Source organism: Eschscholzia californica, unplaced genomic scaffold (genome assembly GCF_041429995.1).
Source record: "Eschscholzia californica isolate CP2 unplaced genomic scaffold, dmEscCali1.0.p SCAF_2, whole genome shotgun sequence".
Lineage (NCBI taxonomy): Eukaryota > Viridiplantae > Streptophyta > Magnoliopsida > Ranunculales > Papaveraceae > Eschscholzia > Eschscholzia californica.
Window position 1 is genome coordinate 67,398,251 of NW_028238309.1, and position 139,005 is coordinate 67,537,255.

The 139,005-nt window shown below is 36.9% G+C and overlaps 17 protein-coding genes, 3 long non-coding RNA genes and 3 pseudogenes across 30 annotated transcripts; 9 read left to right on the plus strand and 14 right to left on the minus strand.

Annotated features, from left to right (window-relative positions):
* Positions 1–5,792: 5,792 nt before the first annotated feature.
* LOC147560612 (desmethyl-deoxy-podophyllotoxin synthase-like) lies at positions 5,793–7,764 on the minus strand. Its single transcript, XM_086664414.1, has 2 exons — positions 6,679–7,764; positions 5,793–6,600 (listed from the first exon to the last, which is right to left on the minus strand). The coding sequence occupies exons 1-2, from the start codon at positions 7,594–7,596 to the stop codon at positions 5,974–5,976; spliced, it is 1,545 nt and encodes a 514-aa protein (XP_086520540.1). The 5' UTR covers positions 7,597–7,764; the 3' UTR covers positions 5,793–5,973.
* A 4,470-nt stretch (positions 7,765–12,234) lies between these two features.
* Positions 12,235–13,851, minus strand: LOC147560613 (serine acetyltransferase 1, chloroplastic-like). Its single transcript, XM_086664416.1, has one exon. The coding sequence runs from the start codon at positions 13,571–13,573 to the stop codon at positions 12,530–12,532; it is 1,044 nt and encodes a 347-aa protein (XP_086520542.1). The 5' UTR covers positions 13,574–13,851; the 3' UTR covers positions 12,235–12,529.
* Positions 13,852–15,826: 1,975 nt separating this feature from the next.
* Positions 15,827–17,266, minus strand: LOC147560614 (small ribosomal subunit protein uS10c-like; annotated as a pseudogene).
* Positions 17,267–19,706: 2,440 nt separating this feature from the next.
* LOC147560615 (transcriptional adapter ADA2b-like) lies at positions 19,707–25,308 on the plus strand. The gene is made up of 14 exons (XM_086664415.1): positions 19,707–19,949; positions 20,235–20,722; positions 21,375–21,471; positions 22,285–22,340; positions 22,514–22,692; positions 22,807–22,872; positions 23,002–23,127; positions 23,348–23,423; positions 23,514–23,577; positions 23,668–23,714; positions 23,797–24,007; positions 24,107–24,317; positions 24,414–24,737; positions 24,860–25,308. Exons 2-14 carry the CDS (start codon positions 20,239–20,241, stop codon positions 25,055–25,057), a joined length of 2,139 nt encoding a protein of 712 aa, XP_086520541.1. The 5' UTR covers positions 19,707–19,949; positions 20,235–20,238; the 3' UTR covers positions 25,058–25,308.
* Positions 25,309–27,046: 1,738 nt separating this feature from the next.
* On the plus strand, positions 27,047–29,032 carry LOC147560616 (pectinesterase QRT1-like). Its single transcript, XM_086664418.1, has 5 exons — positions 27,047–27,597; positions 27,676–27,865; positions 27,963–28,166; positions 28,263–28,498; positions 28,578–29,032. Exons 1-5 carry the CDS (start codon positions 27,293–27,295, stop codon positions 28,723–28,725), a joined length of 1,083 nt encoding a protein of 360 aa, XP_086520544.1. The 5' UTR covers positions 27,047–27,292; the 3' UTR covers positions 28,726–29,032.
* An 89-nt stretch (positions 29,033–29,121) lies between these two features.
* On the minus strand, positions 29,122–33,985 carry LOC147560617 (uncharacterized). The gene is made up of 7 exons (XM_086664417.1): positions 33,403–33,985; positions 32,625–32,971; positions 31,608–31,699; positions 31,387–31,509; positions 30,534–31,304; positions 29,887–30,106; positions 29,122–29,770 (listed from the first exon to the last, which is right to left on the minus strand). The coding sequence occupies exons 2-7, from the start codon at positions 32,917–32,919 to the stop codon at positions 29,439–29,441; spliced, it is 1,833 nt and encodes a 610-aa protein (XP_086520543.1). The 5' UTR covers positions 32,920–32,971; positions 33,403–33,985; the 3' UTR covers positions 29,122–29,438.
* Positions 33,986–35,900: 1,915 nt separating this feature from the next.
* Positions 35,901–39,815, minus strand: LOC147560618 (transcriptional regulator STERILE APETALA-like). The gene is made up of 2 exons (XM_086664419.1): positions 39,332–39,815; positions 35,901–37,748 (listed from the first exon to the last, which is right to left on the minus strand). Exons 1-2 carry the CDS (start codon positions 39,572–39,574, stop codon positions 36,561–36,563), a joined length of 1,431 nt encoding a protein of 476 aa, XP_086520545.1. The 5' UTR covers positions 39,575–39,815; the 3' UTR covers positions 35,901–36,560.
* Positions 39,816–46,814: 6,999 nt separating this feature from the next.
* LOC147560619 (uncharacterized) lies at positions 46,815–47,835 on the plus strand. Its single transcript, XM_086664423.1, has one exon. The coding sequence runs from the start codon at positions 46,947–46,949 to the stop codon at positions 47,682–47,684; it is 738 nt and encodes a 245-aa protein (XP_086520549.1). The 5' UTR covers positions 46,815–46,946; the 3' UTR covers positions 47,685–47,835.
* Positions 47,836–48,413: 578 nt separating this feature from the next.
* LOC147560620 (putative protein FAR1-RELATED SEQUENCE 10) lies at positions 48,414–51,570 on the minus strand. Of its 2 annotated transcripts, none has more exons than XM_086664421.1 (4): positions 51,390–51,570; positions 49,968–50,986; positions 49,439–49,882; positions 48,414–49,360 (listed from the first exon to the last, which is right to left on the minus strand). In XM_086664421.1, exons 2-4 carry the CDS (start codon positions 50,946–50,948, stop codon positions 48,788–48,790), a joined length of 1,998 nt encoding a protein of 665 aa, XP_086520547.1. In that variant the 5' UTR covers positions 50,949–50,986; positions 51,390–51,570; the 3' UTR covers positions 48,414–48,787. The 2 variants fall into 2 exon arrangements, with proteins under 2 accessions (XP_086520547.1, XP_086520546.1); XM_086664420.1 differs by having other exon boundaries at positions 49,968–51,170; positions 51,390–51,472.
* A 2,144-nt stretch (positions 51,571–53,714) lies between these two features.
* Positions 53,715–58,102, plus strand: MAP70-5 (microtubule-associated proteins 70-5). The gene is made up of 10 exons (XM_086662767.1): positions 53,715–54,094; positions 55,327–55,412; positions 55,553–55,618; positions 55,726–55,896; positions 56,002–56,172; positions 56,268–56,423; positions 56,544–56,690; positions 56,828–56,899; positions 56,993–57,523; positions 57,728–58,102. The coding sequence occupies exons 1-10, from the start codon at positions 53,998–54,000 to the stop codon at positions 57,881–57,883; spliced, it is 1,653 nt and encodes a 550-aa protein (XP_086518893.1). The 5' UTR covers positions 53,715–53,997; the 3' UTR covers positions 57,884–58,102.
* A 928-nt stretch (positions 58,103–59,030) lies between these two features.
* LOC147560622 (3-hydroxyisobutyryl-CoA hydrolase 1 pseudogene) lies at positions 59,031–60,358 on the minus strand (annotated as a pseudogene).
* Positions 60,359–63,711: 3,353 nt separating this feature from the next.
* Positions 63,712–65,114, minus strand: LOC147560623 (uncharacterized). Its single transcript, XM_086662768.1, has 3 exons — positions 64,948–65,114; positions 64,661–64,745; positions 63,712–64,572 (listed from the first exon to the last, which is right to left on the minus strand). Exons 1-3 carry the CDS (start codon positions 64,957–64,959, stop codon positions 63,896–63,898), a joined length of 774 nt encoding a protein of 257 aa, XP_086518894.1. The 5' UTR covers positions 64,960–65,114; the 3' UTR covers positions 63,712–63,895.
* A 13,469-nt stretch (positions 65,115–78,583) lies between these two features.
* On the plus strand, positions 78,584–82,670 carry OPT3 (oligopeptide transporter). The gene is made up of 6 exons (XM_086664424.1): positions 78,584–79,309; positions 79,417–79,514; positions 80,494–81,063; positions 81,164–81,419; positions 81,527–81,709; positions 81,799–82,670. Exons 1-6 carry the CDS (start codon positions 78,824–78,826, stop codon positions 82,411–82,413), a joined length of 2,208 nt encoding a protein of 735 aa, XP_086520550.1. The 5' UTR covers positions 78,584–78,823; the 3' UTR covers positions 82,414–82,670.
* A 22-nt stretch (positions 82,671–82,692) lies between these two features.
* LOC147560625 (SNF1-related protein kinase regulatory subunit beta-2-like) lies at positions 82,693–85,308 on the minus strand. The gene is made up of 4 exons (XM_086664425.1): positions 84,676–85,308; positions 83,838–84,013; positions 83,609–83,771; positions 82,693–83,209 (listed from the first exon to the last, which is right to left on the minus strand). The coding sequence occupies exons 1-4, from the start codon at positions 84,883–84,885 to the stop codon at positions 82,880–82,882; spliced, it is 879 nt and encodes a 292-aa protein (XP_086520551.1). The 5' UTR covers positions 84,886–85,308; the 3' UTR covers positions 82,693–82,879.
* A 15,297-nt stretch (positions 85,309–100,605) lies between these two features.
* Positions 100,606–103,614, minus strand: LOC147560626 (FACT complex subunit SPT16-like). 2 transcript variants are annotated; one of them, XM_086664427.1, is made up of 4 exons: positions 103,135–103,508; positions 102,859–103,045; positions 101,331–102,669; positions 100,606–100,886 (listed from the first exon to the last, which is right to left on the minus strand). In XM_086664427.1, exons 1-3 carry the CDS (start codon positions 103,161–103,163, stop codon positions 101,344–101,346), a joined length of 1,542 nt encoding a protein of 513 aa, XP_086520553.1. In that variant the 5' UTR covers positions 103,164–103,508; the 3' UTR covers positions 100,606–100,886; positions 101,331–101,343. The 2 variants fall into 2 exon arrangements, with proteins under 2 accessions (XP_086520553.1, XP_086520552.1); XM_086664426.1 differs by having other exon boundaries at positions 101,331–103,045; positions 103,135–103,614.
* A 94-nt stretch (positions 103,615–103,708) lies between these two features.
* On the minus strand, positions 103,709–107,993 carry LOC147560627 (uncharacterized). The gene is made up of 13 exons (XM_086659298.1): positions 107,946–107,993; positions 107,265–107,378; positions 106,942–107,007; positions 106,195–106,278; positions 106,028–106,114; positions 105,824–105,915; positions 105,671–105,731; positions 105,259–105,316; positions 105,021–105,083; positions 104,513–104,614; positions 104,301–104,425; positions 104,144–104,215; positions 103,709–104,060 (listed from the first exon to the last, which is right to left on the minus strand). The coding sequence occupies exons 1-13, from the start codon at positions 107,991–107,993 to the stop codon at positions 103,950–103,952; spliced, it is 1,083 nt and encodes a 360-aa protein (XP_086515424.1). The 3' UTR covers positions 103,709–103,949.
* A 1,238-nt stretch (positions 107,994–109,231) lies between these two features.
* Positions 109,232–110,767, minus strand: LOC147560628 (histidine kinase 2-like). Its single transcript, XM_086664428.1, has 2 exons — positions 110,276–110,767; positions 109,232–110,192 (listed from the first exon to the last, which is right to left on the minus strand). The coding sequence occupies exons 1-2, from the start codon at positions 110,752–110,754 to the stop codon at positions 109,940–109,942; spliced, it is 732 nt and encodes a 243-aa protein (XP_086520554.1). The 5' UTR covers positions 110,755–110,767; the 3' UTR covers positions 109,232–109,939.
* A 952-nt stretch (positions 110,768–111,719) lies between these two features.
* Positions 111,720–115,196, plus strand: LOC147560629 (uncharacterized). Its single transcript, XR_015235397.1, has 3 exons — positions 111,720–111,995; positions 112,859–112,924; positions 114,924–115,196. It is a non-coding gene; the product is annotated as an uncharacterized LOC147560629 (long non-coding RNA).
* Positions 115,197–116,986: 1,790 nt separating this feature from the next.
* LOC147560630 (putative F-box protein At5g62660) lies at positions 116,987–122,979 on the plus strand. 5 transcript variants are annotated; one of them, XM_086664430.1, is made up of 9 exons: positions 116,987–118,807; positions 119,888–119,997; positions 120,591–120,704; positions 120,870–120,935; positions 121,600–121,683; positions 121,766–121,880; positions 121,963–122,054; positions 122,147–122,207; positions 122,567–122,979. In XM_086664430.1, the coding sequence occupies exons 1-2, from the start codon at positions 117,133–117,135 to the stop codon at positions 119,941–119,943; spliced, it is 1,731 nt and encodes a 576-aa protein (XP_086520556.1). In that variant the 5' UTR covers positions 116,987–117,132; the 3' UTR covers positions 119,944–119,997; positions 120,591–120,704; positions 120,870–120,935; positions 121,600–121,683; positions 121,766–121,880; positions 121,963–122,054; positions 122,147–122,207; positions 122,567–122,979. The 5 variants fall into 5 exon arrangements, with proteins under 5 accessions (XP_086520556.1, XP_086520558.1, XP_086520557.1 ...); XM_086664432.1 differs by having other exon boundaries at positions 121,766–121,851; XM_086664431.1 differs by having other exon boundaries at positions 121,608–121,683.
* Positions 122,980–123,624: 645 nt separating this feature from the next.
* On the plus strand, positions 123,625–125,336 carry LOC147560631 (uncharacterized). Its single transcript, XR_015235398.1, has 4 exons — positions 123,625–123,776; positions 123,933–124,012; positions 124,103–124,146; positions 125,073–125,336. It is a non-coding gene; the product is annotated as an uncharacterized LOC147560631 (long non-coding RNA).
* Positions 125,337–126,561: 1,225 nt separating this feature from the next.
* LOC147560632 (uncharacterized) lies at positions 126,562–131,158 on the minus strand. Of its 4 annotated transcripts, XM_086664438.1 has the most exons (4): positions 130,559–130,798; positions 129,895–130,136; positions 127,894–128,340; positions 126,562–126,916 (listed from the first exon to the last, which is right to left on the minus strand). In XM_086664438.1, coding segments are annotated over exons 1-4 (705 nt in total). In that variant the 5' UTR covers positions 130,560–130,798; the 3' UTR covers positions 126,562–126,901. The 4 variants fall into 4 exon arrangements, with proteins under 4 accessions (XP_086520564.1, XP_086520561.1, XP_086520563.1 ...); XM_086664435.1 differs by lacking the exons at positions 126,562–126,916; positions 130,559–130,798 and adding an exon at positions 130,940–131,158 and having other exon boundaries at positions 127,714–128,340; XM_086664437.1 differs by lacking the exon at positions 126,562–126,916 and having other exon boundaries at positions 127,714–128,340; positions 130,772–131,005.
* On the minus strand, positions 131,121–135,568 carry LOC147560633 (protein ACTIVITY OF BC1 COMPLEX KINASE 7, chloroplastic-like; annotated as a pseudogene). The gene is made up of 15 exons (XR_015234159.1): positions 135,474–135,568; positions 134,454–134,653; positions 134,324–134,362; positions 133,253–133,911; positions 133,033–133,176; positions 132,684–132,809; positions 132,531–132,618; positions 132,346–132,439; positions 132,156–132,249; positions 131,995–132,049; positions 131,814–131,910; positions 131,545–131,715; positions 131,394–131,450; positions 131,185–131,253; positions 131,121–131,135 (listed from the first exon to the last, which is right to left on the minus strand). The product of XR_015234159.1 is annotated as a protein ACTIVITY OF BC1 COMPLEX KINASE 7, chloroplastic-like (transcript).
* A 185-nt stretch (positions 135,569–135,753) lies between these two features.
* LOC147560634 (uncharacterized) lies at positions 135,754–137,207 on the plus strand. Its single transcript, XR_015233840.1, has 2 exons — positions 135,754–136,878; positions 137,026–137,207. It is a non-coding gene; the product is annotated as an uncharacterized LOC147560634 (long non-coding RNA).
* Positions 137,208–139,005: the final 1,798 nt, after the last annotated feature.

Below are 139,005 nucleotides of genomic sequence, written 5' to 3' on the forward strand. Positions count from 1 at the left end.
TCCCAAAATGTTTGTTATCTTTCTTTTTATAACATTAATTCGAATACTAAAATGATGGGACTTCCAAAACTATCCTTTGTTTTCAATACCAATTAAAGGTTTTAATTGGTTCTACACTTTTACCAATGATATATTTAATGAAATACTCTATATTAAATGAGGGTAGTTTAGGAAATTGTTTCTTTTTTTGTTAACAATAAATAATGTCTTCTTAATAAGTTGAATTCCTCAAAACTACAAACAAAATGGGACGGAGGGAGTACAATATAGTATCAGTTGGAATTGGAAAATGTACCTTTAAGAATTAATGTACATTGCAGAGGTTAGATATTAATTACAAGAACAAAAGACATCATTAATAAGTGATCAAGCTTAGGTGATCCAAGTTCTAAATCAAGATATAAAAGTTCTATAATGCCGTCAAATTTCATCAATAACGAATGAGACTATATAAAGTAGGAGTTAATTCCTATATGGCCCCCTACTTTATGACCAGCTTCCTTTATGGCCCCATTTTTTTCGTAAATTCAAATATGGCCCCCTATTTTCAGATAAATGTCATTACTACCCTTCTTAATTCTAAATTTAAAACAATAAAAAAATTTATTTCCACCTCACCCCTCTCTCTCTCCACCTCATCTCTCCCTACACCTCATCTCTCCCTACACCTCACCCCTCTCTCTCTCTCCTACTCACCCCTTTCTTCACCGGCAAGGTGGCCGGCCGGAAATTTTTCCGGCCGGCCACCTTGCCGGAGAAGAAAGGGGTGAGTAGGAGAGAGAGAGGAGAGTAGGAGAGAGAGAGGAGAGTAGGAGAGAGAGAGGAGAGTAGGAGAGAGAGAGGAGAGTTGGAGAGAGAGAGAGGTGAATTGGAGAGAGAGAGAGAGAGGGGTGAGGTGTAGGGAGAGATGAGGTGTAGGGAGAGATGAGGTGGAGAGAGAGAGAGGGGTGAGGTGGAAATAATTTTTTTCTATTGTTTTAAGTTTAGAATTAAGAAGGGTAGTAATGACATTTATCTGAAAATAGGGGGCCATATTTGAATTTACGAAAAAAATGAGGCCATAAAGGAAGCTGGTCATAAAGTAGGGGGCCATATAGGAATTAACTCATAAAGTAGTAATAATTAATATAGATGCCACATAAATCAATCCAAGATAAGTCAAGGGAATGTGCCATCTAAAATGGTAGACACATTGTAATGTTACAATGGTGGTGAAATAATACTAATTTAAATCAAGGAAGATAATATTTGCCATCAAATTATGTATGGAGTACAAAATGGGCATGCAACGATTTTACTAACACCATTTTCAAACTATGCGACGCTGTTTTAAATTTAATTGGTTTCAAATTATATAATACTTTAAGATTTCTAAATTATATAGTATGTACATGCAAGTATTTATGCCCACAGTACATGTTCAGGTAGCCGACTGCAATACACGAACAATCAGATAATTTGATTCTAGCTTACGGTATTCCATATTGTAAAAAAAATTATTTTTCAAATGCATTTCTACGAACTTAAAATATAGACCTACATACACAAATGAATCAATTTTCTTGAAGAACTATGCCTTGAGTATTGAGTTAGTTGTACAAATTACATCTTTCTATAGTATAAATGTTATCACTAATTCGTGTTATTTTTTCTTGGCCTTATTGATATGTATTATGTTTTTGTCAATATTCATTTCCTTTAGTCTTCACCTAGTAGGTGATGAGTCTTGATTAAAATTAGATGCACCCAATAATATAATATACCTTATTGAAACAGTTAAAATAGTCCTTTGTAAGTATCTAACAAATTTCGTCAAATATCTTCAGAATCCTAGATCTTAAGGAAAGTTGGTTCATGGGTTTCATGCAAAATTTGTAAAAGTTTTAGATCTAGAGAGAGAGAGAGAGAGAGAGAGAGAGAGAGAGAGAAAGACAGACAGAAGAAGCACCTGATGTAATGTCTCGTGAAGAACAACACGCAGATGAAATCAGAGTGAAGTATTATTAAAGTATTAATTATTATTTACTATACATTTTTAGTGTCATAAAAGTCAAGTAGATTAAACAAAGCTTAATAAGTTTCCAAATCTGAAGGAAGACATTGATGAGATTGGCTTCGTAAATGCTATTTGGTCTAAAAATGGGGGATGTCCACAATCAGAAAGCTGATGTGGTTGGCTCCCATTGGTCCGGACACGTGGAGATACAAACGCTCGGGTTAATGAAATCCGGTCACATCATCTCTCTAAATGTGGTCCACCCACATTTCGGGCCAAATAACATTCTCGATTCTCTTTCTAGTTTATGTCTATATGACTCTCTCTCTCACTCTCTATATATATATATGTATACGTATGTATAAAAGTTAAATGAAATATATAAGGAGTGGGAAGAAAACAAAAGAAATGAAGCAAACTAGAAAAAAACATAGGTAAGAGACCAGGAACCAGAGGTTAGGGTTTCTGCATTAACAAGAGAGATGAGAGTTAGTTTCCCAACTAATGTGATAGGTTGGAGTGATGGGATGTGGAATCCAAGAGGGTGTGTGGTCTCATCATATTTGAAAGATTTTAGCAAGAAATGGTTTGTAATATTTGATGGAGAGGTTGCCTTTGGTCTCCATATTTCAAGCTACTATCTTCTTTGTTATCTTGTCCTTGTACATGAGAATCTTGTTATTGTACTAGCCTCTTCACATTCTATTAGTCCTTATTGTGTCCATCTTGGAGCATGGGTGCAGCTTAGGGGTGGAACAAAAAAAAAATCCCGAAACCGATATCCATCGTGTTCACCAAAGTCTATCGAAATCCGTGGGTATTCGAAACACAACAACGGGTACTACCTGGCCCATTAGAATTAAGTAGAAATGTGATGTCCCAAACCTTACTATTTATCGATAATGTTCCCACTTTAGACACTTCAGGCTCAATCCACAAGTACAAGATTTTGTTCTTGGCGAAGGCTCTACAAATCCACCCAAAAGACCTCGACGCTTACTAAGCTTAAACTTTCAGTTATATCACAGGCTCCGGGCACTCTCTTACTATCACAAGAAACCTTTGAATGAGCACGTGAGATTCCAAAAAAGTTAATCACGGATCTTGGTTTTTCCTTTTTATAGGTGCGGCAAGAGTTATGCTAGAAGAGGCTAGTCAAAGCCTAACTCCAGACATACACGAAATCAACCGTCTCTAGTTTTAACGTAATCCACTCTTTCTCTTGATGGGCTTTTCACTATCTATGTAATTAAAGTTAATTTCTCTCTAGGTATAAGTTAGAAAAGTAGACTTCTTGTATCATCTTTCAACAAAAAAAAATCTCCTACTTGATGGAGCCACTAAAACTTTCCTTGATTCTACCAATGTGTCTAGTCTATATTGTGGTGTAGCCACTGAACATAGACAGATATTATTGAGAGATAGGAAGTCATTTCAGTAGGCCATCTCTTAGAGCTCTAGAGAAACTGGCATCTTCGGACAAAAGATTCTTTCCTTACTCTATTAGCTATTTTTCAAACCAACAGCTAGGATTCCTCTCAGATAGACCCAACCACATCTTCTCTGTTTTCCTTATTACCAATGCCAGTCTCTGACTATGCTTACAATCTATGATGGAGTTTGTGATTCAACTGAACTCTACACTGGGACTTAATAAGATCTTTCTTTCCACCCAATTCCCAAGTTGAAATTCTTCACTTGTACTTTAAAACATAATCCACAATGCTTTATTGGTTCGATTAATTACAATTTAGAAAAGGGTCGCAGGGCGGCCCGGTCCCAAAGCGATCGTTTTTGGCCCCAACATGATGGAGGACATATTGGTTTTATATGTCAGTTTCAAAAGAATATTTATACGGAAAATGCTAAATGTGCAAAGAATTTTTGACAAAATCCTTGACTCGGTGAGTCACACGGTGAAAGAATGGTTTAGATCAATCAAACTTTGAATTTTTTTTGTCTTTAGTGAAAATGAGTCATTAAGTGAAGGATTTTGTCATTGTAGCATTCCCCTATTCTTGGTAATGCAATCTTTTGCCTTGTGCCAAGCATGACCTAAGGGGGGTGATGTTGTAGTTAGGACTAACAAAATGTGCAAGTTTTCTGTGAAAGTCAAGTTCCATGGGTATAGAGATACCTTTGAGTGTGGGTTTTAGTTTTCATATCTCCTTGTTCTCTTCACCACAATATATACATATTGCTTAGTTAAAGATGTTTTCTAGCTTTCGAGAATTCATTACGACTTAAGTGATGAGCATATTCATGAAACAATGTACAAACACCAATCTCTTATTTCAGACATATAACATACATAAACATCCTAAGGGTCTCGGTTTACACAATTCAGACAAAAACGGCACAATGGAGTTTACTTCACTTACACAAAAACATAAGCACGTTAACCAAAAGCAGAGGCAAATGTAAAGACACAAACACATATAGCTTCTCTAGTTTCCCTGAAACGAAAAGTGTATGCTTCTCGGACCTTAGTCAAGCTGAATAGTCAGTACTCAAAAGATCCTGTGGGACAGGGTTGTGATGTCACAAGCTTTAGCAGTTAAACGATATTGTCCCCGCTTTTGGCACCCTAGGCCCAAACCCACAGCTACGGGATTTTGAACTTGGTGAAGGCTCCGCGAGCACACCAAAAGGCTTCACCACTTACTTAACTTTAGCGTACACCTACAACCCAGTCAAAGTGGTAATTGAGCAAGTATAAGCTCAAATCTACCTGCCTCAAATGGAATGTTCGAAATAAGTTCCCTCTCCCAATCAATAGAACTACCCTAAAATCTGTCAGGAGGAAGCATTAGTCCAATATTCAGTATCCTACCAATGACCCAAGCATTAACAATGACTATGGTTTTGTTCAGTGTTTCGAACCCAAAAATCTCACAAATTTCTGTACTTTGTCGAGGGGGTATAAGTGGGAGAGATAGGTGCGGTGTCGTTGCTTTTCTGATTACTAGTTTTAAGTAGATTAGGCCATTTATACCACTCTCATCGACCATCCGATTTTGGTTAGGACCTCTGCTTATGCCTTCTCCAATTTAATGATTCTGCCCAGGACTTTATCAATCTTCTTATGTAACTTCTCCAATTTAGGCTTTGTCCCACTAACGGCATGAAGGAACTTTGGACAGGGAAACATAAGAGCAATATCGAAACCACTAGCTAACTTCACTACTTCCTGGATTGATCTTTGAATTACATTTGATACTTGTTCTTCCTCGAGCAACCAAAATAATTGCCACGCTTAACGTTCAAGAACTTCAACATGAAAATCTTTCATAATTGTCTCCAATACTCACACCACAATGACCAAGTCCAACATCCCTATAATTATTGATAATCTTCGCAGCTAGACTATCGCCAAAAATGAGGTCATGTGTTCACATTACTTCTTTAGCCACTTTTGGTGAAGAAACACCCACAGTTGAAACTTACCAATTTGTGGCCTGTAGGTGCATAAGAGGACCATATTTTTGGGCCAAATCTGTAACAATTGGTGCAAGTTCCCTATGAGTGGTAGTTATCTTGGTCTTTTTGAGTTTGGGCTTTAGGTTTTCAATCTCTTTGTTTCGTTTTTTCCGAACATGAACGAAGGACGGGGAATGAAGTTCCATGGTGAAGTGTGAGATTAATAAATAAACAATAGAAGGTTGCAAAAGATGCTTTATAGTGCTCTGTTTGATACTAGATATACAAAAAGGGAATCCTTAGAGCCCAAGATACCAAAGAAAACGACATCGAAATCGACGTTAATTATGACTTCTGAGATGCTTGTTTTATTGGCTAACAAGGAACTAAAATTTGTAGTTTTCTTATAAAAAAAGATGCGTGTTTGATACAAAAGAAAAACATATCAAAGCAATAGAGCTTGAATTGGATTTTATCTTATTCTAGACAGAACATAAGAGAGTGCAATCAACATGAAACCATGTAGTTATAACAAAATCAAACTACTACTTCGTATCTTACTTATCAGTAAGCGAAGGACGATATAGGATAGGAATCAGGAGCAAATCGTTTTTCCTCCGAAGGCCCATACCGAACGATTCAGACATGTCAAGATCTTCTGGTTTGAGCCCATTAGGGAGCTTCCAATCAAAATGGTATAACAATTGAGCAAGTTGAAGCTCAACATTAGCTATGCCAAAACCAATTCCTGGACACATTCTCCTTCCAGCCCCAAATGGAATATACTCAAAGTTAGTCCCTTTATAATCAATGGAACTACCGTTGAACCTCTCTGGTTCAAACCTCTCAGGATCACTCCAATATTCGGGATCTCTTCCAATCGCCCAAGCATTAACAATGACTTTCGTTTTCAATGGTATCTCATAATCATCAATTTCGCATCTTTCTCTACATTGTCTTGGAAGTAATAGTGGAAGAGGAGGGTGTAGTCTTAGAGTTTCTTTGATAACAAATTTTAAGTAGTTTAGTTCAATTAGCTCGTACTCCTCAATCTTCCCATTTCTATTGAGTACTTGTCTAACCTCAGATTGTGCTTTCTCCATGATTCTTGGGTTCTTTAGAAGTTCCGACATTGCCCAATCGATTGTTGTCGATGAAGTTGAAGTCCCTGCGTTGAAAATGTCCTAATCAAAGCAATAAAGTTAGTAACTTCTCATTAGCTGCTCACTAAACAAACATCGAAAACAAATGTACTTACTAACCAAGATAACAGCTTTTAGATTGTTAGTTGTGATTGGGAATCCAAGTCCACTACTCTCTTGAATTCGAAGTAGTACATCTACTAGATCTTCTTCGAGTTCACTCATCTTGTTCTTGATTTCTATCCTATTCTCTCTATGTTCTTTGATGATATTACCCAAGATTCTATCAACTTCTTTATGAATCTTTTCCAATTTAGGCTTCACATTACTAATAACATGAAGGAATTTTAATGAAGGGAATAAATCTGCAATCGTAAACCCACCCAACATCTTAGTTGCTTCCTTCATCAAGGATAAGAACGCTTCTTTATCTTTCGATTTCTTACCAAACGCGGCTCTTGAAATAACATCATTAGTTAATGAAAAAATTTTAGTACTAAGATTTATCTGCGAACCACATTCGAGAGAAATATTTCGAACGAGATTAGTAACTTCTTCTTCCCTTAGAGACTTAAGCGAATGTACTTGTTTAGCACTTAAGAGTTCTAAGACGAAAAGCTTTCTCATTTGTCTCCAATAATCACCATAAGGAGAGAATGCTACATCTTTATAATTGTATGTCAATATCTTAGCAGCAAGAACTTCACCTCTATCAACAAACATGAGGTCATGAGTATTCATAACTTGTTTAGCTACATTTGGAGAAGAAACGACGATAACGGAGACTTGGCCGAGTTTTAGGTGCATAAGAGGACCATATTTCTTGGCTAAGTCTCTGAGAGAATGATGGGGTAAGCCTAATATTTGGTGTAAGTTTCCTATTAGAGGTAGTTTCCATGGTCCTGGAAGTGATTTTGAGTATGGGTTTTTCGTTTTGGATCTTTGGTTTGTTGATTTGAACTTTGTGATCAATATGAACAAGAAGGGGATAATGAAACCTAAGAGTAGAAAATTGAAGGATGGGAATTTGAAATCCATGGATATGAAGAGGATTTTAAGAATTGAATTGGGTAATATGGTTGATAAGCATCTTTATAGAGATTGAGGATCACAGAAGCCAAGGAGAAAACAACAATACATGGTCAATAATTCATGTGTGGTACACTTGTGACTTGAATAAGGTAAATGGTTGACCCTCCCAATCCCAAATCTCCAAAGTTTTTAGTATCTCAACACTTACCATTAATTAGCCATTTGGTGTCTTCTTTCACAATTTTATTATTTTTAGGGAAGATTCAATTACGTGTTGGTCTTGGTTTAACCTGTGACATCTCAATAGTTTTTTAGGTTGGACGAGCGTGCAATCACGTGCTATTTGCAAATCTTTTCATACTTCACTCGTGCAAACCTCACGTACGAAGCTGAAGCTTACCAAAATGATAGATTTCATCTTCTTCTATGTCGTCTTAATAAGTGGATTGGGGCCGATCCTTAATAGAAAGCAAATAAACGAAAATAAAAAAAATCAAAATTGCAACAAGCCAACACCGTCCTCGTGGCCAGTGTTTCCTTAGCCTAGATACACCTCTTATATCATCATCTAGCACAATAAGATGAAGCTACACCTTGGGGATGATTCCTAAGATTAATATCCTCATTTTTGTCAAGTAGTCTGCTGCCATATTTCACTCCCGAAAATTGTGGGGAAATTGTGTTGTAAAACATTCTAACTATCCAGATGCTAAAGTGTTTATTCTCCCCATGGGAGCATAGATAAGGTGACAAATATTATCTGAATCTACCGAAATTAGCACTCTCCGAACCCAAACATGCTGGCCAACTCCAAGCCAAACTCAACACCCTGTAACTCATGTATATATAGTCTCCGGTGGGCATGTACTCATGCTTGCTGCATACACATGCCCATCTGTGTCCCTTATGACAGCCCCAAAGCCAGCAGACGAGGAGCTAAGGCTTCCGTCTGTGTTTATTATGTGGTAACCTGCCATAAGAGGGTTCCATTTGATAGCTTCGTAACCTGGCAGAGCCTTGGAAGGTTTATATTCCACCTTTCCATTATAGCGCTAGTCATCAGACCTTGAACTTGCTCTTTCCATGCCAGAATTTTTATTTTAACTTCTTGGATTATCGAGACAAAACCAAATTTGAGCTTGTAAACTGATTCTGAATCTATTGCCATGACGTTCCTTCCATATCTGATAAACATGAGCATTCAACACTAATCTGCCATATGTTTACGAATATGATGATCTCCTTTGAGATGGTTGCAGCACCATGTTATCTCTCCATCCCACGTAGTCTCAATCGATCGACTATTCGACTGTGCCCGAGAAGGTGAACAGAGTGTGGGTTAACATTTAATCCCCATTGGCTGAGTTTTTCTTTTGTTTTCAAGCGTCGGTGCAAAGCCAACCAGGTTATAGACGAGTGTCTAGGGATGCAATTGCTAAACCAAACCAGGCCAATCCAGCTTTTCTGGGGCCTAACCAGCCGAATAGCTTTGTAACTATCCTTGAGATTATATTGGGTTCCAAACTACAACATACCGTTTGCCATGCTCTATTGGAACTTCATTCAGCCGCCTTCCAATCTCACCTAGATGTCTGTATACATGATCAGGAACCATCCATCTCCCTTCTCGAATGTCATCACATAGGAGTCATAGAGAAGTTAAGAATTGAACCTATCATGTAGAAGGCCTAGAGGGTGCCAAACATCCTCCCAGATTTTTGTATTTGTGCGGTCGCCAATGAGGGTAGTAATGATAGTCTTCCATCTTCTTATCATTCTTCTTCTTTTTTATATGAATAATAACCCCGGAATTCAGAGATTCTAGACTTATCGACCCTGCTTAGAGCTACCAAATAGGCCTTTAACTCACTATACTCCACCAGTGATGAAAGAATCTTGACCTCTCCTTGATGGCTTCACTGTTAGGTCCCCCTACCAAGCAAAACAAAGATAAGAAGAGCTTCGTCAACCTATGCACCCTTGCTACTACAATTTGGATCATTTGGAGTGAACGAAATGCTAGACTGCTTGAAGCAGCAACCGAAAAAAAAGAAACATTAGAAAACGTAGTTGTTAAGATCAATGGGTCGATGTTCAATTGGGCAATCAAACAACCTTAGATCAAAACACAAACTTTAGGCCTTTAAGCCTATCACGTGTGGACCTAACTCTGCTACCATGTCAAGTTTGTGGTCATCAAACTCAAAACCAATTGGCAATGAGTGGAGAGGACCTATACATTATATTATTGGTTGCTAGTTACCCCTTCTCCCATGTGGGACTATTCTTACAGTTTCTACGTTATCATGTAGCTTCCAAGACTCAAGAACCACGACTGCAACTGTTGGAATCTTTCAGCCATTAGGTACTTCCTATTCGACATGACATGTGCCAAAATCCTATGTGCGACTGTCGCCCCAATATTCAACATGTGACAGGCACCTAAAGAGGTAGTAACTCTATGAAAGAGCTTTTGGAATTTGGCTCAATACTCGGGCCCAGGCCGTGCATTAGATTCAACCACAATATACTTTTCCTTAGAGTGAATGACAAATCTGCGAATCGTATTCTTTAAATCTTGAATAAAACTCAAGTTTATTGGTTGAGCAAAAAAGAGATGAATTGAGGGCGCTATTAAAAATCAAAAAATTTGATAATAATAACAGGTGGGAAGTATCATAAACTTGAACCAAATATCTCACGAGTCTTATTGCTCATCTTCTCAATTAATTTCTTTTTTATTTGACAAGTTTAGAAAATCAACAGGTGGGGATTTTGCATCAAACCCATAATTTATTTTATTTGGATGGTGTGGTTACCAAGTTGGTTTCAGGGTTCTAGACGCGAAGTCATATCCATTAAAATTTGTTAACCTTTCAAAAAGAAAAGGAGATATATTGGTGGAGACGCAGAGCTGAGCGAAAAGAGAGCTGAGGTGGTAGGGAGAGAAATTATGGCGCCAGAAACGACAAAGAAGAGAGTAGTTTTAGGAAGAAAAGACAGTTTTGTTTTTTTTAATCCCCCAAGCATTCGTCTCCTACCAATGTTGAATTGAAAGTTATTCGAGATCTAATTTAATGAGATTGATCACAAGTTTTTTTTTTTCCGATCATGAATGTTGTTGTTTGAAGCCCGACTAACTAAGTTATCTATGTTATTATAAATCAGATGAGAAATGACTAAATATAACATTGTTACTTTTTTTTTTTGATGAAAAATATAACATTTTTACTTGAGACCGATAAATTACGAAACAACTAAAAATCAGATAGGATGAGCCCTTCCATCAATCAAGTTATTTGAATTTATGCACATCTCTAATGTGGTTCCAACAACTTATTTGAATATAATAGTTATTTCAGAATATAAAGAGGAATAAAATGAAGGTTGACACATTCTACTCGACATACGTCTTGGCGAAGTGCTATCTGATCGAGACTAGTATTATTTTTAAATTTTTAAATGTATATCAAGATTAAAAATTAAAATAATGAACAATTCGAGGATTTTTGTGTGTTTCAGAATGATAACATTACTACGAAAACAAAACATGTGGTCCACAGATGTGTGTTTGAGAATGAAAAGAAAACCCTAACTATTGAAAAATTGAAGAGACTAGTGATTTTGGAAGTGAAAGGCCACACACACTCCTTTTCAAGGATCCCCAAGAGACGGCCTACTAACCATGTACTCTCTCTCTCCTTTCATTATCTAAGCCTTTGTCCATAGCACTCCCAGTCTCCCACCACATGAAATCACTATAAATGTTTGAGTGTGGGACTGTGCAATTGGGCCACCACAAATCAGCAGTGTCTATTTTGAACACTATTTTTGTGGCCCTTGTGGGGACTTAAGATTGACATAACTTTAATAATATCTCTATTAAAATCCTTGAAATGAACAAAGTCATATGATAAAATTTGTTTATTTTGTATTTCAAAATTTAACAAGTTCATTGGATAATATGATACTTTTATGAAAATTAATGGCTTAGGATTATATCTATGTGGGGTTTATATTGATATGGTAAAACTCAAGGTCAAGTTGGTCTCGAATCAGTTTCATATAAATAATCTTCGACATCGTTGTTATCTACCGGTCGGGGTTTAATAACTGAAAGTAGATCAACAACAGAACTTCAAAGGCAGAGGGTGCAAGCCGTGACCACAACTTAGGCCGCAGATTTTCAATGAGATTTGGTATGGGTGGGTGGAGAAAATGATTGTTAATGAAAGGTTCAGTTTAATCATTGGCCTAATTTCTGATAGCTATGAGATTCTTCTCTAGTTAGACACTTTACATGAAATGAAATCTCATTTTTTCTTCGAATATGCATGAAGGAAAACCTAATCTCTTCCTAATGATCATCTCATAGTTAACTTGTTGACTAAGTGAGCAAGATTTCTCGGTGATGGATTAAAACAAATGCATTCATCATTCGTTCTATTAGTGATTCTATGAGCTAAAAAATACAATAACAAATTATTTTTGGTCCACTCTATCTTTCATTTTTTTCCCATTCTTTAAATCAATAGTCCAGTCATTAAGGAAACTAAAGACTTGTTAATAAGGATTAGATTAAGTTCATTTAGGATAAGATAGAAAATAATTGGCTTTTTAAATATAAGGGAAAAGGACATCTACTTTTGTATAAGCCTTTATAGTAAGCAACTTATTGTCCTTTATATTTTTTTTTATATAACTTGCTATACAAACAAGTATAATACATTCCGATATTCGATAAGTATATTCCTCACTAGATAAAATCTAGAGAGAGAACAAAAACTAATTAACTACCCAAAGTGGGGTTATTGCTAAATAACCTCCCATTATAACATTTACTCTTAAAATAAGTGGAATGAGAAAAGTAAATACGACTTTGCTAATTCTTCTCCACTTTTAGAATAGAAGACATTACAGCTTAATCTAACTTTCGAACTTAAATAACATAGTCAGACCAGTCGGATATAAACGAAGTATGATCCATAGTTAAACTGGGAATCCTACTCGACTTAACCGGGTTTTGTTTACCTCCAATCAGTCTCGCTGGATTTCCAACCGCTGTTGTTCTTGCAGGTACTTCTTTTAGAACGACCGATCCTGCTCCGATCTTAGCTCCATCACCAATTCTAACATTTCCCAATATCGACGAGCCCGCCCCTATCAAAACACCATTACCAATCTTAGGATGTCTATCCCCACACATTTTACCTGTTCCTCCTAATGTCACATTATGTAGTATTGATACATTATTTCCAATTACAGCCGTCTCTCCGATTACGATTCCCGAGGCATGATCGAACAATATGCCCCGTCCGATTTTCGCCCCTGGATGAATATCAACTCCAAATACTTCAGATACTCTGTTTTGAATCAAAAGGGCTAATGTTTTTCTATCTTGTGACCATAATTTATGTGAAACTCTATGAGATTGACATGATAAAAACCCTTTGAAATTAAGTAAACAATGAACATAACTTATACAAGCTGGGTCTCTTTCTTTAACAGCTTTAAGATCTTCTTTAATGGAGATTCTTATTTCTTCATCTTCATTAATAACATTCAATAAAATTTCAGAAAGAAGAGTAATTGGAAGATTTGAATTGCTTAATTTCATTGCTATATGATTAGCTAATGAAGTTTCAAGAGAAGAATGAGAGAGAATTGATGTATAATAATAAGCTGATAGAATTGGTTCTTGTTTGATATCGAATTCAGCTTCTTCTCGAATTTTTAACCATAAACTATCATCGTCTTCATCGAATTTTGTAGTGAAGATTGAAACAGAGTGATGAATTGGTATTTTATGATCTAATTGATTTATTGAACAAGAAGATGGAAGATCAGAGAAATTATGAAATGGGTATTTGATGTATTGGTATACTTGAGAATTAGTAGTATCATTTTGGGTTTGTTTGGAATTGATTGAACAGAGATGCTCTGTTGGTGATTTGGTTCTTGGATTATGAACACAAGCTGCCATGGTTATGAAGATTTGCAAGAGATTAGAGAGATGGGTTTTTTTCTAGAGAGATGAGTGAGATGAAGATGAAGATTGGGTTGATGGAAGAAGCTATATAGGTGGAGAATTATGAGGGTAGAACTTTCATGGAAAGTTATGGGGAGCAAAAATTATTTGTGTTTTTTGTGGTTACCCTTGATTTAAAAATGGCTGGTCTTAAGGGAAAATAGTAAGCGAATTTCAAGTATCCTATAGAATAAAATAAAAATAAAAAACTTTTGTATGATGTAACATCAAACGTCAATGAAACCAAAGAGACGAAAGAAGAAATCAATAAATAAAAGGTGGATGTCTTTGTTTGTGCTTATAGACCTCTCGCATGAGAGTGCAACTCTCAAATTCACCACAGAATCACATGAGGCAACCCGCCCACGACCCCCTCATTTATGTCATAATACAACAATTTTGATAAAAAAAGAATATGATAAGAAGATAATGGTATTGTCAAGTTCTGATTGTAACTAGACCATTACATCTACATTTTTAGGGTTTCTTGATAACATTTTTTTAGTTTTGCTTTTCAGTTAACAAAATATAGGAAAGTCTTTAGAGTCGTAAAGAAGTGGAATTAGCGACAATGATGTGTAACTTGATAAGGGAAAATATCCAATTCTAACAATAAATTGAAAAAAATGACTTAAATAATTAGCTTTTTTACCTATATAAATATTGACTACAACCGGAAGAAATATGGTTTCTAAAATGTTTCTAGTTGATCAGAAAATGACATAATTCTATTACCTTGACCATTAATTTTTTGTAATAACTTTGGTTCTATAAGGAATTTAAGATGTGGCTTTTGTGTTCATTTGAATTTCGAAATAACAGTACCCGTACAAATTATAAACGAAAAATACTAGAGAACAAGATAAATTAGACAAATTTTGAGGTATTCTTTTTCCTCTACTACCTTAGCCAGTGTCCAGTGACAAGCTTTGAGTGAGAGGTCCTAGTTAACGGGAGGTTCATCACTCCAATGCAAAATACAGTAATCGAGGAAGACATCTGACGGCAGTTGTAATATCTGACAGTCACATCAATGCTCACGATTGGTCCTTGAATCAATTATGGCTGCCTCTTTGACTATCTGACGTTTGAGATGACGTCTAAGTCCTCTTGTTCACGAAAGGTAACTACAACACTTGAGTGATACTTTGATTAAGTGGGGTGCCTATGCAGTAATGGTTTCCCTCCTATCTGCCAAATTCGAGGGGTCTCGGATCCATGCCTGAGTTTGGTTCTCGGACTGGACAACCCAAGACCCTTAGCAAGATCTCGGACTGGACAATCCAAGACCCTTAGCAAGATCTCGGACTGTCCAATTTGAGACTTCTCGACTGGCACCCGAGAGTATGCTTACTTTCTCAGATTTTTCACTCCGAAGATAAGACTATGCAATTAGAATTGAGTGATGTGATTTTGCTTCTATAATGAAATTGAGAGTAAAACTCTAAAAAGAATGTCTGTCTTCAAATTGAGTGATATGTATAACTTTTTCTGAGAGAGACTTGGCAAGTGCTCGTAATTGTGGCTCTGTTAGACCTTTTATTAGATCAACGTGTTTGCGACAAGATGGGAAAGAGATAGGTTATACTTCTTAAAATGAGTGAAGCATTATCTAATATACAAAAAGTAGTATGGAAGCACAAGAAATCTCATGAATACAAACATCACTATCATTTTCTCAAGAAAGTAAAAAATAAAAATAAATGTAAAACTTATCTATCATAAAACCTAATGAAATAAAATTCCACTTTAAGAGAGATGAATGTAGTTTCTGATTATGTTACTGAATTAACCATTGAAAATTAGGTTACATTTCTTTTTCCAAGTCAAATGTAAAATCTGGCTAGAGGTATGAATTTACCCGAGTCAGATTTCAAAACGATTATTACGTCTGACATAGCTGACATGGGTTGATTTTTAGACCACTTAGATTCAAAAGATTCAAATTTCTTGAAGAAAAAAGCCACATTACATTTATTTTGTCAACTATGTAACTTGAACACTCAATTTGGTACCTGGTCATGACTCGAGGACCGAAGCGACCTGGTTGGCCCACTCGGAAAGAGTCGGGGTACCCGATGCGTAGGCATGCTCGACCAGCCCAGCTAGTACCAATACCAGCCCAGATATGAAGTTCGATATTTTTCTTGTAAATGTTGTTTCATAAAACTGATACAAGTTACAAAATTTTGAGAAAAGGCAGTTCGAAGAAAACTGTAACTAAAGAAGAAATTAAATTTTAAGATATAATGCTTATCTAAGCTGAAACAATTTCGAGTTATAATTTTACCTCGACATCTACACCGACAGGTAAGTCTGAGTTGCATCAAAGAATCAATTGCTTGCGCAGTTGGGTAGAGAATATCGATGAGTCAGTTGGTGAGTTCTAATTTCAAAATGAAATCTTGCATCTTTATGAACACAGTAGATAGAGAGGTACAGGGCCCATGGACTTTGCATTGGAGGACTTTGCTGCATCTAGTATTTGGTTGCACGAATCTTCGATTAGGGGAACCCAGTATGATCTCAACTTAATTCTTATTTTTTGTTTAGGTGCCCTCTACAAAGAGAAAGAAAACAACCTCGATTGATCGGTTAGCATATCACTGTCATTAACATTCATGAAAGGCGGGCTACCAACCAAACTTCCAAATGATCTAAATGATCCCTTTCATGGAAGATCATATAAAGTTTGACATGTGGGACTATTATCACACACCATCTCGGCCGTGGCATTCTTTGGAGTGTAACACAGTGTCTTCTTGTCAAGTGATAAGAGAACATGTACCCAAGAGCCCTTTCATTGATGAGCCTATCTCTAACAACATATCAAGTTTGTGACATCCAACTCAAAAGCCAACGGGTCATGACCGGACAAGCACTAGATATAATTGAATTGATCATGAGACTTTCCTTCGTCCCCGTGTGACTATTCTTATCGACCATGACGTTTTGAATTAGATTTTAGTAGTCTTTGGGAGAAGTTTTATACGTTTAGTCTTACTTTCTTTATTGAAGTCTTTCACCAATTCTCCACATTTTGAATTACTTAATTGTGACAGCCAAGCCTTCGCAGTTAATAATATTGTCTTCCCTTTTGGCACCATAAGCCCAAGTGTACAGGTACAGGGTTTTGTTCTCGGCGGAGACTCTACGAGCCACACGATTCACCCTACTATCATCAGAGTACGCCTCGACACCAAACACCATGAACCTCAAATATGTAAACTTAAAATTGAGCTATACACAAACCCAAGACCTAAAATCCCAAAAAAGAAGTAGCTAGAGTTTAAGACCATGAAGAAAGAATGAGTACCTTATCAACATCAGCACCTACAGAGATTTTAGAAGTAGCTAGAGTTTCAGACCCACCAACCTGAAAATCCCAAAAAAGAAGAAGATGGTTTTAACATAACTTTCAATTGATAAAACATTAATAATAAGTAAACCAACCTCGACTGAAGTTGAATCAGATCCATCAGGTAAACTTTGAAGATTTTCTTGTATAGCAAAGACCTTAGAAGATTGATTAGTTTTTAAAGATGGAAATTTCGACAAATTTGTGAGTAAAGAAAAAATTGAAGATTTGGGTTTTGTTGATGAAATGTTGGTATTGCAGAATGGAAGAAGATGAAGAGATGTGGGCATGGAAGAAAATCACCATTTTTGCCTCTCTCTCTCTCTCTCTCTATCTCTCTGTGAGCTTATCATTCAAATTTGTTTCATGGTCACTTTTGACAACACTTTTGGGGTCAGTTACTGCAACACTTTTGAAACCAATACTTGCACACTTTTGGCCACTTTCGACGACACTTTTGTAGTCACTTTTGGTAACGCATGTGTTACCACTTTTGCGGTGCTTATGCATTAACTTATGGTAAGTTCTCGAGGTCACTTTTTGACAAGGCTTATGATTTGTAAGGCTTTCGGAACCACTATTAGCAACAAGTGTAACATTTTTGGGCCCGCTTCTGCCTATGCTTTTGGCATCACTTTTGTGGATATTTTGTGACGTTTTGGATATCTTCTGCAATCTAATGAATTCTAACCCTTAAATATTAGTATCTCAAAATTTGCTTAGACCGGGCTATCAATTTTGTGATGGTTGTGGGAATTGAAAATTCATTTTCCAAAGAAGAGGAGGATATATTTCAAACTACTGTATAAATCATAAACACAGAATCAAATTCATAAAACAAAATAGCATGGAATATTTGTTATGAACTTACTGAAATTGTAAAAGAAAATGTATTTTGAAGGTAATCTATATATCCTTATATTTGGAAAAGGCTACTAATACTATTTGGGATCGTAGTTGCTATACTTTCACAAATCACAACGATTGAAAATTGACTTAGATTTATCATGATAAATAGTCTAAAATAGGTGTTAAAATTATGACAGACTTATTCCCTGATTTAGCAGTATATATACCTAATTAATTTTTCAAATTCAAATTCAACTGTAGCTAGGAATAGAAATTTAATTTTCCTAACATGTGTCCTCAAGATAAAATGTTTAGATTTTGAGGTTTTGTTTCTATAAATATTATAAATGGTCGCGTAAACAGACAGTTGAAATTTGACTTGTTAATATAAAAAGAAATTATGATTTGCTTACGATACAAAAATGGAGAGAGTTGAAATTTGACTTGTTAGTACGGAAAATTTTTAGGAGTATGATTTTATTATATGCTCGGAAGGCACATCAAAAAAGACCCATCAAAGTTAGTAGTTTTAGCTAGGGGTTGGAATTATGCACGTGGGCCCGAACCCGTCTGTGCCCGCCTCGGGCACAACCCGCCCGACCCGCCAAGTTTTGGTTGTCGGACATGGGTTAAAACCTCAGCATCACTCAGTGATACCCAACCAAATTACATCAATTTTTTGGGTTGATGAAGCCCAACATTCCATGTTGCCAGTCCTAATTGAGATGGTAAATAATATGTTTGAGGGCAATCATAGGTACACAATGCATTGTTTTTCAATGACCTAAGACAATTCCTAAGTAAAATTTTCATAGCATATCTTTTTTTGTTGACGTCAGAGTGCGATTATCGTTATGCTTATGACGTTAACCGCAATTCGTATAGTGGTCGGAGGTCAATTCTAGGGAGTAATACATCAGAGTAGATCGTCTACTAGATTGGCGGAGTTGATTGTCGGAGTAGACCTGGGGGATTACGGGGGAATAGACTAACGAGAGACAAGAAGAACAGAGAGCTTCTAGCGAGATCTGACGAAACAAAGTAGAATACTTCTAGCCTAGAACCTCCTTTTTGGACTAGCTAGATAAGAAATGATCGAAGTAGGAGACTTCTAGCCGGAACCTTCTTGTAAGACTAGCTGACTGAGAGGTGACCAGTGTCGAAGAATTTTAATGCGCGGATCAGAGAGTAAGTGCAAGTAATTTTTGAGTGAGAGTTTCAAAACCCCTTCCATGAGTGAGACCCCCTTTATTTATAAAGTTGGACGATAGTAACTACACTTGGATCATGGGACTTATCAAATCTAAATTGTAGGATCTTACTAGGATCTCTAGTAGTCGTTGATCTCGCGAGAAGAACGACTCAACCTTATGAGGCACTCCACCCTAGTAGAAATGCTTTACTTCTCCTTTAAAATAGTGCGAGACTCGGTCTTCTACCATGACTCTAACGTGTAGTGAGATATCAGGGATTAGGCTGACTCAATCTCTTACGGTCTGGTCACGAGTCGTGCAACTAGCTGGAGTCCGAGTGGGCTGATGTGGCAGACTAGGATAGGTATTCTAGAAGCGTGGGCTTGAGCAAGCACGTCACCCTCACTGGGCCTACTAGGCGTGTCGGGCTTGCCAGGCGGAGAGCTTTCGGTGGCCCTCCTTGTTAGGCTAGTTGGACTGCTAGCGAGACACCCCTCATGTTATACTAAGGCGACACATTAAAGAGGCCCAATACCATCTCCACTTACGTGAAGCCCATGTGTCGTTTTTGGCCAATACACTCGCATTAATTAATCAGAAAGAATCTGTAACGTATTCACTCATTTTTTGCCCCGTGCACGATTGATAACCAATGCATTTTGAAAAGATTCACACTATCTTGTTCATTGCCTAGTGTGTGAGACTCATTATCGTCGGCCCAATGGCATCGAAAATGCCAAGTGCGTATAATTAGGGTTTCAGTTTTAATTATCGGCTATAAATAGTAGATTAGACAATTTACCGATTCAATATGCCATTCTCTTTCTCTTTCACTGCCGCCGTCCCTACTTTTGCAGTCTTGCTTCTTCACCTCAAAGTTTTGCCCGTCGTTCTCTGTTTAGATCAAAGATAAAAGAAAATCTCAATCAGAGTAAACTCTTGCTTGTACTTATGTTATATCGCCATATTTTTCTTTACTACAAACTTATTTAGCAAAATCTTCTTTTCGCGTTTAGATTATGAGAAAGATTTCAGATTAATTCACCATTAGTTCTTCTGAAATTTCGAATCATCTGATTTTAGAATTTTTGAAGAAATATGAGACATCTAAGTCATACAAGTAAAGAGATTTGTTCATTACCTTATTATTTGCGATTTCGCATGTCATTTTTACTAGTAGAAAATTCTAATTAGGTCATTTATACCTTTTTTTTAGTACGATGAGAACAGCTCCGTCACAAATCTCTAACAATAGAAAGGATCCATCGATGTCATCGCCACAAATCTCGACTACAATATTACCTATAGACAACCAAGCTCCTACTGTTAGCGGAACTTCACCAGTACTTAGTACAATGGTGGCACAACTTCATGAGAAGCAATTGTCGCTGCAAAAGAGCCCGTTACCATTGCAAAAGGCAGTTAATAGTAGCGGTTTAGCAAGGAATGAAGCTTCGCCAACGATTAATACAACAATGGGACCACCTTCGACGATGGGTCCTCCGTTACTTCGAAAAGGTAAAAGCATTGAAGAAACGAAATCTAAAAAACATTCACAACCAACTCCAGCTCCAATTTCAACCGGAGATACTCCGACTCCAGCTCTGACTTCAATTAGAGTTCCAGGTCCTATTTCAACTCCAACTCCAGCTCTGACTTCAACTGTGGCTTCAACTCCCAAGCCAAAGAGAAACAGACAAACAAGTAATAATCAAAGTTATTTTTATTTTATTTTTATTGTGCTTTTATCCTTAATTTACTGTCACATTTACATATTGACACGAGAAGGGTAAAATTGTCTAATAAACGCACGCACCTAACGGAAACGATTAACTTTGAAATAAAACATAACTTACTCACAAGAAAAATGGATGCAACTTAAAATACTATTTTTCTTAGGGTCTAAACTAAAATGAAATCTTGGTAGATTGTTAAGGAAACCAAAGCGATATCTTTCACAAATTTTTCAAAAATTAAACCATTTTGAGAATCAAAATCAAAATTTCCCTCTTTTTTTCAAAGTCTATTTGATTCTGATTTTAATATGAATTTTAATCGTCTCCATTCTGGGTAAGTAGTAATTAATCTTTTTCCTTTATGAACTTTTCAGAAAATTTTCATGCAAAAAGAGAAACAGATTTGAGAGAATCAAACCCCATTAAATTTGTTCTCATCCTTGCCAACTATTATCAGTTACCCATATTTGGATTCTTTTATAAAATTTCAAATGACGAATGTCATTAAACAAGAAATCATTGACAGATGTTTTTTGAAATTTTTACAGAGTAGTGGATAGAGATTGATTTTGGGCTATAAATTAAATCCTCATTCTATAAATTTTTTATCTGAAAACCAGGTGGTGGTGGTGGTGGTGGTGCTAACTGTGAAGGAGTAACAAGAATACTGAGATCATCAATGGGTCGTTCTCGAGTTCCTCATGCTCCTGAACTAGGGTTTGTGTTTCTTTCATCTACTCTGTTGTTGTCCTGTTTCTTTTCTTCTTATTAATGGTGGGGTTTTTCGTGTTCTTCTATAACTTTCTCTTTTTGAAATCAAAATTGGGGTTTTTTGTTTGGTTGGGGTTTTGGGTTTTTGTGTATTTGTTTTTTATGTTATTTTTAGATGTTTAGAGTCTTGAGAATCATTTAGTGGAGTATAATTATACAGAGAGAGAGAAAAAAAAGTGTTTTTCGAAGATATCTGACTTGTGATAGTCCCACAACGTTCACGAGAGTGTCTGAGCCTGAGCTATTGGTGTACGCTCAAACTTAGTATGTGGAGAAGCCTTTTGGAGGGCGTCACATGACCCATGGTGTGAACTGAGGCCACGGTGCACGATACAGTTAGATGACCGATTTAGGGTGGTTATGGGTCCATTTGAGTAAGATGTTTCAGATTCAAACAAGTCAGGTTCAACCAAAGTGAAATAAAATGTTGATAACGACCCTCCTGTATTTGTTTCATTGCATGTTTATGTTTTTAACTTTTGGTCTCAAACTTTTTAATTTTTCAAGATTTTTTTTCAAACAATTTCTTTATTGAATCTTAACAAGTAAAGGTTTGTTGTTGTTGTTTTATTTCGATATCTTAAACATTTTATTTTCTAGATATTGAAATGTAAAAGGTAATTAAAAATCTCGAGGTTAGAATTGCACCAACTAGGAAACTACCCATGGAGAAACGAAAAATTTGAGTTGATGATCTTTAGTTTATAGGACTAAAAAGGTTGACATTTTGTTGAACTTAATATTTTTCGTTTAATGCAGATCATCGAGTAATCCTAATGGTTCAAGAGGAGGAAACTTAGAGTCTTCAAGTGCAGGTATATCATTCGATTTTACGACTAAATCCATGCTAAAAAAACTCATTACTAAAATGGATTTTACGTGCCACATCATCTACCAACTTTATATACACACGTTATAGAATTTCTAGCGCATTTTTATCGTGTTTAGACTATTTTTTCTTTTGTAACTTTGTTTTTTGTCGAAAAAGGTCAAGGAACAAATGAAGGGAAAAGGGCTTTGTACCATTGCAACTACTGCAACAAAGACCTTACTGGAAAGATTCGTATAAAGTGTGCGACTTGTTCTGATTTCGACTTGTGTATCGAGTGCTTTTCTGTTGGAGTTGAGGTTTATCCTCACAAAAGCAATCACCCTTATAGGGTCATGGTAAGTAAAATTACCCCAATACGTGTTTTTTTAAGCTCGGTCGTTGTCAATGTGGGACTATTTTCACAGTCGATTATGGGTTTTAACTTTAAGTAATTATAATTTGTTCACCAGGACAATTTGTCGTTCCCCCTCATTTCTCCAGACTGGAATGCAGATGAAGAGATGCTTCTTCTTGAGGTAGTATTTCATTTTCATTAAGCAAACTAGAAAGTGATCAACATTGATAGTAAAACGGATCATTTTATACTTGGGTATCATACCTTTCGGTGCGTGAATAATGAATTTACGATTGGGTTCTCTTGATAGGGGTTAGAAATGTATGGAGTGGAGAACTGGGGAGACGTTGCTGAGCATGTCAGTACAAAGAGCAAAGCTCATTGTATTGAACATTATAATAATTATTACATGTCTTCGCCATGCTATCCTCTACCGGTATGAGTCAGTTTTCATCTTGTTATGAGTTTTTTATAGTGAAGATATGCCCCTAGCTAGTATACCGCGTTGGTTGTGTGAGGGTGTGCTTATTCGGCTTATAACTTGGAGAGGAAGCCTCACTGATCTAGCTTTTAGGGCGACAAAGGTCCGAGATCAGCTGGGAGGGAAAGAGGGTGAAACGACCCAAGGATACTTACTATTTTGTTTAATTTTGTAGGACATGTCTCATGTTGCCGGAAAGAACAAAGATGAACTTATTGCCATGTCAAAAGAGCAAAACTATGGCAAGACAGGTTTGCTAGCTATACTGTCGAAAAGAAATTTTTACTCGTCTTTTTGCATTCGTACAAAAATTACTAAATTTATACGAATACTTGCTATAGGAATGCATCAGCTTGGGAAGCTCAAGCTAGATGAAGTGCCTGAAAGTTCTCGTTCAAGCTCTAAGTACGATTTCGTTTCAATTTATGGTTATTGATTCGCGTTTAACTCGTCCAATTGATCCTTCATGATAGTTTCTTTCAATCTTTTGATCAGGAACGAAGAAGCTGCATTTAGTCGTCCCCCATCAAACTCTACTGCAGGTATTTCGATAACGATAGTCTTAGGTTGGTTGTGCCTGCAGTTTGTTGCCTAGATTCCAATTTTTTTTTCTTTTATGACCAGAGAAAAGTGTAAGAGGGAAGAACTCTATCTCTTCCGAGGTTGAAGGCCCTTCTTTGGCAGAGTTAAGTGGCTATAATCCGAAGAGACATGAGTTCGATCCTGAGTACGACACTGAGGCAGAGCAGCTACTCGTCGACATGGATTTCAGGGATACAGACACTGAAGACGAGCGAGAGCTGAAGCTAAGAGTCCTCCAAATCTACAACAAGAGGTCTCATATCTCTCTGGATTCTTCGATGTTAATCAAGTTGTCGAATACTTTTGCTTTTCTATATAGTTTAAAGTAATTGAAATGAAAACGTGTTGACAGGCTTGACGAGAGAAAACGCAGGAAGGACTTCATAATAGAAAGAAATTTACTGCAAGAAGATCCGTTCTTCAAGGATCTTTCTCCCGAAGAAAAGGAGATTTACGAGCGGCATAAGGTCTTTATGCGTTTTCTCTCTAAAGAAGATTACGACCAATTGGTTAGGACTGGTATTGAAGAACATAGGACTCGAAAACGAATTGAAGACCTAAAGGTAATATTGCTTTGGACTACTACCTTAACTCTTCGATAAAGCCCAAATATCTAACGTGTGAAGATTTCATAAACGCGGCCTTTTATGATTGCACAGGAAGCCCGAGCTGCTGGCTGTCGGACATCAGCCCAAGCAGATAGATATCTTGAACTGAAGAGGCGATTGGTTGTTGAAGATAATGCAAGGAGAGCGAGGGCAACCACTCAGGTTGCTCCAACTAGTAGACCTGTGCAAAGGATGAACCAGACACAAGGAGTGCCCAGTCTAACTAGTCCTCGAGGCGGAGCAGGAAGTTACTTTACATTTCAAGCTGGTGGCAGCAACACCCAGACTTCCACCGCCGCAGCAGCAACTTCTTCAAGTTCTTCGCATGTTTGGGATATCAGAGGGCTTCCTGGAATAGATCTACTATCTAACGTTGTGAGTACTCTCGTTCGTCTATGTGAATCACTTTGGTTGGGTGATAACATGTATGTCTCTCTAATGAAAAAAAAATGTGTTCGAGTATTTGACACAAAATTTGATGCAAACGATTTTTGCAGGAAAAGAGGTTATGTGTGGAGACGAGGATTATCCCATCTCAGTATCTGAGGATGTCAGAAATTTTGTCGGTAGAGTTCATGAAGGGCAGAGTAACTCGAAAATCGGATGCTCATCGGCTTTTTAGGGTTGATCCAAGCACAACTGATAGAGTTTATGATATGCTTATAAAAAAAGGACTTATTCCTCCTGAATCATAATTCAGTTTTGCTTGGTTTTCTTCTTGTAATGAACATCTGAGTCAGCATCCATGTCATCCAGATCTGAATGTGTCATCTGTACTTGTACTTCATTGCCATCTCAGCTTGTCAAATTGATTGGTGTGTCAGCTCATCAAGTCCTATCTTAAAGTCCACATTTGTTGTAATAAGAAATTTCGGCTAATTTATCATTGCAAATGTCTGTGATACATTTAATTTTTGCTGCTTATTAATGCAAACCCTAACTTCTAGCTGCTTGTTCCACTTTAGACCCCTATCTCATGACCAGTTTCTGTTTTGGTCTCTTATTTTTTGAAGATTATTTTTGTGATGTTCAACCCATTTTTCTTTTTTGGGATATTGATATACCATAGTTATTACGAAGGCATTGATATATCAATACGATGTATAAGCACGATAAGTGTTGAGCTTAAACCCTTACAAAAACTGACCGAAAGGCCAATTAAATGAATGACCTAAGACCCCAATTAAACTATTGGCTTAAAGCCCAACTAAACTACTTTGTTTATACCCAAATAAATTAAACCCTCGTATCTTCATGCTTGAGGAGTTGTTAATTTTGTTTTCGAATTAGAGTATGTCACAAGTGGGATCTTCAATTGTTGATTCGGTTGACAGTAATATAACATGTAATTATACTAATTAGGTTATCATTTGGTGGGTGATTTGGGGAAATAAGAAAAGTATCCAGAGCAATAAGTTGTGGGTGGAAATTTTTTTTTTTTGTTTTCTCCAAACATCACCCTTAATTATTTTTCAATTTGTTGTTCTTTCTTCTTCCCCTCTCACCTCCACTGGAACTCCACGACCTCTACCATATTCTAACGACCACCACCATTAGTGTAGACCACCATAAAAAATCTAGTTGGATCTTCTATCTTCTTTCTTCACTCTCTCTCCTCTTTCTCTCTCAAATCTTATCCTCTCTCTGTCTCTCACTAAATCCCAGCGAAGGAGTTTTCCCTTCGTCGGAAACCCGCTTGGTTTTCCAGACGAGATGGCATCGTTTGGTTTCCAGACGAAGGGTTCTGGCGAAGGGGTTCTCCCCTTCGCCGGAACATAGGCATAGAAAGAGAGAGAAGAAAAGAGGGGAGGGTGAGAGAAGAGAGAAAGACGTCGACAGCCGTCGCCGGCAATTTCGGATGGCGGTTTATGCCGGCGACTTGAGGGGTGCGTTTGGTGGTTTTCAGCCTTTTTCCCCAGAAACTTTTTTTTTTCTCCAAATCAACGACCTATCATTTTTATCAGCATGTTACGTCGGCCATATTGCCTTTACTCCTACTGCTTTCGGTTATGCCTAATATATTATTTATGTCAATGCTTTGGAGAAACAAAGAAATTTTTCGGGGTACAAATTTCTGAGTGGAAAAAAAATTTGGAGCTTTTTGTTTCCTCATAAACATCTACTATCTTTAATGTCTTTTTTGTTTCTTCTTCCACTCGCACCTCCATCATCAACTCAAGTCGTCATCTCATTCCTCTCTCTCTCTCTCTCTTCTTCTGTTTCTTCATCCCTCTCTCTCTCCCTCTCTTTCATCTCTCTCTAATTTCCAACGAAGAGGAGACATCTTTCGTCGGGACTCATATGTGGTTGCTTCGTCTGGATCTGGAAGCACTAGATCCAAACGAAGGGTTTCGGCGAAGGGATTCTCCCTTTCGCCGAAACTTCAGGAGAAAAAGAGAGAAAAACATGACAAGGAATGGAAAGACAAAAAGAAGATAGAGAGAGTTAGAAAGATGAGCAAGCGAGAAATAGATAAAGGTTGTCAGCGGTCGCCTGACCGGCTAGAGGCATGAGAAAAAGTGTGCTTCGAATAACTTTTCTTTTGTTTTCCCACCGTATAAAATTGGTATTAACGTGAGAATTTTTTTTTTGTTTCCCCCAAAACAACCATCATTAATAATTTATTTAGAGGGCTGAAATATTAAAGCCCTTCCATTTAAGAGGAAGTGATGGGAGGGGGGAGAAGAAAAGAAACGGTTAAAGTAAGAGTTCTTATAACTACTTATTAACTACCAATTCCCCTCCACGTCCAAAAATCAATTCTCTCTTTTAATCAATTCTCTGACCACTTTCTCTCTCTAACTTCCCTCCTCTGTTTCTCTCTCTGTCTCTTTATGATGCGTTTCTTTCTTCATTACTTTCTCATTTCCTCTTCCAAAACCTAAACCCCTAGAAACAGAGCACAAAAATTACGTCAAAAAGTTTTGGTCATGGGTTTCTCAATTCTCAGTCTATCAATGGTGATTTTGTTTGTTTATTTAGGAAATACCCAGTTGGGTTTAAGTGATGATCAACAAAATTTTCCTGGAAATTTCATTACTTGGCAAGATTTGAGAATTGATTATGATTACTTTGGAAGAATGAAATTGAATGATAAACAGAACAACACTAGTCGATTGATTGTTGTTTCAAAAGATGGATTAGGTGATTCAATTACTGTTCAAGGTGCTATTGATTTAATTCCTGATTATAATACCCAAAGGATCAAAATTTTGATACTTCCAGGGATTTACAGGTCTGTTTAAATTCTAACCAAAAACTCATAAAGTTTGAATCTTTACTGGTTTCCAATTTGATTTTGTGAAATTTGCAGAGAAAGGGTAGTTGTTCCAAGAACAAAACCCTATGTTTCGTTTATAGCGAATCGAAGTTCTGAAACTGTTATATCTTGGAATAGTAAAGCTTCTGATAGAGATTCAGGTGGACATGAAACTGGAACTTTTAATACAGCTACTGTTGATATAGAATCTGATTACTTTTGTGCTACAGGAATCACTTTCGAGGTACAAAAAAAAAACAGAACTTTTCCGATAATATTCATAATTAGATTCGAAAAATATAAACTTTTCGATCACTTACGGACATGGGGTTTTGTTTCAGAATACAGTAGTTGCAGAACCAGGAGGATCAGGAATGCAAGCAGTAGCACTTAAGATTACAGGAGACAAATCGATGTTTTTTCAAGTTTGGATTTTAGGTTCACAAGATACTCTTTTAGACCTAAGTGGATCACATTTCTTCTATCAATGTTATATTCAAGGATCAGTTGATTTCATTTTCGGTAATGGAAGATCACTCTATAAGGTAAAGTCTACTCAATCTAAACTAAAATGGGTATTCGAAAAAATTTCGATTTTTCGGTGTTAGATTAATGGATTCTGTCTGGGTATTTTGAATCAGGACTGTGATCTTTATTCAACTGCTGATGGAACAGGAGCAATTGCAGCTTCTCACAGAGAAACAATGGTAGAAAAAAGCGGGTTTTCTTTCGTTAATTGTCGAGTTAATGGAACTGGTAATATCTACTTAGGAAGAGCTTGGGGTCGATATTCAAGAACAATCTATGCTTTCTGTGATTTCAATGGAATTATAGATCCGTCTGGATGGAGTGATTGGGGTGACCCATCAAGGAGAAGGTAAGAAAAACCCTAGTTTTTCAGCATTATTTTAGTTTGAAACTGAGATGAATCATGAATCTAACATGGGTTGATACAGGACTGCTTTTTTCGGTGAATATCAATGTCGAGGTAGAGGTGCTAATTCTAGAAGACGAGTATCATGGGCAAAGTCATTTAGCTATTATGAAGCAAAACCATTTCTCGACATGAATTTCATCGATGGAAATGAGTGGTTAAGACTTTGATCCACTGACAATTTTTTCTTACCCGGAAAAAAGTACAGGAAGAAGAAATGATTCATCGATGAAGGGACAGTGTAAGATAGTCAATAGCAATGATAATCTGTTAGCTGTAGCTATCGATCGTCAATCAAGGAAGAGAAAGTGGTGGTAACAAGTCTTGATGTTTGGATGCATCTGAAAAAGGGTGGTGAAATATATGATGAAAATTGTAGAATGTGATGGCATTTGCCTTCTAAATATGTACTATGTTTGTTTGTAGAAATGAAACCTAAAACTCGATGTATTCAATCTACCAAACATGCTTACTTTCAACACTGAACTCATCATTGGTTTCTCAAGCAATTCCTGAATCAAATCCAAGTTAAGAACAAAACTATTTGAAAGCAGAATCCATTTCGATTCAGACAATAACATAGTTGATTCATTTCAAATATATAAACTGAGTATATTATATGGTTCAGTATCATATTATAACTAGTACCAAAACATAAAAGATATATCATATAATGGAGTCGGCTTTGGGGTTGGGCCGCTAAGACACAAGCACACACCCTGCGCCTTCGTTCTAGTTGCAATTCAGTCTGATCCACTGAGATTTGGACTTACCGAAGTTTCTCTATACTTTTCTACATCTATATATGACGATCTTGTCGAAACAAACATGAAATTTAACTTAGTAATAGTTTTCAAGAAATCGGTATCTTATCAATGTAATCTTATATCTCATCTGCTTTCGTAGTTTCTACTGTTTCACATTTCTGGCCACCAGTTCCGAGAACGTTGTCTTTCATATCTACCTTGTTCTTCTCACCATCTTTGATTGTATCAAGTTTTGAAGTTTCGGGAACTTCATGGTTCAATATTGCAGTTCCATTAGATTCGACCCTCTTCGGTACAGAGTTTGCAGAGATCATTGAGCTAGGGCTTACAACTGCAGAAATGACAGAGATTATATCTGGGTTTGTCTTGATTTCATTCCATTTGTTCTCAAACCAATCCTTGGAAAGTCTAAGGTTCTTCGTTTCAACATTCAAGAATCGATTCTCACCTAAGACAGTCAAGAAGTAATGCTTTATTCCTCCATTACAATTTAGACTATGAAATCTAACATCACAAAGAAACATAGAGCAGATTGAAAGACTAAGTTCGACAAGAAAAGCATACCAGGGAAGTAAACTTGCAGACTGTCATGTTCAAAGTTTCGAGTCCCAATTAAAACCCCTTCCCACCAGCCGTCATTCCACCATGCATCCACTGGGGCTCCAATCTCAAAGATAACAAATTTTGGATCCTCAGTAGGAGGGAAAGGTCGGATCCTAGATCGTCCCAAGCATCTCATGCCTAGTTTATCAGGAGGTGCTAATCTGAAGGCAGGTATCAATTCCTACAAGGGAAAAATAATGTGATGAATCCTTCTCCACCCCGCCAGAATAACGAGTCTATCCATCGACTAGAGAGATACCTCCGGACTTCTAACCCATGCCTCATTTAACAAATTGAACTAAAGACCGCATTTCCTATTGGTCTTGGTTACAAGGACATATCAATGTTTCTTTGGACTTGGGCTCCTGTGCAAATCAAACTAGTGCAAACCAAGCCTAAAATGTGCAAACTCGTGCAAACCTTACTTTGTGAGAACAATAAATAGGGAATCGAAGCCACATCAGGACAGGCGAAAAGGTCAGACCCTCATATACATCTAGAGAGTATAAAATGAGAAACGATTCCTCTCTCCCATTTGGGGTCTAACCCATGATCAACTGTAGAAAGACAAATCGATGTGAAAACAATAAATGTCATGGGGCACAAACCTGCAGATTCCCACGATCATCTGCATCTAGCAGATCATCGTATTGGACCTTCAGCTGCTTCTGAGACACTTGCAAGATCGTACACCTGAACCAACAGCCTCTTATCCCACTATCATTAGACAAAACTTCTATTCTTTCACCAACCTTGAAGGGCGAAGGAATCGATAGTGGGAGAGCAACAGAGTTGATATTCGTTGGTTTGCTTTCCGGCAATTGAAACTTCAAGCTCTGGTTTCTGGGTCCGGAGGATGTCAATTCGCTCTTTTGGGCTAAAGCTTGGCCACCAGAGCAATTTGTCAAAATCTTCTGATTTTCATTGATACTTCTAATCTTCTTAGATCTCTTAGTTCTTTTCCCTTGAGGAAACATCTCTTCTTCTCCTAAACACGAAAGGATTGCTTGCTCGAAATAGCCCTTCAATTTACTTAAATCAAAAGGCCTAACTCTATTGTTTCTAAACTGTCTAAAACACAAATATACTCTTTCGAATGAAGATTGTGGAAGAATCTCATAGCATTTATGGTAATGATTTGGGGTTAAAACTGTGGCTGGACCGTCAACACATTCCGCGCTGATAACTTGAGAATGAGGAGTGAGAAAGACTTCTCTTGGATGCGGTTTGGATATACGAATTATAGCCTCAACTTCCTTACTGTAATGAAACCATCGAACTTTTACCTTTTTTTGCCCCTTCCTATCTTCATACATATCATCTAAATATGCAAGATATTGAGTTTCTTCTTTTGCCATGATCAGAACAAATGCATGAATCTGCTAATCGGAAAGTAAGGAAAGTCTTTTACTGATTATGATTTACCAATTATGATTAATTAATGTTATGATTCGAACTTACAGCTATAATTGTCCCACTTCTGCAAAATGCCGGGTAATGCTTGAGTTGTTTAGCACATGTCCAAGAATCACCCAACCACACAATATCTGAATTACGCCCCTTGAATTCCCTCGAAAACCCGCCCTGAAATGGAAAATGAATGTCAACAATATCCGGAAATAAAATATCAAAACCGAAGAATAAACAATAAAAATAAGATGAAGAAAGAAAGAAAAAGATACCACGCGGTCAGGTTCATAGCTCTCCATATTGGTTTCCGTCATCGATACATCCAAAGATCCTAAAGCTTGTGAAGAATCATTTCTTTGTGACTCTGTCATTCATTTTAAATTACAGATTAAATATTTAAAAATTACGATCTTCGTTTTGTGGCGAAAGACTTCGTTTACAACACACTTGTCCCTAGACAAAGGAAAAGAAAGGAAAGGTGGAGAAGAATCAAAATGTGTCAGGACAAAAGGGAGTTCGTACTTATCCTTTCCGGAGTACATGGATGTGTGCCAATAACTCGTGTGTGTATTAAGTATTCATTACAAAACATAAAAGGTAGACAATGTTTTCCTTTTTTGACACGTTGAACAAATATATAAAAGAATGAAGGAATATATAGAGGGTAAAATGGAGACTAAAGACTTGGACCAAAATGGAACTTTGAGTTATAATAACATTCTATCCGGACTATAAGTGAAGTCTTTGCAGAAAGTTCACAATTTAGCCGACTTCTTTCCATGACTCGAGGAAACCAGCAAATGGTTTGCCCCTTGCCCCCTAATCACTGGTTTACCAAATGTGAATACGATTTAGATAAATGCAAATATAAAAGCTATTGTTGGAAATGAAGATAAGCAAGGAAACTCAAAGATGGAACTATCTTTGAGTTGTCAAATGCTCAAAATGGTGATGGATCATAATCACCTTTTCCTCCCAAAATTCGTGGAAAGTTTCATGATTTCTCGTTGCTATACTTTAATTGTTGGTCTTGGTTGAATACGTTAACCATATATTAAATGATATGCCATAACACAAACTTGGGTTTGCAAGCTAAGAACTTCATAACTAACTAGCAATCTACCCCTTTGCTTTTATGAGCATATTTTCCTCTAAAATTTGATCTTTGAATATCAAACACTCGTAAACATGAAGTCCAATAGATAATCAAGCAGAGAGAGAGAGAGAGAGAGAGAGAGAGAGAGAGTAAAATAGCACACAAAAACTAGGTAAAAGGCAAAAATACATACTCAAATAATCTCTCGGGTGATGCTGCTTTGAGAGCAACGAAGTGAGCCAATCGACAACCTCTCTTCTCGATCTCCATTTGAATCCATGACTAATGGAAACATCAGAACCATAAACATCTACGAACTTGTCAGCAACTACATATACCATGTGTCTGAGGCTTCTCTCTGTGCCCACGACAGCAAGGATAGAATCTCCATCAGCATCCTTTAAGTTATAATGAACAACTCGCTTGCCTCTCTCTTTTGAAACATGATCCTCTTTCCATTCCGAGAAACCAAGATCATCTTTAGACATCTTGAGTGAAACCACTTCAATGGGTATCAAGGAAATACCTCAATATAATCACCTATTTAACATACCCAAAGTCCAAAGATGTCAAATTGAAACTAACCTCAAGTCTAAATTAGATGCCTAAAACAAATAATGGAACAACTTAAGAAGAAAACCCTTCTAATTTCTAAAGATGGCTACCTATTTGAACAAAAAGAAAACCAAAATTCCCTATGATTCCTACTCAAAATATTATGGGAGAAACCTAATGATTTAGAAACTTTAAGTTAGGAGCTTAGAGCTGTAAATCCCTAACTCTAAATCAGGAATCCTAGTCATTATATCAATTGGGTTTTTAAGTTTGATCATATATAATAGAGGCCTAAAAAAGCAATATTTAGACAAAATTTGAACAGAGAAGTAATGGGTATGTCAATTTAGAAGCATAAAAGATGGTATTGAGCAAATGCAATGGAACCAAAGATATTTGATCAGCTGAGAAGATACCTGTGAATTCCTTGCAGATCAAAAAGCAGTAATTTTTTTTTTTCTTACTCAGGCTTCCACTTTTGCAGGAGAAGGAAGAAAAATGGGGAGGAGGAGGAGGATGAACAAAGTGGGGGATGAGGAAGGTGATAGATGAGTTACAAATGGAGTTTGGGTGTTCTCTTCCCCCATTATAATTGGTAGAGAGAGAGAGAGAGAGATAAGAAGAGAGAAAGAAAGTAAATGAGGAGCAGAAAAGGAAAACTTTCTCTGTGAGGGACAACTCTCACTCCCTTCTTTTGGTAAACTAGTCATACTCATCTTCCAATTATATGTTGGTTCAACCGTGAAATCTCAACTTTGCCCAACTCAAATTATTCAATCCATTTACACCTACTTCCATCTTGTTTTTAGGGTGCCACGAGTACCCAAAAAAAAAATTTGTTGTAAGAGCACTTCCAACTTCAAACGGTTGAGTATCTCATGGAAAAGAAAAATTCAGTTGGTGGAGGCCGAAAATCTAAATTTTCGGTCACAATTGACTACTCCAACTTGAGTTTGGAGTGGGTTGAGACTCAGCCCTAGCTCTCCCTTCAACCGACCCAACAGATTGGGTCGGCTGAAGGTGTGGTCATATGACTGTTGGAAATCCCTAACAGTCATGTGATCATTTCCATCTTGGTCGTTGGATGTGATTCAACGATTAGATATTGTTGTTGGATCACATCTAACGGTCCAATTTTTTATTAAATATATATTATCTTTTAATTTTTTTTAAACATTTTAATTACTTTTTCTAAAAGATGATTATTACTCACTAATAATTAAAATGCATTACTAATTAAACTTTCACATTAATAATCCAACGGTCTAAAATTCAAATTTTAGGTCTCAAGAGAGACTGGGGTTGGAACTGATCTTTGAGGTTAAGCGGAAGCTGAAAATTTTGGATTGAAAAAATGATTATTTTTGCCTAAGTCACGTTAGGGTTGGAGTTGCTCTTAACACTGAGGGAGGAGAATGATCAAACCCCAAACAACTATTGGCGTCCAGGTATGGAGGACAAGGATCAACTTGTCTGAAATCCAAAACAAGGGTTCGGACTCTGGACCAGTCAAAGAGTATTTTCATATCGTTGTTAAGACTGGGAAGGAGACTGGTCGACCCCAAACATCTATTGGTGCCCAGGGTATAAAGAACACAGATCTGGAAACCAAAGCAAAGGGTCGGACTCAAACTAGACCGATGGTATTTTCAAGGGAGATTGACTAAGGTCAATCTCAACTTTGCCCACATCAACTTATTCCATCCATTTACACCTACTCCCATATTATTTAGAGGTTTTCTATTGCTTTCTTTCTACCGGTTCCCTTTCCTTTTCACTATAAACAAAATCCAAGTCAAATTATGAAATCACATTTCAAGAAATTCTTTTTTAGCTAATTTCTTATTAGGAAGATAACTTTGTCAAGTCCAAAGACTAGTTTTTATATGTGAGTACATCAATTCTTAAGATCACTACATTAGTTCTCTTATTCATAAGTATGGGTAAGAAAAGGAGAAGAGCAAGAAGAAATTCCCTCATTTTGAAGAAGAAATAACGAAACTTTAATGATAGAATTGTGGAGCAAATGTCGAGCAAATTACTTTAAGAACCGTAGTGAACTTCTACTTTAGTTAATAAAAAATGGAGTGGTGACAGTTATAACTTTACAGGTGATTACCTCAGAAAAATTAAACAATAGTTACTACAACGAGATTTGAAAAATGTTGCTTAATTAACCATGGGTCATTAACCTTTATAACGATCATGATCGATCACTTTAGAGACAAACGGTGGGATAGAATTTAAGCTCACATATTATTTCCAAATCTAACAAGTAAAACTTTAAACCCCCTTTTGCAATTATAATGACTGGAATGTTGAAAGATACACATATATAATAGATATCTTATAATCTCTTATACATACACCTATGGACTATGGTATTCAAATAAATGATCGAGTGCTAATAGTAAAAGTGATCATAAAAAAGTCACATCTTAATCCATTTATTTGGGTAACACTATAATTTTGTTGGGTTGACTTCAAAAAGATCACTCACTAGGAAAGATTGGACATAGTTTGGGACAAATCAAGTCAAATTTGAACAAAACCAAAAATTTCACATGAAACTAATTGATGAACCTGTCCTCTGGCTTAGAATTTGGAGATCTACATTTTTAATTGGGCTCCTTGTACAACCACATAGAAGTCTAAAAACATAAACAGTACTCATTAGGTTAAGTTAATGTAGAGACTGAAAAAGGGTACGTTCCATGAGATGTGAAGACATGTCCATCAATGTCTTTTAAGTGTATGTCACATACGTCATTCATGTGTGGTGTTGTATCATTATCACTTACTCGTTTGCAGATGTAACAAGTGATTGCTTGTTACTTATAACATTATATATATAAACACACCGTAGAGTGACTTAAATTTTAGTTTCTTCTCAACTACAATCTTAACAATCATGTTAATTGTTAAGTACGTCCATTTAACATATATATTTCATTTATCCATAGTCAAAATTTGAACTCGTCCGAGAGAAACATAATGGTACATAATAACAACCATTAGATAAGGGCATTATACTCGAAACATTGTACTCTAAAATTATACACTTGCATAATGATCTGGACTGAATGATTTGAATCTATGGTTATCATACTTGTACCAAACTATCAAACACCACTCATCCATAAGTCACATGCTTCATCTCCTAAGGCCTACTTTTGCCCTAAAAGGGTGAAAACTACCCTTCAATATAAGTCCTCCTTTCTGTACCACATAAGAAAAGACCAACTTCATACTACTATTTATAACCTAAACCCCACCACCACCATGTAGTATCCAACAGTTAAGGTTGACCACCATAACCTTTCTTCTATCTCTCTCCAAAAATGGTAGAGAACATTAAACAAAAAAAAAACAGACTTTAGGCAGAAATCACATGTGACTAGTTGTAATTCGAACTTCAATGAATTACTACAATAAGCCACATATGATTTCTGTCCAGAGTCACTATGCTTTTTCTTATTCCTCGTCGTTGCTCGTCTCTCTAACTCCTACTCTTCTTCTTTAGTCATTTTCTCTCTCTAACTTTCTTTGCTCTCATAACGTACTTATCGATTCATCACCCGCTGTTGTAATCCCATAGATGTATTCTTCCATCGCTTGAGCTTCCAACCAAATATCTCTCATTTACTACTAATCTATTTATATTTCTCTCTCTAAAACCAACTTCATACAGATACTCTCCATTCTTAATATCCCACACCCTTATCACACCTTCTATTGATATAAAGATACACCCACTATTCATACACCCAATCACTCCTCTCCTCCCATCACCACCACCACCACCACCACCTCCGGCAACGCCACCACCACCACCAACCCAAACATTAAATCTATTCACTTCTTCAAAATTATCTACCCTTCTAACACTAGCAACTCCACTAGGGTTTTCTACCAACAGAAAGAAACTAGAGCTGATGTCAACTAATGAAACCACCCCACCTCTCTCATCTTCTTCTTCATTCAAAACAAACCCTAAATTTGTTAAATCAAATGACATAATTTTAACTCCATTACATGCAACTGCTATTTCATGCTCATTTGAAACCCTAACTCGGACTAGTTGTGGTTCTATTAACTCAGTTAACAAATACCAACCCATTAATGAATCTGGATCGGTTAATGAACCACCAATAAAAACAAGTTCTTCCGTTTCACCATTCCAAATGTGAAATGACCGACCCGGGACACCCGCATAGAGTCCGATCCACCATTGATTTGATCCACCAAATTCAACTAGCGATCCATCTTCCACTACATTACCTAACTGGACTCGACGAGGACCTGGACCCGGACGACCTGGATACGAACCAGGACCTCTTATGATGACAACATGGACATCCCCATCTAGTGAGGCAAAAACGAGCTTCGAATCAGTTAGAACCATTCCGGAAACAGCACGTGAGAACAGACCGAGTTGATCACGCTCATGTGGAAGGAAAGTGCTGACGTGGAGTTTTGAAGTCAAGTCGAATAAGCAAACTGAGCCGTCGTCGAAGCCGCAAGCCAAGTGGCGGTCGGAAAGAGAGAGGCAACGGCATGTAAGGGCATAATTGTCCAAATCAGTAAAATTGAGGACCGTATGTACAGATCTCGATACACGAAAATTATACGCCGTACGATGACAGTGTATATACTCCTCGTACCACGAGTCACGTTTGAGATTTGTTACTCGCCAAATTGTACGGGTTAGATTGTGCCATAGAAGATCTGACCGTGAGATTGCACGCCACGTCGTACATACCTGCATCAAGAGAAGGAGAGAAATGTGACCATTAGATTTTAATCACAAGGTTTCTGGTTGTCGAGGATAAATGATTCTAAAGTCTCACGACTTTGAATTTCGTGTAAAACGAACTTTTTATCGTGGCTCAAAATAAAGCCTAATGAAACACCGATTAAGAAACAATCTTATTCATTAACTATGTGGCATCAAGTTTCAAAAAACAAAAAAGAAGTAACTTTCTTGGGTCTCTGGATCAACCTTTCCGGTGACAAGTGTAATATGTCGGATTACGGTAATGGCAAATAATTTAATATAGGATGTGTGAGCACAAACTTTTGAATGACCGCCAATATTGGGTAGAATCGAGAGCGCTGGTATCCGGTTTGATACTGTTTTTTCAGTTAGGAGCAATGGAGGGTTCTCAATGACACCACAAGGACAAGCGAGACACGACCTCATATATTGCAATATAAGATACGAGCCTAAGAACAGCTGCGTGCCATACGGGTAAGGCTGGTTCAACACAACAATGACTCCCCACGACTTGGCAATATCAATAGGGTCCCCACTTTTGCCACCTCGAGCCCAATTCTACATGCACGAGATTTTGCTCTTAGCGAAGGTTCCCTGAATTCATCTAAAATGCCATACATATGTAGCCCGGACTCTGGACACGACTACTGATGCAGGGCTATCACACCAACTATCTTGGAATTCACCCCAACCCATTGATACCACTTTGACCACATAGATGTACAACTTATGTTTTAGGAGGGTACTTCAAAAAATGCCTTGAAAGTACAAAAAAAGCATAAGTAATCACATCCCAAAACACACCTACCAACTTAAAATCCAAAAACGTTTCACTAGACAAGGTACAAATCCACCACATAAGAAGAGAAGCCCCAAAAGCAAACAAATCTCCTCTCACACAATAAACACATTGAAAATATCAAGAGAGAGCCCCCCTTCTCAACAAGCTTCATTGTGCTTACTTTTTCAACTGTATTGTCTCTCTTATTAACTTTCATTTCCAATGAAACAAGTGAAGATCAAATCAAGTACAGATCTTGACCGTTAGATTAACATACCAACAAACAAAAAAAAAAAAAAAAGAAAGACTAGAGATGACGTATATATAGTATAAAACTCTGACTAGAAAAAAGGCGGGAAAATCTAAAAGTAAGAAGTGATATTTTAAGCTATAATCATACTAAAACAGTGAAAATCAACAGTTTTTTCTTCCACATTTTAGTGAAATATCAGCATCTTTCTGTTTCTGTTTCTTAGAGAGAGAGAGAGAGAGAGAGAGAGAGAGATGGATAAAAGTTGAGTCAAAAGGGGGAGTTAATTTTAAAATAACTAAAATAAGAACTTCTGATTTGAAATACGTTATAAAGTAGTTCTTCCTTTTTTGAATCAAATCAACAAAGAAAGAACCCTAAAAAGGGAATTTCAATTGATACCCACGAAAGATTTCTATAAAATTTAAAATACCCATGTTGAATCGAAACAAATATGACGGAGAATTCGAAGTTAAGTGATAAAAAAAAAAAAAAGGAAGAATCTTGAACAGAGTAAAGGGGAGAAATTAAACAGACCTGAAAGAAATTAGAGAGAGAAGAAGCAACAGCAAGTCTACCCAGAGGATTAGTTTGAGATACATCAATGGCGATTTGATAAGCAAGTGATTCAAGAAAAGGTTCAGGCCAAACTTCATTATTAGTACTACTACTACCCAATCTTAGTCTTGATGATGAAGGTCCTTCAAACTCTGTTCTTCTAATTCCTCCACCTCCTCTGTTATCTTTTGAAGAAGATGATGATGATGAAGAAGAAGTCATGAAAAGATAGTATTGGAAGAGAGACGATGAGGCCGAGAGAGAGATAGAAGTAGAAATGGGTTAATGGGGTGTGTGCTACCTATTCACATGGAGAGAGAGAGGTCTAGGTCTAGAGAGAGAGAGAGATGGTGATGGATGGGAGATGAGAGAATAATAGATATAATTGTAAATGGAAAAAATAGGGAGAGGCCCTGTCCTGCAAGGACGGCGGAGAGGAAGGAAGTTAAGGAGGAAGTGAGGAAAGGGGAGAAGAAAGTAAAGGGGGTACATTAAAAGTACCAATGGTTTATAGCATTTTCCCGTATATTATTAGCAGAGAGATGCTAGAATCACAAAAGATTTTGACAAAAAAAAGTTTTCAGCTGATGTGGCGGTTGTGATTTTCATCTCTCAACGGCCTAGATTTGGTCAAAGTTTGAAACCACACCCGCCACATCAGCTGGGAACCTTTTTTTGTCAAAATCTTTTGTAACTTTATCATTTCCCTTATTAGCAAGAGGATGTGTGCACTTCAACCTCTCTAGTGGTGGCCAACGGGTCGTGCCGTGCCGGCACGGCCCGTTTGGCAGTCGTGCCGTGTCAGACACGCCACGGCCACGCAGGCACGGCTTGAGCCGTGCCGTGCCCAGACCACAAAGGTCAGGGCACAGAAACGACCCATGGGAACGGCCCGACCGTTCCCGTTGCGTTTCTGGCCGTTTCTGTGGCCGTTCCGTGGCGTTCCCGTAGTCGTTCCCGTGGCCGTTCCGTGGCGTTCCCGTAGTCGCTCCCGTGGCTCCGACCCATTCATAAATATTTTTTACTTGTAAAAAAAAAGTAATAAAAGAAATATTACATTTTTTTCAAGTAAAAAATTGTGATGTACAAAAACTTAGAGTCTATGTCATATCTTTGTTTATTTTATTGGAAAAGAGTTGTATAAAGACTCTCCACATTTACTTTATATTTTGTGGTTTAGGTGTGGGACTATCTTTACCACTTTATTTATTTATTTTTTTGAAAATAAGTTTTAGTTTGTTTCAACAACAAAAAAAATCTAAGTAAAAAAAATTAAAGTAAAACCTCTTTTGTGCTACACCAATTACTAATAAATGGGGTGAGAGTGTACAACACCCTCAAAAGAGAGTGTTGTATACCCTAAGTAACTTTTTAAAATTAAAAAAATTAAAAGTGTTTTGAGGATGTTAGTACACCCTAGGTAATGCTTAAAAATTCAAATAACTAAATTGGGCCGTTGCTAGCGTGTCGTTGTTGCCGTTTCCGTTCCGTGTCGTTCCGTGCCCACGGGTCGTGCCGTGTACGATCCGTTCCGTGTCGTTCCTGCGTGTCTAATGGGTCGTGTTTAACGAGTCTGGGGCTCTAAAATCCTAGCCCCGACACGGCACGCCAGACCCGTGACGGGTCGACACGGCACGGAACGGACCGTTCCGTGCCGTTCCGTGTCCTCAAATAAACGGGCCGTGCCGGTCCGTTTCCGTGTCGGCACGGCCCGTTGGCCACCACTAAACCTCTCTGTGTTGTATATATTCTTGGGGCACTACTCTCCTTCCCTAAACGAATAATGTCAGTCCAATTGGACATGTCGCTTTGAGGTCGAGGTGAAGAGTAGGTTGACCTATGCCGACGCACTCGGATAGTCGGATCAGGGTGACTACCGGTTCTATGAATAGTCAGTCTCACATGAGGGAAGAGCGATCCAACAACCAAAAATATGATGTATATATGTCTTATCAACTCATTGTCAATTTGTTTTAAGTTTGATAACCCCAAACTTAACATAGTATCAGAGTTAGGCCTTGATAGACTTGAAAGTCACACGTGTTCCAGGTGATCCAAAAAAATACTACATGTTAGGCTTAAAGAACGTCACACATGAGGAGGCGCTAGCAACCAAGAATATGATGTCAAGGTCTTCTCAACTCATTGTCAATTGATTTGAGTTGGATCACCACAAACTTAACACTGGTAGGTTCACATTGTGTTCTATGGACAAACCGCCCGCACGATAAGACTACAAAAACATAGTGTCGATCTGATTGAATCTGACATGTTCACTTTGGCTTGGACCAAGGTGGGGCATGGGTCAGCCGTCAGTCTGGACACCCACCTATATATAAAGACAGCCCAGTTATTAGTGAGGTTAGCGCCTATGAACGGGCTCCCTCACCTTTTGTATTGTCATTCATCTTAGTCGTGTGTATCGAGAAAAAAAACATAATTGTTCATATAGTAAGGCTCCCATCATATTCAAGACGTCCGTCATTAGTTTATAATATAATGTTTGTTAAACAATAGAACAACAAAGGATATACATCCTCATCAAAAAAAAAAAAAAAACAAAGGATATACATAATCCAGTATCATGTGGGATTCACGGTGTCTATTTACCCAATTCATTGTCAAAGTTAGTACAGGAAGGATACCACATAATGCATGCGAATGAATTGTATATTCTCGAGTAAATTAAAGGACATAGTTATCTTATTCTAAAGTTTACAGTTGCCCCTTTAACGGAAACATTGAATATCAATTTTGTTTTTTTTTGAGGTTAGAAATCTTGGACAAGGACAATGCCTCATATGACACTAAAACCTATTACAAGTCTTCCAAAGTACTAACTTTTATATATATATATAGTTGACTAATTAGATACAACCACTTAAAGATGAACCCTTGATTCGCAGTTAACTTACTCAGTTTGATTATTTGTCAGTTGTAAATGTTGTTAGAACGTTAAAAATAAATTGATACAGTCAATTTTCGTAATATACAAAGTTGATCATATAGTACTACAAAAAGTGTCCCATAAAACAATTTTTTTTTGTTGCAAGATAGTTTATATGAAAATAAGTTATTTTGTGGAAAAAATGATAGGCTGCCGGCCGCTGCCGTGGGGGAATAAATACTCAGCATCCAAATTGTCTAGGTCCAATTCCAACTCTGTGTTGGACCAAATTAACATAGTATTAACTAACAATATTGGATCAGCCTCTCAACACACCAAGAGGCCAAAAGCATCATAAACATAAACAACTCAAATATTATTATATGTAACTGTAGACAGACAAGAGCTAGAAGGCTATAAGGTTGGGGAATAGAGAGAGAGAGAGAGAGAGAGAGAGAGAGAGAGAGAGAGAGAGAGAGAGAGAGAGAGAGAGAGAGAGAGGTTTGACTGGAAAAAGAAAAGCTTGTTAATTAGGGCAACCTAGTGGAGATGAAGCACGAGTGTTATATTTTTGCAAGTTCCAAGTCAAGACCAGTCCAGTCCAGTCCAGGTCTGGTTTCCCCACCCCAGCTATAGGGGCATGCAGTCAGGTTATAGACCTCACCCATTTCTTTTCGATTTTCGTTTTGGTTAGGTGCACTTGTGGCTAATGCCAATGCTGATAGGGGACCCCAGTCCACTCCAGGTGTACTCTCTAATAAGACTAATGGTAATTTGGTCGTTTCACATCTTTGTTAGACAATGAAAAGATCAAAATGCTCCTTAAGCTGACTCAGCCACGGAGTATGTCAGAGAGTCCACCAGGAGTCCCAAATCATTTTCGAATGCATATAGAGTAATATAGCCAACAACAAAAAATAAGCTAACTCTAAACAAAAATTGTATGTGATCTTTCGTAATTCATAGTTTAAAGGATCAGAACTATTGGAAGTACGAATCACATCAAGCCACATAAGTTTTTACACAGAGTCTGCCTAATTTGTTTTCTTTCTTGAATTTGAAGGTAAGGAGCTCGTTTATTATACAGGATCTGACGCATTCAGCAGAGCGAAGCAGCGTTCTGTTCTTTTCGACTTCATCCTTTTGCATTGGCAGTGAGGGGAGTGCCACAATCTCATTCATCATTTTGGATCTACATCAGCCAAAACCCATAATTTTTGGGTATGTATTAGAATACAAAATTCCAACACAACCTACCATAGGCTACCAATTTAGCACATTAGGGTTTTAGTTGGATAAGTTCAAAGGATGAAACTGACTAGATATCGTTCAAATAAGTACTGATTTTTCTAACTAGTCGTTATAGTAATCCATGGATTGTTTAGTATTTTTAGTAGAATAATACTGAGTATTCAACTCATACAGTTGATATCATACGATCGTTTTTCAACTTAGTAGATATTTTAGAGACATTTGAAATGGTTGTAGCCCCAAAGCTTTCTAGTTTAACACAATTTACTTTATTACATTAGAGAGCCACAACTCTAAGAACTTGAACTTTTTGTTTGCTTTGTTTATCTACCCATCTTCTTCACTTCACTTCCACCACCACTGCCACTACCACTACCACTATTGTGAAGTGAATAAGATGAAGATGGAGATAAATGGAGTGTTTTTGCAAAAAGGGCAGATGAGGAAGTTTCAAATAAGAATGCACTGGGCTGATTTGGCCCATATTGTACTAGGCTCATATGGGTCAACTCACTTAACAGGCCCAAACCTAGGACTTCACCCAACTTTGCCAAACTTTCTGTCCAAGGAGGAAACCCCACCCACGGCCACACATCTTCTAGAGAGAGAAAGAGAGTGTGGTTCTCCAAACCAAGAGGTCCCACAGTTTCATTGGGTAAAAACTAAGAAGGGGTTAATTCCGTTTTGCTCCTCTAAACATGACCAACTCACTAAAATGGTTTTTTAAAGATGACAAACTTCAAATATGATCCCTTTTGAATTTTCCGTCATCAACTTTATCAAGGACAAATAATAATTTTTTTTTGAGGGAAAAGATAACATAATTTTACAACAGAGTCAGTAGTTAAAGGTTTTTTTTTTTTGTTAAAAGAGTCAGTAGTTAAAGGCGGCTAACGAAAAAATTCAAAAGGGGGTCATGTTGAAAGCTGGTCATCTTTAGGGTGTCATTTTGATGAGTTGATCATCTTTAAGAGGCCAAAATGGAATTAACCCTGTACAAAATCCTAAAGATATTCCAAAGATCCATCTTTCCTACCCAAAGCCAATCTCATACGTCCAAAACCCAATTGACCAAATGACAAGTCATGTTGCATTTTAAGAAGGTGAATCAAAGTAATACTGAATCAGTATAATAGTAATATTTAACACTTGTTCATATTATCTCACACGTAAAGGAAAACAGAAGAAATCAAAGGGATTTTCTTTTGATTCCCAAATTAAAAGAAAACAAAAATCTTGAACAAAACCTGTAGCTAATTCTTCCCCTGTTTTATGATTCGATAAACAATGTGCGCTACCTGCTTCTCTCTTTTTTTCTCTCTCTATAAATATCTATGTTCTTGTACTTTCACTCTCAAAGTGTACTCAAATCATCAAGTAAACAATCTCAAATTGAGTTGGAAATTATAGTTTAAGAATGGAGGCATATATGGTACTGAGATGGGTTTTTGATTCTGTGATGAAATTGAAAGATTCAATTGGGTTTTCATCATCATCATTGAAGAAGGAAGAGGAATATGAATATGATGATGAGAGTAGTGAGAAAAAACAGGGGAAGTCAAGTGGTGGATATTTTGAGATGCCAGTTCATTATCCTCGTTATAAGAAGGTTGATTATGAGAAAATGGAGGAATGGAAATTGGATATTCTACTTAGAGAGTATGGTCTTCATTTTAATGGCACTCTTGATGAGAAAAGGTCTTTTGCTATTGGGGCTTTTCTTTGGCCCAATCAACTTTGAAATCTGTCTCTCTAATAGGATGCATATATATGTATGGTGTCTTCTAATAAAGTGTACTGTTTTTTTTGGTTGCATAGTGTACTTAATGTGGGATGGGTTGGTGTTGTTAAGACTTAAGGATGGATGGTGCACTCATCTAATGTAAACAAACTATAGTTTTTTTAATTGGGAAAGTTGGTGTTTGTTTTTTCTTGTTGCTAATCTAACTATCGTCTGGATTCAAAATCCCAAATTAGACAAAAACAAATATTCTGATATTTTATTCACTCAACTTAGACCTTGAATCAGCTTTTATGTTTGATTTGGAAAAAGAACGCTAACTAAGGAAGAATGTCATCTTTTTGTCAACAATGTATACTAATAGCGGTAATTCTATTGTAGCCTCCAACATGTAATTAACTGCATGAGCGTAGCTGTGCATTTTGGGGGTCGTTATACAGTATAAGTAATTCAATATGACTTAACTGTAAAAGATCTAAGCAAGTAAAGACCAACCAATCATCCATGTGTGGTGGGAGCCGGGAGGACATGTTTAAGCGGCATGACCCGCCTACCCGACACCACATCACCCTGATTAACCAATTTATCGGCCCAACTTCAATATTTGCTCACCCATTAATATAGAGTTAGTATGGGTTTTCGGTGCCAGGGAAAAAGTAGAGGAAAGAAAAAGGAAGAATAAATTAGAAAAATATCAAATTTTGAAATGAGAAAAAAAAAACAAAGAGCAAAGCTGGTCTTTTCTTAACAGATCAACTAAAAATTGATCAAACTTTTTTTTTTTTTTTTTTGTTGAGCAAAAATTGATCAAATTGATGCTGGTCAAATATTGGGGACGAAACGAACGAGTTGCTCACATTTGGGGGCTAAACCAAAACTAGTTGGAAAAAATTGGGTGGTCAAGAAGGAGAAGATCTGGTTGGTTCTTTTCTGTTCTTATTCAGACATGTCTAGTATTATATGCAACTCAATTTTTTGGATCCTTTTAAACATGACAAGCTGAAAACCCTAAAAATGACTCAAATGCTTCAGTAAGTTCTAGAATTACTTAAAATCATTTGTTTATGGGTTGGCAAATTAGTCATGCTTAATACTGTTTGACTTAACTTTTAAAACAGTAATTTTGATTAAATTATTGAGTTTAAGTTAGAAAAATCCTAATCCACTCAAACCCCAAGATTAAGAATGTCCTTGTCATATTATTAGCCTGGTCCATATAATTAATTAATGTATTAACTTTAGAAAATATTTTCCCTTGTCTAAAGGTTACTTCATGTCATGTCTCTATCCATACATAATTATGAAATGAAAGACGACACAATCCGAAAAATTGATCTAAATATGGCCAAGCGTAGCAGCGTATAGTCCGACTTCACCCCAGTAGAGACAGATTTTGGGTGGCCGTCTACCTTGAATTTCAGACTGATTTCGCCCCACTTTTTTTTTTTTTTTTCTGTCAGGCAAATAACACCCTTAATAAAGAAGGATAGGTAGTAAAATAAATTTCCACCCCACATACTGACATACCCATCCTATATATATATATACAGAAGAATGATGGAAATGCCACAATTTCTTAGCAAACCAACACCTCTAGTTCACAAGCTCTCAACATTTATTTCCTCTCAATACCCTCCCTATTAGTCCATTACAAATCTCTCTCTCCCTCTCTCTCCCTCTCTCTCTCTCAAGCAAAAGTAAGAACCAAAAATTGAATGATGGATCAAATTGAGCAACAAAATACACAAAGTGGTTCCAAGGTTCTAAAAAGAACCATACAATTTGTAATATCTATCTTGTCTATATTTTCTATATTGTCTTACTCTTCACGGCACCCTATTTTTGTGAATTCTTTTAATGGTTATTTTTCAATTTTTTCTTTTCATTTAGTTAGCTATACAATTGATAGAAAGTATATGTTTTTACTTTGTAACGGTATTCTTGTTTTTCTAGCTAGAAATTTTGAATTTTTTACTTCTTCACCAATAATTGTTGATTTTCATGATAAATTAGATACAACTAATAATATAGATGATGAGTTTGTAATGAGAAATGAGGAAGTTTTAATGGTAGAAGAAGGTCATAAGGCATCTGTAAAAGAGGAGGAAAATGGGGTGTTGATTAATGAAGCTGATGAAGAAAAAAGGGTTTTAATTGTAGAAGAACAAGAATCAAAAGATCAAAAACAAGAAACACAAGAAGAGCAAGAGCAACAAGAAGAAGAAGAACACGAAGAACAAGACAAAGAAGAAGAAGAACAAGAAGAAGAAGAAGAAGAACAACAAGAAGAAGAACACGAAGAACAAGAGGAAGAGGAGAAAGGTGATAGGGAAGGAGAAGAAGCAAATGGGGTATTGAGTGCTGAAGAATTGGATAAGAGATTTGATGAGTTTATAAAAAAGATGAAGGAAGCAATTAGGGTTGAAGCTCAACAACAATTAGTTGTTGCTTAATGACTACTTTTCTGCAAGTTATAAATTTCGAGTGTCTTTTCAGTGGCAGTTGATTATATCTGGTCTTACTTGTTCTACGTTCTCGTTTGTACTTATAACTAGTTGATAAATTCATAAATATATAATAACTACGTTATTCTGCTTTTACAAACAACACTTTGATACTAGGCTGACAGATTAAGTTGGCCGACCACAACTTGACTAGCCGATCGGTACCAGACTGATGAGTTTAGTTGGCCGATCAGGATAGGACGGGTAACTTTCTTTCTCTAGATACTCGGCCTATCTCAGCCTACCAACTCATCTTGTCGGTTTGGTGTCTACTGCCCTATGGCAAGGCAATAAGAGTAGCATGGTTGTGTTTTAATTGATGTGTTGAAAGTGTTTTTGAATATGGATTGATATCTAACTCAATCTGTGACTCGCTAACCCGCTTTCAGGCGGTCTTGAATATGGGTTGGTATTTCTTTTGTTTTGTGTGATTGTTTATTTCAAATATACTATTCTTGGTTTCTTGTTTTTAGTCATGAAGAAACTTTAGTTCATACTCTTTCTTCACCACAAATTCAAATATTAAGAGTCAGAGTTAAGGTTTCAAAATGGGTGGGATTTATAGCTTGCCTTATCAAGGACTAAGAGGAAGAAGTTGAAGTAATTGATTTGTGGAGTTTTGGTACTAACCCTAGATTGTAGGTGAAGACCTTAAAAGGAAAGATGAAATCCTAATACTTTTTCACAAGCTTTATCAATATGATATGAAGAAGTATAGTACATTGAATTCAGATACAATGAGTTTTACAAATTTTACAGAAGAAGCCCATGACAGATTAGGGGCTGAGAGACGCCAAGACCACTTACGATGAGAGAGGCTGGAGGCCACCCGTGGACCTCTCCCATAATCGACGTGGAATAACTTCAAATACTAAACAACAATTAACTACATTACGAACTTACTAGAACCACACGGACAAAACAGCAAACTAATATAAGGAACAATCTACCTCTTTGTTTTCTTTCTCCACCTTTATAGCAACATTAGCTTCTTGCAGTTCTGTTCTCCGTTAATACACCATCAATTTCGAGTATCCACAAGGGAGCAGGATTCAGTAAGATTCTAAATTGAAAAGAGCTCCATCATTTGTTGGCATACTTCTGACATTACTAAGAACCCTTGTGAGTTCTCCATGAACATAGTCGACGCGTTCTTTTGTTATCGATGATTCTGCATATAGCGTTGAGGTAAGCGAATGAAATGCTTGAGACCAGTCATCCGTGTTTCCTTCAAATACAGAACTCTTAAGTCGCCATCTAAAGAGTAAATATTTTTCCGGGATGTGAAAGTAGTTTTTCAGTGAAAGTACTCGTAGAGCATGTCTGCATAAAATACCTGATACCTCAAATTCCTTGCAACTACATTGAATCTTTTCATCTTTTGGGACCCAACTCACGAAATACCCTTCATCAACATTTTTGTGATGTCTCACGAGATACGGGCCGTTATCTGTTTCAATTGCTGCAAATTGCGTAGACGAAACAATTTCATTTTGTAATAAACTAAACGCGTAAGGTGTTAGAATAGTAGCTGCATGTTCTTCGATGGGCATTGATGTCTTCATACGAATGCGTTCGATTTGCTTTTCCTCCACTTGTTTGCTAACATTGACGAATATACCCACCTAAAATACCGACGAACGCACTACTAGGATCAAAATAAAGTGATATAAGTGACAGGTAAATGCAATTATGCTCCATACCTGGTCGAAAAAGCTTTCCAAGCCCGTGTGTGAGCCCATCATCTTTTTCAAGAATATGTAAATGGATCTCGAATAATCAGTTCTTGTCATTTGAGCAAGAAAATAACCTCTCACATAAGGTAATGCCCATGAGGTTCGATGAGAAAAGAGCAAAGAAATATGCTTATTTAGAGCAAGTCCAAACCGATTAATCATTTGACTCCATTCAGACTCAAAATCCTTTTTACTTTGCAGAGTATACAACCTATCAAAATCGGACTTGAATTCATCATATCGTGGTCTAAGTGGATAAGAAAACCAACTAGACAATTTCGATACAATATGCCAAATAGAAAAAACATGTTTTGTATTCGGCAAGACATTAGCAATAGCATCTTTAAGTCCCAAATCTAGATCTGTAACAATCGTTTGTGGATGTCTTCCTTGCATAAACCGAAGAAATGCCTGCATAAAAAATCATCGGATTAGAAGGAAATTGACATGAAGATAAAGTACGACATAAAATGAATACGGATCTGTGCTCACCAACCTGAAGAGCCCATTTAAAGGATTGAGGTGTTTCATCTCGTAATAGAGCACACCCGAAGAAAATAGTATTTCCATTATTATCTACTCCAAGCCATACCCCGAGAAGCCTATCATATGCAATTTCGTGATACGTGGAATCGAAAACAACTACATCACCAAACACCTTATATGCCAGAAAAGAATTTTCATATGACCATGCTATGTTCTCAACCTTAGAACTCTCATCTACTGTATAATCATAAAGAAATTGCGCGTCATTCTCTTTCGCACTCTTGCACATATTAAGCAGCACCGATATATCATTTTCACGATCAATCTTCTTTGAGGACTGGAGAAAATTTCTCACATCCCTATCTAAAAACGGTAATTTGCTTGCCTCTCCTACCTTCTCTGATTGCAACACCTTCATTATATGACTAACGGAACAACGATATTTTGAGAGCAACAAAATCCTTTCTTGATAAACATCGGGAATCTTACGATAAGCAGGGAGTAAGCGTAATTGTTCGTCTTGCAAAAGTTCATGATTATGAGTGTTACTAAATTTTTTTACAGACCATTGAGGGATTCCCCCAAAAACTTCCTTTACAATATACATTCTAGCCATACAACCACAAACCGATGATTTACGACCTCTTTGTCCATTTGATTTAGTTGATCTTCTAACACGTAAAGAACCCGAACGATAACAAACAAATAACCGTATATATACTCCTAAATCTTGATTACTCTTTGAGCTTTCTCTCCTAATCGCGAAACCATTTTTTCTAGCGAAATTACTATAGTATTCAAATGCATCATTATCAGTTTTAAATTTCTGTCCTGTATAAGGAGGACCTAAATCGATTCTATCGTTTTTGGTTAATAATTCTTCACTCTTTTCTTCTTCTTCAAGTCTAATATAACATTTTTGTTCACCACATGGACAATGTTGTCTCCTAGTCCAACAATTTATGCTGCTTGGGGATTTAGTAGCCGTCATTTTTCAATCCAAAAGAAGAAACCCTAGTTTCCAAATTCCTGAAATTGAAGTATTTAACTTCAAATTGAACTCAAATTGAAGATACTAATTTGGGTAGCTAGCAAAGGTAGAAACCCTAGTTTCCAAATTCCTGAAATTGAAGTATTTAACTTCAAATTGAACTCAAATTGAAGATACTAATTTGGGTAGCTAGCAAAGGAAGAAACACTAGTTTCCAAAATCCTGAAATTGAAGTATTTAACTTCAAATTGAACTCAAATTGAAGATACTAATAGAAACCCAAAGCGAAAAGTCTAAAATTTAAGCTAAAATAGGAGTAAGAAAGTGAAGTCAAATAAGAAATATGAGTATTAATAGAAAAGATTCAACAAAATGAGCTTACCCAGATTTAGAATTTGAACTAGAAGCATAATAACAAAAGGAAGAAACTCTAAATTTTACCTGAAAGAGAGGAACTGACTGAATTAGGGTAGAGAGAGAAAGTGAAGATTTGAGAATTGGGTGTATGAAATTAAAAACCCCACTTTTTGCATGTAAAACCTGAAAAGCTTAACGAATCGAACAGTAGAACCGATTGTAGTAATTCTGGTTCCGATTATGACTCTCGAAGTGGAACCAACACAACCAGAACCGAATGAACAAGCAACGGCTATAAACTGTCACTAATTACTAGTTGTTTTGGCACGTAACCGTTGCTATTCCACTAGGCGGCATCGCAAACAGTATCTCTTATACTTACGATGTTTTTAAGGAAAAGTGTAAAAGGCGAAAGAATTCACCGCTGTATGAATGACCAGCAATTACTAGCGATATCGGCTTCATGCAGGCGAGTTGCAAACTCTAACCGAAACTGAGGACGGGTTGTTGGGGTTAGGTTACCTCATCCTCGTGGCCTCGCGGGATCGCAACACTTCGTCCCGGCTATTGTAGCACATGTGTCGCCTAAGGCATAAGGGGCATGATGACTTGATGTCACCTCACTTCCTCGGCTTATCACCACCAGTTTGTTCAGGATTCCAAACTCAATGGTAAGTAAACACAAGGGTTGCGCTTGTTGTAGGACTTAACCTAACACCTTATGACACGTACTGACGACAACCATGCACCTCCTGTAACCGTACTCCTGAAGGCACAACGCAGTTATATTAATTCTTATGTTAGTGTTATACAATAATATAATATTCATTACACATGGCTAACACCAACCGCTAACATCCATTACTGAATTCCTATGCACAACAAAGAATCAATTATTATAAGCCCGCTTAGCTCAGAGGTTAGAGAATCGCTTTTCAATAGGATGGTCATCGTAAAAATTTAAAATCCAAGATGGATCTTCCTAGTTAGTCTAATAAGATTTTCCCAATGGGACCAAAGGGAGAGTCATTATCACCTTGTTAGGTTAAGATTTTTTGTAAATGCTAATCACAAATTACCTACTACTTAAAACCAATTAGAAGCCTCAATTAATCACCACAAAACCCTAATCCTAATCCTCAATTCCTATATCATCATTTTCTTCACTAAGTATTAAGTGGGAATCGCATTAGGGGTAGTTAAACTAAACATCAATACTTCCTTTCATGACTTTTTTAACAAAAATTTTGAACGCTTTCCTTTTGTTCGTCTTATTATAGCGCATTAACTAAATATTAGCTGGTGTTGGTAAGATAGACTCCCTCTGTGGGCGAAAAAATAGTTGAAAAACATAACCTAGAAGTGCCAAGTGGTGCACATCGTGTACAAAGTTCCAAACAAAGCAATATATTAAACTTACACGCTTTTTTATTTTTTCAATACTTAAAGCAAATTCAAGCTTTGGAGTTTTGTTTTCTTATAAGTTATAACCCATTTCTCCTCTTCCTTAAAACTCTTCCATGTTTATCTTTATCTCTTATTTGTGATTAAGCATGGTTTAGGGGGAGATTTCTAGTTTAAGCTAAGTTGAATTATTTACTAAATAAAAGGCTTTAATCCACAGACAAACACATGAGGAGAGAAGAAAAAGATATTATTCTTTCTTTTGTCATTAGATTCAAACAATGCAATGAACATAGGAATTAAATTTCTTAATCAAGTTATTTTTTGTATTAATTGTTTAGTTTATTTGTGTAGATTTTTCTTTTCTTTTTCAGTCGTACATAATTTCTATATGTATTTGGTTGGATACTTAACTTTTCTAATGTGTATGAGACTTTTTACCTACCGACATGTAAGATGCGAAGAGTACTGGGCTTGCCTGAAGGGTGAAGAATGAAGACGCCTTCAAAATCAGAAAAGGAGAAGGAAAAATAGAATAAACAATACATCAACTCAAAATAGTGTCGTGAAAAAATATACCTTTATCTAACGTACTAGACAATATGGTATCTCTGTGGAGGTGTGTAGGGCGTGCCTCAACACCAACCGTCTGCTACATAACATGGACCTATACATAGAATTGATATTGATTGCAAATAATTTTTGAGGTTTTAGATTACTCCACTTACCAAATGTCTTAATTCTATATGTTGTGGTGTTTCAATCTTCGAGCTATTGAATTCAGAGTTAAAATTTGCTCAAAATCGAACTCTTTCGAGAATGATATACGTTAAATATCGAACTTAAGCAGCTAGCTAGGTCCAAATTCTAAGACACGCCCCTTTGGCTATAATACTGGCATGAAATACAAATTCATGATTAGCAAATGATATAATTAGATTGACAAGTCGTAATAATCTTTTGTCGTTAATGTGGATAACTCATACTTATTAGATTCAAATACTTACCAATATTCAAATTTGGGAGAGAGAGAGAGAGAGTAACAGTTTCAGGTCACTATCAACCCGGAGAAGGCGGCTTCTCCGGGAAGGGAAGATTCTCTCTCTCTCTGATCCCCATTTCTTTGCGGTCAATTCCTTAAAAAAGGATGGAGTAATTTTTTATTTCCTTCTTCTTGACCCCATCCATTATCAATAGTTAAACCCTCCCTCCATCCCTCTATAAATTCTTCTCTTGGAATGGGTGTTGTTCATTTCTATGCATCTTCTTCAATCACTACAAATTAAAAATGGTGGGTTTTGATGAACTACCCAAACATGAATTCTTTCTTACTCCTTCTCACCCTGTTCTTATAGAACTCAATCGTTTACATAATCAAATTAAAGGTTTTTCTTCTTTTCCTCATTGCTCTGTTTAACTTTGTTATGCCTCTCTCTCTCTCTCTCTCTCATTCGTTTACTGTGAGAATAGTCCCACATGGGAGAAGGACTATATAACTCTAGGTTCTCTCCAATTGGTTTTGAGTTATGGGTATCCATCCATTGTTCATTTAAGTTCCTGTATTTTGAGTTTGCTGTTTGGTTTGGGAAGTTCTTTATTGCCGCCAAATTTAGGATTTGCTGAGAGTATCTCTTAATCCTTTTATATGTTTCACTGATTGTGTTTTTAAATAAGGTATCTTATTTGTGTTATATGTGACATCCCAAGCCTAAGCCTTAGCAGTTAATGGTATTGTCCAGCTTTTCGCACCTCACACAAGTGCGTGGTTTTGTTCTTAGTGAAGGCTCCACGAGGCCCCCAAAAGGCCTCGTCATGGGCGATGACACACGATTCGCCCGATCATCAGTGTACGCAGCGACATCGTGGCCCCCCACAACGATATTGTCCTCACTTAGCCACCACCCACGTGGTGTGAGGTTTTGTTCCCCACCGGAGGCCTCGCCACTTACCAAGCTTGAGGGTTCACCTATAGCCAAGGCCCGGACACTCTCTTGAGTGATGTAGGACTGTCACGTTATATGTTATCTTTTCTATGTTTATGTATTTAGATGAAATATTAGATGAGTGTAGAGTCATAACTCGATCATTCATTTGAGCTGTTCCACATAAGTTTGAACCAGTTGCTAGCTAGAATTATCTAATTGGGGTTACTCGGACTGTATCGAATCTCTGTTATAGGATTCAGTTCTTTTCTTTGAAATAGTAAGATTCAAACTCTGGTCTCTCCAGTGGAAATATGGTACATGTCACTACCCAGCCTAAGTAGCCTTCACAAATATGGTTTATTTTCCTTATCGGTTCTAAGCAGCATGAAACATAGTGGGGTTATCAGATGCTTGTATTACTTGGCAGTTTAAATCAATAAGATGGGCAGATGAACTACCGGAGGTAGCTCAGAAACTTTAGTTGTTCAACGAGACAAGGAACCCATATGAAACGTGTTGTCTTTGAGCTGAAATACCATTTTCTTTTTCCTTCTTCTCAAGACAACAATAGTGGGAAAGACGGGAAATTTTATAGTACTTAAAAGTTACGTGGGAAGTGCTTACTAACTTCAAACTTTTGCTTCGATGTCTTGTCTATATCGATTATATTCTTGTTTTAATTCCAATACCAGAAAAGGACCGCGAGCTTGGAGTCGCGAATAGTGAAATTAAGTCTTTGAGATTAGCTGAAGTCCTGAAAGACAAGGCTGTAGAAGAGGTACTACAATTTTACCTTATAGGTGTGTGCGTGTGTGTTTTTGTTTGTGTGTGTGTGTGCGGGTGTGTGTGTGCACGCTTGACGCTTGTGGCTAACATTTGCATCTATTACCAATCTCAATGTGTACTTACTTGAAGCAGCTCACTGATGAACTAAAAAAGTTCGACGAGAAGCTTAGAGTTAACGAAAGCCTTGTGGAACAGAAGGTGATTCGCTTTCTTGATTAGTACCTCTAGAGTTTGAACTCCATGTTGACCATTCTAATTGATTTACCTAATATACTAATTTTGGTTTCAATCTCCATCTCTCTCAGAATCTTGAAATCAAGAAACTGAAAAATGAGAAGAAAGAAGCTTTGGCTGCTCAATTTGCTGCAGAATCAACTCTAAGAAGAGTATATGCGAATCAAAAGGATGACGACTTTTTCCCTGTTGATACTCTTCTCGCACCACTTGAAGCTGAAATCAAAATCTATAAGAATGAGGTTTGTCGATTAAAAATATAAGCTTAAACTCTTTGCAGAATACAAAGACAAGCTCTAATGCTAATTTAGCAATTTCCAGTTCATATTAGTCTGCTTATGTTTCAGATATCAGGACTAAAGGAAGACAATAAGGCTTTGGAACGTTTAACTAAGTCGAAAGAGTTGGCCCTCCTTGAATCGGAAAAGATATTGAAAAGTGCTCTAGAACGGGCTTTAATCGTAGAGGAGGTCCAAAACCAAAACTTCGAGTTAAAGAGACAAATTGAGATCTGCCAGGCATGTCTCTTCTAGCTTCTTTTTTCGCATTGTGAATGTTTTTGGAGTTTCGTGTGTTCATTCAGCTTAAAATATTTCCATTGATGATGATGCAGGAAGAGAATAGAGTCCTTCATAGAGGTAACCGTCAAAAGGTTTCCGAAGTTGAGAAACTTAGTCAAACTATTCAAGAACTTGAAGAGGCTATTCTAGCCGGTGGTGCTACTGCAAATTCTATACGTGATTATCGACGTCAAATTTCTGAATTAAATGTAATCCTTATCCTGATTTCAGTAGGACTATTTGCTCGATATTCATAACCGAGAGTTTGTTATACTAACAGTGTCGGATGGGAACCTGAGTACTAAGTATTTGTCTTCTTCGATTTACAGGAAGAGAAACGAATTCTAGAAAGAGAACTAGCTAGAGCTAAAGTTGCGGCGGATCGTGTTGCATCTGTGGTAGCTAATGAGTGGAAGGACGAGAATGATAAAGTCATGCCAGTTAAGCAGTGGTTGGAAGAACGACGATTCTTGCAGGTAATTCTTGCACACGCGTTTACTCTGTCATATTCTTGTCAAGTCAAACCAAGAACCATAACCCAACAGGAAATACAAATATGAGTATTTAGATTAGAAACTGATCAAGTTATTTTTTATTCAAATCTCATTTATAGGCGGAAATGCAACGACTAAGAGATAAACTATCCATATCAGAGAGAACAGCTAAGGCCGAAGCTCAACTCAAGGTAAAGTATGCCCATTCATCTTTTTAGCCGATAATCTTCTCAAAAACCACTAGTCCGACGATTCATATAGAAAACCCACCTTTTGTTTCTCAGGATAAATTGAGAGCAAGGCTAAAGACATTGGAAGAAGGATTAAAGCGAGTATCGAGTGTCTCGAGCACTTCAAATCCATCTTGTGGGTCTGAAGAAACTAAAAAGTCTAATCAAGTCTTAAGCTTCCTAAACAAAGATGGACTCGTAAAGAGATCAACATCACAGGTGAAGGCTTCAGTTGGTACCAATAAGAGTGCTAAAGCGAATAGCTTGAAAACGAAAAATGGAGTTGGAGGAAATACACGGATATCTAGAAGTAAAGTTGCGGATAGTGCTGAAAAGGAAAATGCAGAAGCGAAAGAAAACTCTAATTTGAATCGAGATAAGTATACTGATATGGAAGCAGAAGTTCATGGAGAAAAAGAACTGGAACATTGTTCTTGTGCCGAAAAGCAGGATAATAAAGATGTGGGTAGTGAAGATGTGGTTTCAGGGTTTCTCTATGATAGACTACAGAGGGAGGTCATCAATTTACGAAAACGCTGTGAGAGCAAAGACGGAACTTTGAATGCTAAAGATGAAGAAATCAAGGTAATTGAATCATTTGTCTGTCTCTTATGCCTATCTTGGCTATCATCTGTTAAGTTTGTCGTCATCCAACTCAAAACCAACGGGCAATGAGTGGAGAAGACCTAGACATTATATTCTTGGTTACTAGATCGCCTTTAGCTCTCAAGTGGGTCTATTCTCACATCATTCATATTCTTAACTTGTTAATTTTCGAGTTACTTGTAGGTGCTTATGAGGAAAGTTGATGCATTGACGAAAACGATGGAGATAGAATCTAAGAAATTGAAGAGAGAAGTAGCTGCTAGAGAAAAAGAACTGCTTTCGGTTAACTTAGATGATACCAAACAATCTGTAAAAAACACAAACTTCTCTAAAAGGTAATCGTTTTCTTTCGAGAAGGTCTAAACCTATGAACTTGCTATGTGAATATGTAGAAAATGTTTTGAGTTTTCGGTTGTGCATAAATATTTTGTTAGGGAGAAAAGGGTGGATGTGAATGTGTAGAGAAAAGGGTAGTGTTAGAATCGACGATTGATCTTCAATGTGCAGAATTGTATCATGGTATTGCTTGGATTCTATATAAATAGAGTTAACTCTTTAGATTTTGATTACCTAATTGAACTGCAAATACAAGTTACAAAAACTGGACTCTTGCCAGTAGTGAACTCTTGGTTTTGGCCTAGAATACCAAAAAAGAAAAACCAAAAATCAGAAGAAAATGAAACCGAAAAAACGAGTTTCCATAGCTAACTCTCCTATATACAAAATGTTTGAGAGATTTTACTTCTTTGGCGAATAACTCTTCTGTTCTGGTATTGTTGGCAATGATGGACTCCATTTGGGTTCATTTCTTTCTCGACGGGTCTCTATGACCGGAGAAGTAAATTTGTCGTGAGATCCCAAGTCTTTAATACCAAAACTATACATAAACTGTGCTAGTTGCTTCTTAGTTAGAATCAACTTAATCTTCTGACTATAGGGATCTTTCTGCGGAGCCATTACAATAGAAGAACCTTGTTCTGGTAGTAACATAAGTTCTCCTTCATGGGAGATGAATAATCGGATCTTCTCTCCAGAGGACGAAAAAGAAGTAAAGAAGAGATCTTCTTCTTCTACTTCTACTTCTTTATGTAGGATCTTCTTTTCCATGGTTATGCAGTTACCCATTATGAATTAGATGGTGAAAACAGAGTGAATTGTTATAGTTCACAGGTTTTCATATTTATATAGAAAACTTAGTTAGATTTTAATGTTAGAGACGAAAATTCGACGTGCAAACCACAATTTATTGTACCTTGATTCTAATATTTAAGAACTAGTTCCCATGTTTTTGTTTTTGACTTCTTTGTTTAATATGTGTTTTGTATTATATATATATATATAGCAACCTTAACAAAGTCAAGGCCATTTTGAAGTTCTCTATGGCCATTAACACAACCAAACTCTCCCCCCCTCCCCCCCCCCCCCCCCCCCTCTCTCTCCTATATATATATATATATATATATATATATATATATATATATATATATATATATATATACACGACTTTCTCTCTAGGTGGGTGTGAGTTGCACGCCTGCAGAGGACTTCTGACCTTAAAAAAGAAGGGACAAAGTCAATTTGAATGCTAATTTACAGGCTGCAGCCCGGAACGCCATGGCCCGTTTATAAATCCGTTTATAAACGGGCCCTGGCTGGTACGTTGTCGAGGGACGGCCCGTTGTGAAACACTACTGGTAGCACACAGCCTTCCCATTTCTTATCATCCACTTGAGAGAAATATTTATCCACCATTTTGTGACTAACAAGCTCCAATTTTGAAGGCTCCCACTTAGGGTTGTTGTCTTTGTCCCAAAAGATAGCCCTGCAACCTTCCAAGAAATCCTTACTGATTTCACCTCTTAAGATATGACAAAAAGTTCTATATTCTTTGATTAAGCACTGTCCAAAATCTGAAAACCTCCCTTTTCGAATCGATCGTAAGCTTATTTTAAGACTTATTGGTGACGCATTCTTTAAGGAACGAATCGCTTCCAAAATCCAATTTTCTTTATTTACAATAGCCTCAATCTCAAGCTCAGACAGAATTTCCTCAACCGTCCTTTTCGAAAAGCACTTATTTATAATGTCTAGACGACAATAGGCTCTACTCTCTTTCAACGGAGGGTGTTCCGAAAACTTATCGATAACTGCAGAGATAAGGGTCGGGTCAGCTGAGTTTACATTAACTAGTTCTTGTTCAAGTGAAGTGAGTTTCTTTGAAGGAACAAAATGAGTTGCAAGACCGCAAGCAAGCATCTCCGAAGCATCCAACTTCGCACCCGTAAGACCGATATATTCACCGAAAAAACCAGGAAGTCTAGAGAGAAAATAAGTACTACCACCACCCGCGAATAGTCCTACAAGCGTTTCGGGTAAGGAAAATACCGCTTTTTCCGTTACGACACGAAATCTACCATTGATGGAAATTGATGCCCCAGCTCCCATCACAATTCAAATCAAGAATTGAGACTTGGGGTTTAGTACTAGTAGCTATAATATAAACTATTGAATGTGAAATCCAGAAAAAATTTGTACCTAAACTCAAGTCACCATTAGAGATGGCATGAGCCAAAGGTGCTATATCCCCACCTCCACAAAATGCTCTTCCATTTCCTTTCAAAATTACTAATTTAACTTTAGGATCATTCTGTGAAGAAATAAGCATGTCTCCTATTCCATGTAACATTTGGGATGAGAGTGCATTTAATTGTTCCGGTCGATTTAGGATTATCTTCCTTACACTAAAACGATCTTGGACTAAGATTCGATTCATATTGTTTTTTTTTGGACACGTTAAGTGAATAAGGAACAAGAGGTTAGGTTCATATTTATATCCTCGCCTTAAAATATTGATGTAGAACAATGAATAAAGGCTTTTGGAGCCTAGTTCAATATTTTCGACTATTGGTCCTACTTAGTCGGCCAATTATTGTACGATCATTATGGACCAAAGTAAGATGATTTGACAAGAAGAAGCCGTCTAACCATATCTTTTTGCATGTTTCCGTATCGGGTTTGCATATTCCAATTTGTTCAAAGTGTTACTATTGAGATAAGAATTACTTTATGTCTTAATCGCTTTATTTCCAAGACTAGATGAATGAGGGATATCACACTAAACACAAAAAACCAAAACTAAGAAACTCAAATCCGGTTGGCAATCAAATCAAGCATACATCTACCTAAAATGAATATTTTCAGTTTAGTTAGTATTAAGAAGATAATAATATGTTTTTTTTTTTTTGCCGCGACTTTGGGGAATAAAGAAAATTCTCCGGGGAATAAATTCTCGAGGGAATCCAGATTTTTTTAAAAGTTCTCCGGAGAATAAATTTTTATAGGGAATACAGAATACATTTTTTTGAAAGTTCTCCTCCATCTCATCACCTCTCTCTGCCACCTAACCTTCTCGCCACCTCATCATCTTCTCCGGCGAATTTTCCGGCCGGCGACCTTCAAACATAAAAAAAAAATTTATCTTTTTCCTCTCTCCTCTTTCTCTCTCTAAATTCTTTTTTTTTTTTTTTCAAAATCTCTCTTCTCTCTCTCTACCAGATCTAGATGGCTGTGAACAGACCTTGTTGAAGGTCTGTTTGCAGACCTTGTTGAAGGTCTGATTGCAGACCTTTAATGGTCTGTGAACAGACCTTCAACAAGGTCTGTTCACAGACCATCTAGATCTGGTTCACCAGATCTAGAGAGAGAAGAGAGAAGGTCGTCGGCCGAAAAATTGGCCGGCCGGCCAGCGACCTTCGCCGGAGAAGATGATGAGGTGGCGGGAAGGTTAGGTGGCAGAGAGAAGTGATGAGATGGAGGAGCCTTTTTTATAGCATCATCTAAAATTAGAAGCCCCTTAGCAATATAAAGAAACATAAAAAATCAATCTTATTTGACTAGTTTTAAGAAAAGTTTTTATTCCCTGGAGAATTTTCTTTATTCCCCAAAGCCGCGGCCTTTTTTTTTACACTAGATAAGAGACTTGTAAATCACGACTCACCTATAAGAGTACTTTTTTTTTTTTTTTTTGTTGAAATATAAGAGTACTTTGTGGGAAGTCCAATTTGATTGAGTAGTATAAGTATGTCCCTTCGTTAGGGAAACTAGAGTTTGATTCATGTCTCAGATAAAATGCTCTTGGTGTCTGGTTCATTATCGTCGGCTATTTTAAAATTAAATAAATGCTTTTGGTGTCTAATCAATTATCGTCGACTTTTGGTCCTACTTATCACTTATTATTGTAAATTGAATCAACAAAAGCCACCCATGATTTTCAACTTTCTCATATGTTTGTGAAGTCGGGCCTCCCATATTTTAATATGTTTAGGTGTTATTAGAGGACATGTAAACATTAATGGATTAGAAAAGGATTTCAAATCTCCCCCTTAATCGAACCCTACTTAGGGATTGTTTTTTGTTTCTTTTATTTTAATTAAATTATGATGGTTGGTGGGCAATGGATGTGCCTGTAAATCAGTAGCAATTCGGCTTGTCTGGGCTGGGAATAATGGTGGGTGCTGATATATACCTGGGTTGGTAGAAATTTTGGTGGTGCCTACAGACAGATGGTTGGTGATTGAGAGGGTTTGAAATGGAGAAGAATTAATAGAAAAATGTTATATACACTTACCATTTCTAGTTGCCACACTCATACGGTCATACCTCCTTTGACTTCAACAAAAGTTACCTTAGATGTGAGAGTATATAACAAAACTGGCGAGTGCATTTAAAATTTCCTGAAATAATATGGTGTGAGGCCTTATGGGGAAGAAATAACCTCTTTTGGGGTCAATTTCAATAAAATTCTTCCTACATTTCGATCCTGGGTGGATGCAAAATTGTTAGAACCCTATCCAACAGAAATTCCTCGTAAAAATGTTAGTTCTTAGTAGATATAGAAATATGCAAAATTTCTATTCTAAAATTTTCTATACTTGAGTTATTCTATATAAACATCTCTTACGAAATATGAGCAACAACATCTCTTACGCGGTTGTTGTGTAACAAGCGCGTTATGTCCACGGGAAGACCAATAGATTTTATCATTAACTTGATGAATTAATTTCAGGATATATGACTTTTTATAATTCGAAATCAACAAAGTTCATCTACATTGTAATTTATTATCGAGTCGTTAATTCAGAAATACAAATCTTCGAAAGAACATAAGAGACATCAACGCCCAATTTTTTATTATTAAAAGAAATATAAATGTATTAACCTAATCTCTAATTTTGTGAAAATCAAGTCTTTTAAGGGAAGACCAATATCTAAAGTGAAGAAAGTTATTTGGTCCTTTTCATTTTTGTTACAAAAGTAGGTTTGTGATGTATGGTCATTCATCCACCATGACAATGTTTAACTATAATGGACCCTACTTATTGGTCTCTAGTGTTACCTTTTTTTTTTTGTCGAAGAGGTCTCTAGTGTTACCTCACAGTTTGTACCATAGGACTTTAAAATGAGTGATTTTCAATAAAAGCAAAACAAAGTGTGATTGATGACCCAACTGCAAGGATATTATTTCATCAAAAAAAACTGCAAGGATATTGCTTATCTCATTCCCCACTTTTTGATGCATTCCTTTCATAGACCTATGCCAGACATAAAGATGAATCTATGGTCCATCTAGAGTGAAAAAAATTCTTCCAGGGGAAAAAAATTGACTTAGAAAATAAAAACCATTAGTTTTGTATAATTTTTAACGTGTAACCTCTCGTAGCATTGCTCTTTCAACAGTAGTTTATTTTACATTATTTTTGAAATATTTATTTTACATTTTTGCTGGTGGTTTGTTATAATTTTCAATTTCTTGGGATCTTGTTGACGATTTATGGGCCCATTTTGTTAAAGCTTTCTTGTTTTCCTCACAAAAAAAAATTTCCTTTCTATTAATTATAAAAAGTACCATCATATTGATGAAAATAGTTATATATATATATATATATATATATATATATATATATATATATGTAGTCATTTTACAAATGATGATGGTTCTAAAAATCAAAATAATTATCTTATAATATTATCTTTTACAAATTACATCAATCATAGATCCAACAAACTATCATGAGTTAGGTAATTAACAATTTAAAGCCTCCTCCATTAAAGATTAACGTCAACTTTAAACAGAAAATAGAAAATATCGACCCTCATAATACTGTTAATTTCTCAATGTAATTCTCGAACCCAATTTATTTAAGAGAAAACTCAAGATCACTTTGTAATCTCAACATAAATTAGATAGACCATGGACATTTATATTTAGGCTATCCTCAAGTGATAAATAAAGAAAAAAAATATATATATCTAAGTATAGAAGATGGTAGGTGCGAAAAAGGCAGGGTCGGATCACATAACGGAGCACCCGGATGTGTCTTCTTCACTAAAATAATCACATCGAACATAACAAGGTTGCTTATTATTGTTTCTTCCGTATCCGCTTTCATAATAGGGTTGTGGATACCCATCAAAATATGGTTGTTGTTGTGGTCTACCGTACCCATGGTAGCACGGCCCACCAACCCGGCCCTGATAACATTCTCCGCAACAAACCCCTATATTTGGTGGATATCCTGTTACTGGTCCAAATGTAGTTGGTACAAATATTGGTACTGGTTCAAATGTAGTTGGTACAAATATTGGTACTGGTTCAAATGTGATCGGAACTCGAATTTGTTCTACTTGCTTAACGACCGGTTCTGGTTGCTTTGGAGCTGGCTCCGGTTCTGGTGTTGGTTCAGGCTCTAGTTTTTGTGCAGGTGCTGGCTCGGGCTCTGCTGCTGGCTGGGGCTGAGGTTCAGGAGCGGGTGTTGGCTCTGCCGCTGGTGCTGGCTCAGGAGCGGGCGCTGGTTCTGGTTCTGGTGTGGGTGCGGGTGCGGGTGCAGGTGGTTCGGGTTTGATAATCTCGATGCTTTTGATGACCTTACCAGCTTTACAACAGAGCTTCTTAGAGAAACAATTCGGGTCGAAAGGACCCGAGATTGTGACTGTATTCTGCTTATTGTCGATCACTTGGCTCCGAATAACTAAAATGGCCCCAGACAGATTTTAGTTTTTCTTATTAATCAAAGATTTCATGATAGAAAAACAGAGAGAGAAACAGAGAGAACTTACCACAACTATATTTGCAGAGAATTTTCTTGATCTTCTTATAACATTGTGGGCAATTAAGATCAACCTTCAAAACTAATGTTGAAATCTGAATTCCAATATAAACAATTAAAATTACAAACCCAAGTTAATTATCAATATAATTAATGGGTGTATAAGAGAGATATCCAATCTAATAACCTCTGGTTTTGAGCTGAAACAATAAAGTAGTTTATTGAATTTATTATTGATAATAATTAAACCCACAATTGGATTCTTGAGAAGGGAAAAAAAGAGGAGGAATTTTATACCTTTTCTGACATAATTGAAGAGAATAAGGACTGATTCCTCAAGACCCAAATTCCTGACAGAAGAACTAAATTATTAGAGAGAGAGAGAGAGATAGAGAGGAAGAAGAGGAGAAAGATGGAAAGTGGTGAGGATTTAAATTGGTGTCGAAAATGAAGTGAGATAGTTGCGTGGGAGGATGTAAACTGAAGATAATTAAGATTTAAACACGTGTATATAGAAGGTTGAATCTCGAGAAACTTTTGTTCAAATCATAATGTGCCATGTGTTGGGGAACTAATTCACCTACCTGGTTATTCTGCATGAGCTTCTCTACTGGAAGACTCAAAATTTAGAGTAGTACGTGAGATTTTTAGAGTTTTTCTTTAAATATCATCTTCAATGAAAAACTTAAATTTGATCTCTAAACTGAAGTGACACTAGTTACATTAAGGCCACGCGGTTCGATCTCGGTGGTCGAGTCCTAATCGGCTCGTCTAGTAGGGTCAAGTAGATCCAGAAAGATGACCCTAATAAGTTATTTGAGAGATTTTCAAGAAGATACCCTAAATTTAAAGTATTCTTTTAAGGAGTTCTAAGTGCTAACTCACCAATTTGACATAATTTCTTTTAAATTTCAAATTTCAGAATGTTGCTTTGGCCAAGCCTTGCAAATAAATAAAAGATCTCTAAGGTAATGTTTGTTTTTCCTGGTGTCAATCTGAAGACTCTACATCTTAAGTGATTGGAGTCAGAGATTTTAGACAATTTGATTTTGCCATACTTTGATTAACTGGTTGTTTTTTTTTTATCAATTTTTGTTAGATGGTTTAAACTCATACGAAATAGATGAACTAGATTCAAACTTGGCAAATATGTTAGATTCAAATAATGGAAAAGAACAAGGAATGCGGAAACTTGACTCCTTCCCACATTAATTATGAGTCTGATTAGTCAGAATATTGTACTGACTCATCCGAACTTCCGATTTATATCACTTTATTTTGTGTACTTCTATTCGGCCTTTGTGTTGTGTCAGCTTGTTTGTTGGGTTTAAAAAGAGTAAAACAAAAGAAACTCTCTCGGAAGTGATTAAGTTCGAGTTAATAAATTAAGCACTTAAACTAAAGAGTTTTTTGAGCTTACCCCCTCGGCACTAATTGGTAATTGAGTTTACCCCCTCAATGATGGGTAATTGAGCTTATCCCCTTAGATTTATTATTTTTGACAAAAACACAATGGTTGTGTTTGACGTACATGAAATAATTGTGACTATCAAGAGCAATTATTCTTCAATATGATTCCTATTAGTTATTTCATCTAACTTTATTGTTTGATTTGGTTGCGAATTTAATTAGTAAATATTTTATTTTGTCTGTACCCTGTTTCATTTACGATTTTATTATGACATGTCAAACATGTCTTAGGTAATTTTGGCAAAAAATCTAAATTCAAGGAGGTAAGCTCAATTACCAATTACTGAAGGTGGTAAACTCAATTACTAATTAATTTTGAGGGAGTAAGCTCAAAAAATCCTAAACTAAAATATGTGATTGTGGCATTTCACGATCGCATGACACATTACATTTACTTGTCTTTCGGTGTGATTTTGATATTTCTCTTTGTATGCATGTGTGTGTATTATAAGATGAGGCTGTAAGCATTTTTCTAAAATCATGGCTTTAGGGATACTCACTCATCATTCATTAATCATTTCTACTTTATCTTTCTCTTACGCCTTTCCACCCTCACCAAATCTAACAAACTTCATCCCATCGTGTATTAAGTACTTTTTGTTTGGTCACTACTATGCCACGCAAAAAGATTAAGGTCGGTCAAGAGCTAAAGCAAACAATTCCACTTGGGTTGAAAGACTAGGGTGTTGGTCATAGATGGTGATCAGGATTGTGAAGTTTAGACAGCCATAGGGTGTTGGTCCAAAAGGCAAAGACGAAGGCATACAGGGCACAAGCTCTTGTTCCTTAGATTTTTGAACACTCAGGGTCGATTGTATCTACCAAAATAATGGGTTGGCAATTTGGCATCGTATGAGATTGGTATAGAATGGGTGTATTTCTTTTTCTTGCATACAAGGTGAAAAATTAAGATATTGACATGTCAACTTTCTCGTGTTATTCAATATATGATGGTATATCTAATTTGCCTAATTACCGTAAATGTTTGTCTAATCATCATAAAAGTTTGTCTAATCATATTTGCTAAATTAATTTTTGTTTCAGATTGGTGAGTCGGGGACAAGGCCATGAGACCTTAACTATTTTGTATGGTGATCACGCCTTAGATGTTAAAAGACGAAACCTTCCGTGATAAAGACTAGGATGATATGTTCGAGGCACACACTTACGGATTCAAAAAAAAAAGACTAGGATGATATGGCCACTTTTAAACAGGGTTGACGTGTGAATGACAAAGAAAATCTTGAAAAAGAAGGCATATATATAATTTATAATTGTATACAAAATGTTGAATATAATTGAAAAATGAATCCCCACCCAATTAATTAGTTAACGTGGGGGGAGGGAGACAACTTTTGTGTGGAAAGTCACTCCTCTTTCATTACAAAATTTATTAATGGCTTGCCGACTTTTTTATGAGGCCGGCCAGCTACTCACACAACTAGACACATTATTCAATTAACATTTCATGTACCCATTTTCGAATCACGTATTTTTTTTAATTCATTATGTCGAGCTAGTCTTGTTGTTTCCGAGGGGGTGACTTCTGGATGTCATTCTCTCACTCCACTAGTTGCACACTTGCACCTCTCTTGATTCTCTTCTTTAGTCCACAACTCCACACTTAATTTTTTAATTTTTTCTTTCTCATTTTCTCTTTATACATTTTGTTTTACGGTTGAAATCCCATGTTGAAAGAGTTCTATGCTTTCTAATCTAAGCAGATGACTATGAACCTTTTCCCTTATATGTTATATGATGATGCAGACTAGTCTTCTGAGTTGCTACTGATATTGTTCGTTTTGACACTTTTTGGTATCACAGTTTAAAAATCTCACTGCGGAAGAGTGTTTAACACCTTAAGAAGAGCACCACACTCTACCACTGACATGGGATTGTTTACAATATTTCTTTGGGAAGCCATGAACTCTCGAAGATAAAATTTATATGCATCCCTAAATTGGTAAGCCCGATCCCCGTCTCGCCTATTAATAATATGTTTTAAAGTTTGATGTGGGCAGAGTTGGTTTAAGCACTTTTGAAGGTACTTATAGAACTTCCTTATCTGAAAGCAACATGCTCTGTACAGCTTTGAGCCCACAACCCACTACAATTAAAGACCAATAAACCTCAAAGCAAACCAACCCAAATATCTCACTTTGAAGGCACTCCGGACATGTTTAAGGAGTTATATATAGTATAGACTCAGAAGGGTTTTACCATGCTGCCATACCAAGTCAATTGTTAAACAAAATCATACCAAAACAAACACCATCATTAACCACATAACCATTACCGGCGACAGTTGGTGTCTTGGTGAGGATGCTGGTGAAGATAAGCAAAAGAGAGAGACACAAGGTTTCACAGGGTTGTTCGCTCCATCTACCTAGTTCTTCTTCTACTTCTTTTTATTTTAATTTTACAATATCGCTTGTACTAGTGATGCGTGCGGACAGGAAAAATCTGAACTTTGGGTTGTGTAACTATCCATGTATGGACAAACCTTGTGTGCCATAACACTTTCCTAATGTTTTTTTCTTCCTAAGATTTCAAGGCACCACTAGTAGCTTTACATAACACATATTTGGTTATGAGCTCATTTTGATATTTAGATTTCCTAAATCAAGAGAGAGAGAGAGAGAGAGAGAGAGAGATGGTGATTGAAAAAGTTGTGGTGGGCAGAAAACTAGTGATTTTTCTTTATTGGTCATATTCTAAAAGAATGGAACAAAGCTACAGGTTCAGTCCACTTAAAAATCTCTTATCTCAGATCCGATTAAGAGACGATAAGAGGACATAGTTGACCCACCCCAAGCCTACTCTTTGACGAGGACACGTTAGGCCAACGTCACACTCACACACGATGAGAACCCGATACATTCCAAAATGCTCTCCACTTTCTCGGGCTATAGGAAACACTAAGCTTGTTAAATTGCGCTACCTCTTACGTGTGTATATATATATATATATATACTAGGTGTCCACCGCGTCCTACGGACGCGGTAGATCCCTTTTGGCTAACGCCTTCAAGTATGAGTCAACCTAAAATATGTGTTTTTGCCACTCATCGATTGTGTTGAGAATGTCTTAGGGTGCGTTTATATTGGGATCATGCATAACCTAGACGTGTATGTGTTTCGATACATACACGTCTAGGTTATGCATGATCCCAATATAAACGCACCCTAAGACATGCTCAACACAATCGATGAGTGGCAAAACCACATATTTTAGGTTGACTCATACTTGAAGGCGTTAGCCAAAAGGGATCTACCGCGTCCGTAGGACGCGGTGGACACCTAGTTGTTAAATGAGTGTATAACCGGTTCATTGAGATTATGAAAAAATTTACTTCAATTTAATAAAAAGAAAAATAAGTACAGATATTAATACAAAAAAGTGTTAAGTGCACTATTAACTTTGATGTGAAATAGAAATTACATTAGATATTTATAATAGATGATCGGATAATTTTTTTTTGTTGAGAGATGATCGTATAATTATAACCATTCAAACTTAATGAATATTACAACAAAGATAAAGGAAAGAGAAGATGTGAATTGCAAACTAAGAAACAAAAGACATCAACTTCCTGTATATTGATTAAAACAACCGATTAAGCATTAACTTTTCCATATTTCTTTCTCACAAAAATAAATTACATCATTTTAGCAGACAACAAAGCAAAGCTAATATCAACTCCAAAAATGTAAAATAATATTAATGACAAACTAAAAATTATAATTCAAATTACCAACACTAACAATCTAAAGCTTTAAAGAAGAATGACAAATGAAAAAGAACCAAAGTTGATGAGAAAATCTTCCCTTTACTGTAGACATGAAACAGAAAGCAAGAAAAAAATATAATAAAAAACAACAACCGATCTTCGAGTTTATTTTTCTTCATTTTCTCTGATTTGGTTGTCTATTGATTGTCATTCTCCTTTGAAAAAAAATAAACATTCTCCTGTGAAAAAAAAAACATTAATTACAAATCCAAACTAAAAGAAAGAAAGAAAGAAAAGAAATAACACAACCTAAATTAAATTCATAAAACTAATGCAATAGTAATAGTATAGCAATAATAATAACAATAATAATAATAATAATTAGAGAAAAATTAGATCAATATTTAACAATGGCCAATGAAATGCATTTATGGAGATTGGTGGGAGGAATTACCGTGGGTATGAGTAGTTATATAGTGAGAGAGTAGTAGTTATTTGGAGGAAGTTGAAAGAGAGGGATTGGTGGGAGTAGAGAGATAGAAATACGTGGGAATGGGGGAGTAAGAGAGTTTAATGGATGGTTTTTTAACTACTTATCTAAAAATGTGGGGAGATAACAGATTTTGGTGGAGAATAAATGGAGAGAAAATAGGAGGAGGTGAGAGGTTGTTTGTAACTCTTTATCTAATATCTAATTAAGTGACACATGTACAGGAAGTTAAAATAACTTATTTTTCAAGTAATTTGAACCATTAGATCAAGAAACTACAATTTACAATCAGGCGGATGTGAATATCCAAGACATAAATCAACGGTCCAACTCAAAAAACACCATTGTGGTATATATAATAGATATATATATATATATATATATATATATATATATATGGGTTATTTCCCTAATGGCCCCCTACTTTGTGACCAGCTTCCCGCCTGGCCCCCTACTTTACGAGAAATACCCATATGACCCCCTATTTCCGTTAACTTTAACTTTCCGTCACTCTCTCTCCTCCATCTCTTTTTCTCTCTCTGCCATGTCACGCCACTTCATCACCTTCGGCCGGCCTTTTTTTCTTTCTCTCCTCTCTCTCTCTCTCTCTAAGAACTCCGGCGAAGGGTTCCTTCGCCGGAGTTCTTAGAGAGAGAGAGAGGAGAGAAAGAAAAAAAAAAAAAAAATTTTTTTTTTTTTAGTTTGAAGGTCGCCGGCTGGAAATTTGGTTGGCCGGCGACCTTGCCGGAGAAGGTGATGAAGTGGCGTAACAGATGATGTGGCGTGACATGACAGAGAGAGAAAAAGAGATGAAGGAGAGAGGGTGACGGAAAGTTAAAGTTAACGGAAATAGGGGGTCATATGGGTATTTCTCGTAAAGTAGGGGGCCAGGCGGGAAGCTGGTCACAAAGTAGGGGGCCATTAGGAAAATAACCCCATATATATGTGTGAATGTTACCGTTATTTAGTGCATTAAATTTTATGTGTTTTTTTTTTTTTTTTTTTTTTTTGTTGAAAGAAATTTTATGTGTTATACAAGTGAAAGGTAGCATACAAAAAAGGTGATACTAAGAATAGTAAAATGTTGACATGTCGTCAAATCACAAAAAGTTGCCTCACCAAACAGTGTCTTTCTCTCACCCATTCAATGGCGTATGTAATCATTGCGAAAGTTATGGCCCTAGGCTGAAGAATCATTTCTCTTTTTTTTTTTTTGAACTGCGATACCATATATCAAAGAAACATAGGTCCTATACAAAGAAACAGGACTAATGAGCAAATAACAACAAATAAAGGGTACAACTAAGGTACCACTTCCTCATATGCTAGATTATGAGGGGCCGAATTCGAAATTCTGCTGCAATGAGACACGTTTGCTTGAATCTCTCGGATCAAGACACGTAGCTGAGTTACATCGTTCATAAGACGCCAAGGGATTTCAGCATAGCCGTCCGATAGGAGGGTGACCATGACCTTGCAATCTCCTTCAATATGCACACCCATTAAATTCATCTCTTGGGCCATTTCAAGCCCTAGCCTGAATGCTCTCATCTCACTATGAAGAGGAGAAATTGGGGGAAACCGTACTGTTCTAGCTTCCATAACTTCTCCTTCATGATTCTTCATCACCGCCGCCGCTGCTCCTCCTTCAACTCGATATGCGCCATCAACATTAATTTTAATGGATCCTGGTGCTGGTGGTTCCCATTGATTAACCTGCAAGTTATTATTATTTGGCAATATAGATACAATATGATGGTTTCTGTGAAGCTCCATCTTCGTGAGCCACCATAAACGAGTCAGATCTATGCCCGTATTCCTGAAGTGGACCTCGTTCCTGTGTTTCCACCACTGCCAAAGCAGATAAGTATACAAATACCATACCTCATTCGCTTCTTCACCTTTATTCAGTAAGGTCTTTAAATTCTCAACCGGATCTGTAGCTAAATGCATCAACTCATAATTGTTAGTTAAAGAAATTAAAGATCTAAGACAGGGACACATACCAAATAGGTGTTGATGAGTTTCTACTTCTTGAGAATGACACATCTTACACTCTTGATTAATATTTGTTATTCTACTCCCAATCTTAGATAAAGTAGCTAACCCCTCATGCAAGAGCTTCCAGATGAATAACTGTATTTTAGGGTTCATATACTTTTTTTGCCAAAACTTAGTCCAAGGAAAAGAACTAAGGTAGTCTGGAAGATTTGGACCCTCTTTAATTGTTGAGTAAAAGGATTTGGAAGAAAATTTGCCATTTGATGTACCCATCCATATCAAATTGTCTCTCTGTTGGTGATGTGTGATGTATAAATTGTTTATAGCCATGATTGTATCCTGATGAAAATATTGATGAAGTATATTCTGATCCCATTGATTAGTTATAGGATCAATCAGATCCGCCACTCTATTGATTGAAATTGATAAAGGTTGTGTTAGAGTAGGTTTATGAGTGTTTGTTTCAGGTAACCATGGGTCCATAATAGGAACATCCTCACCACTGCCAATTTGCCATATTATATGATCTTTTAAAATCTCCCTAACTTGTAGTATTGCTTTCCAAAGAGGGGATTGTCTTTGAGTACAATTGGTATTCCAGAAATCCTCCTTGTGTAAATATTTGGCTCGTAAGATCTTCACCCACATTGCATCTTGGTTAGTAATGAATCTCCATACCATTTTAGCTAAGAGTGAGTCATTAACCTCTTTAAGTGATCTCACTCCTAAACCTCCATTCTTCTTTGAACTACATATAATACTCCATTTAATAAAATGCATTTTGTGATTCTCTAATTCATGTCCCCACCAGAAGCTTCTTTCTTCCCTTTCTAATCTTTTTACTATTGTTTTGGGGATTTTTTGAAAGCTAAAAGGGTAGGTACAATACGAGCCCAAAACTGATTTGAGAAGAACTGTTTTGCCAGCTTGAGAAATGAGACCTTGTTTCCAACCAGCAAGAGACTTTCTGAACTTATCCACAAGCCAGGTATGAGTATCAATTCTGTTGCTTTTTTTAAGAATGAGTGAACCCAGATATTTGTCTTGTGATTTCATAATTGGTGCTTTTAATAGGTTCATGAATTGTGATTGTATCGGTGGAGGAACTCCTGACCCAAAAAATATGGAGGATTTATCAAAATTGACTGCTTGGCCGGAGAAATCTGCATAATCAGACATTAGGCGTAAAATAGCATTTAAATTATTTTGGTTTGCCTCTCCAAACAAGATAAGATCATCTGCAAAAAGTAGATGGGTAATGGAGGGGCTTTTATTATTCAATTTGTAACCTGTATAGATACAGTGGCTCTCATAATGATGAATAAGAAGGGATAGGGACTGGGATGTGAGGATGAAAAGGTAGGGTGATAACTGACACCCTTGCCGTAATCCTCTTGAGGCTGAAAAAGCCCCATATAAGTTTCCGTTGATCTGAATGTTAAAGTGGGCAGTAGACACACAAGAGACTATAAGGTTTAAGATCGGGCCAGATAAACCAGTTGCCTGAAGAACCTTAATCAAGAAAGACCAATTGACCCTATCGTAGGCCTTGGCCATATCCATCTTGAGAGAGAATCCCCCTTTTTTGGCCTTAGATAGTTTCATTGAATGAATGATTTCATGAGTAACCACCACATTGTCAAGAATTTGCCGATTGGGGACAAACGCATTCTGTGTCCACATAATATTTTCTTCTAAAAAGGGTCTAATGCGGTTAGCAACTATTTTAGTGATGAATTTATATATAGAGTTGCATAAGGATATTGGACGAAATTCCGAGGCAATACTCGGATTTCTGACCTTAGGAATTAAAGCAATAGTAGTGGAGTTAAGGATAGGATTGATAGAACCTGATCGGAATACTCCTTGGACATATCTGACTAGCTCTTCTCCTATTACTTCCCAGTTGTGTTGATAGAAGATACATGGCAGTCCATCTGGTCCTGGGCTCTTTAGAGCCCCCATCTCCATTACCACTGACTTTATTTCCTCTATTGTTGGGATCCTCGAGATGTAGCCCAGATCTTCGTCCGATAAAACCTTGAAAGCATTTAATATCTCTATAGGAGGGTCTTGAACAGGTTCCTCCGTAAATAAATTCTGAAAATAGTCTGTTATATCTCCCGCGATTTCATTAATATTTGTGGAAATGGCTCCAGACTTAAGTTTTAATCTAGAAATTTGATTTCTTTGTCGACGATGGGAGACCGAAGCATGAAAAGCTTTCGTATTACGGTCTCCATTCTGAACCCACCGTGATTTTGCCCTTTGCTCCATTTTTGATTTTTCTAATTCCTCGAGATACAAAATTTCTTCTTGATAACTGCTCTCAACTATTAATGTAGCTTCTGTAGGAATAGAAGACTGAATATGCAAAAGTCTCTGTTTGAGTAGGGACAAGCGATCACGGATCAAATTAAACGCTCGTTTACTCCATTTTTTTGTATATGTTTTAACTTGCAAAATTCTGTCATAAAAAGAGCCGTTGGTTTTATCCCAATTGTTCTTAAAAGTGTTAGTATAGTCCCCATGCTTCGTCCAAAACCATTCAAATCTTTCGATCTTGTTTGTAACTGTAGTTTCCACCCTCATTTTCAATAAAATGGGGGCATGATCACTAGAATACCTTGGTAAATGAAATAACCCGGAATCAGGGAATGCTATTAACCAATCAGAATTACATAAAGCCCGGTCTAGTCTTTCCCTGGTAAGATGATGACTGGATTTATTGTTAGTCCACGTGAAAGCCGGGCCATGGAAACCCAAGTCTAAGACACCTGCCCTTTGAATGAAATCCTGAAATTGAGAAAGGAAAGGGATATTCGAAGAACCACCGTATTTATCCGCATGCGAACTCATAGCATTCATGTCACCAATACAACAGTATGGATTAGTGACCCCATTAATTCTGGACAGGAGATTATTCCAAAAAACCGATCTATCTTGAAGACGAGGAAGACCATACACACAAAATAAATCCCACGTCTGATCAAGGGAAGAACCTATCACAGTAATATGTATTAAATTAGAAGAGGAAAAATTTATTGATAAATTAATATCTTCACTCCAAAGTAAAATTAAACCTCCTCCCCTACCTTGGGAAGGAACAATAAAATTTTTATGTAAACCGACATTATAGTACGAAGGAAATTTATTCATATTATTTAATTTAGTCTCAGAAAGAAATACAATATTAGGCCTAGTGGCCTTAAGGAACTGATAAAGGGAATTTCTAGTCGTGTCGTTCCCTAGTCCACGACAATTCCAAGATAGAATACTCATTCCTCCATCGGCTTTGCGGTAGCCGGAACCGATGAAGTATTAGTAGCAGAAGAAATTTGTCCCATCGAACGCTTAAGTTGACGACGAATACGTTCTTCCCCCATGGTTGAACTCTCTTGAATTTCCTTATTAGTATTCATATCTGGTTTAGTGTAGACCGGATTGTAAATGGAATTGTTGTAAGTTTGTCTCACCGGCGTTGAAATGCGACTACGTTTAACCTGGATCAAATCATCAAGAATATTACCAAAGTTAGCATTTAAATTGGTCTGATCGGAGTCCATTTGGCCAGGGTTCTCATTATCAATTGGGTTTTCACCGAAAATCCCCAAGTAATTAGGATAATCGAGTCCCGAGAACGAACTCATCTCCTTTCCGTAATTTCTAGTTTGGAAAGGGATTTTGAATTGAGGAGGAAATTTTGGCTCTAAAGCCAAAGATACTAGTGCTTTCTGTTCATCCGAGACCGGAAGTTTCAGGAGGTCTCCAAATTGCACTATAATGGGGCAAAAATTGATAGAATGGCCAATTCGACCACAAGAAATACAGAATCTTGGAAGCCTTTCGACCCGAATTTCAATTGACACTATTTGATAATTAGAAGTCTTCAGATTAATCCGAGGTTGAAGTTTTTTTGAAAGATCAAATTCAATTCTAACACGACCAAATAAAGACCACTTTGATGCTTCTTCCTTAGTAACCGGCTTGTAATTGCCCAAAGAACTGGCCAATTTGTTCACTGTTGTGGCATTCAGATGACTAATGGGTATACCATGAAACTGGACCCAGAACCAAGCATGATCAAATGTATGATCAGACGGAGCTTTATTGGCATCACATTCTTGAAGAATTATGAGTTCATCCACCACCACCCAAGGGGATTTCTCCACAGCCATGTCCAATTCAGTAGATGTTGCAAAACGAATGATGAAAGTGTTTTCTTTAATTTCAGTTAAACCAAATTTATTAGGGCCACTAATCACTCTGGATAATCTATTCATTGCTATCCCGATCTCAATTCTCTTGGGGGATAGAAATTTCAACACTCCCGATTTGTTAATACCGGATTCCCAAATCTCAGTAGCATCAGCCTCGATTGTTTGAATAGGTTGATCATCTGTAGTTAGAGCCTTGAATTGTTGGATAAAATGATTGTTAACAGATTCCATGGTAGCAAAGAAATTTGAGGGAGAAGAAAAGATGAAAAGAGACTAAATCTCACAAAGAAATAGGATATAAACAGAATAAAGAGGAAAAAGTCAATCGGAGAACTGTCTCTAACCACCCGATAACTGATTAAAATTCAAAATTATCATAAGTAACCGCCCGTAACTGCTGCCGGAATGAGAGTAACAAGGAGGCGCCACCTAGAACCCTAAAAGCTCCGCTGCAGAGCAAAAATCGAGATGGGTTTATCAGAATTTTGTTGTAAGAATCATTTCTCTTAATTGTATTAAGGAGTAGTTTGGAGATAACTTCCAAAACATATCTTATGCCAAAATCTTTTATTTTGGGTTATCATCTAATATAGTAAATACCTTTATTCAAGGTTGAGTTTGGACATATGTGAACAGAAGAATTCAAATGTCTGAATTTGAGTCGAAAAGAGATTATCTGAGAAATAGAGTAAGCTCGCAGGTAGAGGGTCGACCAATGATGCTTTTCATTTTTTTGTTGAAATCGACTCTTCTCTTCCTGACAGATATGTCTTCAACAGTAGACGGAGTAAAGAGTCGAGAGAAAGAAAAGCACAGAGAAGTTCTAAAAAAGATGACAAATCAAAGCCTGAGGGCTATACTTGTTGGGTGGACAATTATGGAGCCAAAATTTCTAATTATTCTCGAAATGGGGGGCAAAGTGTAATTGGCATTAAGTTTTAAAGATAGAAGTACGTAAACATTACTTTTATGTCCCTAATTATTACCTAGTTGTGAGTTGACTCATAGTCTTTGTTAGGGTTGGACCCACGTAGACTAGATAGGTGGCTTGAAGACCAAACACCTGGCTCCTCCTTGACTTTTAAGTCTAAATTTGGACCAATACACCACTAACATATTGCCACGTGGATTCCACTTTGTTTGTGTTTATGCGATGCCAAAACGAGACAAACACGAGCCTTGTCGTTGAAAACGCCACATTAACCACCATCCGTTAAATTCGGACCAATTAAAACTAAATCTCATTTGACGCCGTTAAATTCGCACTAATCAGAACGAACTCTTGTTCGACGCCGTTACAAATCGTCAAAGTCTAGTCAGCAATTAAGAAAATATATAAATGACGTGGCATCCTTAGTGGTAAACTAGGGCTTGAGGTGGTCCTCGTATTAACGTATGCTGTAAATGAAATGGAACAAGATTCCCACGCCAATGGAAATTTAGACTGTAAAGAAACACATGGTCCAGTTAAATTAATTTAAATTCCCAAAATACCCAAACTTTTTATAAGTTAAAGGGCGGAAGTCAGATCGGTAAAGAGTACGTGAGACATACATGTTGTCATGCAATCAAACTAAAATATTGAAGCATAAACATAAGAACATGTCGAAAATTTTTCTATTCAGAATCGCAATTATAACCTATAATAAATGAAACATGATAGATTTTCTTTTTTGCGTTTAATTTCTGAAGAACATTATGTTGTTGATGGAGTTCTATGATAATAATAATTTTATTCACGTCTTACTCAAGTTTCGTAAAAGGCTATGTTACATAATATTGTGAACTAATTCAGTAGTAAGAGTTCACCTAATTTATACTTCACAAAGGCCATAATCGCGTAGTGGGAGGAGATACACCTTCGCCTTTTGCTATTGGAAATAAAGATTGGAGATACAATTGATATTGGTAATAAAGATTGTGATTGGAAATAAGTGATCTAAAAATATTTTAAAATGTTTAAGGAGAACAATAAATCAATTTTATACTAGAAATAAAATATAAGTAGAAATTAGAAAGGTCAATATGGTCATTTAAAAAATTATTGGGCGATCATTTTAAAAGAAGAACAAGGGTGATTACGTAATTAATCAATGTCTCTATTTTTGTAGTACTTGTCCTATTAAAGTCCCTGCCATTTTACAGAGTTTCATCAATCTTTTAGATTTCATCTCCCAACGTTTCAAAATCCTCACAACCCACAGAGACAGGGTAAAAGAATTCTAGAGAGAGAAAGTAAAATCCTAGCTCGATCATTAGTCAATGGGTAACCCAAACAAAGAAACAGAGACTAGTACTATCAATGAAGATGACCGGAGTCCAATTGAAGAAGTAAGATTGGTAGTACCGGAAACTGACGACCCATCCATGCCGGTAATGACTTTCAGAGCATGGGTTTTGGGAATAATTACATGCACAATTCTGATATTTCTGAATACATTCTTTACATATCGAACACAACCCTTAACGATATCAGCAATTTTGATGCAAATTGGGGTTTTACCAGTTGGAAAATTCATGGCAGCAACTCTACCAAAGAGGGAATTTAGGGTTTTTGGTTGGGGTTTTAGTTTAAACCCAGGTCCATTTAATATGAAAGAACATGTTATAATTACTATTTTTGCAAATTGTGGGGTTGCTAGTGGTGGTGGTGATGCTTATTCAATTGGTGCAATTACTGTTATGAAAGCTTATTATAAACAGAGTTTGAGTTTTCTTTGTGCCCTTCTAATTGTATTGACTACCCAGGTTCTCTCTCTCTCTCTCTCTTCTTTTTCTTTCTAGATTTTTTTAAAATGATTTCTAGGGTTTATTAATGTGTTGATTGATTAATGAGATATTTATTGATTATGCAGATAATTGGGTATGGGTGGGCTGGAATGTTGAGGAGATATTTAGTTGATCCTGCTGAAATGTGGTGGCCTTCTAACCTTGCTCAGGTTTCTCTGTTCAGGTCCTCTTCTTCTATCTTTCTCTCTCTCTCTAGAAATTGAATTTTTAGAGATTTGCATGTAAAAATTTATGATTGGGAACTAATAAGATTAGGAGAGAGGAGTTGTGGTTCAGTGAACTTGTGATATGATGATAATGGAGGTTGTGGGCCTGCCAAGTTTAAAGGTCTGCAAGATTCTTATTTTTGTCAATGAAGACAAAGCTCCTTTTTCCAAGGCTAATCTCATACTACTATAACATATCTATAAGGGGTAAATTGGTCAATAGCCTCCAACTGTTGACCAAATCTTGGTTTAGTCTCTAGTTTTGCCTAATACACTCTTTGGCCCCTAAATTGCCGGTACGTTAGTGGTATGTTATGTCTTTTTTCTAGTTTGACTTCTGTTGTCTTTACTTAAAGAGATAGAAAGAAGCCGAGTCGTTTGAAGGAAGGTACTCGTTGCAAATGTTGTATACTAGTAGAGTATAGAGTCTCATGTAAAGTGTGAACTTAAAATTTGTTTATAAGGACCTCCAAGAACGGAGGGTTTCGAGCAGGAGTCAATCACTTGGGGCTACTGCTTGGAGCATCAATAATTTTAAAAGAGACCCTCTATTGATGAAGGTCTATTGAAAAGAGAAAATGAGAGAGACTAATGGAAGAGGCGAGAAGAAGTGAGAGCGAGAAACTAACGCAAGGGTAAAACCGGAAAGAGAAAAAAGACTTAAACAATCTACGGATAGAATCTTTATTTTCCGGAGCCAAAACTCTTTGTCGAAAAAAATGTAGAGACCAAATAGTTTTTTGTTTAAAGTTAAGACTACTCGAAGACTTGCTATTATGAGAGTCATACCGAGCTAAATACGAAGCATCTTATCGCCTAAAACTATAAGTATCGATTAATATCAAGGCTTTGTATCAATATCGATTAGTATCAAAGCTTTGCATCTTTGTTGATTCATATCCATTTCTATTGACTATAATGATTTTGATAATGCAGAGCTCTTCATGAGAAGGATCCTAATTCAAAAGGTCTAACAAGAATGCAATTCTTCCTCATTTTCATGGGAGCAAGCTTTGCTTACTACTCATTCCCTGGTTATCTTTTCCCAATGTTAACATTCTTCTCTTGGGTATGTTGGATATGGCCTCATAGCATCACAGCCCAACAGATTGGTTCTGGTTATAATGGGCTTGGTGTGGGTGCTTTCACGCTTGACTGGGCCGGCATCTCAGCCTACCATGGCAGCCCTCTTGTCACGCCTTTTTCTTCAATCCTTAATATTGCAGTCGGTTTCGTCATGTTCATTTACATCATTGTCCCTCTTTGTTATTGGAAGTTTAATACCTTTGATGCTCGAAAATTTCCAATATTTTCAAATCAGCTTTTCTCTTCTAATGGTCATACTTATGACACCACCAAGATCCTCACCCCAGACTATGATCTCAATGTTGCTGCATATGATAGTTATGGGAAGTTATATCTCAGCCCGTTATTCGCTCTTTCAATTGGGTCGGGCTTTGCAAGATTTACGGCAACCCTCACTCATGTTGCACTCTTTAATGGCAGGTATAACATTTTCCGACCCTCAATCGAACATTTTGGGAGCTACAGAGAGTGGGTTTATGATATATTTATGTAGTTTTTAATACAGTTTTCGATTTTGCAGTGATATTTTGAGACAGAGTAGGACAGCAATGAAGAATGTGAAATTGGACATTCATGCTAAGTTGATGAAAAGTTATAAAGAAGTTCCACAATGGTGGTATCTTATTCTCTTAGGAGGTAGCATTGCCTTATCTCTGTTAATGTCGTTCGTTTGGAAGAAAGACGTGCAACTTCCATGGTGGGGAATGCTTTTCGCTTTCGTATTGGCTTGGGTCGTAACCCTCCCCATTGGAGTCATCCAAGCAACTACAAACCAAGTAATGTATTTTTAAACATATTTATATATATATATATATATATATTTATATATAGGGTTTAGGGTTATATACTAAATAGTTGAATTATCGATATGGTTATGTTGCAGCAACCAGGATATGACATTATAGCACAATTCATATTCGGCTATATCCTACCAGGAAAACCGATCGCCAATCTTCTTTTCAAGATCTATGGGCGAATAAGTACTGTTCATGCACTCTCGTTCTTGGCCGATCTTAAACTTGGTCACTACATGAAAATCCCACCTAGATGTATGTACACAGCTCAGGTATGAATATCGAAAAACTTGTAATAGGTTAACTTATAGTATAAGAGATTAAGTTCAAAGATTATTCATGCAAGTCTATTTTTTTGAAGCTTGCCGGGACATTACTAGCGGGTATTGTCAACCTTGCAGTTGCATGGTGGATGCTAGGAAGTATTGAAAACATATGCGACGTTGATGCTCTTCATCCAGACAGCCCGTGGACTTGCCCGAAGTACCGAGTCACTTTTGATGCTTCTGTTATATGGGGCCTGATTGGGCCACGAAGACTATTTGGGCCAGGTGGTTTATACCGAAACTTGGTATGGTTGTTCCTGGTCGGAGCTTTTTTGCCCGTACCTGTTTGGGTAATGAGCAAAATTTACCCGGAAAAGAAATGGATTCCCTTGATAAACATACCGGTTATATCTTACGGGTTCGCTGGAATGCCTCCTGCTAGACCAACTAACATAGCTAGTTGGCTTCTCACAGGAACCATATTCAACTATTTCGTTTTCAGGTACAAGAAAGGTTGGTGGCAGAAATATAACTACGTTTTATCAGCAGCATTAGATGCCGGTACAGCATTTATGGGCGTATTATTGTTTTTCGCTCTTCAGAATGAAGGTCGGGATTTGAAGTGGTGGGGTACTCAGCTTGATCACTGTCCTTTAGCTACTTGCCCGACCGAACCTGGTATTTCAGTCAAAGGATGCCCCGTCTTTTAGTAACTAGATCTAATATTGATAAAGACATGGAAGCCATGAAAATGATCGAAATGTTAAACTGAAGGTTTTCGAGCTGGTCATTGCCAGTCATGCTGTAATATTTTTTGCTTCGAAGTTGTTTTCACATATAAAACGCCTTAATCACCTGTAATTTCGATAACTGCTATTTTGCTGCAGTCATATTTCAAGTGTTTTTTTTAGTATTCAAGAGTCTCTGTAATTTTGTGGTAGGAATGAAATCTAACTTGTTTGCTGCATTTTGTCCATGATGGAGTAAAGTAATTTTCAACTAGTATCAAATTTCTACTAAATAAGCTTCTATAAAAGCGTTTGATTCACAAAATCTGCCTGTGGGGGTTTACCCACTTCTCTATTTAACTAGTCATGGACTCGGTAAATTTGTAGTAATATATATATATATAGTAAGTAAATACTGAAGACTCTGGACATAAGGGATTTTGTTGTTCTACCTCTGCACCGACTTGTACAGAACGACTGTGACATACTTGGATTGAAAACGGTGTGTTGAACCAAGAGCAACCACAGGCTGCCCGGTATTTCCTCTCTGCATATAGAGATGGTTAAGTACGACGTTGGGAGGTCTAGGTAGAGAAGATTGGGTTTCTGTAGCGGATGATGAAGATGATGGCAAATTGAGTAGTGTCATTTGTAGGTGTGGTGGTGCTAATGGTGGCTCCTTGGAGAAATCCTCTACAAGTATATTGTTGTAGCTTGAATCTGGTGATGGAGGAGGTTCAAAATGAGCAAGACTTTTTAAGTTGTCTGGTACATAGTCCTGCAAAATACATCAATCTTTGTAACAACCCGAACTTCAACCAGAGGGTCTGTCAATCTAAGCAAGTGAAGCTAGAGTTCAAGTAAAAAAAATTTAATCTTTATGTTGCTTTTGCAGATCCACATTATAGGGAAGACTGTCGGATTTGAGTCTCATATATCAATAGCCGGAGCATGCCCGTGCCTACTTGTGGGACAAGAGGCATGAGAATCTTGAACTCGTGATTCTTTTAAGCTTGCGATGAACAAACCAGTCGCGAAGAAGGCGATAAACCTTATCAAGGAAATAGCTTGAGATTCATCTCAAGTCTATGGCCAAGATTAATTAGAGAAGAAAATGAAGAAATGATCATGTATGTATGTTTCAAATACTTCAAAGTGGGGTATAGTTGATTTATACCTTCAAGTCTAAATTATTGAGAGTATTCCCCATATCGTCGTGAACAATTGGCAAATCAGGAGCATACCTCCATTGTCCATCAACAAGAAACTTATACTGATAAACACCCGACGGTAGCACCATCATAATGCTGAAATCTGTACCTGATCTCTGCAATCGCTTCCTGTGCAATATAGGGAAAGATTAGAAAACAAAACATACAACAAGAATAGTATCTACATTTTAGTACCTTGTGTTCCAGTTATCCCATGTTCCTTCTACATAAATCTCCCTACCACCATGAATCCAAGTAATCATAGTCGGTATCCCTTCTTCATAATTTTCTTCATAATAGGCCATAGTTTCCTGCCATGGATGATTTGGAATGATCACATTATCTGGTCTCTGAAATGGAACCATGGGTACCTGAGAAGAATAGAAAAAAAAAACAGAGTTTAGCCTTGAAACCTTGAAGAGAAGGTAATATATACTGTATATAAAGTGATTTAGATGCTCTGTACTTTCTAGATATAATTTTCTTTGTGAGATATCATTATATCTTATAGGAATAAAAACCATAACAATGATGCGATTAGCGAAAGAAAAACGATAAAAAATTGGGTCGATTCTCATTCGCCTTGTAAGAGATGCTTATGTTGGTTTAAAAATAAGTGGTGGGTTCTCCACTAAAGAACTTAATATTAAAGATTGCAATCTTGAAATGCATTGCAGAAACCCTAGTTTTAACTAGCTAGTTGCAACAACATGACATTGGAATAGAGAGATCTTTCTAACTCCATTACAAAATCTCTTAAAACACACAAAAACTAGTTTATGGATTTAATCAAACAACTAATGAGTGCCAAAAATAGTATTTTCTCAGTTCATCAAACCACTACTAACAATTCTTAACCCCCAAATTTAAAATATATTTATCTGAAAAAAATTATACCCATAAAACAGAACTAATTAGCAAAAACCAAATCAAACACATAAGAGGATTAGCTTAAACACACCCATACTATTATACATATATATATAGAGAGAGAAAGAGAGATTTGAAACAAATAATGAAGGAATGAGAAAACCTGAGGAGTGAACATCCTAGCTTCTGTGGGGATGAACTGAGGAGGAGGAGGAGGGGGAGGCTGATGACCCATCAACTGTGAAGGTCCTCCATGTTCATGGTAGCTATGAGCTACTTCCATATGGTCTAAACCCTGGTTTTCTTCCTCCTCAAAGTCAAGTTCAGATTGGTGGTTACCCCCATCTTCTTTAACACTACTAGCATTACCCATCACAAAGAAGGAGATGAAGATGAAAAAGAAGAAGGAGAAGAGGATGAAATGAAAAACCCAAGTTAAGTTTAGAATGAGCTGAACTTGTTGTTATTGATGAAATCCATTCTCCTATTCAATACCATTTATAATGGAGGAGTAGAAAACCCACTTACCCACCTCCCAAAAACTCATAAAAGATGAATTAAAATCGATCTACTCACAAATTCATAACTTTGCAGTGATTTCAAAAATGAATGATAAGAATACCCAAACATATTTAAAGTGAAGATTGATAATTTTTTGCAGGTGTGGTGAAAGGAACTTCTTTTTTTTTTTCTTTGTCTTCTTTCTCAACTTTTATTCTTCTTTTGCTTTTTTTCTTGTTGCAGAGAAACATCACTTATACCAAAAAAAAGTTTTTTATTCTCCAATTAGTTGGGAAGATACTATTGGTCACCATAACTTGTTATTTAAAGCCCTTAAAAAGAGTATTTCTAGCCTTGTCATTCATTCCACCACCATTTTTATTTTTTCAAAATTTCTTTCCTTGGATACCCCCCCTTTCTCTTCCTCAACTTCACTATCTCTAGTATTCTTCATTTTGATTTTCATTTAGGGGTCAAAATTTGGTTATTTATATCACTGTTAAATTGTACAAGTGATTTGTCAAAAGTATGATCTAAGGGTCCTTTTGTTACCTAGGGAAATAGAGTTGAGAAAGTCATTTTTGCAGGAAAGTTGATTTTCTTCGGTTTTGATTGGGTCAAAAGAGCGAGAAAAATCTATTTCTCGTGGTAAAATAGAGTAGGAAAAAAAAAACGTTATATGAAAATCCATTTCTCGTGATTAAGAAAATTGATTTTCCATCTTACCTTTTCCTACGTAACAAACGGACCTAAATGGAAAACCTTCTTTTCAAATTTTGATCTACAAACTACTTTAATCTACAAATTACATTACCAACGACACTGATAGACATATTTGCATACCCGATTGACTAGTTCTGTCACAACTCAAATAAGTTGAATTAGTGTTTCATTGGTTGCGAAAGAGGCCTGATAGTCACTTTGTAAGTAATAGAAAACTTTATCTCGATCCAAGACTACGTAGGGGAAACGAAGACTCGTGATAAAACCCACAAGTAGAATTTAAGCTCAAATTTACATAAGTTTTCATGTCCATATGGAATGCAATAGATTGTTGTAGTTACTCCACCTTTAGTTGTGAGGGAAGGAAGATCACTTTATAATTGAGATGGTACACTTTACCTCTTAATTAGTTAGTTTTTGGGTGAGAGATATCCATTGTCATTTGGGAGCACGCCCCACAATAAGCCATATAGCCAATATTATTGAATAACTACAAATATATAGGACAGGTTATTTTGTTTTATAACTATCATTTTCTCAACATTAGTATAACCCATAAAAATTATGGAATTTTGATCTAAAAACTACATTACCAAAGGGACCCTAAATGAAGAACCTTCTTCTCAAATCTTGATCTACAAACTACAACACCGTCGACCGTGATAGAGATATTCGCACACCCAATTGACTAGTTGGGTACGACTCAAACAAGCTGAAATTAGTGTTACATTGGTTGCGGAAGAGGTCAGATAGTCACTTTGTAAGTAAGGGAAACCTTTAAATCGATCCAAGACTATGTAGGGGCAACGAAGACTCGCGATAATACACACAAGTAGAATCAATGATCAAAGTTACACAAGTTTTTCACGTTCCATTGTAGAGGCAACTTATGGTCGTGCCCAATATGGAATGCAATATTGTTGGAGTTAGTGCAGCGTTACTTGTGAGGAAACGAAGATCACTTTATAAGTGTGACGATACACTTTACATCTTGAGTTAGCTTTTGTGGTCACAGATACCCATTGTCATTTGGGAGCACGCCCACAATAAGCCATATAGCAAATATTATTGAATAACTAAAAATATATACTTTTAACAAAAAAAAAAAAAAAAAAAACTAAAAATATATAGGAAAGGTTATTTTGTTTTATAACTATCATTTTCTCAACATTATATAACCCATAGAAATTATGGAATTAGGTCCTCTTTTTTAATAAGGGAGATTAAAGAATTGCTTTTTTGTAACTCTTGCTTCTTTTTTTTTTTTTTTTTTTTTGTTGAAAGCTTCTTTTTGTTAATACAACCACAATTATTGGTCATGGAACTTTGCTTTGTAATCTGTTTTAGAACCTAGTTTTAGGGTTGGGGTTTAAGATTACCACACAAATTTTTGTTTTTATATTCCTATGACCCAAGTAACCTGTTTTTTATACATGATTAAGGAATAGATTCCAAAAACCATAGGTCCATAGCCATAGGTAATATTTTATGACTAGGAAAATGCTTTGCTTTTTCCAAAATGTATTCCTTATTGTGATGTTTCAGCTGAAATAGAAAAATATTAAATCTGTGTCTTTTTTAAAAATTAATCACTTTTTTCAATTTATAAACAAAAATCATATGAAGTAAATTACAAAACCCAAAAATCATATCTTGATGCAAATATGTCATCCTAATACAAAATTTTAATAGATTATTTAGAGTTGTTCAACTTCATCACATGATGAAATTCCTTTGTCGGAATTTCTCCACATTATTGATAAAATAAGATACATTTGATGAAATTATTAAATGTTATGTTTATTTCAAGGGGGCCTTAGAAATCTTTTGTCCAAACACACACTTTTATATTCAAAATTTTGTTCGTAATTAAATTTTATTTTAATACATTTAAATTAAATGTAATCACTTTCCTTTTCTTTTGCAATGTCGCAAAACATCCGAGTTGTTTTTTAAATAATTACGCTATTAAGAGATAACCCTAAATTCTGAATGCCTTCCTTATTGATCGTTAATTAATCTTTATGAATGTGGAGTATGCAATAAGATTTGATGTCACTTCAACTAAGTTAGTCAAAAAGAAAAAGAGAACTCTTCCAGACGAACATCTTTTGTAAGATCAGTTGAATTATTAACTCAGAATTTTCAAGTAGACAACTAAATTTTGTTTGTTGTTTTCTATCGTCGTCTTGTTTCTTAGTTATTTGTTCTTATTCATTATAAAACTATCTGTCATAAATTGAATTAATTCTTTACTTATTTCATAAGCAGTAATTTAAATGGGTGGCTAGAGAGACTGAACTATTATGGGTAATTTTGGTTACTTAGTCGGTGCAAATAAATTTCATAGAGTTGGTATTAAAAGGAAAACAAAACAAAATAGACCATAATTGATGGCATCTTAATGATGAAAAAGACTTTTTTTTGATAAAGACTTAGAATGATGAAAAAGACTTAGAATGATGAAAAATGAACCAAAGGTAACATCAATGACCCCATTCTCATTAATAAAACTGCTAAATTACTTATTTTATTCTATTCTAATTATATTGATTAATTTTTATTATTATTCTAATTGATTTCCCCTTTAATGGGAAAAAATTCACCAAAAAAATTGTCTAATATTGAAAATTATAACCCGAAAAACAAAAGAAGGGATAATAAATGGAAAAAAAGAAGAGGAAGAGTAAAAATAGTGGTACCACAATAGAGAAAGAAATTTTTTTTTTTTTTGTTGAGAATAGAGAAAGAAATATGGTAGTGGGAATCTTTTTCTACATTTTATGTCCTAGAATTAATGAGGAAAGGCAAAAGTAGACAAATCTTTGAGAAGCAATTCTTTCCCTTTATGTCAGTTGTTTTGTGGGGACAAATTTGTCTTAAGCATCTTTCAAAATTTTATTTTCTCATTAAAAAAAAGCCAGCGCTTTGGGGAAATCAAAATAGTTTCCGGGGTGTGAAGACTTTGTAAAAAACTAGTCAAATTTAGTTGACATGTATATTTTCCAAATGTTAGGGGGAAAGCAAACTTTTTGACCATTTCTTCTCCATTCCAGCAAGGGTTGTCGGAATCCGGCCACCACTATCATCACCGAAATCCTCCCACCACCATCATCACCAAAATTTGGCCACCACCATCATCACCAAAATCCGACCACCGCCATCTTCACCAAAATCCGACCACCACCTCTCTCTTTATCGATCTCACTGCCTCACTATATCTCGTTCTCTCTATCATTGGATCTCGTTTTCTCCGATCACCAAACCCTAATATTCAGTTTCGCTCTCATTCTCCCTAAACTCGCTCTCTCTCCCTCGACCCCTCTCTCTCTTACCATCTCTCTCTCTCTCTCTCTCGTACACAGTTCCGGCGAAGGAAGCTCTTTCTACGCCGGAACAAGACCTCGAGGAGAGTTTCACCAAACCCTCCTCGAGGTCTTGTTCCAACGAAGGAAGAGCTTCCTTCATCGGAACTGTGTATGAGAGAGGGAGAGATGGTAAGAGAGAGAGGGGCCAAGGGAGAGAGAGATACCCTTAGAACTAAGAGAAAGAAGGAGAGAGAGAGATCGATATTTAGGGTTAGGATTTGTATTTGAAGGTCTAAGGGAGAGAGACAAACAATTAGAGAGAGAGAAGGGAGAGGAGGAAGAAATGGTGGTGGTTGTGGCCGGAGATGGTGGTCGGAAATGGTGGCTGGAGTTGAAGATGATGAAGAAGAAGAAGAGGAAGAAGCAATGTTTAATTTCCTTTTAAAATTTGTTTCCCCGCAAAATTTCTAAAATTTCACATATTCCCTTTAAAATTTCATACCCCGAAAACTATTTTGCTTTCCCCAAAGCGCTGGCCTAAAAAAATATCGATAAAAATAATAGTTGTCGTACCCAGACTGCAACATAGGAAATTTATCTGTGATTTAACTATAGAGAATAATATTTAAGGTTATTAAAGAAGAGATAATTTTGATCGTGGCAATAAATAGCTTGAATCTCGATTACAAAATTGTGTGGGTTTAACTTTTCACCTCTCTTAAATCTATTACCTACATTAATCTCTCCATCATATCATCATATCATAATTGAAATCAACCAAAATCTATCTCTCTCAGATATAAGGGGAAATTAAGTCGTCACTTAGGATTCGAACTGATCTCTTTTTCTCGTTCGACCGTTGGAACTGATCCCAACTCTTTTTTTTTCGATTGAGTAGTATCACAGAACAGTCTCTTCATGCAGTGATTAGACATTCACTTCGAAATCTCGAAGATCACAAATTCAATTCTCGTTAGAAGTAAAAAAAACTATGATTTAGTGAAATTGTGTTTTGAAAGACATAAATAATAATCTTCACGATAGTTTTGTGGTATGTACCAGTATATTACATTGTTATGATATATTGATATATCATATATTACATTGTTATGATATATCAAATATATGATTGTCATGTGCATATGCTTTTTTTTTTTTTTTGTTAAGGAGTCATGTGCATATGCTGATCCTCTGAGCAAAAAAGAAACCTTAATTAGTCAAGTGATTCTAAGAAATTATATTTGATCCAAAACTTAAAAAGGAAGATCTAACGGCTGTAACCTCATGGTAAAGCAAATTAGGGAGGGTAGATGTCATTTCAAGTTTGTACGAAAGAAATCCAACGGCCAAGAAGCAAAGGTGTGAGGTAACACAAGGCAGAGGAGGGTCATGCCCTTTTGGTTTGTGTTGGGTGGTTATATGTCAAGATCAAGTTGAGGGAGATGGGCCGAAAGAAGAGAATCCGTTGGAGTCACATTAGCTAGGCCCACCATTCAAGGGTAAACTTGGAAAACTAAAATAAGAAGTAGGTATTGTGGTGGTGGGGTCATTTCTCTTGATGTTAACACATTCTAATTAGTGAGACTCATTTGATTAGTGTATTTATTCAAGATATATACATGCCATATATTCTTTTGGATATATACATACTATATTGAACGTAATGGTTCTTAAAACCCACATTAAAGAAAAAACAAAATTTTAAAACCTTAAAATTACTTCAGTACAATTTTCATATAATTAGTTTTGCTTTAAATATTGAATAGACAATTGAGATCTTCAAGAAAAATCTCAAATATCGAATTCTTTCTTGAGACATTTTAGAATGAAATTTTGTTACATCATCTTAAGAGTCAGAATTTTATTTTGGATAGACATTTTATAACAAACTCAAAAAATGATAAGTGACGCTTAGAGTTTTCCAATTTGAATTTTGCATTCAAAATGCTATTAGGCCCCCTCGCCTCACACAAAGTGTGTAATTGTAAAGATGGATTATTATCTGCCACCACTTGTATCAATTAAATAAGAGTTAATTCCTATATGGACCCCTACTTTGTGACCAGCTTCCTTTATGACCTCCAAATTTCTGTAAATTCAAATATGACCCCCTATTTTCATGGAAATGTCATAACTACCCTTCCCATTAATATATTTTCAAAATAAAATTAAAAACAAAAACCTAAATTAGTATTGGTACAATGACATTACCCATGTGAAATGGTCAAATCCATTTTCATGGGCCTAGATTTTGGAGTACATGAGTGAAACATTAGATTTTGCAAAAAGCTAGATGTACTATATACATAATGTTTGTTTCAACAAAAAAAAAAAAGAATTCTTTCATCAAAAAAAAAAAAAACAAAAGAAAAGAATTACATTATTGTTTGTGTGACCACTTTCTCTCTGTTTTTATTACTTTCAAAAGTGGCAACATAGACATTGATTAAAATCACCATAAGAAATTGTCTTCTAAAAAGAAAAAGATAAGTTGAAGAAGCAAACGATTGGGAAATTTATACCACATTGTTGTTATAATTTTTATTTACTGAAGAGTTTTTTGCTTGATCAACAAAAATGTCGATGTGAATAAAATATGAATGTTCTCAAGTATCAAAGCAGAGGATGTCTCGTGAATAAACATACAACAACTCTGATGACCATAATTGTTGTATTTAAGAGAACATGAAATATTCTGAACAGAAGAAAAGAAAAAGAGAAATACACTATTTTTAATAGGGGGTTTAACAAATGATGATCAAATTTAGGTAGGGAGTTTTTGTGAAGAGGTACTAACCTCTTGATGATCGACTCGGATGAAGCCGAGGGTGATGTAGCAATATCTCGGTTGAAGCCGAGAAGTGGGAAGGAGATGCTCTCGGTGTGAACCGAGAGGAGGAGAAGTAACTCTCGGCTGAACCCGAGAGCTATGATAATGGCTCTCGGGTGAAACCGAGAGCGAGAGAAAGAGTAAACTCGGTTGAATCCGAGAGGACTGTGTAGCAGCTTCGGGTGAGACCGAGAGATGGAGTGAGAGAGCTTCGATGAAGTCGAGAAGAAGAAGATGTTGATCGTGAGAGAGATTAGGTAAAACCTTTGTTTATTCACAATAACATGATTATTACATTATGGTTTGATCTCTTTATATAGGTTTACATTGAAGAAGTTTTAGAAATAGAAAATAGAAATAGAAAAACTAATTACTACAACATTCCTAATTAAACTAGGACTAGGATTCCTAATTATAGTAGGAAACCTTTTCCTAATCAATGGACTAATCCACTCGGTTTAGCCGAGTGGAGTAGACTCTCTAACACTCCCCCTCAAGTTAGAGCGGGAATGGAAGTAACGCCTAACTTGCCAATAATGTTCTTGAACGGTTCTGCCCCAAGTGGCTTTGTGAAGATATCCGCTAACTGATTTTCTGTACTGGTGAAGCGTGTGGCAATGACGTTGTCTTTAATCTTTTCACGAACGATGTGGCAATCTATCTCAATGTGTTTTGTACGTTCGTGGAAGACGGGGTTATCAGCAATGTGGAGAGCGGCCCGATTGTCACAGTAAACTGTCATCGGGTCAGAGTGATTGATTCCAAAATCAAGTAGTAAATACTTGAGCCATTGTAATTCGCATGTGAGGATGGCTAAAGCTCGATATTCTGCTTCTGCCGAAGATTTTGCAACTGTGGGTTGCTTCTTTGATTTCCAGGAGAGGGGGCTGGATCCCAACATTGTGAAATACCCAGTAGTAGATCTACGGGTTGAAGGACAGCCAGCCCAATCCGAATCACAGTATCCTGTAATATGGAGAGAGCTGTCTGCGGATAAGAAGACTCCTTTATCAAGAGTACCCTTCAAGTATCGTAGAACGCGATGAGCTGCGTCTAAGTGTACTTGGCTAGGTGTTTGCATGAATTGACTGAGGTTGTTTACGGCAAAGGTGATATCCGGCCGTGTAACCGTTAAGTAAAGTAATCTGCCTATGAGACGGCGGTAAACTGACGGATCTGGTAAAGGTGTACCGTCAGTGGGACTGAGGCGGAGTTTTTGTTCCATTGGAAACTCAGAAGGACGTGCAGCGGTGAGTCCAGAATCTTTCAAAATATCAAGCGCATATTTTCTTTGACATAAAAAAATGCCTTGTGATGAGCGAGATACTTCGATACCAAGGAAGTACTGTAGACGGCCCATATCTTTTAGTGAAAAAGCTTTATTTAAGAATATTTTTAACTGGGAAATAGCATGATCATTATTTCCTGTAATAATTATGTCGTCAACATAGACAAGGACATAAATTTGAGTGGAGTGAGATCGAAAAGTGAAAAGAGAATAGTCACTTTTAGACTGAGAAAAGCCTCGTTCGATGAGAACGGAGGAAAACTTGGAAAACCATTGCCGGGATGCTTGTTTGAGACCATAAAGGGATTTATGGAGACGACATACCTTAGACTCCCCCTGAGATGAAAAACCGGGGGGTAATTTCATGTAAACCTCTTCATCGAGGTCGCCTTGAAGAAAGGCGTTATTGACATCCAATTGATGGAGATTCCAACCTTTAATGGCGGCAATTGAAAGAAGGACACGAACGGTTACTAATTTAGCAACCGGAGCAAAAGTGTCATGATAATCCAACCCCTCGATTTGGGTGTATCCTTTGGCTACTAAGCGGGCTTTATATCGTTCTATAGAACCATCGGATTTGAACTTAATTTTATACACCCATTTACAACCGATGGGCTTTTTACCGGGTGGTAAAACAGTGATTGTCCAGGTTTTATTTTCTTCCAAGGCTGAGATTTCCTTGGCCATTGCCTCTTTCCAATGAGGGGACTTCATTGCTTGAGTGAAAGAGGTTGGTTCGGTAGTTGATAAAACCGAAGAGAGAAATTGTTGATGAGAATTTGAAAACGAATTGATGGAAAAGTAGTTTTCAAGAGGATATTTAATATTGCTTGTATTGGAACACACGTAATCATCAAGGTGACTAGGTGGTCGGCGGGACCGGACTGGTCGGCCGGAATCGGCAACAGCGGTGTTGGAAGAAGGATACGGTAATGAGGATTCATTGCTCGTCGGTGGAGTATACTGTTCTGGAGGCACTCCAGAGACTGGATCCCCATCACGGTCTGCTGAAGGCACTCCTGATGGGGAAGATGGTCCTGTGTGAACAGGGCCTGTAGGCGGGTCATCGGGGGTGTCTGAAGGCACCCCCTGTCCCGAATTCAGACTCGTCGGAACAGCAACAGCAGGTTCATCGTTGAATCTGCTGCTGTCCGGCGGTGATATTGATCGAGGTTTATCGGTTGCCGGAAACTCGAATGTGTCGTCGTCGTCGATGGAGATGAAAGGTGTCGGGCGCGAGCTAGACGGTTTATCCGTCGGTTCGGTTGACATCGGAAAACGATTTTCAAAAAAAATCACATCACGAGAAGTATATATACGTCGTGTGGAGATATCATAAATTCGATAACCCTTTTGTCCATTAGGATAACCAAGGAAGATGCCGGCGGAGGAACGAGCGTCCATCTTGGTGTTGACCAAAGGGATTCGGGCGTAACAAAGACAACCGAATACACGTAAGTGTGTAAGATTTGGAGGAGAACCCATGAGGACTTCATGAGGTGATTTTCCATCAAGGATAGGTGTAGGTAACTTGTTAATGAGATAGACGGCGGTTAGGACGCACTCTCCCCAAAAGTAAAGCGGGAGATGAGCTTGAAGGCGTAAAGAACGTGCCACTTCAAGAATGTGACGGTGTTTGCGCTCAACAACTCCGTTTTGTTGAGGTGTATAGGTACAACTACGTTGGTGGGAAATTCCTTTTTCAAGAAACCAATGTTGTAAAGAATTGTTCATAAATTCGGAACCGTTATCCGAACGAATTGTCTTAATATTGCAATTGAATTGCGTGTTAACGTAATTAGAAAAATTCATAATTAACGTATTTGAGTCCGATTTGGAACTCATGAGAAATATCCAAGTGCAACGAGAAAAATCGTCAACAAGGGTCAAAAAATAACGACACCCGGAGGTGGAGGGAACCGGAAAAGGACCCCATATATCGGCATGAACTAACTCAAATATATGAGTAGAAGAAGAAGTACTAAGTGGAAAGGGTAGCCTAGTTTGTTTAGAAAGTGGACAAACATCGCACGGTACTTTATTCGATAAAAACTTAAAATTTAAACATGGAAGTTTAGAATTAAAAAATTGAAAACGACTAAAGGATGGGTGTCCCAAACGGGAGTGCCATAAAAGAAAAGATTCTTGACTAGAACTATCTAAACTTGAAACCGAAAGGATGGGACGCTCCGTGCGAAGGAAGTAAAGATCATCATGAAGACTACCATGCCCAATCTCCGTCCTCGTTGATCGGTCCTGAAAAACACACAAATTGTGGTCAAATAGGACGGTACAACGAAGTGTTTTAGATATTTGAGAAATAGATAAGAGATTAAATTGAAAAGATGGAATATGAAGCACATCTTGTAAATAAAATTTATTTGAGAAATAAATTGTACCAATATGATCAACCTTGATTCGGGAACCATCCGGTAATCGAACATAGAAATCCGGAGGTGCAAGAGAATAAGAAGAAAATCGAGAAAGATTTGAACAAATATGTTTAGCGGCTCCCGAATCAATGACCCAAGGAGGATGATAAGAGGAAGAATACGTACCCGTTAAGTTGACAAGAGGATCCTTGTTGGTGCCCTTAGAATTGGTAGATGTGGGCTGTTGAGATCGTTCCAATAGAGCAAGGACGTTTTGGTATTGTTCATTGGTTAAAGAAGTTGCTGTAGGCACCCCCATACTTTGATCTAAAACCGAGTTGGCCCTAGGGTCTTCTCGAGTGCGATTTCGATTGCGTTGGCCATAATTGGGTGGATAACCATGTATCTTATAACAAGAAGTGACGTCATGACCATGAATCTTGCAATTGTCACAAAAAGGTCTAGGTCTTTTTGTGCGTTGCCTCTCCGAACCGTTGTAACGGTTTTGATTATATTCATTGTTACCAACGGCAAGGGCAGCATTGTTGGAGTCGATATGCATAGGAGTAATGAGATTTTGTTGAACCTCTTCTTGTTTAATAAGGGAATGAATACGTAGGATTGATGGGAAGGGTTCAATCAATAGGATTTGACTCCTAATTGACGAGAATCGGTCATTAAGACCTTGGAGAAATTCCATAGCTCTATCTTGATTTGTTCGATCAATCAAGGATCTACCATGACCACATGTACAAGGCTCGGTAATTAGCAAAGAGTTGAGTTCATCTTGAAGAGCCTTGAGTTTAGTAAAGTATGTGGAAACATCAAAATTATCTTGTTTGAGACAAGAAATAGCTCTCTTCAATTGGAATATTTTGGGAGCATTGCTTTGGTGAAAGCGATCATATAGATTGTGCCATATATCAAAAGCCGATTCATCATATAAGATTGAATCACGAAGAGGTGGATCAACGGAATTGATGAGCCAACTAGAGACGAGATCGTTACATCGTCCCCATAATTCTAATTCTTTTGGATCGGTGGGTTTTTCAATGCTTCCATCAACGAAACCAAGTTTAGCTTTAGCCCTTAAGGCCTTAGTCATTCCTCGTGACCATGAGGAGTAATTGTCACCGGTTAGAAGCGGTGTGATGAGAATAGTAGTAGGAGAATCCGAGTGGTGAACATCAAACGGCCCACTATTGGTGCTAGGATTAGCTTGAGAGATTTCCGAAGATTCGGCGGTAGTCATCTTTAAAAAAAAATTTGAATTCTTTAGGCTCTTATACCATGTGAAGAGGTACTAACCTCTTGATGATCGACTCGGATGAAGCCGAGGGTGATGTAGCAATATCTCGGTTGAAGCCGAGAAGTGGGAAGGAGATGCTCTCGGTGTGAACCGAGAGGAGGAGAAGTAACTCTCGGCTGAACCCGAGAGCTATGATAATGGCTCTCGGGTGAAACCGAGAGCGAGAGAAAGAGTAAACTCGGTTGAATCCGAGAGGACTGTGTAGCAGCTTCGGGTGAGACCGAGAGATGGAGTGAGAGAGCTTCGATGAAGTCGAGAAGAAGAAGATGTTGATCGTGAGAGAGATTAGGTAAAACCTTTGTTTATTCACAATAACATGATTATTACATTATGGTTTGATCTCTTTATATAGGTTTACATTGAAGAAGTTTTAGAAATAGAAAATAGAAATAGAAAAACTAATTACTACAACATTCCTAATTAAACTAGGACTAGGATTCCTAATTATAGTAGGAAACCTTTTCCTAATCAATGGACTAATCCACTCGGTTTAGCCGAGTGGAGTAGACTCTCTAACAGTTTTGAATGAATAATCAGGACAAGTAGTTTTCTTTTTGTTGAATAATCAGGACAAGTAGTTGAAATATATTTGGTTTAATGATGGCATATCACTTGGATTAGACATTTCAATCGAAAGTTAGATACTTTGATTCAAAGTTAGACACATTGATCCAAAGTTAGACACTGATTAGATGTTACTAATTAGGTGGGATTGGAATCAAAGGATTCTAGTTAGACTAGAGCCACCATGTGGTAGGATTTCAGTCTTAGGATGAGATATTTCTCTCATGCACGTCGGCCGCCCACAGAGTAGGGCATCGAATTTTAAGAATTCGACTCCTAACATCAAAACAATTCAAGAATCCCTATGGATTGGAACCCCCATGCGTGGAGTTGAGGTTCCAAACCTACTCGAGTAAACACATGGATCTCCATTAGTACAGGTTTCTTTTTTAACTAGATAGCTGTTAGGGAAGAAGTTTATGTCCTTAGTTTTAGAAAATGGAGGCGCCTATAGCAAAATTGGTGTGTTCCTAGAATCATAGACTATTTAGAGGAAGAAGGTCATGTCCTTGTGGCCTAACCCCAGTGCCAAGGTAATACTCCTAGATGGACAACGATCGAAAAACCCAACTTTCCACGCTTTCTCGCTAAGGGTTCTATTTGTGTGAATGGTGTTATTTATTTCAACACGGATTATCTTGAAGATTGGAAGAAGGGGCTTTTAAGACGTACTGACTATGTATGCATAAGTGCATTTGATGTAGGAAGTGACAAGTTTAGAAGAATCGCAATCCCTGATTTCATCCTTCACCACCACCGTACCTGTTTTGGCAACCCCATTTGTTTTATACAAGTTGATGGGCGTTTTGCTATGATAATTAGAATGAACAAGAATTTATTCAAGATGTATTTATATAAAGATGATGAGGATAGATGGAGTGAACTGACTAGTTTCGTATTGCCTTTTTATTTGGAAGATGATGACGAAGTTAAATTTCATTCTTTCCTTGGATCAGATGACAAGGTAATCGTAATCAACTTTGGGCAACCACGTCATTGGAACGATCCTTATAGCCTAGACAAGAGTAAATGTGTTACATCCCCTATCTATTGTTACAATTGGAAGAATGATAGTTTGACAGAGTTTGATGTAAGTGGAACCCTCTCCTCAGTTTCGCAACCACTAGGGTTTCGTAGCTCTCTTTCTACTTTCTCGGAGAGCCTCTTTCCTGTTAGCAATGAAAGTAGTACATCAACACCACCGTAGGAGAAGAGGGGATTGGCTTCACTATGATTAGTTGCTTTTTGTTTTATCGCTATCTATGTTGGCATATTAATATATTTTATAAGGCACAATTATGTTTTCCTTTTATTTACTATAAAACAGTATTATGTTTGCTTGTTAGTTATATAAGATGTATTGTGTTTTCTTCATCTATTCCATGGTGTTGTTATGTGTCTGTTTGCATAATTCCTTGTTTCTTTTACTTGCAAGAATCAGATTTTGGTCAGACCCTGAGTTGGGATTATATGGGTTTTGATTGTGTTTATATTACCTGAAACTGTGAAAAGATAACAGTGCTGGTCGGACTCCAATCTTTTTATTGTTGTGGGATGTTGAAATTGTTCAACAAGTGTTCCTTATGTATTAAACCTAACACTGTGAAGTTGATACTCGAGCTGACTTCTCTGTCTAAATCTCTAAATTGTTGTACTCAGGCTAATGTTGTGCCATTTGAAGTTCCGTCCGCGATGTCTGGGTTATTTTGCAGGATATCTGTTGAGTTAAAGTTCATTGAAAATGTGAGTGCTGCTGCTGTGAATACTCACTCAAGGGTAGATGTTATGTCTTTCACTAATAAGGCGTTGACAGCCACCCAAAAAGAGATATTTCGGAAGACATGTTTTGATCGTCTACTCGAGGTGGACGAGTTGAGTTTTTGTGGTGTGCTCCTGCACATTATGTTGTTGCGTGAGACTACCTACCTCACGACAATCTAGATGCAATGTGGTTAATCAGGTAACAAACAAAAAAAAAGATATTACTGTAACAAACAAACAAAAAAACTATGTTGGCAGGTCAAAATAAAAGGCCGTCGATAAGTTGTATATGAGGTGCATATAGAAGCGAAATAGCATTCAATTAGTAGTACCCAAAAAGCCAAGCATCTCAGTTCTCCCAAAACGAGGTTCAATGGTGTATTGCTGATGAACAATTTTCGGATGAGGTTCTAAGAGATGCCATCAATTGGGTTTGTGGACAAGGTGGTGCTGATTGCAGGAAAATACAAAGAGGTCAACCTTGTTTTCTACCTAATACTTATAAAGATCATGCTTCCTATGCTTTCAATAACTACTATCACAAGTTCAAGAACAGAGGAGCTAGTTGTTTCTTCAATGGTGCTGCAATGCTCGATGAGCGTGACCCTAGTAAGAACTCAACTCCATTCTTCATATAGTATATCTTACTTTCCGACTTTTCTGTTTTTGTTCTAGTTTAAGGAGACTAAAATAAACTCAAATTGCAGTTTTCAGCAAGATAGATTGCTAAAAACTTGCAAGTTAGGTTGTGCTTTTTTCTCGTTGTCGGGATTTGACTCGTCTGAATCTTAGTTGTCTAACTCAAAATCAGCCATTCAGACATCACGGGTCAGACAAATACATATATTTTGAAATCTGACTCGAGTGAACTTAGAACTCGAGTTAGATTTTAGATCTGACTTGGACAAAAAACAAACACTACCCAGTGAGATAACTGCAACAAAAGAGCTAGTTATGAAAATCGATATTGGAATAATCAGACACTGATTATGGAAGGGGCAGGCGGCCAATCTATATTGAAATAATTGATGTACTTTTTGGCAAAAGATGGTAGAGAACCTAACCCTTGACCCTTGTTTCTTCTTAATCTTTGGTTGCAGGTCATGGCTCCTGCAAGTTCGATCCTCTTCCGTAATTCAAAGAGACGGGGATTTCGAATAATCATTGATGTGAAATCCTTTATTGCTTACATTAGTTCTAGGTTTTGTCCTGTCTTTTCTTCCACAGGTCTAACCTGTTCTCTTCTTAGTTTTCCTAAAATGCTCAAAGCAATCAAAAAAAAATGTTTGGGTTGTTTTAATCTAGGCATGGTTCATCAATCAAAGTAATAAACCATTAAGTAGTTTAACTTGATGCCTATGAAGATCAAGATAAAATTCTAACAAGATTGGATGACTAAATACGATACCCTAAGATCTGCAATTTACAAATTAGTTTCTACCAACATTGAATTTAAGAACGAATTATTTCACTGCGTAATCACAGTACAATAGTAGATTACACATTAAGTTCCATATCATAAAAACAGATATATTGAAACGAAAACAATACGAGTCACTTTATAACGCAAGTATATCTTTAAGAGCTTACTTCTAACCTGCCTAACCGTGATCACTTAGAATAGCAGGCTTGCCCAAGCAGCAATAAATGCAAATCCACCAAATGGAGCTAACCTAGAATACTTTCTGTCCTCAAGAAGCGCAACCGTGTAACACCTGCAAAACCCAAGCCCTAATTTTCGTCAAATTCATAAAGTAGGTTCAAATATACTTGGCTAAATATGGTAAGCGAAAATCAGTTGTTGGGGAGTGGGTCATGTATTTCAGCAATTTAGAAAGTCCATATGATCGTATCTTCACCTAGCAAGTGAAGCATAGTGAGCTTGTAAGTTTTCAGTTATTATGGGTGCTATAGAGACTCAGAGAGACCCAGGCATCACATTATATCCTATAAAACAAATCTAGGGTGGGACAAATGCTCAAGGGCTCGCGACCTGTTCCATTTACACTACGTAACTATATTGATCTGAACTTTCCTCTATTGAAATAAATTGGAAGGACAAGAACTACAGGTCAGTGGGTAGATATAGCATACAAAATTAATAATCAAAAAGTTCTATGGAAACTATGAATCACATATAAACAGATTAGATACAAAACCTGTTATGACTGATTAACGAAATGATTTTTCAATGAAATGCTTTCTCCAACTGGCCCTTTCTTTTCTCCCCAGCTTTCTCTTTTCGTTTATTTTTCTGCTTTTTATTTCAGGCACGTCACTTTCTTCGTCATCTTCATCTTCATCTTCTTCTTCTGATGGTGGATGTTCCGGTTTTTTTAATTTATAAAACCGAGCGTGTCTTGCTTCTACCCACTCTTGTAAACCATGCAGCGAGCTCGGAAGAATTGAGTCAATTAGATACGCTTCACGTGTGAAGTCCTTCAACACTATTGTGATTTCAGCAGTAATCTTCTGATTGTGTTGAACTTGCTCCGTATTTACTGTCTCGATTTCTTTTAATTCAATAACAAAGAAAGGCTCGCGGTCAATCTTTACGAAACAATCGTTAGTTATAAGGATTGATGCAGATTCGTTTTTATATTTTCCGTGAAAACCTAATAATCCCTCCTCGTGTTGCTGAAATTTCATAGGAATCCCCTCGCGTTTCCAAAGGGCATCTACTTGTTCAATAAAGATTTCGACATCCGTTTTTTTCTGTAAATGCTTTGAAGCATTGCTGCCTTTCAAGGGTCCGAGTCGGTTATAATAAAACTGAACATCATATGTCGATTTGTTTCCAACTACTGTTGGAGTGCCAACATAAAAATGGAGAACAATCTCTTTTCGGCCTAGCTTGAAGAAAGAACGTTTGATATTCTGAAAAAGAATATCCACCGACTTATCCTCCTTTGATGTAGAGAAACGGAGCCCATTTAAATGGGCTGTAAGCTTGCCGCGAAGACAACTGTCTCTACCTCCGAAGGTTGGCCGGATACAGAGCTGAGAAAGTGTAATTGATGCCTCTTCTTCAAGGATGAGAGTGTTGTCTATCACAGTATTAACGGTCTCTTTAATCTCCTCTTTTGCAAACTCGTTCGAAAACGCATAAGTAAGTTCGTGAAAATCTTTCAAACAGCATGCAGTTACAACATTCGGACCTTCTTTTGTTATAAGAACTGTATCGGATACCCATTGAAAGATTGGTAGTGATAAGTTTTCGGTAGCGTATGCATCCAGACCACTCAGTCCGAATGTCACACAGAACACCATTCCTATTTCTAGTCTAGTTTCATTGGTTGCATCCAAAATAATCTCCGGGGCATTGTGTGGATCGGCGGTTCCTTTTCCAACATTTGTTGGACAGTTTGGGATCATCTCTGGACATAACTTTTCCACAACTTTTAGCGATGCTATATGAGCATCGTTTGCCTTTTTTCCTCGCTTCAAAGCCCGGATTGCCGCTTGTTGAGCTTCTTGAATGATAATGTATACCATATACTGCATATCATGAGGATCAATGAAGAAGGTCCTCGTAATATGAGCACAATGATTTTCATACTCAGTTTCCATGGAAAATATAATGGTCCCTTGGGGGAGATAGCTTAAATCTGATTCCCACATGGGGTCATCATCATTCAAATCGAACTTAAATTTTGAACCACTTGCTAAGAGAGGGGTTTTACTTACTTCATACTTCTGTTTGTTCTTCTCAGGGAGTTTTTCTACAATCGCATCCATCGTCTGATTAGAGAGGACAGAGTGTGAAACCACTTGGCTCTTATCCATTATGTTTTGTAACCTTGGAATAACAAACTCATCCATAACCAAGCCATTGAGGCACGCGGCTTTCTTCAGATTAAACATCGCCGTTGCTCTGTAAATTACATTTTTAATCAAAATCTGATACTGAGTGAATGTGATAAAAATAAAATAAGTGATATTAGAGAAATGATATTAACTTACTCATTGAACCTCCTTCTTACTTTCGCCATTTTCGGACCTTCTTCCTCCTTCAAGTTTCCGGTCTTCTTCCTCCCTTCAAGTTTCCGGTCTTAAAACTAAAAACCTAAAAAAGCCGTTTTCTTCGTGGGCGCCTCCCTTTCGTGGGGCCTCAAAATCAAATCCCCGGCCTGGGTGGGCCTCTAGGACATATATGTTTGCACCAAAAAATAATCGCTTAAGGGTTGTAGCCCGGATGGCAGAAGTTTCGCCTCTGACACGTGAGGTCTTGGGTTCGAAACCACCCACAAATATTTTTTCATCTTTCTCTTCCTCTTCGTCTTTCTCCCTTATTTTATTTTCTCATAGGTGTTTGGCTCCAAGTAAATAGTGGATTACTAGAAGTACCAATACTTAGTTGACAAAAATTATTTTATATAGATAGATTATTTGATTTGATGATTCGAATTGAAGTCACAAGGTCATTCACTCTTGACTTAGGAATAATTCCCCTTTAGGAGTCCTCTTCCTAATATTGAGTCTTTGATTCATTTTGGTGTACTAATTTGAGACAGTGGTTTTTGGTAATTGCAAGACATTTTGTTGAGAAAAACCAGTCAAATTTTCCCACCACTCCAACATCCTAATGTATATTCGGACTCAATCATAGTTAGTGTCGGACTACGCTCACACATTCCTTCACGTGTCAAAATTTTGAGCCAAGCCTCTCAGTTTGAACCGGGGGTGCTTATCAATCTTGTGCAGCTCATATCTGCAGAAAAGATGGTTTCCAAAGTCTATAACTCATCGACTTCAACCATTTCATGATTCAGGATTCATCAAGGAAAGTTGCCATTGAAATTTGGTGCCCGGTCCGATACTTTAAGTGCCCATAGACGCCCATACCGGCCCAATTCCTCTAACCTTCTATTCCACCGTATGTCGGCTCTCTTCGATAGTTCATAATAGAGAAAGTAAGGCCAGATTAGACATTTTCATGTTTTTAATTACAAAATAATGCCGAGTTAAGTACCTTGGAGAGCACACCGAATCCAGAGCAAGGAACATCCAGCAAAACCTTGTCAAAATTCGCTGAATTTGTTTCCTGCTAGATATGAAAAGATAGCTTAAAAGATACATAAACTAGCAAAAAAACATAAATGGGTATATTTGATACGATTTTCACTTACAGCAAATTTACGCAGATCAGCGTGAATAGTGGCAACAACATCTTCAACTTCATGCAATTTGGCAGTCTCTTTAAGGATTCTCAATCGGCCTTCATTTATGTCAATGGCGGATACCACACCTGCAACTCAGGAAGGAATCACTTAATATATATTTCCAAAATTTCTATCATTTGGATAACCCAGGATGAGTAGGAAATTTGACATAGATAGGCCACTTAGAAGTGATGCAAGGAAATGGGTTTTTCCTCCAGGTGCTGCACAACAGTCTACAATCTTCTCTCCTGGTTGTGGATCAACAACAGACACCACCATACCTGCAGTCAAATTGTGTTTAACCAACATTTGATGTATTAGTTGCATCATGTCTCACAAATCCAGCAATCATTGCACATAAACTACTATTAAAAAAAAAAAAAAAAGTACCCAAACTCATTACATATAGACACATAGGGCTGTTAACACTTAACAGTAATGGGACTGACTCACTACATGAGGTAAAGCACCAAATTCAACCTTTAACCGACCCACGTCATCTTGATCAATGCATTTTTATTATACCACGACAAGCCAACCACTAAAACAATATCACCCTCATACGCACTAATTTGTAGTTCATAGAGAAGCCAAAAAAGCAATTGCATAGTTCATTTGTCTCAATTGTCATACACACTTCAATATGCACCAAAACAATTTTCATACATAATAAGGGAGAAGGCCGACCTGCACTTTCATCTTGCACTGCACATATTCCCTCTTTCAACAATTCTGCTTGTATGACAATCTAGCGGAAACAACATGAAGGAGCAAAGAGAACATGTGGAAGAAAGTTGAGAAGTGAGCACCCAATAAAACGATTAGCTTCAAAAAAGTAAAAATAAAATAAAACGATTAGCATTTCTGATCTTCTTTTTAGTTTTGTAGCTTTCCTCCTGGTGGAGTTCAATTTAGTACAAACCCTGCATCCCGGTCGTAATACGAACAAAATCATCCAAGTGCAAAGAAAGCTCATGGGGAACCTTAAGGCAACAAAGAAAAAAAAAATTACAGTCATCTCATATTATCATATACGAATAAGATATGTCATATGCATTTATTGGCATGTGCAAGACTATATGTGCCCAAACGATCAACTCCGTCTTTGTTACCCTTCATTTAGGTATAAGGGCATTAGTAGTAGTACATTGTACATAATATATAACAATATTGGTTGTTACGCAACCTGAAGAAAAATTCGAACACATCAGGCAGTTCTCAAACTAAATGCCATTTTGCCTGGCATTAGTAAGCTACAAATTTTGTTATCCTATTCGACAATGATAGCAAGTAATGGGGTCTTTAACAGCATCACATAAAAAATAGAAGCAAAATACCTCCAATGTTTCGAGACGCTTAACAAGGTCAGCTCTTGTAACACCTTTTGCAGTGTTTGCCCTGACATTAGGATTAAACACAATGGCTTGAATCAGCCATAGATTTGGCAGCTCATTTGATACTATTGTATGGAGTGAAACACATCGACAAACCTGATACTGAAACTTGGAGCGCTGTTATTCCACGTCATCAGTTTCTCAGCTTCTTCTTGTCCAAGAAACTTCATCCATCGTCTAACCATCCACTGACAGAAAACAAATACAGCATTATTTTTTAGATGGAGCAAGCAGGATTAATGCTGAAGTTGGCAGAGAAATGCATCTCAACCTGTGCCGAGAGGAGGATTACAAACTTACTACTGGATGAGAATGAAGAGTGGCAAGTGCACGTGCTCGTGCGCGATCATCGCCTTCCAATTTGGGTAGGGGAAGAGAATCTTTTTCCTAATCCAGAGTTAATATATAAGAACTTAATCACCGACAATGAAATAGACAACATGAATAAAGTTCAAAAGCTGCTGAACCTTAAGTGACACTAGCTTCCGCAAAATCCCTTTCACCATATTACCCACACCTGGCCTCAGAGCAATCTTTGCCAGTCTGACATTCTAGATTTTGTCACATATCACCATCAAAAGGGAAAACAAAAAAGATGGAATAACAAAAGCAAACCAAACATGTCCATCACAAGAAGAAAGAATGTGTGCAAAGCCGTAGAAAAGATGAAGCGAAAAAGGCAGAGTCAGATCCATTGCCAAGTATTGGGACCTAGGATCCTGCCCACATTGGGACTTCCTTATAAATATTTTCTCTTCTAATATATTCACTCAAAGATTTAAACCAGATCCATTGCCAAGTAAACTTGGTACACATGCACAAAGATCACGGCCTTGAGACGACCATTACAACAGCTCATCCTTGGATAGTCTTAGGTCAAAGAGTTAAAAAACGGAAAGAAACTAACCATCCAATCTCAAACCAATTTTCAATACAATAATTAGCTATTTTACGAATTCCGTGTCTAAGAAAAAGTAGCATTACATGGAACACAAGGGTAACACTAACACACTTGGGCAGTTTTTCTAGCACCGGGAAACCCATTTTTGAAGCCTGTGCCATATCCTAACCCAAGTTGTCCTTATGGGAGATTACTGGAGAACCACAGACCTACCTAAATGTAAGATAACTTGACAGGCAATCGTAGTTAAGCAAGAGATGATATTATCGTGATTAGAGTTAGTCCAAGAGAATGTGGGAGTAGTGAAACTTACCTCATCGACAACAGCATATGCTGGCATCTCCAATTTAACAATCTCATAGAAACCAATTCGGAGAATCTAAAAATAGGAAAAACTAAGCATTTTAAGATAAATGAAATGCATTGAAGTGCTTAAATAAACCTAAGAAGTTTTTTTATAACATCTTCTCGATGTAACAATAGGGTTTGTAAGATAAGACGATCACGTGTAATTGAAAGTAGAAAAAAGTGATTGTGATTCCATTGGGGAGATATTATCCATCTAAAAGATGATTAATGAACTTCATGACATAATTCATGCTATTTTAAGTGTCTTAATTTATAGAGCAATAGTACCTGAAAAAGGAGAGGTTCCATGTTTCTAAATATACGTTCATCGTCACATAATGACACTATAAGATGATCAAGGTACCGTCTCCAACGAATAGCACCTCCAACTATTTCTGTCACCTACAAGAACCAAACACAAGACTATAAAATGATACCCAGGTAGCAAACAAATGGACTTCCAGACACTTTCAAATAAGTATCAGAAACTGAGGAGCCGGGTGGAGCGATTTAGTATCTTTGGTGGCGCCACCAACTAGTAGCGGTTATTTTCTCTTTTCCGATTGATTTGGCAGTTTCAATTTCGGTTACCAGCAGTTTCTGTCCCTTTATTCAGTTATCTTCCTTTTAGAGTATCTCTTTAGGAGAATTTCATCTTGAGATCTAGTCCCTTCTCATTTCTCTTACATAATCTTCTCTCTCTTTGATTTATTTCTGTCATTATGTCTACTTCTAATGATCAATTTATTCAACATTTTGCTTCATTAACCACTGAGGAAATTCCACCGATCACAGTTGAAGGTACGGATCTGGTTAGTTCTTTCTCCCAGAATAACAATTGGGGTGTTATCAAGTTTATGGGTTCAAGGAGAATTGAAATCGGACAGGCTATGATGCGATTGTCTCATGTGATTCATGGTCCTAACAAGTTCAACTTGACGGAATTGCATGACAACAAATTCCTTATACGTTTCGAAACGGCAAGCGAATTGGGTTTGGCCTTAGATAGTTCTCCATTGACTATTGCTGAGGAGTTGGTTATCTTACATGAATGTAATATCCATTTGGCGCCTGAAGAACACACCTTTGATTCGGTTTAATTTTGGGTTCAAATGCACGGCATCCCGCTTGGATATCTCAATCACATTACTGTTAATAGACTGGCAGGATATATTGGTAACTATGTTCCTACCACTCAAGAGGATGCTTCTCGCTGGAGTGTCTATGGTCGTGTGAAGATTGAATTCCCTATCTCTAAACCTCTTCGAAAGGACGTCTATCTTAAACTTTCTTCTACTAAGTTAATACGTATAGAATTGCGTTTTGAACGTCTGCCTAGGTTTTGTGTCTCATGTGGTTTAGTGGGCACACGATTAAATTCTGCCCAATAGTTTTAAAATTCAATGACTTACTCAAAGGGAATTTAAATGAAGAGCAAAAATCCCTGGTATTAAAAGCTATTAAGCCTAATTATTCTGACCTTTTTAAAGTTCCATTTAATGCCAGGGGGACAGGGAAGGAATTGGAGTCATTTAATGCTTCAACTACTCACAAAGGGGAAGCTAAATAGATTTTTGCATATGATTGTGATATTTGATTATTTAGATATCTTCAAAACTAAGATGCCAATGGATTGGATGATGGATTAAGAAATCGGCCTCTCTGACATTTTTATACTACCTAACGCAATAAAACGTACATCTACTCAGACGACTCCATAATATGAGTATATGACCAAACTGCACTTGAGCCATTTTACAACAAAATTTTGAGTAATAAAATAAAAAGAGCGACAATACACATGTAAGCAAAAGAGTTCCAATATTTATAACTAACTTAGGTGCTATAAACAAATCCTTGTGAACATTGATGTGCTAGATTGACCTACAAAATTCAGAATGTGTGTTTGAAGTGATGGCCATATCTCGGAATCGGAAAAACATGAAATTTGCAAATAGAGATTTTAATTTCAGCAAATACATAAATTTGCAAATAGAGATTTGAAATTCTGCAGCTTAGGGATGGGGATATAGCCCGAAAGCCCGTGGTAACCCAACCCAAAATGCCCAAGTTTAAGAAGCTAAATAAACTACCCAGAACCCGTGTCTGGCATAACCCACCCCAGTCTAGCTGGTTGAAATGGGCTAAGCTCGGGTAGAGAGAAAAGAACAGCTAGCCCAAGCATATAGCCTGTTCAAGCAGAGCCTTCGATATTGGGGTGCAAGGGACTAGAATGCAGTAAAAAGAAACCAAGATACTAGAAAACCAACTACTAGTATATTAACATCACAAACTGAAAATTACATTAGTTACTTAAAAGATAGGTGCCATATCATGAACCTTTGACAGAATTTGAGATAGAGCACATCAAACCAAACCAAACACGACCGAAGAGGCTTCCAAACTTCACGACAAACCACTTCAACAACAGACCCGGACCTTGACAGAATTTCTAGAGAGCACAGCTAAGTTAAACACACCCAAACCTTGAAGAGATTAAAGAACACAGCTAAAGATCAAGTTGAGTACAAGGGTTAGCTAATCCCCAACTTTGAAGGCTTACGTAAACACGGGCTCCCAGCCTGGCCCAACTGCCACCTTAAGAGAAGATTTTCCACATTTGAAGGCTTAAGTATCAGTGGGCTCCCAGGCCGGCCCAATTTCCCCCTTGAGTACTATTACGAAAACCGTTGTGGTTGGAGACACATTCCCAAAAGGAAATGGGAATGGACCCTTTGATTCAGTTAAAAGGGAAAATGGAAAAGGAAATACTGAAACATAAGCTAAAGAGATATTAGTGCATGAAAAACTAAGATAGAAATGGCAAAAGGACTTAAACCAAAAGCAAACCAAGAGTGACTCGAGGTTGTTAGGGAAGATCAAACCTAGACTTAACCGTTAGAACCCAGACCAACTATACTGATGATACCGGTTGTATAGTTGCAGCCATCCCATTTCACGTGCTATTCAGGGAACCCACAGGAACGTATTACTGCAGAGTAAAGTTGTTCCTCTACAAAAGGCTTTGATACATGATCATCCATTCCACATTTAATGCATTTCTCCTGTATAGCTTGCATCCAATCGGCCGTCATGGCTATTATCCGTATATGCCAGTTTGCTACATTCCCGAATTTCTCGACAGATACTTCCCCAACTTTAATTTTCTCATTAATCTCATTTTCAAACTTTCGAATTAGTTCTGTCGCTTCAAATCTGCAATAAGAATTGAAAAGATTAGTATACATGAAAGATGAGCTAAGAGTTAAGATCCAATTGAGCTTAGAGAAGTGATTTACCCATCCATTTCAGGCATTTGGATATCCATAAAGCAAGCATGAAATTTATGGGGTGGTGTAAGCATCTCAACAGCAACTTTTCCACTACCGATAGGAATGACTTCTGCTCCATATTTACTTAGAGCACCACTTGCCACTTTTCGGTTGACGATATTGTCGTCAACTACCAAAATTTGCTTTCCACTTATGATCGTTAGAAAGTTTGTTGGTTTTCTTGCTACAGTTTGGGTCCTGTTTCGTTTACCAAAAGCTCGATTGAAGCACGTGCACATTGCATCGAGGCGAAGGGGCTTGAACATTACCTCATCTACACGATGAAGAGATTTCAGCTCGTGCAACATGTCAACATTTGAGTTACTCAAAAGAATTATCTTTGGACGAACGGGATTTCGTCCTCCTTTTTTGCAGAGATCTTTAAGCGAACCACACGAAACAAAAGAAGTCTCATTGCTCACAATGTTCTCCTCTATCAGTACCATATCTAAACAGGTTTTAGCACTGCTAGAACAATTAACAAACATTAGTCAGCTTATGCACAAGACCAAATTATAAAGTATACAATTTCAAAGCATTTAAATTGAATGAGTTGGGTTGATGAATTTATTTTTCTTAAGCTTCTCTTCGAGTGCAATGACACTCAACAAACGGTGAAGGGCCTTCTTTCTTAAATGGGCTTGTGTCTAACATGGGTCTAGGGCTACTGTCAAGCGTGGGAATCTAACGGACCATCGCGAGAATGTAAAGGAAGTTTACCTTGAACCATAAGCATATGACAAGCATACTGTACCCACTTATTCAAAAAAAAAATTAAGGCATGGGTACAATGACAACACCCATGTGACATGGTCAAATCCATTTTCTTTTCTTTTTTGAAACCATGCGAACCATTACATTCATAAGTGACTAAATCACAAGGTTACATGGAAGATAATTCTTATTTCTCTCCTCTGAAAACTTCATGAGAGTTACATACCTTAAATGCAAAGTGCCTCATGAAGGGAAAGAAATTGGACTAGACACTGACTCCATAAAATGACCATAGAGGTCGAAAAATAAAAAGTTCATAAAGATCGTGGATGAAAAGACCCTGAAGGTCGTGAATGAAAAGACCTTGAAGGTCGACAAAATAACTAAAAATAATCTAAAATAACTTATTGAACTAAAACTAAAAGAGCCTCCGCCGCTAATGTCGGAAACCCGCCTCTGAACCCAGATTTGGCCGGAATAAGTGCCGGAGACTTATAGCCGGAAAAGTTACTCCTTAAGTGTAACATTCTGTGTTTTTAAGGTTAGTTGAGGGACCATTTGACATTTGGGTCAAATCAAAGGAGGGGCTAAATCAGCAAAGAGTGCAAAATAGGGGGTATTTTGCAATCCTGCTAAAAATAGGGACTAAACAAGAATTTCGTGAGAATGGATAAGAAGAAAGAAAATCAGATTTTCTATCTCTGGTTTGCTCGACAGAACAAGGGTTAGGGTTTATTTCAACAAAAGATCGATTGGAGAGAGAGTTTCGAGTGGTTTCAAGGGGAGATCTTGTTTTTGGTCTAATTCGAGCATGAATGAATGATTCAACCTAGGGTTTGTTAATTTGTGGTAAGAGATTTTGGTTTCTCTCTCTAGAACGAATTTTGTAAGTGGTTTAATGGAGTCTTTGCTTTCGAATTTAGAGGAATTGGAATGGGTTTCATTATACGAGAAGCCAAACATCTAAATCAAGGTAAGAAATTCAACAACTTTCATGATTTAATTAACTTGTTCTAAATTCTAGGGTTTATGATTGTGAAATTTGAAGATTTTTGTAGTTCATGAAATCCTAGGGTTTATGTTGATGGCAATTAAGTAATTTTGGTATATAAGCAACTATAGAGAGATTAGTTAATATAATTTATCGATCGAACAACGATTCGGGAGACTGAAATTTAGTCTACTGTTGTCAGATAATCTGGCCTTGTACAGTACTCGGATGTGTTTTCCCGAAACATGATAGTCGTAGCTTAGGATCTTAGCTTTCCAGAATAGTATGGTACAACTCGATTCGATGTCGGAAGAGAGAGTTACGACTGTTTTACTAAACAACGCGCTATTCAGCAAATCTGAGAACTGCCTACTGTTTTTACTATATTAGATAGTCATAGAGGTTCCAACAGATGTTTGAGTCTCATCAATATTGTAGCTCGTCTTGTGACGATTCCAGAAAGGTATAGTACAAGTCGTTTCGATCTCGGACGAGAGAGTTATGGCTATTTTAACGAACAATGCGCAGTTAGGAAAATTCTGCTTTGTTGTTGTTCGTATTTGGCAAGTTTCGAAGATGACTCACTTGGTTTTTTGGCGAGGACATTTAATAAATAAATGTTAAGGATATAAGTAAGTTTCATAGAGTGTTGGATCGACCTTAATTGGACATGGTTGTAAAGTTAGAAGATCGGTTGAATTTCGGGTTAACATGAAGTCTCCCGAAGTTCGCGAATTTACTTTTATGTTTTAAGTTTTCTTTACGTTATTGTCTTTATTATACGAAGGTTCTTAGTATAAGAACCTAACGTTTCTATTCGTTTTTTTTAATCTTCCTTATCGCAGAGCATGCGAATGAGGAGGAATAGGTCGTCTGGTAGGCGGGAGGTCTTTGGTGATGCAAGGACTGAGGTAGAGGTTTTAAATCCTTTATCCAGCATGGTTTTATAGATAATCAATATGCTAGATTATATAGTTGTATATGCGCCATTATAACTAGAGTTTAGGTAGCATGAAACTCGATTTATGAGATGAACTGAAATATACTTGAAATGTTTTGATGCGATATGAGAAATGTTTTCGAACTGATTTTACGATGATTGTGAACTACTGGGATTTTCTTGTATGTACCCGACTGCGGATTATGTCAACCTACGGGCACATAGCCATTGAGGGTAGGATGACATGTGGACACGGTTGTGATCTGTGTGAGACCGGTGAGGTGGGCGACACTAGTCATGAGACCTGTGGGAGTAGAGTGCTTTACTTGCTGGCCATTGGTGCTCGTGCCTCCAGCTCGAGGCTCAGGGCCGTACACCCTGACCGCTCGCCTGGGAGGTGACATTGATTGGGATCCCTCTGCTTTGTGGCGATATGACTCTTGGTTGTTCCACTTCCGTGTTTGATAAGATAATGAATCGAATATGAATATTGGTTTTGATAAATGAATGAAACTAATTTTAAAAGATCGCATTAGATGCATGACAGGGTACCGAAGAGAATGAGGTTCAGGTCCTTCCATGGTAATTGGGGGACGGCTCTCTTATTCGAACTCGGTGATCAAAAACGTATTTAGATACTTAAGGTATATATGTATCATGAGGTAAACTCTTCAATGATTGCAGAGTCCCTTAGTGGGAGAGGGACTTACCGGCTAGGGGTAAGTCTCTTTCTCGAGGAGACGTAGTGCATTAGCTAGTGCCTAAATGGGATGGTACTATCTAACGCACTCTAGGTTCTCCTGAGGTACTCTCTTCTTATTGGGAGCGCACCATGAGTGGCCAGCTAATCACTGTCATTGCTTGCTAGATTAAGGAAAATGGTTTTGTATATAGTATATACAGTAACTGGTTTGGTAACTCGTTTTGTCATTATGTTTACAACTTATTGAATGAACTTTTGAAAACTTGATGGGTTTTGGATTGGTCTTCTACCAGAATAACTCGTGTCCAGGGGCGGACCGTAATGAAGACCAGCCTGGGCGATGGCCCAGGCTGGATTTTGTAATTTTTCGACTAATGCAGGGGTAATTTGGTATTTCAAAGGTTCTGATCTTTTTTTTTTTTTCTTTAATTTGGTCGAGTTTTAGAGGGGGAAAGTTGGGCGTGAGTTCTTCACCATGAGTCCGTGGGAGATTGTTTTCTTGTCTTTGATTCTTATTTCTTAAAGGTTTGATCTCCAAAATTTGAAGGTTTGATCTACTTAATCAACTTATACTCTTCAATCTCTAACATATTTTATCAAAATTTTCAATTTGAAGATTTTAAGTTTTACTTTTCAACTTTCTCTCTCTAGGGTTTATTGTAAAACTTGAAATAAGTTTGTGAATCTATCTATGTATTGATTGAAAGAGTTGGGTTGAAATCAGACAAATATAAGTTTTAAAATTAAGAAATCAAATTAGGGTTAGGGTTTATTTTAATTTCTCTCTCTTCCTGAATAGTTTAGTTTCATTTGAGTATTGAGTTAATCTTCATTGTAAATTTCAAACTTTGACTCTAAGTTCTTGAATACTTAAATTAGGTTCAAAGATTTACAATGATCAATGAGAATTTTATTTCTGTCTTCTTTATTGATATGCCGTATGCATAGTTTTTATTTGGTTCAATTATTTTTTCTCTATTTTTAGTTTCTCAAATTAACTCTTGCAATTTCATAAAAAAATTAACTCTTGCTGGATCATAATTTACATATTCTTATATTTTGGTAAGTACCAAACCGGAAAAATGATATACTTGTGCTTAATAACTAGATATACGGCAAATGAGATGGGTCGTTTTGCACTCGATAATTTATAGAAAAAATTTTGTTAGAAAATTTGAATTACTTTAAGTAAAGAGTTGGCCCCGGCTAACTTGAAATCCTGGTTCCGCCCCTGCTCGTGTCGGTGAGTATTCTGACCCCCTACCAGTTGTTAGTGTGCAGGTTCTTGGTTGTAGCCTCGAGGCGGAGTGTGTATTCCAGCCGGTGATCTTGTCTGACGAGGCTAGTGGAGTTTTGTCGTTTTATATGGTTTTTCGTTATTTCCAAGTTATGTATTTATGACAGAAACCAAACTCTAATATGTATATACGTAAAACTTAGAGTTGTTTATAAGTTGTATCGGTGTTTTATGAGGCGTTTGTATGTTTGTGGTTCGGGTTTTGACCCGAAACTGAGTTGAGTTTGTTTAGCTTCCGCTTTATAGTTTATTCTTGTATATGCGAATGTATGGTTTGCATGACAGGTTTACAGGTGCGACCGGTTCGATTTACAGAGGAGACTCTGTCAGATTTTTGTCCCGTCTGTGAGTTGTCGGGGCGTGGTCGTGTCTATTTTGGGACACGGAGCGTCACATTAAGATTCCATTTCAATTTCCTTCTAAAGCCGATCGATAAACCACTGTCTTCATTGATTTGATGGAGATAGATAGAAACTTGCTTCGTCTAGTAGAGCAAATTCAATGATAAAAAGACATCAAACAAACACCTTTTTCACCATAAAATGGAATTATTAGAACTGGGATCAAAACATGAATGAAGACGATGTGATGGGATTTGACATCGACTCCGACGAAGAATAAGAATTGATTGAAGAAATTGAAGCAACAGGGGATGAAACCGTTGAAACTTAAAGCAGATTCAAAATGAGAGTATGATCCATTGAATCTTCTTCCAAGCCGTGCTTAAAGAAGAAACTGGGTAAATCACCATCTTGAATCCAATTAAACAAAGTTAAGAGTTTGATCCCACTCAATCACCACCATAGCCCGAACGAATCAAACGATTTAGGATAAAAAAGAGGAAGAAAAATTATGAAGGAAGCATAAAAGAGGGAGATCTTTCCTTCCCCGGAAAAGCTGGATCTCGAAACTCTTTCTCTCTCTAGGAAGAAAACGGTTTTTTTTCTTCTACGGGTCGGTCAAATCCATTTTCATGGGCTATCTGGCCCTAGATTTTGGAATACACGAGTACATCATTAGATTTTTATTTGTTTCCAATCTTAGGATGAGATAAGATCGTAAAGACCGAAAGAAGTCAATTTTTGAAGAAGATGACACATTCGACTAGAGGTGCTCAAAAGGCCGGGCCGGCACGGGTTGGGCCCGGGACCGACCCGTTCCGTACAGGCCCCGGGCGGCCTGGCCCGTATGGAAAACAGGCCAGGTCAACTCGGGTTCTGTCCCGGGCCCGGGTTGGGCCTCTATTTTGGGCCCGACGGGCTAGGCACGGCCCGGAAAAGCCGGGGTTGAGCCCGGCAATTTGTTTTTTTTTTTTTTTCTTTCTTTCTTTCTTTAAATATTTATATTCCTCCTAATCATTTATATCCTATTTAGAAAATATAACAAACTTAAGTTGGAGAAGAAATTTTTGGTATGCTTTAAAAAATTTTATCTAAAAATAAATTTAGGTAAGTTGTTGAGTTAGAAAGAAATATTCATATTTATGTTAAGGATTCATATCCTTATGCAAGTTTAGAAAATCTTTTCCTTTTTAAGTTAGAGAATATAAAAAGAATATAGGTAAGTTTCATTAAACCATTTTTGTGTAAGTTTTAGAAAATCTTTTCTTTTCGAGTAAGAGAAGAAATTTTTAGTAAATACTATATTTTTTAAGTAAGTTCCAATTTGTTTTAATCTACTTTGGTAAGTTCGATTTTTTAGGTAAACAGTCATCACTTTAATACTACTTGACAAGTCTTATTTTCTTTTAAGTAAGTTCGTTAAGTTTTAATTGAGTTTCATATTAAAAAACAGGAAGAAAAAAAAAACAAATTAGCCTGGTCAAATCCGAGTTTGGCCTGGCCCGGATAGGCCTGAACTGGGTCAAGTCACGGTCCCGGGTTGGGCCATAGGTTTAGCCAACACGGGACCGGCCCGGCCCGGGTTGCTTGGGCCCGGTCCGCAACCCGGCCTGAACCGTTCTATTCCAGGCCGGGCCAGCCCGGCCCGGCCTTTTGAGCACCACTACATTCGACTCTTTAACATAAAAAATAATTCAAGAATCCGTATGATTTGGGTTTTCTCCTCCACCACCGATTTTTTCTAGGGTTTTTGGTTTAAAAACAAAAAAAGAAACCCTAAAACTCTTAGAATCTAAGAGAGGGAAGGAGCGATTTACAGAAAAAGAAGGAAGAATAGAATGCTTACGAGGAGCAAAGCGGAAAAAGAAGGAAGAAGAATGCTTACAAGGAGCAAAGCGGCATTATTATTATTAGCATCATCATCTGCTGCTGCTGGTGTTTCTTCTTCTAATCCTCCTCGTCCTCGGCCCATTAAATTTGAACCGAACAAGATGAAGAAGAAGAAGAATGTGAAGAAAAGAAAGAGAAAAGTTAGCAATTTTGATCATGCAAAATATCTTATTTCTCTAACTGGATTAGGTCGTTGTGTAGATGTTTCAGAGGATCCTTGTTTCACTACCATTACTAACAACAACACAAAGAAGAAGAACAACAACAGTATAAGAGGAGGAGGTATTGATGATTATGAATACTCCTCTACTACTATTCATGTTACTGATAATAATTTTTTGGTGTTTGAGATACTATCTAGACTTCCAGTTAAAACCCTAGTTAGGTTTAAGAGTGTTTGCAAAACATGGATTTCTTTGATTGAAAAAGATGAAAATTTTATTAATTTACACTTTACCCGTTCTTCAAGTTCTTCTTCTTATTTGAATAAAACAACAACATTAACAACAACACAACAACACTCTCCTCCTCTTCCTTGTCGTCGTAGTAGTCTTCGTCTACTTATGGTTGTTCCTGTACCACATGTGGATAGTGTGCACAAGCGTGTACATCTGGGAGCAGGTCGTTTTGCGGAATGCAATTTTACTAAAAGGTCTTACAGGGAGTTGCACGTTACAGCTGATCTTCTACTAATTAACAATGAAGACGACCACAACACTAATAAAATAGTAGTAGAGGAGGAAGACACAATAAGGGAGACAGTCTTGTCTTCTTACACTACCATTTCAGAACCTGTAAACGGTTTGATATGCCTCGTTGACTCACAGAGAAAATATGCTCATCGTATATACAACATCTGTACCAGACAAGAATCCCCATGGTTTATATCAGAATTTGTCCTGAAACTCTCTACTATTTACACAAGGTACGGTTTTGGTTTTGATCCTGCTACTAATGAACACAAATTGGTCTGTGTCCATAATCTCGTAGGTTCTCTTCCCTCTACCAAAGGTTCCGTGTATGATTCTATTTGTGAGGTTTTGACCATAGGAGGGCGCCAAGGTAATACTCCTAGATGGACAACGATCGAAAAACCCAACTTTCCACGCTTTCTCGCTAAGGGTTCTATTTGTGTGAATGGTGTTATTTATTTCAACACGAATTATCTTGAACGTTGGAAGAAGGGGCTTTCAAGACGTACTGACTATGTATGCATAAGTGCATTTGATGTAGGAAGTGACAAGTTTAGAAAAATCGCAATCCCTGATTTCATCCTTCACCACCACCGTACCTGTTTTGGCAACCCCATTTGTTTTATACAAGTTGATGGGCGTTTTGCTATGATAATTAGAATGAACAAGAATTTATTCAACATGTATTTATATAAAGATGATGAGGATAGATGGAGTGAACTGACTAGTTTCGTATTGCCTTTTTATTTGGAAGATGATGACGAAGTTAAATTTCATTCTTTCCTTGGATCAGATGACAAGGTAATCGTAATCAACTTTGGGCAACCACGTCATTGGAACGATCCTTATAGCCCAGACAAGAGTAAATGTGTTACATCCCCTATCTATTGTTACAATTGGAAGAATGATAGTTTGACAGAGTTTGATGTAAGTGGAACCCTCTCCTCAGTTTCGCAACCACTAGGGTTTCGTAGCTCTCTTTCTACTTTCTCGGAGAGCCTCTTTCCTGTTAGCAATGAAAGTAGTACATCAACACCACCGTAGGAGAAGAGGGGATTGGCTTCACTATGATTAGTTGCTTTTTGTTTTATCGCTATCTATGTTGGCATATTAATATATTTTATAAGGCACAATTATGTTTTCCTTTTATTTACTATAAAACAGTATTATGTTTGCTTGTTAGTTATATAAGATGTATTGTGTTTTCTTCATCTATTCCATGGTGTTGTTATGTGTCTGTTTGCATAATTCCTTGTTTCTTTTACTTGCAAGAATCAGATTTTGGTCAGACCCTGAGTTGGGATTATATGGGTTTTGATTGTGTTTATATTACCTGAAACTGTGAAAAGATAACAGTGCTGGTCGGACTCCAATCTTTTTATTGTTGTGGGATGTTGAAATTGTTCAACAAGTGTTCCTTATGTATTAAACCTAACACTGTGAAGTTGATACTCGAGCTGACTTCTCTGTCTAAATCTCTAAATTGTTGTACTCAGGCTAATGTTGTGCCATTTGAAGTTCCGTCCGCGATGTCTGGGTTATTTTGCAGGATATCTGTTGAGTTAAAGTTCATTGAAAATGTGAGTGCTGCTGCTGTGAATACTCACTCAAGGGTAGATGTTATGTCTTTCACTAATAAGGCGTTGACAGCCACCCAAAAAGAGATATTTCGGAAGACATGTTTTGATCGTCCACTCGAGGTGGACGAGTTGAGTTTTTGTGGTGTGTTCGTGCACATTATGTTGTTGCGTGAGACTACCTACCTCATTTCAATATAATTCTATGACGTTCTTGGTTGACAAGAAAGCAACGACTTACATCGAAAAAGATTTTTTGAAGACTTTTTCAGTCACTATTTTTTTTGTAGTTGGAAATTTTGAACTGGATTGATTTGATAGGTAATGATGGTTCTTGTTTGTAATATTTTTAGTGATGATATCGAATTGCTTGAATTCGTCTATGTTTTCCTTAATTCACCTCTCTCTTCAATGTCTTGGTTTTGCATCTCTAGTTTCTTCAACAAAGATTACATTTTTAGATTACTATAAAATGCATCAAGTTTATTGAATTAAAGAGAAAAGAAGGACCACGAAAGTACTACATCGAATAATTGCTGAATAGGTATGTCTTGGAGTTTGTTTTTTCTCGTCGTCTGAATCTGACTCATCTGACCCAAACAGACCCAAAACCATTCAATTGGATGAGTCAGACAATACGAGTCAGAAAAAAACATGAAAGTGCGCAAAATATATAAGTGTAATAATTGGTGTGATGCCCTAAGCCTCAGTAGTTGATATTGTCTCCGCTTTTACCACCACCCCAGGCCGATAGGTAAGGGGTTTTGTTTTTGGTGAAGGCTCCACGAGCCCACCAAAAGCCTCTGCACTTACTAAGCTTGAGTGTACACCTACGGCCCACACTCCAACCATCCTCGTAATTAATGTGGGACTATCACAAGTGGTGAGTATTTTGTCCCAAACTTAGAACAACCATGTAGAGTAAACTGATTAAACTTTCAACTCAAAACCAGTTGGCAATGAGTGGAAAGGACCTAGATATTACATTCTTAGTTACGAGAGTACCTTTGTCTATGCGGGGCCTATTCTCACAGATTCCTTGTTTGTTTTAGTTTCTGATACTTATTTGAAAGTGTCTGAAGTCCATTAGTTTGCTACCTGGGTATCATTTTATAGTCATGTGTTTGGTTCTTGTAGGTGACAGAAATAGTTGGAGGTACTATTCGTTGGAGGCGGTACCTTGATCATGTTATAGTGTCATTATGTGATGATGAACGTATATTTAGAAACATGGAACCTCTCCTTTTGCAGGTACTAGTGCTCTATAAATTAAGACACTTCCAATTACATGTGATCGTCTTATCTACAACCCCTGCTGTTACATCAAGAAGAAGTTATAAAAAAAACTTCTTAGGTTTATTAAGCACTTAAATGCATTTCATTTATCTAAAGATGCTTAGTTTTTCTTATTTTTAGATCCTCAGAATTGGTTTCTATGAGATTGTTAAACTGGAGATGCCAGCATATGCTGTTGCCGATGAGGTAAGTTTCGCTACTCCCACATTCTCTTGGATTAACTCTATTCACGATAGTATCATTTCTTGCTTAACTACTATTGCCTGTCAAATTATCTTACATGTAGGTAGGTCTGTGGTTCTCCAGTAATCACTTACAAGGACAACTTGGGTTAGGATATAGCACAGGCTCCAAAAATGGGTTCCTGAGTGCTAGAAAAACTGCCCAAGTGTGTTAGAGCTACCCCTGTGTTCCATACAAGGCTACTTTTTCTTAGACGTGGAATTCATAAAATAGCTAATTATTATATTGAAAAATGGTTTTAGATTGGATGGTTAGTTTCTTTCAGTTCTTTAACTCTTTGGCCTAAGACTCTCCAAGGATGAGCTGTTGTAATGGTCGTCTCGAGGCCGTGATCTTTGTGGGTGTGTACCAAGTTTACTTGGACATGGATCTGTTTTTTAATCTTTGAGTGAATGTGTTAGAAGAGAGAATATTTATAAGCAAGTCCCAATGTGGGCAGGATCCCCATTTCCAATACTTGGCAATGGATCTGACTCTGCCTTTTTCTCTTTATCTTTTCTACGGCTTCGCGTACATTCTTTCTTCTTGTGACGAACATGTTTGGTTTGCTTTTGTTATTCCATCTTTTTTGTTTTCCCTTTTGATGGTGATATGTGACAAAATCTAGAATGTCAGACTGGCAAAGATTGCTCTTAGGCCAGGTGCGGGTAATATGGTGAATGGGATTTTGCGGAAGCTAGTGTCACTTAAGGTTCGGCAGCTTTTATGAACTTTAATCATGTTGTCTATTTCATTGTCAGTGATTAAGTTCTTATATATTAACTCCGGATTAGGAAAAAGATTCTCTTCCCCTACCCAAATTGGAAGGCAATGATCGCGCGCGAGCACGTGCACTTGCACTCTTCATTCTCATCCAGTTGTAAGTTTGTAATCCTCCTCTAGCCGCAGGTTAGATGCACTTCTCTGCCAACTTCAGCAATACTTCTGCTTGCTCCATCTAAAAAATAATGCTGTGTTTGTTTTCTGTCAGTGGATGGTTAGACGATGGATGAAGTTTCTTGGATAAGAAGAAGCTGAGAAACTGATGACGTAGAATAACAGCGCTCCAAGTTTCAGTATCAGGTCTGTCGATGTGTTTCACTCTATACAATAGTATCACATGAGCTACCAAATCTATTGCTGATTCAAGCCATTGTGTTTAATCCTAATGTCAGGGTAAACACTGCAAAAGGTGTTACAAGAGCTGACCTTGTTAAGCGTCTCGAAACATTGGAGGTATTTTGCTTCTATTTTTTATGTGATGCTGTTGAAGCCCCCATTATTTGCTATCATTGTGCGAATAGGGTAACAAAATTTGTAGCGTACTAATGCCAGGCAAAATGGCATGTAGTTTGAAAACTGCCTGATGTGTTCGAATTTTTGTTCAGGTTGCTTAACAACCCATATTGTTATAGATTATGTATAATGTACTACTAATGCCCTTATACGGTTATACCTAAATGAAGACTAATAAAGACGGAGTTGGTCATTTGGGCACATATAGTCTTGCACATGCCAATAAACCATATGCCATATCTTATTCGTATATGATAGTATGAGATAACTGTAAATTTTTTTTTTCTTTGTTGGCTTAGGTTCCACATGAGCTTTCTTTACACTTGGATGATTTTGTTCGTATTACGACCGGATGCAGGTATCTTTGGTACTAAATTGAACTCCACCAGGAGGAAAGCCACATAACTTAAAGAAGAATAGAAATGCTAATTGTTTTTATTGGGTGCTCACTTCTCAACGTTCTTCCTCGTACTCTCTTTGCTCCATGTTGTTTCTGCTAGATTGTCATACAAGCAGAATTGTTGAAAGAGGGAATATGTGCAGTGCAAGATGAAAGTGCAGGTCCGGCTGTTTCCCTTATTATGTATGAAAGTTGTTTTGGTGCATATTAAAGTTCGTATTGACTGACAATTGAGACAAATGAACTATGCAATTCCTTTTTTGGCTTCTCTATGAAATACAAATTACTGAGTATGAGAGTGATATTGTTTTAGTGGTTGGCTTGTCGTGGTATAACAAAAAATGCATTGATCAAGATGGCGTGGGCTGGTTAAAGGTTGACTTTGGTGCTTACCTCATGTAGTGAGTCAGTCCCATTACCATTAACCGCTCTATGTGTCTATATGTAGTACTTTATTTACCAAATGAACGAAGTTCAATTTAACTCCAATATGTTGATTCAAGAAACCGCAGCTCCATGCTTAACCCAACTCTGAAAGATCAAAGACAAGAAATCCCATTTGCATCAGCCAGCAGACTGCAACGGAATTTGTTCCAGTTCTTTTCTAACAGTGTCGCAGGTCAAAACAAAAACATCTGATTTGAGTTTCACATGGACAAATACGAGGAAGAATTTTAGCCGTATAAGGTGAAATACCCTTATCCACTCTTGAACATAAATAAGAACAAGTAAACCGCCAAAAAAAATAATAGAAACAGTAGTTGAAAGAAAATGGTACAGCCAAAAACAGTTTACAAGAGCACATAGGGACCAAAGGTAATGCAAGAAGCATGTACCTATGACTTATCTAGTACTTGCTCCTACAGGAGCACCAGAGCTCCAAGAGAATGGCAGGGATGTAACAGGAACGCCCCACCTTGAGGGATTGGAACCCATTTACTTATTGTATATGAAAGTGTGATCTTCTTCTCTAACTAGCCTGAAGTGGGCTCTGATTGCTTTCTTGTAAACAACCATGAATTCAAATAATAACAACAAACGGTGCAGCTCTAGGTCTTGGCACTTATGGTGCCCATGGCTTCAAACCACAAAAGGCCACTTACAAAGAGGTAAAAAAAACGATTTTTTTCTCTTCCCCTCATTGATTAGAAGAGAATTTAACTCAATCCTATATCCCCAAACCCCAATTAGATGTTAATTTTTTTTTTGTATTAATTAGATGTTAAATTATTATTTTTTTTTTTCTCAACTATGTCAATGGAAAGTTTGGCAAACTGCATCTCTTTATCACTTGGTTCATACAGCAGCTTTGATTGGAGCTCCTATCACCAAAAACCCTAATATTGTAAATACCCTTTTCAATTCTCTTTTGGGTGATTGATAATTTGACTGTCAGATATCAAAATTTATTTGTTTTTCTTGATTTCTTTTGTAGTTTGGAGGCCTTTTGACTACTGGGATTCTAGCTTTTTCCGGGACGTAAGTACTCAATTCTGTTTCTTGTGTCAATTCGTGCCCGCGTCTTGTTAGGCCGAGTCAAGTAGGTTTGTCTCGCTCTGGATCGGCTGAGATAAACTCGACCAAACCCTAACTTGGTGTTTCAGCCGAGTCTCGTCTCAGGGGAGGTCCGAGACCGACCCGAGACACAAGATTCTCGGCCCAGACAGACTACATAGAATAGAGTAAGACATGTTCTTGGCATCCTGACAATGAACTATCCTTCTTAGTCTTGTGCTGATCTTCGAGTCATTGTTCGAGGGGTCACAAGGAGATACTCGTATAAACTATTGCGAACCAATTTATCGACCAAATTGAACAACATAAAATATAAAGTTTTATACTATTTTACACATTCAATAAAATGTAATTATCGTTAAGAGAATGACTCGTTGACAAGCTTGACAATACTGCCATCCTTACCTAACCCTCATTCCTCATGTGGTCATGTCCATTGTCAAAAACGTTGGTCTATAGTCGTTTTTGTTCTACCTTGATTTGTGACAAAGTTCTTGTTTAGTACGTGTAATATTTGTCACTAGATTGCTGTTAAACTTAGCAGGTCAGGCGAGCACTACCAGTCTCCGGGTTCTGAGTGTCAACGGGCTCGTTCAGACTCGTGTAAATGGAACAGGTCGCGAGCCCTTGAGCATTTGTCCCACCCTAGATTTGTTTTATAGGATATAATGTGATGCCTGGATCTCTCTGAGTCTCTATAGCACCCATAATAAATGAAAAACTTACAAGCTCACTATGCTTCACTTGCTAGGTGAAGATACGATCATATGGACTTCTAAATTGCTGAAATACATGACCCACTCCCCAACAACTGATTTTCGACCATCTTAGCCAAGTATATTTGAACCTACTTAATGAATTTGACGAAAATTAGGGCTTGGGTTTTGCAGGTGTTACACGGTTGCGCTTCTTGAGGACAGAAAGTATTCTAGGTTAGCTCCATTTGGTGGATTTGCACTTATTGCTGCTTGGGCAAGCCTGCTATTCTAAGTGATCACGGTTAGGCAGGTTAGAAGTAAGCTCTCAAAGATATACTTGCGTTATAAAGTGACTCGTATTGTTTTCGTTTCAATAAATCTGTTTTTATGATATGGAACTTAATGTGTAATGTACTATTGTACTGTGATTATGCAATGAAATAATTCGTTCTTAAATTCGATGTTGGTAGAAACTAATTTGTAATTTGCAGATCTTAGCGTATCGTATTTAGTCATCCACTCTTGTTAGAATTTTATCTCGATCTTCATAGGCATCAAGTTAAACTACTTAATGGTTTATTACTTTGATTGACGAACCATGCCTAAATAAAAAACAACCCAAACATTTTTTTTTGATTGCTTTGACCATTTTAGGAAAACTAAGAAGAAAACAGGTTAGACCTGTGGAAGAAAAGACAGAACAAAACCTAGAACTACCCAGAACCCGTGTCGGGCATAATCTACCCCAGTCTAGCTAGCTGAAATGGTCCAAGCTCGGGTAGAGAGAAAAGAACAGCTAGCCCAAGCATATAGCCTGTTTAAGCCGAGCTTTCGGTATTGGAGTGCAAGGGACTAGAATGCAGTAAAAAGAAACCAAGATACCAGAAAACCAACTACTACTATATTAACATCACAAACTGAAAATTACATTAGTTACTTAGAGGGATAAACTACTTAAAAGATAGGTTCCATATCATGAACCTTTGACAGAAATCGAGAGAGGGCACATCGAAACAAACCGAACACGACCGAAGAGGCTTCCAAACTTCACGACAAACCGCTTCAACAACAGACCAGGACCTTGACCGAAATCGAGAGAGGGCATATCGAAACAAACCAAACACGACCGAAGAGGCTTCCAAACTTCACGATAAACCACTTCAACAACAGAACCGGACCTTGACAGAAATTCTAGAGAGCACAGCTAAGTTTGAGCTTTGCAAAACCACCCACTAACCAAAATTAGGCTCCAATAAAGGCGTTAAGGCCCCCATAAACCCATCAAAATGAAAAAGCAACGACTAATCAATTCCAATTATAGCCGTCTTCACACGCTTTCCACCAAGATTGGAGTACTCTTGACTTCATAAAAAGATAACTCTCCAAAAGAATTGCCATAGTAGTCTATTATAATTCAACTATCAAAATTTTGTTTAAATGCAAATGAATTCAATTCACACTAGACATCAGGGATAGAATAGTGTCTAAAATGCATCAATTTGGTTTGCCTGACCCCAACACGAGAAGAACAAAAGTGTCCACAAGTCAGACTGCTTGCAGATGAAACATAATAATGATGACTTGCATCAAAGATTACAATAACTTTTACTAACCTAAATGTACATAAGAATGCATTTGTGGTGGTAAGGTACCACATCAGTATCATGCCACAAAAGAGCAATTAGAAGAAGAATTTGCAATTTGACACGAGCCATTTAAGGATCGGTTACATTTAAATCCACAAAAAAAAAGATCGGTTACATTTAAATCCACAAAAAAGACCTCGGAGAAAGGTTACTCTGGGATGCAGAACATTAAAGGAAATTGCAACATAAAAACAGTCCAAACTAAAAAATTCAAAGCGACTTAATATTGCCAAAACTCGGAAGTAGAGGTTTGGAATTGAAAAGAGACTTGCCTAATGAAGAAGCCTATTCCATAAACTCAATTACGTACCTTTGCTTTCCTCCAGAAAAGAATAACATGAAGCCTCTTAAAAGTTTCATCCGTCTTCTTCTTTGTTAGCTTGTAGGCCACTGAGAAGATCAACAAACATAGCAGGCAAGAAAACTTTAGCTCGTTGAATTTCCATAAATATAGTAAACCATAAGATTAAGGTAACACTGCCATAGTGAGAGTTGAAAACCCCACTCTAAAAGTAAATTAAGATGAAACTCAAAAAGAGAAAGACAGTTGCTTGGCGTGTGTGTGTTAGATTCCTGTTGTTTCTACAAATAATATCAACTGCACACGTGTCCAGTGAAAACTTTATTTCATCACAAGGTGATCTCGCGATGTTCATATTATAACTTATTAATCAAAAGTAACTGCAATTAGAAAGTACGTAATCAAATAAAACATAAATGCTTAAATTCTAACGTTCTTCTTTTGTGTTATTTTTTGTTTCCATCTTTGTATTTTCAAAATTGAGAATGTCTTATCCATGAGCTATACATGTCAGCTAAATCAAATAGCACCAATGCTAGGATACAACAATTTGTTGCCTTTTAAAAGACAAGCATGTAAGAAGAAGGCTAAAGCTTAAAAGGAAACCCCAACCTCATCTTCATGTTTTAGCAAAGAAAATGAGGTGAGCTTTTAGATAAAGTTTAGGCTGAAAAAGATCTCCAAGATCCACATCAAAATTGGACACTTCTCCTACGTTTCTCATCTAATTTGGAATATGGTCCTGATTGCTCGCACTAATTTCTACATTCCTACAGTTATCACTTGTAAGTTTTTGTCTGACGGGAACTTGGGCTTATTGCTCTCTCTCTCTCTCCCTTATAGATCAAACACCCATATATTTAAAAAAAAAAGAAACATAACAATATCAAGAGAGAAATAATGAGTCTTAAAAATCCAACAGTTATAACAATGTTACTTCTCTAACTAATAATGAGTCTAGGAACGGACACGTGAAATAGAAGGCAAAGGGAACAACAACAAAAAAGAAATTTAAACCATACTACTCCTCGTCATCGACCTTTGACGTGCTAACTCCGAGTCTTACCAGCTTCTCCATCCCTTCGATTGGAGTAGTAAAGATGTTGTAGAACTGTCCATCGTGCGTATAAAGAACCGCCTCAGCATGATCACCTGTATCTATGTCGACCTTGGCGCCCTCACGCATTGCGTTTTTTATCATTGCCGCAGTGTCCTCAATGGTGGAATAGTAGGTGTACCCTTCAAGACACTTATCGACTGTTTCGCTATGGGCCATAGACACAAATTGTGCACCCACATTAGGGATCAAGCGAGACTCCCATAAATGTGGTCTTGTTTTTCCTTCTTTCCCATGAAAAGCTACATCCACCTTCACCATTCTTGGAGTTTCCCCTTCGAACCCTCCAATTATTAAACCGCACGGTATCGCGCCATGATTTGACCATTCATTTAGGAGACGTCTACCAATAAAAGTTCCAACGTCTTGAACACTAGTAAGTCCAATTTCCAAACTCTAAAAAGAAAATAAAAATTATGCATCAAATAAATGTTCTAAAAAAAGAAAAGAAAACACAAATCTGTTGTTTCATGGAGTATAGCTTTTAATAGCTTTATCATTTGGGATTTCCAGAAACTTGTTTCTAATCTTCTTCCTAAATACGTCAAGCATAGAAAATTAGAAACTTCTCCAATTTCATGCTACTCCCTTCAAATTCTAAATAGTTTAATAGAGAAAAAGTTGCAGATTTTAAAATTTCAGTTCGTTTCTTCAAAACCCAAGTTTGGGTGTTCATAATTAAGGTTTTTGTTCATTTAGAATTCAAACTTATGATCATACCTTAATTGTTTGAGTGTGAAGTTTCAGATATAGTAAAAAGAAAGAATTCAAGGTTTGGGTTAAGCTAAGATTGATTTATACCACAACAAAACCTAATATACAAACCCAGAGTGATCTACTGTTGCCCTAGCAGTGTTCTCATTAATCATTTCCCTTCTTCAATTCTTAAAAAGAACATTGAAGAATGTATGGAGAACTCGACTTATTTTAGAGAGAGAGAGAGGGAGAGGTTTTGTTTCAGTCGAGAGAAGTGGTTTGGGGGGATTTCATCGATATTTAGATCTGGCAGTCCAGATCATAGTTATGGAGGGATTTGTCTCTAAACACGCGAGGTTTTGTCCCCTTTGGGTCACCCAATTTTGAGGGCCACATTGCCGTAAAACAAAATCGGGCACTATTATGAAGTGCGTATAAAAGAAAAAACTAACCAACATAAAAAGAACAGATTTCATAAAAAAATAAAAAAAAAAACATAAAAAGAACAGACTAAGAGGTTGACGTGATGGGCACTTTAAATCCAAGCTGTTCTCACGGGCCCACCATTTCATTTGTGGTTGGTTCAAATAAGGCCCCTAGTGTTTAACCAACTCTAAGATTTGGCCCTAGTAGTGACCAACTACGAAATTTGGCCCTCATGTTTATTATTAATAACCCTAGGAATCAGGCTTTCATCTTGTTCTTTGGTGGGTGTTCTAAAAAAGTCTTCATATGTTCTTATCTTCCCAATTCAAAAATTCACATCTAATTAATTCTACTTGCTATGGTTATAGCTCTATTGTAGTTCATCGTATGGGAATAACCTAAATCAAGAAAATTCTGAGGTCATGATCAAGATGATCGACCATATATCAAGTATACATTATCTCCTATTTACAAGTTCATTGATTTATGCAACAAACATTTCATGGTTTCCCGCCATACCCAAGTTATCATAATCAATTGTTGTTCATGTTTTCATCTACATAACAAAAATCACAAATTTAATTATGACAAAAATCTAATTCATTATGGTTACCATGGCCTAACCAAGTACATTAATGAGTTTCCCAAAATCGAGATGAATTTCAAGAGTTTGTCCTAGATTCATGATCATAGGTTATCTCTAATGATCTACGGTCAAGAGATCAAGCTCACAACTCACTCTATGAGCTTGAGTTTGTCCTAGATTCTCGCCCCAAACATCACAAAAGAAAATATTTAAAAAAAAATAATAGGAAATTAAAATCTTACACGTGTACGAGCATCCCTACAAACTTGTTGAGCCAAACTAATGTTCCCAGCATAGACGCCATGAACGTTGGGGGTCACCATCAAACGTTTGCGACAAGTTTCATCCACAACTTCAGGAGGGCTCGCCTTTTGACCTGGTCTTTTGAGAAATTTGTTGTCATACTCTGTTACTCTGCCATCATGCACAAGAATGTATCCTCGTTGATTGATAAATCCAAGTGCGGTGGTTCCTTGCATCGCCACTAAAACCCGAAAATTGAAAGGTATAAAAAATATATTAAAAGGTAATACAAACAATCTCACATAAAAAATGAAACAACTTGAGAAGAAACCCCTTAAAAAGATGTTAAACCCCAGAGAGATTCATGTCACAATAGTAAACATCCATGGCTACCTAACCTAATGATTTAGAAACTTTAAAACATGTTAAGAGCTTAGAGTTGTAAAAACCCAAACTCTAAATCTGTAACCCTAGTCATTATATCCATTGGGTTTTAAGCTTGATCATATATAATAGAGGCCTAAAAAAAACAATATTTAGATAAAATTTTAATAGAATCAGGAACCCCCTAGTCATTATATCAGTTGAATCATAAAATAAAGGCATTGAGCAAATGTAATGGAACAAAAGATATTTTGATCAGCAGTAATTTTTTTCTCTTACTCAGGCTTCCACTTTTGCAGAAGGAAGAAAAATGGAGAGAAGTGGGGAATGAGGAAGGTGATATAGTTCTATCAGAGAACAAGAAAAATATAGAGAGTAAGGAGGAACGAAGCTCTTCTCTTCCATTATTACTTTGGTAGAGAGAGTAATTGAGGTGCAAAAAAAGAAAGCTTTCTCACACAACTTTCAGTCCTTGTTTTAGTAATGAAGTACCTCTAAGCTTCCACAACCACACAACCCAGCTGTTTTATGTTTATAATACCATGTGATATTGGTCCAAATGTGCAGGTGCAAGTACTCTATTATTGTACCTTCAAAATTTCAAAAAGAAAAAACAAAAATTGCAAATTGAAAACACATAATTTGTTGCAGGTGCAGTACTCCATGTGCCATCCCTTCCACTAATTGAATCCCACTTTGCTGTTCTTATTGTATATCTAGTAGCTCCTGTATAATTTGTTTCATAGTAAATGGATTTAAAGTTTAAACAACGGCTTACAGATTGAAAACACATAATCGAATTACAGAAAAATGAATACATGTGCATAAGGTGCAGCTATCTTTACAAATGAAAAATCTGGATTTAGTATGTAACCAATTCCTGTAAAAATTTGTATTTCACATACCTCAGCAATTGCATTTAAAGTTGTTTGCTGATCCGGACTTTGGTTAAAAAACTACACCGAGCGTCTAACCTGAGTAACAAGCAACATTTCGTACTTCAACCCACTAGCTAAAAGAATAACCGAAAAAGGAGCTTAAACATAGCTATAATCTAGACTATTTAGTGAATAAACTCGATTATCATATCGAATAATCTGAAATATTAGCATACCGATGATAAGTCTCCAGTGGGTTGGAGTGCTTCTAGATCCACCAAGCATTTTATAACCTCCACGATTGAAATTGCGAATCTAAAATCAGTATGATCAAAGCTAGATTACTCTACAATATTTAATGGGTAGAAAGGTAAAATAAGATCAAACCTTTTTCGCATCTTTTTCATAAACTGCGTAAAATAGCTCCAGCAATCTTTCCCGAATAAATGATTTTATCTCTCCCATCATCCCAAAATCATAGTAAATAAGGGCCTCATCGACGTCAATAGCAAGATTCCCAGGATGAGGATCAGCGTGAAAAAACCCGGTTCTCAGTATCTAGTTTAGTAGTCAAATTGAGTCACTCATATTAGAATTATATACCAAAGACGATGACTTGTTTTTCTTACAATGAAGAATAATTAGGTTCACTTTACCTGAATCAAGTAAGATTCGATCGAACGTGAGGAAATAAGATCACGATTAGATTATAACCTCGGGAATCTATCATATCCAACTTATTTATCTTAACACCTGTAACATCATATTGAACTTAATGAATGGAGTATGAATACGAAAAAAAAATGCAGTAATGGCATGTGACGATACGAACAATACCTGGAACGTATTCTAAGGTCAAGACCTTCGTGGCCGTATAATCCCAAAAGACGAGCTAACAGGAAACGGAAAAACAAGGAAATTAGTAGTATCTGCCCAAGGTGAAGTATATGACAGAATTGATGTATGTATGAAGCACTAGTTCTGAGCGAGAAACATACAGGTAAGCGAATCCACTTTATGTTTCGAAAGTCCCTACGAAATCTATCAGCATTTCTCCCTTCATTTATGTAATCAATTTCTAAATACAAGATCCTGAAAGCATTACAAGAATGTCGAAAATAGTAAGAAAAAATGTGGGATTCTAATCGACTTCTTTCTCAGTTTTGTTATTGATAAGTTATTACTTACTTGGGACATTCTTCATATATACCCATCCAGTCCCTTGTAGGACCTCCTAGAGTTTCACTTCTTTGAAAGTATTCGGCAATTAGCTTCAAATTTCCTGGAAAAGAAGGCGAACATCAATGAGATAGTCACAAAAGAAATCGTAAGTAGAACCTGGGCATAAATGTGTCTTTACGGGCATTAATTACCTAAATCGACATGAAAGAGTTTCCTGACACCAGGCCTTTGAACTTTTACGACTACTTTTTCTCCATTATGTAGTATAGCCCGATGTACCTAGAATCAATCTTTATGTCAGAGAAGAATATATGAAAATTTATAAGCACCGATGAGAAAAATACCTGACCAAGACTAGCAGCAGCTATGGGCCGATCTTCAAATTCCTTGAACAAAACGTCAACTGGAGCTCCCAATTCATTCCCTATGAACTCTCTAGCTTTCTTCGGCGAAAATGCGGGGACTCTATCCTGTGTCATGTTAGATCAGAGTCATGATTGGATGTTATACCTGTTTGAATCTAAAGTAAAAGAATAGATTAAAGCTTCTACGGATTTTTGAGTGTGCCTTTACGAGGAAGCCAACCACAGCCGAGTGTGGCTCACACGTGACCCATGATCGAATTCCTATTCTGATCTAACTATGTAGAAGCATAACGATAAGTTCTCTGGATATTTTAAAAAAGAAAGGTACCTGCAGCTTGGCGGGCTCTTCCACAAATTCTTGTGGGAACAAGTCGGACCTTGTTGAGGATAATTGTCCGACTTTAATGAACGTAGGCCCAAGTTGCAATACTCGTTCTCTCAACCATGAAGCGGTTCCTCGTCTTCTGCTTTTCTAAATATCAAATACAAGTATCAAAAGTGATATAGAAATCTTACTCGGAAACTTAATACAAGTTACCCAAACTAACCTGCTTATCCTCTGTGAAGCCACCAGCATATGCCCATTTTGCATTATCTAGTAAGACACGAACACGAAGAGAAAGCACAAAAGACCAAACGTCGATAGTCCTTTGCCAGGAACTATAATTTTCATCTGCCCAACTGAAAGTCTCATCCGAAGGCGAAACCTTTAACTCCTCCATAAAGTTGTCATTAAAGGACACATTTTTTTGGGTCTTAACAAGATTTGGCGAACCACTTCTTTTAACTAGGTTTGCTCCATTAACTACCTTTTGTGTACCATTAACTATTGCTCTGTTTATTGAAGGTCTCTTGTTGTTAACTACTTCTTTCATGGGTACCTATTTTGTCGCTCGCCCATTATAATTGGTGTTCCATTAACCGTTCCCTTGCTTCTCATTACTTCATTAGTCGGTACCATTTTAGTCTTCCATTGATACCTAGCCTATTGGAAGACTATCTGTCGAGCTTTCACCCGAAAACTTGGTCTTCTGCTAGTTTTGGGAAAATCGGGCGAGAGCTTCACAAGTTCAGGTAATTTTTTGATCGAAATTGAGCTAGAGAAACCTTAATTATCTACTAATCTTCCTTGATCTAACTGCTCCAAATTGCGGCAATAACAACCATGTGAAGCTAGTAATGCCACCATCGGAGAACGGAATACTACCTGTAACGAAAGATCGCGAAAGGCTCTATATAAGAAATAAGCATTAAATTTTTCAATGAGAACTAAGAATCATAAACCACTAATTGGGTAAAGTTTGTTTTTTGTCTAAGTCAGATATAAAATCTGAATCGAGGTTTGAATTGACTTGAGCTAGATTTTAGAATGTTTGTTTTTTGTTTGGCTCGCCCGAATGACTGATTTGGGTTGATTTTGGGTCGATTCTAGAAAGTCAGATTCAGACAACGAGAAAAAAAAAACCTAAAATTCCACAATAGATTAAAAAAGGTTAGAAGAATGAAGAAAGGAAAACAAGATTTAACAACTAAAAAGAAGCAATTAACGAACATTAACAAGAAAATTAAACCAAACCATTTGAATAATAGATTCAAATTAGAGCTAGAATCATACTTACAGAGTGAAAAAAATTAGGAATTTTGAAGATTCAAGTGATCTGTAAGAAGAAAAGAAATTTCATAATTAAATTACAAATTTGTACATAAAAAAGAGAATGATTTTTCAGTTAAAAACTTAAAATGAGTTACCCAATTTAGATATCTGTAATTAGAATCTTGTGTGAAACAAGAAGAGATGAGAGATTTTTTAGCAAAAGAGTACTGCAGTGGTTATTCCACCACCACAAGGACTGAATTTTGACAAAATTACCCTATATTCCTCTCCAATAAATTAGTTGACACATCAAACAACAAAACAGGTCTTTGGACTGCAATTTCCCAAAATAACCCTAAGGCCATGTTTGGCACGCAGGAATCGCGTGGGAATGGAATGTGATTCCTGGGAATCACATTCCCGACTTGTGTTTGGCTCGCGGGAATGCAGGGGGAATCCTATTCCCGGAGGAATGGGATTCCCCCAAAATGGGGTAATAGCAAACCCAGATGGGGGGTGGGTTTGTGATTCCCATTCCCGGGAATGATTTGATTTAATATTTTTGGACAAAACAATCCTTGATGAAATATTAGAATGACTAATATTAAATTCGTCATTCTCGTAATATTTTTATTAAAAAATTAAAAACCTAGGGTTTCAACCACCACATAGCAACACACACTCTCTCTCTCCCACCCATTCTCTCGGTCGAACGTAACTCTCCCTCTCTCTCTCTCTCTCTCTCTCTCTCCATATCTTTAGTTTTTTTTCTTCTCTCTTGCTCCTTGTTCATTAAAAATCGATTTCATAACGTTTAAAAAAAAAATTAGTCGAGACCTTATTTATTTTAAATAAATCTTTAAATACAACTTAAATTAGTGTATTACGTTACTATTTCATATCTATAACTTTGAATAGACAATACTAATTAAAATATATAACAAAGTTGACTTATAATTTATGTAGTTTAAGTAAAAGGATATAACCGGACTTTCGTAAAAAATTATATTCCAATTCCTACACAAACCAAACAACAAGTTAGGAATCAATCGGGAATGAAATTCCTATGCCTGGTCGAACCAAACATTAAACCAAAATAATCTGATTCACAGGAATCGCATTACGGGAATGTGATTCCCGAGAATGACATTCCATTCCCGCGCGCCAAACATGGCCTAATAGTATCTTGTAAGAGCGAGGGATTGATTTGTAAGAAAATTGGATTCATTTGAGAATAGTAAAAAGTAACACAACATTAATGTGAAAGAGTTATCCGACTAACTCGGGCAAGTAAAAAAAGGAAGGGTTTTTTGTGAATTGCCCCGATCCAAGGGGTACTTCCTTCTTTTGTCCCGACTCAAAGAAAATTTTGTAAAATGCCCTCTTTTATGTTTGCCGTATTTTTGTTTCCCACCTTACCCTCCTATATATAACATATCTACAATTTCTAGATATGTTAAGTTTATCCCCAAAAGCGGAGAAACTCCCGAGTTCTTCATCTCTCTCCTCTTCAATCTCACTAGTAGCTCGAAATTCTTCGAAATCCCTCAACTGAACGTCTATTTTGTTGTTCGGAATCAGTAAATCTTCTCGAACTAACTCGATTGATCTCTATTTTGATCTCCCACGAAGTTTTTCTCTAGATCGAGCACCAGATCTTAGGAGTCTTTGAATAGGTAAGAAGATTCATGAGAGGATAATTTAAAGTGAGTTTGAATTAGATAAAATTATAGAGACTTTATTGATTTGTATGTATGGAGATACAATATAAAGAAGACTTTATTGATTTGTATGTATGGAGATAAAGGTGGTTTAGATTATGCATGTCAAGTGTTTGATAAAATTCTTATGAGAGACTTAGTTGTTCTAAATGGGAAATCACTACAATTGGGGTTAAATACAACCAAAATTTAAGCCATTAAAACTCATAAACTTTAGTTGCTAAGAAAGTACAAGCCAATTGCATAAGATTAGTTCAAGAACTGGTGGAGATTATTGAAATTGGGCGCAAGTAATTTTGCATTGGTTTGGTTATATTTCTAATTTGAAATCTCATCCCCCAACAGGTATTTCCATTGAATTCAATGTTATTCTTGAATGATTATGTTATTAATTTGTGATGGTATGATGAAATAAGAATTGTTAAAGAAGCTGGATGTTGAACTAAAGCACAAGAGATGCTATTGGGTTGCATATTATGGAAGATCTGTTTTTTTCTTTCGCTCCTTGCTTTTTTTTTTTCTTTCGCTCCTTGCTTCAATTCATGGTTTATATTGAGATTCAATGTCTCTTGGAAAGAAAGCAATATTTGACATGGAAGGTACTTCAATAGTTTCTTCATTTCAGTTGTTCCGATCATGAAGGATATTAAACTAAACAATGCAACTGGCTTTCCTCATATCAACATTTGGATGAAGACATGAAATTATAAAAGTGCTTTCATTGGACTAGGGATAGATGGTAGCAAACTCATTGAAGTGGAGTATATATTTCAACTTCATCATGTTACAGTCATTGACTAATTTGTTTCTTCCACAGAGCTTGTAAATGATGAATTTGGAGAGGGAAAAAACAAGCCTAGTAAGCAAGTCTTTAAACTCTTTTTGTCTTACAAAAGAACTGAACTTCTTTTCTTTTGAGAAGTTTGAACGGATAAATAGAACCCAAAGATGACCTTTAAGTATATCCCCTACTTTTCATGTTTTTAACTATTATTATTTCTTGCAGGTACTCAGAGATGAACCTTGTGCAAGCATGTTGAATTCTACAACAAAGAATGTTATGGATATTCTCTCCTAAATGTGAAGTAGCAAACAAAGTGATGAGATTCAAATTATACTAAAATGCAAAGTGATGTGTAATTAAAAACTTGTTCATCAATTAAATGGATTATTGTTTAAGTGCTCCAATCCCTCTCTTTCTCATGAATTGCTTAGTAGGAGTTAAAAAGTAGAATAAAGTTGTGGTCAAACATTTGCTTGTTTTGTTTTAGGAAAACTACTAGAGTCAATATCGGTTATTTGGTGCCGAACCCTTTCAATCTGAATCGGTGGCTTGGTGTCGAACCCCCTTGAAGCGAATCGACACTAAGCCATCGGTTAATACTTTCAGTCCTAATCGGTGGTTTCATGTCGAAATCCTTTGAAGGGAATCGAAGCGAAGCCACCGATTTGAAATCCTAGCAACTTACCATCCATTTGCATCCCTAAAACTAATTCCAAAGCTCTCTTTGCTAACCCTTTTGAGCATGCCCATCAATAATTGTATTCCAAAATACCAAATCTCGTTCAGGCATTCTCTCAAACATTTTCCGAGCTTCATTAACCTGATGACATTTCGCATACATATTAACTACTGCTGTCATTGCAAACAAATTAGATCCAAACCCGTTACCGATTAACTGAGAATTAAGCATTTCGCCACTATTAAGATCAAAATTATCTGGACCAATTTTCAATAAGTAAAGTTTTAAACCACCAGTTGATTCATGTCGGTTGATTCATGTCGATTTCCTACAAGGGAGTTCGACATGAAGCCACCGATATCCACTCCAGTTGCTTGCCTAGTTACTGGAGTTCAAATCGGTTGGTTCATGTCGAATTTGCTTAAAAGGTATTGACACGACGCCACCGATTGTCCACAAGGGTGTTCGACTTGGATCGACCGATTTCGACTATGCACCACATATAAATGATAAACACCAAACCAACTAAGCCCAGCTCATCAAACCAAACATAGACCTGTATCAGACTTTATATAAAATTCAGCTACCTTATTCAACAATGTTTAAGCAAAAATGTATGGTTCTTACTTGAACAAAAACCATAATTTTACAAAATTGATATTCAAATTTTACATGAAACAACAAGAGTACAAAAAATTCATCTATACATGATTGCAAAATTGATAGTAGCCATATGGAATGGACAACAACATAAAATGAGACAATGTCAATCTAGTAACTGTTCTTGGACCTCCAAAGAACATATGTAATAATGTATCTCCTTTGGGAATTTCACCAAACACTTAATTGGCAACTTAAAAGATCCACATCTTCATCTTCTTCCTTCACCTAAAGCTACCAATCCATTGACAAACACATCAACCTGGTTTGATTTCTTAATTTCTCATTTGTTTCAACAAGTGTTCCTTATGTATTAAACCTAACACTGTGAAGTTGATACTCGAGCTGACTTCTCTGTCTAAATCTCTCAATTGTTGTACTCAGGCTAATGTTGTGCCATTTGAAGTTCCGTCCGCGATGTCTGGGTTATTTTGCAGGATATCTGTTGAGTTAAAGTTCATTGAAAATGTGAGTGCTGCTGCTGTGAATACTCACTCAAGGGTAGATGTTATGTCTTTCACTAATAAGGCGTTGACAGCCACCCAAAAAGAGATATTTCGGAAGACATGTTTTGATCGTCCACTCGAGGTGGACGAGTTGAGTTTTTGTGGTGTGTTCGTGCACATTATGTTGTTGCGTGAGACTACCTACCTCATTTCAATATAATTCTATGACGTTCTTGGTTGACAAGAAAGCAACGACTTACATCGAAAAAGATTTTTTGAAGACTTTTTCAGTCACTATTTTTTTTGTAGTTGGAAATTTTGAACTGGATTGATTTGATAGGTAATGATGGTTCTTGTTTGTAATATTTTTAGTGATGATATCGAATTGCTTGAATTCGTCTATGTTTTCCTTAATTC

Coding starts and splice junctions, on each gene's coding strand:
- LOC147560632 (XM_086664435.1), bottom strand. CDS start 131,105: ATGCACATGTATTCATTTTTCTGTAATTCGATTATGTGTTTTCAATCT. Junction 130,137..130,939: donor TGGAAGGGATGGCACATGGA/GTACTGCACCTG, acceptor TTCGGGTTTTAG/TGGCGATGCAAGGAACCACC. Junction 128,341..129,894: donor GTAGGGATGCTCGTACACGT/GTAAGATTTTAA, acceptor TTTTCTTTTTAG/AGTTTGGAAATTGGACTTAC.
- LOC147560619 (XM_086664423.1), top strand. CDS start 46,947: ATGATGGATCAAATTGAGCAACAAAATACACAAAGTGGTTCCAAGGTT.
- LOC147560616 (XM_086664418.1), top strand. CDS start 27,293: ATGGGTTTCTCAATTCTCAGTCTATCAATGGTGATTTTGTTTGTTTAT. Junction 27,866..27,962: donor CTACAGGAATCACTTTCGAG/GTACAAAAAAAA, acceptor GTTTTGTTTCAG/AATACAGTAGTTGCAGAACC. Junction 28,167..28,262: donor ATGGAAGATCACTCTATAAG/GTAAAGTCTACT, acceptor ATTTTGAATCAG/GACTGTGATCTTTATTCAAC.
- LOC147560627 (XM_086659298.1), bottom strand. CDS start 107,993: ATGGAGAACTATCTAAGGCCAAACCCAATTCGCTTGCCGTTTCGAAAC. Junction 104,615..105,020: donor AGTGCAAGATGAAAGTGCAG/GTCGGCCTTCTC, acceptor ATTTGACTGCAG/GTATGGTGGTGTCTGTTGTT. Junction 104,426..104,512: donor CCTTGCATCACTTCTAAGTG/GCCTATCTATGT, acceptor TTCCTTCCTGAG/TTGCAGGTGTGGTATCCGCC.
- LOC147560615 (XM_086664415.1), top strand. CDS start 20,239: ATGAGAACAGCTCCGTCACAAATCTCTAACAATAGAAAGGATCCATCG. Junction 24,318..24,413: donor AACGAATTGAAGACCTAAAG/GTAATATTGCTT, acceptor ATGATTGCACAG/GAAGCCCGAGCTGCTGGCTG. Junction 24,738..24,859: donor TAGATCTACTATCTAACGTT/GTGAGTACTCTC, acceptor CGATTTTTGCAG/GAAAAGAGGTTATGTGTGGA.
- LOC147560623 (XM_086662768.1), bottom strand. Junction 64,573..64,660: donor TCTCTGCAAATATAGTTGTG/GTAAGTTCTCTC, acceptor GGGCCATTTTAG/TTATTCGGAGCCAAGTGATC.
- LOC147560625 (XM_086664425.1), bottom strand. CDS start 84,885: ATGGGTAATGCTAGTAGTGTTAAAGAAGATGGGGGTAACCACCAATCT. Junction 84,014..84,675: donor CTAGGATGTTCACTCCTCAG/GTTTTCTCATTC, acceptor TATTCTTCTCAG/GTACCCATGGTTCCATTTCA. Junction 83,210..83,608: donor TCAATAATTTAGACTTGAAG/GTATAAATCAAC, acceptor TGTATTTTGCAG/GACTATGTACCAGACAACTT.
- LOC147560630 (XM_086664429.1), top strand. CDS start 117,133: ATGCTTACGAGGAGCAAAGCGGAAAAAGAAGGAAGAAGAATGCTTACA. Junction 118,804..120,590: donor ATAGTTTGACAGAGTTTGAT/GTAAGTGGAACC, acceptor TGGTTCTTGTAG/GTGACAGAAATAGTTGGAGG. Junction 120,936..121,599: donor CATATGCTGTTGCCGATGAG/GTAAGTTTCGCT, acceptor GACAAAATCTAG/AATGTCAGACTGGCAAAGAT.
- LOC147560618 (XM_086664419.1), bottom strand. CDS start 39,574: ATGACTTCTTCTTCATCATCATCATCTTCTTCAAAAGATAACAGAGGA. Junction 37,749..39,331: donor CTCTCTCTAATTTCTTTCAG/GTCTGTTTAATT, acceptor CTCTTGATGCAG/GTATGTACGACGTGGCGTGC.
- LOC147560628 (XM_086664428.1), bottom strand. CDS start 110,754: ATGGTACTGATAGAGGAGAACATTGTGAGCAATGAGACTTCTTTTGTT. Junction 110,193..110,275: donor CAAATGCCTGAAATGGATGG/GTAAATCACTTC, acceptor TTCTTATTGCAG/ATTTGAAGCGACAGAACTAA.
- LOC147560617 (XM_086664417.1), bottom strand. CDS start 32,919: ATGTCTAAAGATGATCTTGGTTTCTCGGAATGGAAAGAGGATCATGTT. Junction 31,305..31,386: donor GAAGTGGGACAATTATAGCT/GTAAGTTCGAAT, acceptor TCCGATTAGCAG/ATTCATGCATTTGTTCTGAT. Junction 30,107..30,533: donor ATGATCGTGGGAATCTGCAG/GTTTGTGCCCCA, acceptor TTTCCCTTGTAG/GAATTGATACCTGCCTTCAG.
- LOC147560613 (XM_086664416.1), bottom strand. CDS start 13,573: ATGGCAGCTTGTGTTCATAATCCAAGAACCAAATCACCAACAGAGCAT.
- LOC147560620 (XM_086664421.1), bottom strand. CDS start 50,948: ATGACGGCTACTAAATCCCCAAGCAGCATAAATTGTTGGACTAGGAGA. Junction 49,883..49,967: donor CCTTTAAATGGGCTCTTCAG/GTTGGTGAGCAC, acceptor TTTTTTATGCAG/GCATTTCTTCGGTTTATGCA. Junction 49,361..49,438: donor TGGAAAGCTTTTTCGACCAG/GTATGGAGCATA, acceptor TCGGTATTTTAG/GTGGGTATATTCGTCAATGT.
- LOC147560612 (XM_086664414.1), bottom strand. CDS start 7,596: ATGGATTTCAAATTCCCATCCTTCAATTTTCTACTCTTAGGTTTCATT. Junction 6,601..6,678: donor ATCTAAAAGCTGTTATCTTG/GTTAGTAAGTAC, acceptor TGCTTTGATTAG/GACATTTTCAACGCAGGGAC.
- OPT3 (XM_086664424.1), top strand. CDS start 78,824: ATGGGTAACCCAAACAAAGAAACAGAGACTAGTACTATCAATGAAGAT. Junction 81,420..81,526: donor TCCAAGCAACTACAAACCAA/GTAATGTATTTT, acceptor GTTATGTTGCAG/CAACCAGGATATGACATTAT. Junction 81,710..81,798: donor GATGTATGTACACAGCTCAG/GTATGAATATCG, acceptor ATTTTTTTGAAG/CTTGCCGGGACATTACTAGC.
- LOC147560626 (XM_086664426.1), bottom strand. CDS start 103,163: ATGGCGAAAGTAAGAAGGAGGTTCAATGA. Junction 103,046..103,134: donor GTAAGAAGGAGGTTCAATGA/GTAAGTTAATAT, acceptor TGTAATTTACAG/AGCAACGGCGATGTTTAATC.
- MAP70-5 (XM_086662767.1), top strand. CDS start 53,998: ATGGTGGGTTTTGATGAACTACCCAAACATGAATTCTTTCTTACTCCT. Junction 55,619..55,725: donor AAAGCCTTGTGGAACAGAAG/GTGATTCGCTTT, acceptor CATCTCTCTCAG/AATCTTGAAATCAAGAAACT. Junction 56,691..56,827: donor AAGAACGACGATTCTTGCAG/GTAATTCTTGCA, acceptor TCTCATTTATAG/GCGGAAATGCAACGACTAAG.